The 137,160-nt window shown below is 49.6% G+C and overlaps 9 protein-coding genes and 1 long non-coding RNA gene across 26 annotated transcripts in view; 3 read left to right on the top strand and 7 right to left on the bottom strand.

Moving 5' to 3' along the window:
• Positions 1-6,018, bottom strand: part of CELF3 (CUGBP Elav-like family member 3) — a 13,942-nt gene extending 7,924 nt beyond the window's left edge. For 3 of the 11 annotated variants that reach the window (XR_009344990.1, XM_059135202.1, XM_059135201.1), the window contains exons 1-2: positions 5,092-5,941; positions 3,818-3,900 (exon numbers count right to left, since the gene is read on the bottom strand). Coding sequence is in view for 6 of the 11 variants with exons in the window: in XM_059135202.1 (XP_058991185.1) it covers positions 3,818-3,900; positions 5,092-5,236 (228 nt within the window). In the remaining 5 variants the exon portion in view is untranslated. The other 8 variants (XM_059135208.1, XM_059135209.1, XM_059135200.1 and 5 more) reach the window with 5 other exon arrangements.
• A 4,880-nt stretch (positions 6,019-10,898) lies between these two features.
• On the top strand, positions 10,899-18,836 carry RIIAD1 (regulatory subunit of type II PKA R-subunit domain containing 1). 3 transcript variants are annotated; one of them, XR_009345323.1, is made up of 5 exons: positions 10,899-11,001; positions 11,486-11,562; positions 16,824-16,870; positions 17,976-18,103; positions 18,716-18,836. XR_009345323.1 is itself a non-coding variant. In XM_059137327.1 (4 exons), the coding sequence occupies exons 1-4, from the start codon at positions 10,918-10,920 to the stop codon at positions 18,044-18,046; spliced, it is 279 nt and encodes a 92-aa protein (XP_058993310.1). In that variant the 5' UTR covers positions 10,899-10,917; the 3' UTR covers positions 18,047-18,836. The 3 variants fall into 3 exon arrangements, 2 of the variants coding, with proteins under 2 accessions (XP_058993310.1, XP_058993309.1); XM_059137327.1 differs by having other exon boundaries at positions 17,976-18,836; XM_059137326.1 differs by having other exon boundaries at positions 17,448-18,836.
• Positions 18,837-36,916: 18,080 nt separating this feature from the next.
• MRPL9 (mitochondrial ribosomal protein L9) lies at positions 36,917-41,577 on the bottom strand. Its single transcript, XM_059138351.1, has 7 exons — positions 41,158-41,577; positions 40,839-40,995; positions 40,266-40,390; positions 40,002-40,052; positions 38,306-38,407; positions 37,719-37,802; positions 36,917-37,610 (listed from the first exon to the last, which is right to left on the bottom strand). The coding sequence occupies exons 1-7, from the start codon at positions 41,272-41,274 to the stop codon at positions 37,476-37,478; spliced, it is 771 nt and encodes a 256-aa protein (XP_058994334.1). The 5' UTR covers positions 41,275-41,577; the 3' UTR covers positions 36,917-37,475.
• A 2,852-nt stretch (positions 41,578-44,429) lies between these two features.
• On the top strand, positions 44,430-47,618 carry OAZ3 (ornithine decarboxylase antizyme 3). The gene is given in 6 exon segments (XM_059138350.1): positions 44,430-44,675; positions 44,963-45,023; positions 45,025-45,099; positions 45,842-46,017; positions 46,529-46,614; positions 47,375-47,618. Coding segments are annotated over 6 exon segments (564 nt in total). The 5' UTR covers positions 44,430-44,652; the 3' UTR covers positions 47,518-47,618.
• Positions 47,619-49,322: 1,704 nt separating this feature from the next.
• TDRKH (tudor and KH domain containing) lies at positions 49,323-64,658 on the bottom strand. Its single transcript, XM_059138346.1, has 14 exons — positions 64,499-64,658; positions 56,121-56,269; positions 55,441-55,547; positions 54,639-54,828; positions 53,871-54,010; positions 53,452-53,770; positions 52,183-52,343; positions 51,823-51,995; positions 51,549-51,613; positions 51,136-51,287; positions 50,799-50,900; positions 50,440-50,536; positions 50,202-50,291; positions 49,323-50,017 (listed from the first exon to the last, which is right to left on the bottom strand). Exons 2-13 carry the CDS (start codon positions 56,242-56,244, stop codon positions 50,239-50,241), a joined length of 1,683 nt encoding a protein of 560 aa, XP_058994329.1. The 5' UTR covers positions 56,245-56,269; positions 64,499-64,658; the 3' UTR covers positions 49,323-50,017; positions 50,202-50,238.
• Positions 64,659-64,758: 100 nt separating this feature from the next.
• On the top strand, positions 64,759-84,298 carry LOC131810421 (uncharacterized). Of its 2 annotated transcripts, XR_009345573.1 has the most exons (3): positions 64,801-64,954; positions 65,193-65,305; positions 83,898-84,298. It is a non-coding gene; the product is annotated as an uncharacterized LOC131810421 (long non-coding RNA). The 2 variants fall into 2 exon arrangements; XR_009345572.1 differs by having other exon boundaries at positions 64,759-65,305.
• On the bottom strand, positions 73,204-80,229 carry LINGO4 (leucine rich repeat and Ig domain containing 4). Its single transcript, XM_059138345.1, has 2 exons — positions 78,410-80,229; positions 73,204-75,869 (listed from the first exon to the last, which is right to left on the bottom strand). The coding sequence occupies exons 1-2, from the start codon at positions 78,472-78,474 to the stop codon at positions 74,075-74,077; spliced, it is 1,860 nt and encodes a 619-aa protein (XP_058994328.1). The 5' UTR covers positions 78,475-80,229; the 3' UTR covers positions 73,204-74,074.
• RORC (RAR related orphan receptor C) lies at positions 80,404-102,763 on the bottom strand. Of its 2 annotated transcripts, XM_059138347.1 has the most exons (11): positions 102,647-102,763; positions 100,426-100,455; positions 89,400-89,485; positions 88,912-89,053; positions 87,196-87,708; positions 86,840-86,961; positions 85,794-85,926; positions 85,522-85,629; positions 85,227-85,337; positions 83,799-83,908; positions 80,404-80,783 (listed from the first exon to the last, which is right to left on the bottom strand). In XM_059138347.1, the coding sequence occupies exons 1-11, from the start codon at positions 102,684-102,686 to the stop codon at positions 80,622-80,624; spliced, it is 1,557 nt and encodes a 518-aa protein (XP_058994330.1). In that variant the 5' UTR covers positions 102,687-102,763; the 3' UTR covers positions 80,404-80,621. The 2 variants fall into 2 exon arrangements, with proteins under 2 accessions (XP_058994330.1, XP_058994331.1); XM_059138348.1 differs by lacking the exons at positions 80,404-80,783; positions 83,799-83,908 and adding an exon at positions 83,968-84,105.
• Positions 102,764-107,833: 5,070 nt separating this feature from the next.
• On the bottom strand, positions 107,834-110,137 carry C2CD4D (C2 calcium dependent domain containing 4D). 2 transcript variants are annotated; one of them, XM_059137322.1, is made up of 2 exons: positions 110,069-110,137; positions 107,834-109,045 (listed from the first exon to the last, which is right to left on the bottom strand). In XM_059137322.1, exon 2 carries the CDS (start codon positions 108,991-108,993, stop codon positions 107,947-107,949), a length of 1,047 nt encoding a protein of 348 aa, XP_058993305.1. In that variant the 5' UTR covers positions 108,994-109,045; positions 110,069-110,137; the 3' UTR covers positions 107,834-107,946. The 2 variants fall into 2 exon arrangements, with proteins under 2 accessions (XP_058993305.1, XP_058993304.1); XM_059137321.1 differs by lacking the exon at positions 110,069-110,137 and adding an exon at positions 109,726-109,803.
• Positions 110,138-117,499: 7,362 nt separating this feature from the next.
• On the bottom strand, positions 117,500-126,406 carry THEM5 (thioesterase superfamily member 5). Of its 2 annotated transcripts, XM_059137324.1 has the most exons (7): positions 126,219-126,406; positions 125,965-126,130; positions 124,465-124,666; positions 123,098-123,236; positions 118,842-118,952; positions 118,399-118,523; positions 117,500-118,118 (listed from the first exon to the last, which is right to left on the bottom strand). In XM_059137324.1, exons 2-7 carry the CDS (start codon positions 126,085-126,087, stop codon positions 118,075-118,077), a joined length of 744 nt encoding a protein of 247 aa, XP_058993307.1. In that variant the 5' UTR covers positions 126,088-126,130; positions 126,219-126,406; the 3' UTR covers positions 117,500-118,074. The 2 variants fall into 2 exon arrangements, with proteins under 2 accessions (XP_058993307.1, XP_058993306.1); XM_059137323.1 differs by having other exon boundaries at positions 125,965-126,406.
• Between the last annotated feature and the right edge of the window lie 10,754 nt (positions 126,407-137,160).

Here is a 137,160-nt window from a genome sequence, read left to right as displayed (position 1 = left end):
ACCTTAATATTCTCCTCTGTAAAACAGTGGGGCAGATCAGATGGTGGTGAATCAGGTTCCCCTCAGCTCTAGTATTCCAGCCTTTGGGGATCTCGTGTGTCATCACTTCACACAGAGAAGTACAGGACTGGTAGTGGGCCCCTTGACCCTTCTTCTCACACATAGACCCTCCACCCTGGTATCCAGCCATTCCAGTCAGTGCGACAGGACTCTGCTGGTGAGGGAGCCCAGGCCTGGATCAAACCTAAGCCGCACCTTGGCGGACACCCCTGTCCTGCCCCACCCCCATTTATGGATCCAAGAGCAGCTGGCTGGGGGGAGGTGGGTAACAGTCACCCAAATCCTCCAGCCAATCTGCCCCCAGCTTTATCCTCCACCAATCTGGGATTATCCCTTCGAGTTTCAATCTCCTCAGGAGCTTGCACCTGCATGTGTGTGTGTGTGTGTGTCTGTGTGTGCGCACACGCACATGTGTGTGTGAGAGAGAGAGATGTGGGGGGGCAGGAGTGGGGGTTAGACACCCAGGGCGCTCAGTTTTGCACGCTGTAAAGCTGTAAAGGGCCACACAGGCACCTTAGCCCCAGCCACACCTCCTACAGAAGACGTAGACTCCACACCAGGGTCTTTCCACAGCATCAGGGAATTCTTGAGTTGACACTATCCCTTTCCCAAAATGCCCCTAGGGATCTGAGGTTCTAGGCAAAGGCGGGGAACCTGAGACCCAGAAAGAAAGGATGCCATTCCCTTACTGCACGGGCTCCCAGGCACAGAAATAGCACCTCAGTAAATATCCACAGCTGATAGGGATTCACACAAAGACACACTGGCTGTGTGCCGCACAGGTCACATTGACAGAAGGTCCCCGACACAGCCTCCCTCAGAGCACCCCCCCCAACCCATGCCCAGGCTCTCCTTCTTGGCCTGGCACTTCCTGTGGGAAGCTCGGTCTTTGTTAGCTCAGTTCGGGCACACCTGCCCCCTCCCCTGAGTCCAGCTGGGCCCTGTTTACCTGGCAACCCAGGCTCGGGTGCCTCTCTTCCCTAACCACCACCAGCCAGGTGATAAGCCCTCCTGAGGGCCTCCCAAAGAAGAGGAGGCTATTTATACTCAGACTGCTCCCCCACTGACTTGGTCACTCATAAGGCCCTTATCCTTCTCACCAATAGCAAAGACCTCACTTCCAGCAAGAGCTCCTATTTCCAGAAAATCTCATTCTCCAGAGGACACAGGCCTTCTTCTCTGCCACCCCTGGCTCCTGACTCCCTTCCACCCGGTGTCCCAGACCACACATGGATCCTTTCCACGGGGCCCAAATTCACTGGCCCAACAGCGAGCCAACAGGCAGGGCCCATAGCCCCAGAGTGTGACTTCAGCCTAAAGAGAGGGCGTAGGGCAGGCTAGGCAGAATTAGTTCCTCCCACCACCACCTCCAGGAGGCCACACCCTCCTGGAGGAAGAATCCACAGGCCTTTGGCAGAGCCTGTCCTGGGAACACTCAGGGGAGAGAAAAGGAAATGGGGCTTGACAGCCACAGGTCCAGCCTCCATTCTTCCTCTGCAGCTGAAGTATCACCCTAATATAGCAGGACTGTGCAGATTTCGGGGTGACAGAGATGGGGAGGAAGGAGAGAGAACTAAATGCTCCCATTAAAAAAGAGCCTATATTGGGGCACCTGGCTGCCTCAGTCGGTAGAGCATGTGACTCTTGATCTTGGGGTTGTGAGTTCGAGGCCCACATTGGGAGTAGAGATTACTTAAACATAAAATCTTAAAAAAAAAAAAAAAAAAAGCTTGTATTAGGAGGGTGTGGAGGGAGGTTAGACTGCAGGAAAAACTTCCCACAGAGGGGATGCACTAAATGGGCATGCGTGCGCACGTACACACACACACACACACACACACACACACACACACACACACTGAACGACTATTTGAGGAAACAATGCTGCCAGGAACGCAGGTGGCAGAGAAAAAGACCTGGGGGATATAAAGGGTCAGGCAGAGCCTGGACATAGACATCTGCTCCCCTAGACGCCCCAAGCCCCCCAGCACAAGGGTACCCTTGGAGGATAGGACCTCCCCCCTCCATTTCCTACTAGAGGCTCTGTCAAGCCAATCTGGATCCTGTCTGGAGGCAAAGGCCGAAGTGGAGGCCTCAGTGTCACCTGGGAGCTCACTCAGGGGCGGGGCTAGACAATCATTAACCAGATGCCCTCTTCCCTCACCTGCCACCCTGGGCCTATATTTTTTTCCAGGAAGTGGGGGCAGAGACCTTCTGCACCCTGACAGTCAGAGCCCTGCCGGAGCTCACAGACAGCTGGAGGGGGCAGACCCAGGCCAGGTCCCTGCCTAGCAAGACAGCAGGAAAAGAAGAGACGTTGTGACTAAGATGAAAACTATTGAATTGTCAGGAGTCTCCACAGAGGAAAGGAAAGAAAGGAAAGTTGGAATGTGACGTGATGGAAACCAGGCTTCCCAGGGAAGAGTGTGCCCACACCCACGCAGCCAGGCTGGAGGGCACACGTGCACACATGTGCACATGCACGCGCACACGCAGGCTCCCCGGATCCCAAGCCTGCTCTCTCTCTCTCTCTCTCTCACAACCGTGCGTGCACACACACACACACATACACACACGAACACACATGAACACACACAGATCCTTAATGCCATAGGCCAGGGCTGTTCCGGTGCCTTGCCACCAACTAGGACGAGATGGAGGGGAGAAAGCCAGTCTGACTGTGGGATTTGCTCTCTTAGCTGCATTTAAGGGGTGAGGGCCACAGAGGGAATGGGTCACGGACCTACTGAAGGTTTGAAGTTGGGAGTGACTGAAGCAGTTCTGATTTTCCTGGATGCCCCCACCCTCTTTGCCCGTCTGTTTTGTCTACTTCCCTCCCAGGAAGGAATGGAGAATCAGCCTTTTTCTCTATGCCCCACATAGGGGAAGGGGTAGAGGCTCCAGCACCCAGGCCAGGCTCAGCAAATGTTTGCCTGAGGGATGGATGGGGTAAGCTCTCAGAATTACTTCCTGGGGCTCAGGGGGTGCGAGGCAACAGAAGCACACAGACATGGGAATAGAATCGCACAACCTTTCCCCCCAGGCTGCATGGCAGGAGGCAGCCTGAGATTCTCTATCCCTGCCAGCCCAGGCCTGGGACAATCTGCACAGCTATCTCAGAAGAAGAGAAAAAGAGCTCTGACTTTTCAGGAGAGAGGCCATGCCGGAGGGCACCCCTGCCGACCTGGACACACTTTGGGGGTCAGACTTGATGTCTGCCCCTGCCCTTGCTTGCCCCAGCCCATGCCCCCCAGGGCTCTGCTCCACCTTGATGCCCAAAGCTCTTCCTAGGAGACACGAGGTGAGTCTTTGAGAGCACAGAAGCCCGCACAGAGATGCTAGTCCAGCAGGTACCCACTGTCCCGGTCACAGTCAGACATTCCATCCCCAGAGCCACAAAAGAGTGCCTGGGTGCCTCCTGCTTACTTTGCCACACACTTGGTATCCGGAGTCTCTCCCCATGCCTCACAACCAGCTAAGCTCTCTAAGTGTTGTCCCATGAGCAGGCTGGGAAGTGGAGAAGGGGCTGCACCTGCTCTTTACAAAGGTCACATTTGCTCTGCTAACCGCTGTCTTCCTTCTCTCCAGGTAGAAGAAATGAATGCATCTCCAGCAAGAAAGAGGGCTGTTAGAAGGAGAGGGGGGCCTCCTGGTGATGAGAGGAGGTAGGAAATGAGTTCTGTGTCTCAGAAAGGTGGTGAGCCCCCTGCCCCTTCTAGCACCCTTTTCAGGAGTGCCCTATGAATATGGGACTCACCCCTGGAAGCGTCTTCTGTTCGTGCAGGGCGCTCTGGGCCTTCAGGGCTGAATCGCGGGCACAGTATGTCAGGAAGGCACATCCTGAGGAGGGGCAGGGGCAGAGAGACCGGGTGGGGGTGAGTCCCTGATACCCCTCCCTAAAAGGATCCCCCCAGCCATGACACTGAGGACTGGGAGGCTTGCCTCTTCTTGCCCCTCTCTGGCCGCTGGAGTGGGAAGGTGTCTGAGAGGGGCCAGACATTTTGCCCCAGGGAGTCTTTGGGCTGAGTCGTTGGGAGAGGGGGCTTTGTGTGGGGGGAGAAGGGGCATGTGGTTGCCAGACAAGTGTGTGCGGTGTGGTTTCTCTCTTCCTTTGCTGGCCTCTTTTCACCTTCTCCTTTGCCTCTCCCTCCCTCCATCTTGGTTCCCATCACCCTTCTCCTCTCCCATTTTCCCTATTTCCTCATCTCTCTCCAACTCTGTGGGAGGCAGGTGGAGGGTGAAAAGTGGGATAGAGGAGAAGGAAAAGGGAGAGCAGTTCACTGCAAGTCCCTCGGCCAGTTGACAGGGCAGGCAGTGGGCCCCCCACCCCCACCCACAGTGCCTGGAGCTCTCCAAGTCCTGACCGGGGCCTGACCCTGCTTAGCAAGAGTGCACAGCCCTTGGACAAGCCCAAGGAATGCCTCTTGGCCAGCCTCTCTCAAGTTCCCGCCCCCACACTTCCCAGATCTACACCAGTCTCTGTCCTCCACACCCTGCTTCTCAGGTCCCTCTCTTGGGTCCTGGAGCTGCCCTGCCCAGTCCATGTCCACTCTTGCCAGGGTGACCCCCACCTCAATAGAGCCTGAGACCTACTAAGATTCCCAGGCGAGTGTACACACACGCACACACACACACACACACACATGCATGCACACACACACGTGCGTGCGCACGCACACACACACACACACACACACACACACCCCTGCTGGCTCCTTATCTCCTAAACCAGATCTCTTGGTCCTCCATCCTCCTTTGAGTTCATCCACGACATCACCCTCTCATCTCTGGAGTCCACATCTCTGCATCCCCTCCAAACTCTTCCTCTAAAGAGGCCATCCTAAGGCCTGCATCCGAGTCCCCGCTCACCCTGGCTGTTCTCTTGCAGCTCCTCCATCCACTCCTTAGCCCCTGAACTCTTCCCTTCCACATTGGCCCTTTCCAGCTACTCCAGCCCTCCAGACTGGCTTCCCCTCCTCCCAGCCTCCCTTCCCACCCCTGGCATCTCTCCAGCCTGGCCTGACCCCTCACCCTTGTGCAGCCCGGTGTACTTGTCCTTGATGACAGTCAGCTCGAAGATCCGACCAAACTGTTCGAAGATGGGCTTCAGGTCCTTTTCCTCCAGGTGCCTCGGGATCTGCCCCACAAACAGCTTGATGGCATCCGGCTCCTTCATTGGGGCGGCCCAGGAGGAGGGGCCGAGGGGAACAGGGAGAGGCCCAAAGGCCAGGGGGAGCTGCCCAGCAAGGAGGCAAGTGGTGGGGGCCGGGGCCCAGCCGGGGCTGGCTTTCCCTTTGGCCCCCAACCACAGTGCTGAGCAGAGGGGCAGCTCTTCACACAAAGGAGGCCCAGGGAGTTGAGGGCTAGGGGTCAGGGGTCTAGGCAGACACTGTCATGCCACCAGGGGGCATAGCCCAAACAAATGATCTCCCTCCCAGAGATCTGGCAAATATCCCAGAATGGGGGTCAGTGTGCTCAAGATCTGGAGGATTAGGGTGGTATCTGGGGTGCTGGGAACTGGGGGTTAAGAGCTGGAGTCAGGGAAAGGGCCTGAGGAGGGTGATGGAGATGGAGGCTTAGGGGTTAGGGGCCTGGTAGGTTGCCAGCAGCGCCCGGGGTTGGGGGGGAGCACTCCTGATGTGGGGCAGGTGGAGCTCTCGTTGGCTTTCCCGGGAGGACACCTCCCCTGTGGCTGATTCTTCTGCTGGGTCCGAAGATCCCTGATGCCAGATGCTTGATCTCTGATGGCGGCAGGGCTCCGGGGGTCCCTTTTGCCTTGCCGCCCCCCTTCAGGTCCTCCCCTCAGCCCCCCTCCCACCCCCACCCTGGTCCCTGGGCCTGGGTTGCTGCTGGCTGCTCCCGCTGCTGGGGCTGCCTGCTTTCCCGGTCACCTGGGTCCCGGAGCTCTGCTCTCCGGCCGCGCTCTCCTCAACAAAAACCTCCCCCCTCCACACCCCCCTCCCCACTCCCACCTCCTTTCCCCTGACATCAGTGATGTCAGTCTCAGGGGTGGAATACAAATTCTCTACCCTGGAGAGGGACGCACAATACAGACAAGAGCCACGCCCTCTTTCTATCTCCTTCCTCCCTGACTCCCTTCCCACCCCAAGAAGAGCAGCTGGTGCTGTTGATAATAACCCTTCCCCCATCTTACTCCCCAGTCACGAGCTGGGCAAGACACTAAGATGGAGAATTTATAGAGGAGCCCTAAAGTGGGGTCCATTGTTCCGGGGGCTGGAGCTGTCCCCGGTGCTGGAAGCGAAGACCCAGGAGAGGGGAGCAGGGGGGAGGAGGAGAGGGGAGCCGGCATCTGGGGAGACTGAGTGTGGGGAGCAAAGGAAAGAATCTGGGGAAAAGAAAATGTCATAGAAAGAGTTGGGACGGTTGGGAGTGGAGGGAGATGTAGATGGGGCGGGAAGCAGGTCTCAGAGCCTGGGGGAAAGGGCAGAAGAGGACCCAGAGAGGAAAGATGGAAGGGGCGGGGGGAGGAGAGAGCGGGGTGAAATGAGCACAGAGAGATAACTGTGTATTTTCCGGAAAAGGATCCAAGAAAAACTATGTCTTGCTGGCATTTGCCAACGCCCCCTTCTCTCCCTCTGGGTGGTTTGTGTGTGTAAGTGCGTGGGCAGGGAGACAGCGGTGGTGAGGTGGTTACGACTGTGAGAGCTATCACTTGTAAGCTCCTTGAAGAATTGGGCACCGTTTAATTCAGCATTTTACTGTTTGGGGTCTAGCACAGTGTCTTGCTCATACATAGTTGCTTAATAATTATTTTTTGAATAAACAGTAGATGCAAAGAACCTCTGATAAGACCAAATACCCGATTCCTTTAGGGGGAAGAACCACAACTAGCAAACTCCAGTTTAGGGCAGAAAAAAACCCAAAACACACAACAATTTCTCGTCCTTTTGCTCCCTTTTCCTAGTTAGGTTCCTTGAGTAGGACTCTCAATGTGAACCAGGTAGCAAAAAGGGATGGGGGGAGCACATTTGGAGGTCGTTACTCTTTTAAACCACTCTTCTTCTACAGATGATTTGTTTCCCCCGTAATCTCAAGGGAGCACTGGGCCCACCCACAGCACCCTTCAGTGCAGGGAGTACCTGCTGACATCAAGTCTCCTGGACTGGGCAATCCTTGTGGAATGCCCCATCTACTGTCAGTCCCTTCTTCACCCCAGAGTGGGGTTGATGTCTCCACAGTGGCACTGGTGTCTCCGAAATCCATCCAACTGAATCCCTGCCACCCCCATTCCTCAGCTATCACAGCAGGCAAGCTTCTCTTCAGGAAGGGAAGTAATAGTAATGGCGCTTAGATGACATGGTGCCCCAGAAATTCTTCCAAATGCTTTACATTTACTAATGTATTTAACCCTCAGCACCACCCTATGATGTAGGTTCTACTATTACTTCCAAATAAAGATGAGGGAACCAAGGCACCAACAGATAAGATGGCTTGCCTTATATCATAGACCTAGAAAGAGGCCTTAATGAGGGTGGAGCCCAGGAAGTCCGGCTCCTCAGTCCTGAGTTTAACCCCCACATCATATGCTCCCCTTGGGAATGGTAAGAGTTGTTAAGCCTGGCTTTCTTCCTTGTGTGCCTTTATTTGAGCACTGTGTAATAGATGGCCTTCTTTCTACTGCTTCTGATTCTCTGTTGACCACCTTTCATCCTTCCTTAGTCTGGGTTTGAGTGTGTGTGTGTGTGTGTGTGTGTGTGTGTGTGTGTGTGTGTAAATATTATCACAGTTCATCATATGGATGCCCAGGTCCTCCCAGGTGGGCCCCTAAGATGGGCACGGGGGTAGATGGGAGGGAGATGGTAGAGGACCCAGTACTGGGTGGTCAGAACACACCATGGCAGTGCCAGGGAACCAAGAGTGCAAACACACATGGAAAGCAACTTTCCACTCCCTACTCCACCCTCATTGTTCCTTTTCTTGCCTCCTAATCTGATCTAGGTATTTATGGAGATGCTAAACAGATCACACCCTCTGAGGATGGAGCCTAGGAAGACCCCATGGCCCTGTTGATCTTGTTACTCTGTGTCTTGTCAGCAGATCTGCCGCCCTGCTGCTCATTCAAGCTTGGGGCTAATCACGTTAATTGAAATATTAAACATTTAAAAAAATGAATTATAATGAACTCCCCTTCCTCCTCCTCCCAATCAGCAACTGGGGAGACAGCTGCAGGCAGCAAAATGCCTCCAGCCTTTTGCTTAGTTTGTGGTCCCCAGATGGAAGGTTTCTATCTGAAAGGAGAGTTAAGAGTTAAGGGGAGAAGAGGAGGGAGCTTGCTTCAGGGCATCCTTGCTGGGTGACTGTGGGCACATCTCTGCCCAGTGACATAACTCTGGAGGGTTAACCCTAGGACTCCGAGGCCCATTCTGGGAGGTTGCTCTCCAGGAGGAAATGAGGCTTCCAAAGCTTACTTCTTCCAAGGTCTTTCCTCTTTCCACCATCCCCAAGCTCCCCCTCCTTCTTATTCTTCTGCACTCAGTTCTAAGCTGCCCTACATAAAAAGATTATTGACTTTATAAAGGGAGAGCTCAACTCCTGATTTTAGATTCTTAGAAAATGGATAATTGGGATATATTTCAAAGGGAAAAAGGTAGTGGCGGTATATGTAGGCAGAGTGGCTAGTCACCAGATACTTGTTGGCCTCACCAAATGAAAGCAGAGTGAAGCCACGTGCTGCAGAAACCATGACACTGTACAAAGAATCTATTGTTTGATCTTCCTTCCCAAAAGTGGCTGCTGTCTCAGATGGAGAAGTAAGACACAGAGGTAAGAGGTGAGGACTGAGGTGCTATGAGAAAACAAAAGTAAGTAGAAGTAGCCTCTCTTATTTACAAATAGTGGTACTTGGACCAAGGGAAGTGCTCAGTCAAGAAAGGCTTGGTTGATTCTCAAAGTACAAGAAGATGACAGACTAGCAAAAGAAGGACATTACTTATTTTATACACCCGGGTGGGAAGATGGAGAAAGTTTTACATATTTATGTATGCATGTGTGTATGTGCACGTGTGTGTGTCCGTGTACATGTATATATTTGTCAGTCCAGCCCAGCATTGTTTAATAGAAGGCAAGCCATATATATAACTTAAATTACTAGTAGCCACATTAAAAAAAGCTAAAGAAGTGAAATTACTTCTAATAATAGATTTTATTTAACTATAGATTCTCAATATTATTCAATGTTTATATGATATGTCCAAAATATTCAACCTGTCATCAGTATAAAGATTATTCATAAGATACTTTGCTTTTTTTAAACTACATGCTCAAAATCCAATGTGTATTTTACACTTAATAACACATCTGACAATTCCAGCAACATCTGAGTGCTCAGCAGCCACAGGTGGCTCACACTCACCTTACTGGATAGTGCAGTTTAAGAGGTTCCCCCACTAGCTTCTGTGGGGTTGGAGGGGTGGGAAGAAACAGGTCTTGGCCAACAGGAACCATCACCTCTGATTAACCTCTGCTCCGGCCTGAAAAAATCACTGTGACAGATGGCAGCTTATCTACCTCTCTTCTAACCCTTTCTCCTAAAAACCAGACAAACAACCACATTGATTACTAACCTAGATGAGATTCCTGGGAAGAGACCTGTAGCTCACCACCTCATCTATCTTCCAGGGTTTTATTATTTTTTTTCTGGCTTAGGAACTGTCCACATTTTCACTTCTTCCCTTCACTCTTTGCTGAGAAGGATAGAGGTAGACCACTGAGAGACCCCCTCCAAGGCCAGGGTCGAAATGCTGGCCTAGTTTCTCCTTGGGCAGTTGTCCACAAATCTGAAAGACCAGCCTCCCTTCTGAGGTCTTTTCCCGGTCTCCCAGGAGACCTCTGCTGGGCATGATGTCTGGGGGTTAGAAACTCAGCACCACGCGTATACACGAACAGGCTCCTGTCCTTTCCAGGCCTATTTGCAGCTCTCTGGCTTTATGTTTCACTTTCCTTTCTTAATTAGATACTAAAAGAACACACCTTGAAGACCAACTGCCTTTCCCCTCCTCTGTTCACTTGGGAGTGGGAGAGATGATTTAGAATGTATGAGCAGCAACCTAATCTACACAAGAAAGTCCGTCCAAGGAGGGAAACCTCTGGCACGATATACCCCAGGTCCTTTCCGGTATCTTTAGTATGAGAATGTCCCTTCCATTGCAGAACTCTGTTCACTCCATCCTATGGGATGCTTTCATGTTAAGTGTCTACAGGTCTGGGCGCCTGGGTGGCTCAGTGGGTTAAGCCGCTGCCTTCGGCTCAGGTCATGATCTCAGGGTCCTGGGATCGAGTCCCGCATCGGGCTCTCTGCTCAGCAGGGAGCCTGCTTCCTCCTCTCTCTCTCTCTCTCTCTGTCTGCCTCTCTGCCTACTTGTGATCTCTCTCTGTCAAATATATAAATAAAATCTTAAAAAAAAAAAAAAGTGTCTACAGGTCTGAAGGAGGGGTTTGGCTTTGGGGCCAACTGAAAAGGAACAAGCTTGAATTCTCTCTACTACTAGGTTTCAACAGCTGTCAGAAAAGGGACAGGGTCAGGAACCTGATTCTGGGAGACTCTGCTTTAGGAATCCCTTTTTCAGTTTTGCTTCAGAGCCAAGGGGAAAAAAAAATTATTTGAGGTTCGGTGGGGTCAAGAAGAAGAAGGGCTCGTTCCATATACAGACAAGAGGGGCAATTAGCCCCTCAGTCTGGGGAAGGAGATCCCTTGGAGACCCTCCCGCGTTTATTCCTCGCTTTCAGAGTGGCCCCCAAATTCCTTCCCCCAGCCCCTCCCCGCGGGCTCGTGAGGGCCGGACTTGGGGGGGCGGGGCCTCAAGGCGCGTGGTCCGTCGCCTTGACGACCTGGGCAAGATGGCGACGCTACAGGGCGGACTTCTGGGGCCGGACCCGGGAGCGCTGAGCCCCGCGCAACAGGAGCAGCTGCGCAACTTCAAGGTGGGTGCGCCTCGGACTCCCGCCTCCGTCGAAGTGCAGCTCCTCTAGAACAAGGGCTGCAGACCGGGAGGGGGTCAGGGAGGAGGGCGCGGGAGCCTGTTCTCAGATGAACTGGCGGAAGGCTGGGAGAGACCCCCGGTGGAACCGTGGGCTTCTGCGGCTCCGGACGGAGCCTGACCGGCGCCTGAAAGTGCAGGAAGAACGACCACAGAGGTCTGGCCAGTGAAATGGACCGAAATTGCTGCCGGAGACAGTAACTTAGTACAGACAAGAACTTCCGGACGGTGGAGACCCGACCTTAGCTATGGCCTCCGAGTCTGACCAAGCTGGAGGTGTTGGTCTATAATAAAACAGGCGGCTTAAAATTTCAAACATCCCGGGAAAAGACCTAGGTCAGACGCACACCTAGTTTCCCCAAGGCCCGCACTTGAACCCTGAAATCTGTCTCCTCGTGGAGCGTGACCTTTTGCTCTTCTCCCCCTAGATTCAGACTCGGATTGCTAATGAAAAATACCTGAGGACCCACAAAGAAATAGAGTTGCTCATAAGTGGTTTCTTCAGGTAGGTGGTTTTCCTACCAGCCTCGACAACTAGTGGGAAGTAGTACCAAATCTTGGTTGGGAGAGATGAGTGACTGCTGCCTTTAGGGTCAGAAAGGTAGGAAAAAAAAAAATAAAATAATACATATACATACCTATATGTATATATATACATATATGTATATAATACATATACATAAACAATCAAAATTTTATATATATATACATATATATATAGTAGACAATATTTTAAGATTGAGTTTTTTCTAACTCTGAGATATGTGGCACCTGGTGTGTTTCTTAGTTACCTCTAGAGGTTTTCTTTTTCCTTTCTTTTTTTTTTTTAAAAGATTTTATTTATTTATTTGATAGAGAGAGATCACAAGTAGGCAGAGAGGCAGGCAGAGAGAGAGAGGAGGAAGCAGGCTCCCTGCTGAGCAGAGAGCCCGATGCAGGGCTCGATCCCAGGACCCTGAGATCATGACCTGAGCCGAAGGCAGCAGCTTAACCCACTGAGCCACCCAGGCACCCCCTAGATGTTTTCTTAAGTTATCTCTAAATTCTAAAAAATATTAATAGTCATTTTATCTGGAAGGATAAATATATATCTTCTGACACTTGGAAGAGGTAATTTCGCATTGAGAAATTCAGCAGGCAGCCACTGGGTGTAGAACACTATTTCTCCATCAGAGGAGCTTAACAAGATCACTAGAACTTAAAAAAACGTTCAGATGTCTGGCCCTTTTCTCCCTAAGAGCCTTGTTGTGGAAAGACCAGTGGTTGGAAGCTATTCCCCTGTACGTCTTGGGGAAGAGACTATTTTCCACCATATCCTGGAGCATGTTTTTCTTTTCCCTACATTGCCCTTCAGCAGGACATTTGTTTGGGTGGAAAATTCTAATGGGATGAAGGGCAAAGAACTGTCAAAAAAAAAAAAAAAAGTCTTGGCGCAACAACAGATGAAAACAATAGAGCTGTTTCAAATACTGTTTGACTGCAGACAAGGTTTAAATAATAATAATAATAATGGCTTCCATTTCCATGCACTGTGTTGGTTTCCTACATTAGCCTTTATCACACTGAATTGGAATCTCATTGTCTGTCTTCTGTTTCTGTCCCTGGACCAAAACCCCTAGTTGGGGCAGCCATGTTTGCGTCCCCCCCCCCACCCCGTACCTGCACACTGGATGCCATCTTGGTACTTGTACTGATCCTCCCAGCAACTGCAAAACAGGTTATCATCACTTCCATTCTGCAGCTGGAGAGGTGAAGTACCTTCCCCAAGATGCGGAACCAGGATCCAAACCGCTGTGTTGGGTTGAAAGCTCACAGGAGCTGGGGAGCCAGAGGTGCGGCTCTTCTTCATCTTCTTCTTCTTCTTCTTCTTTTTTTTTTTTTAATATATTTTATTTATTTGACAGACAGAGATCACAAGTAGGCAGAGAGGCAGACAGAGAGAGAGGAGGAAGCAGGCTCCCTGCCGAGCAGAGAGCCTGATGCCCAGGACCCTGGGATCATGAGCTGAGCCGAAGGCAGAGGCTTTAACCCACTGAGCCATCCAGGCGCCCCTCTTCTTCGTCTTCTTAAAAGTTGACCTGGAGCGGTGTCTTTTTTTCCAGGCTCTTTCGTCTTTCCTGAATCTCACTGTTCTTCATATCCTAATCATTTCTCCAGTGGCAGCAGAGTCTCACAGACCAGGTAGGGGATGGAGAAAGGGAAAAGCTTCTCTGTGAAGCTTGGTTTTATTTGACCCAGGGGTAAGACTTAAGGCAAAAGATAGTTTAGGGGTCTTTAGTCAGTGTCAGTCATGGGAATCAGGCCATCATTTTCTGCACTTTTTCTTCTAAAGGGAAATGAAGGTTAGCTTCATTCCTATCCTGGGGACCTTGCAGTCCCAAGTTAGGAATGATTCCAGCAGGAAGGTTGGAGATACAGATGTTTAAAGCCTGAATTAAGTCACCATTTGCATTGTTAACAAATATAAGGAACGGGTGGTGGTGGTGTGAGATGGTGAATGAAGAGGGTGCTGTTTTTAGTTATAAGTCAGGGATGGGCCAGCTTCTCCATCCAGGAAGTTTCCAGGAGGAACTGGGTGTCTGTGCGTGGCTCGTGCCAGAACAGCCCCTTCCCTTCCTCACCATCCCCACCTCCTGAACCGGGTAGGCCACCTGGCTCTTCCCTTTGCTGTCCCTGAAGTTACCTACAGGAAATGCTCCTGGCTCCTTTTAGGCCTTTCTCTTTCTGAGATGGAGGTGGGAGGGAGAGAAGAAGTGTTTAAAGTTTAGGGGTTTGCTTTTGTTGTTTGTGGTCTTACTATTACTGCCTTTGGAAGATACTGGGATGAACCAGAATCAGCCCCTATCTGTACTGGATACTTCAGATGGTCTTCACCTTGAGAAAAGAGGAAGGGAGAAAAGGGAACAGAATCCTGGGCAGCGTACCTGCCCTCCCGTCTTCTGCAGGTCTCTGCTCTAGACTCACTCCAACCCACGAGAAGCTCCAAAGTGTTTTTGTTGGGAAGCGAGCTCCCCACTTGGGTTTTCCAGATCATGATGACTTATGGTGATGCAGTCACTGCTCTTCAGGGTGTACTTGTCCATACAGTGTATGGAACTCTTAATACCTTGAGTTTTGGACCTGAAGAACAGACAGAAGAGGGATCTAACTTATTTTAGGCACCCGGAGATCTAGGATTTTAGGCTGGAGATAGGATAGCAAAGTGTGAAACTGTAGAAAAGCTTTATTAGATATTTTTGTAAGTAGCCAGGCAGATGAATCTACCCCAAATTTAACACTGGTTATGTCATTCCTTGGCTGGAAAAATCTGCAGTGGCTCCACAACACTGCCCCGTACCCCCAACTTTTTTTTAACATTCCATTGAAGTATAATGAAAAGTGGCATATCCTAAACTGGGTGAACTTTCACAGGATGAGAATACACATGGTAGTGGGATCCAGACCAAGAAATAGAACCTGACTAGCATCTTGGACCTGCTGAGACCCTTCCAAGCACTTCCCCCAAAAAGGTAGCCAGTATTCTGACTTCTTTTTATTTATTTATTTTTTATTTATTTGATACAGAGAGAGAGAGAGAGATCACAAGTAGGCAGAGAGGCAGGCTGAGAGAGAGAGAGAAGCAGACTCCCTGCTGAGCAGAGAGCCTGATGATGCGGGGGCTCCATCCTAGGACCCTGAGATCATGACCTGAGCCAAAGGCAGAGGCTCAACCCACTGAGCCACCCAGGCACTCCAGTATCTTGACTTCTCGTAGCACAGATTTGTTGTGCCTTTTTGCAGTTTATGTAAGTGGAATTCTACAGTACGTGCTCACTTGTGTCTGACTTGCATGTTGCTCGACTGTGTCTCATAGATCCCCCATTCTCACTGCTGCGTATGTCCTGCTGTGTGACTAGTCTGAGCTGTACGCACTCATTCCCCTTGTCTTTTTTAAAAAAATATTTTATTTATAAGTAAGCAGAGAGGCAGGCAGAGAGAGAGGGTGGTGGAGGGAGAGAGCCTGATGCGGGACTCAATCCCAGGACCTTGAGATCATGACCTGAGCTGAAGGCAGAGGCTTTAACCCACTGAGCCACCCAAGCGCCCCCCGCCTTGTCTTTTCAACTGAGTATAATTGTCTCTCCCTGGCCTTCCAGGCTCTCCATAATAGGGCCCCTTTGCTCCCAACTACTCTCTGTGCCTGCCTGCCGTCCCCACCAGATGGAACCTCTGATCATTCCACTGACCTCCCCACTGACGCCGGGGGGGGGGGGGGCACTGACACTTCTGGATCCTGGAGATACAAAGGTGGGGACTTCTGTTCCTACTCTTTTTTTTTCTTTAAAGATTTTATTTATTTATTTGATAGAGAGAAATAGCCAGAGATGGAACACAAGGGGAGTGGAAGAGGGAGAAGCAAGCTTCCTGCCAAGCAGGGAGCCCAGTACAGAGCTCGATCCCGGGACCCAGGGATCATGACCTGAGCCAAAGGCAGACACCTAACGATTGAGCCACCCAGGCGCCCCTCCAGTTCCTGCTCTTGAGGAGTTCACCATCTAGAGGATATGGACTCTTTCCTTTCATTTCTCTTGCTGCTTCTCTGGGTCTGGGATGCCCTTGTCCTGTCATCTGAAATCCCGACTGCACCACAAGGGGTGCCATGTGCTATGTGAAGCTTCCTGGGGCCCTGTTCTCTGTAACCTTTCTCGCTGTCCACAGCAGACTATTAACACCCTCATACAGCCCTTCCTGCAGGGTGCTTGGCCTTTCAGACATTTGGGAACTTACCCATTCTCTTTTACTTGACTCATTTCTTTGAGATGGTGCTGTATTTTCTCTTTTTTAAAAAAAGCAATCCCTCATATCTAGTATAGTTACTTACACAAAATTTGTGCTCAATAATTATCAGATGGAATTCAAGGAGAAGGGAAGCCAAGTCCTTACAGCTTGGGAAGCAGGGGCTTTGTGGGCAGGCGAGGCCTTCTTCCAGGGGGCAGGGTGGCCATGGCCAGGAGGATGTGTTGTAAAGAGCACGGGCCTTGGAACCACCAGACCTGAGCTCTCTGCCCTTTGTTTCCTCTCTTTGTGAACTTGGGCAAATGATTAACCCTTTGAAAGATTGATTTCTTCATTATATATGCATTATATATTTCTTCATTTAAATGCGGCATGGCCATTGCTGTTTTGCAGGGCTGTTGTAAAGTGAGATAAGATTTGTGAACGTTCTTTATGAACCATAAAGCTCTATGTGAAATAAGGCATATTCCCGTCCAGCGGCCCCAGTGCTGAGGCCTTGTGAGTGTTGCTTGGAGACCCGCCGTCCATCCTCTCCACTTTGATTGCATCGCTGCCTGCCCCATAACTCCTGTGGTTACTCACTGTTAAACATAGTCACCAGGCTGTGGCGTTGTATATATGCCCCACCACACACAAGCCCCTCAAGGACTAGGCAGCATGTCCTTCATCTCTACCACCTATGCCTGGCTTGGGATCTGGTTCTGTGAACATGTTTGATGAATGAGTGACAAGCTTCACCTGGCTGGGACACAGCTGTCTTGTGAGCTGAGCTTAGTGGCATTTATAATTGCTGCTCCTTGCCTCAGAACTTGATCAGAGGGAAATCACAAATGGAAGGGTCTTTGTCAGGCGTTCTCTGGCTTATTGACTCCCAGACGGGTGTGTCATGGGTCACTCTGCTCCCTGAAAGGTGGGACCCGCTGCCGAGGCTGAGCGCAGTCTGCCTTCAAGCCTGCTTTATTCCTACGCTTATCTCTTCATGTCTTCCAGAGAAATGTTTTTGAAAAGACCAGACAGCATCCAAGAATTTTCTGCAGGTGAGTAAGGCAATGTCTGTTTTGGGTTTTTGAGAAACCAGGCCGAGGAGTATTATTGCAAATTTAGACTTGGACAAGCCCACGATTCTCCCTACAGAGTTTGGGGGTACGTCTTCACTTGATGTGGCCCTGGGGAGCTCTTTTCAGAAGGCTCTTTCCACCATTGTCATTTCCTCCAAATGAGGACAGATAAGAAATGAGGCAGAGCTTCTTTATGGTGAGGATTAAGGATTTTGAGATTCCCAAAGGAGCAGAGGGGCAGCTCTTCTCCCTGGGACTCCTGAAGTGGGGTTCCCCACCCTGGCCGCACATTAGAATCACCTGGGGAGTTTTTAAGAAATGCTGAAGCCTGGGCCCACCCCAGAGGTTGGTATTTAATTAGCTCAGGGTGAGGGGGGCAGCCCCATGGTTGTAAAGGTCCCCAGGTGATCTTAATGGGTTCCACTGCCCCAACTGGCTTCAGGTCACTGGTATTCAGAGGGAAAGGCCGGGTGGGAGGCTTTCTTGGGGCCTGTTAGCCCAGGGAGCTGGTGACGGGGGCACACCGTTTCTAACTGAATCTGGTGCGTCTTTGCAGCTCCAGCAGATGCTGCCTCTGATTCACATTTATGCCGGGTGTATAAAAACCATCCTCTGTCGTCATCGTGTGAGAGTCTGGCTCTCCTCTGAGAGGATATTCTCAGAGAGGAGAGGGCGTGAGAGCTCAGAGACAAGCTGGCAAGCTGAGCTGAGACGAGAATAACACTTGGCATTTTTTTGGGCCCCAGGATGGGCCGGGAGCAGCAAACCCAGAGATCCCTCAGCCCTCTGATGGCTCCCCGTGCGTCAGCAAGCTGATGAGCTGCCGGCTGGTGTGGCCGGGCCCGGAGCCATTCTGTGTCAGCCCCTCCCGGGAAGGCGGGAGCTGGCAGGCTCAGCACTACTCCGGGCGGAGATGGGGACCACGGGATCTGCTGTGACTTCTGTTACTTGTTGGAAAGCAGGGCCGCCAGGAACAGGCCTGCTGAGGCTGAGCCAGCCTTGCTTTTGAGCCGAGTGAGCGGACTCCCTCCCCGCCTTCTCCCCTTGGGTTTAGATAATTTCTTCTTTTCGATTCTCATCCCAGACTATTTCACGGATCCAAGACTTCCCAACAAGATTCACATGCAACTAATTAAGGAGAAGAAAGCGGCTTAATTAGCAGAATCAGGATGCTCAGCTGTTGAGAGAGACCAGGAAGAATCCAGCCTCAGGGTGGGTGTTAACCTCGCTTACAGACAGAGGCTGCTTTGCTCTTGTCAAAATAAAGTCTGGGCTTCTCGGCCCGGAGTGTGAAGGAAACCAGAGGGAGAAGCGGCAGAGAAGTTTCATGCAAAAGTGTTTCGTTTTCTTGACACTATTTTGGGGAATTAGGGGCTGTGAAGAGTGGCCCAGGGTTTGTCTGGCATGTCCATGGCAGGAAGAGACATCTGTCTTCAGAGCCTGGTGGAATGGAGTCGGAGAGTGGAAGCGGAACCGTGTGGGAGTGAGGAGTGAGGAGTGGCAGGGAGACGGGGGTGGGACCCACTGGTATCCAGACCCCACTGTCAGACTGTGGAATACTGGAATAGCGCGCACTCTCGCAGATGGCCTTTTCCTTCTGTCGCTGGTGCGGGGAGCAGAGAGGGTTCCCATTGCTTCTGGAAGGGGCGGGAACAGTTTCCTTCGCAGCACCTTGGACAAGGGACTTTCCTGTTACCCGTTCTTTTCAAACCAGGCTCTGCCCAGGAGGGTTGTCTCCCATTTTTCAGGCAGGATGATTTCTGAAAGAATTTTGCAGGTTGGAAGCCACGTTCCTGGTGTCACCACACCGTTTGTATTTTGCAGGGCCACCCGGAAGCAAGGGAGCCCTGTTGCCATCAGAGTGGGGTCCCAAGCTACCTTGGGCCATATCTGCTGTTGCAAAGGCTTTTAAAGATATTCATTAAAAACAGACCTTTCTAATCTCTCTGCTGTGTTTCACTCAGAAGAGGATGCCATCCAGTCGGGAGGGCTGCGGCACCCCTCCTTGGACCTGCTGGGCAGCAGGGCCGTCTCTCCATCTACCGCAGCCTGTGGGCCTCCACTAGGGCAGCAGGCTGCTCCCACTTATGCCTCACACTGTGTCCTCCTTGACCCTCCAGGCCACTTGCTCCCAGAGCTGAGGCTGGTGGAGAGAACAGGGGTGGGGACTCCAAGAGGCCCACAGCTGATCGGGGCGGCCCTGAGGCTGAGTCCACGTTTTAGCATGGTGTCCCCCCCACCCCCATCTTCCCTCCCATTTACCGTATGGTGTGTACAAGGTTTAACTTTTCTATCAGCGATAAAAGCAATGGGGCTGGAGGGACCGCGAGAAAATGAGACTGGACAAGGAAAACCCATTTGGGGTCCTGCATCTTGTGAATTATAAATCTAACAGGTGACTCAGAAGTGGTGGACTTTGTTCATGAGGATTTTTACCAACAAGCTGCCCATCTGTTGTTTGCAGCTAACAGGCAGGGGAGGGGGCCAGTTGGTCTTTGACATCCTTTCCAGGCCTGGAAGGCATGAATGTCTTCTGTGCTTGTGCCCTACCTCTCTGGTCTCCACAACCCACTGTGTGAAGGACCTCTCACCTGGGTGTCTCCGGTCCACATCACTAAGGCAACGGAGGCACAGCCCAAAGCAGGGGCTGTGCTTTCTCTCTCTGCCCCTTGTCTCTGTCCATCTTGTCCCCAGCTACCAGCCCCTCCATGGTGGAAGGGCCACAGAGCCGGGCATGGAGAGGACTAGTAAAGCGATGCCTAATAAGCTATGCAGCAGGAACCTGAAGAGTTTTTCAAGTGCTTTCAGAGTCACACTTCAGCAGCTATGGCTCTGGCAGTGAGCTACCCCTGCTTAGAAAATCAAGATGAAGCCGTCAGCAGAAAACCCACGTGTAGTAAGGACCTCTGATGTGAAGTGTTAAATTAGACTCTCTCGAAAGCTTTCCCAGGAAGGGAGGCCTGCGTCAAGGTGGGGAGAGGGCAGTGTTTTCCAGATGCTCATGTGCATGATACCACAGGAGGACAGTGGTTCATTCTTGGAAGGTTCCTGGAAGAAATAAGAAATGCATTTCAATTAGAATATATTTCAAAGCCAAGGAAAGCTTGCATTTAGCACGTGGTCCTAGAGCATCTGCTCTGTTTGACATCACACACTGGGTCCAGAGAGTCAGGTGCAGAGGTCATCCTGCCACGAGCTGCTTGACGGTCTGGGAGGAGATGTGTACCTTTCTCCCCAAGCATGAACTGTTCGGATAGCTCACCTTGTAGATGGAAAGCCCCATCAGAACAGGGACCATAACCGGGCTTATGTCTGGCATGTAGTAAGTGCTCAGTAAGCGTCTGTGGAGGGAATGAATGCTTGTGTAATGGAGCAAGCAATCATGTTGCATCAGCCGCTACCAAGACTTATAAAGTCACAGAGCTGTGATGGGTGTAGGTACATCTAGAGGAGGAGGGAGAAAGGCTACCGGCTCTACCTGCAGGAGTGAGGGCGGCCCCAGGGAAACTGGCATGGGATGGGTGGGGAAGGGTTTGCCAGAGGGATGTGGAGGGTGGCATGGGGGGCCAGGGTACTGTAGGTTCTCCACTTTGCTGAGCAGGGAGGTGGTAGCAGAGCCTGCATGTCCCCTGCTCATCCTTCTTATCCCTTTCTTCCCTGCTGACCCTACCCAAGCTTTGTTGAGGGCAGCAGTGGGCTCAGCCCCAAGTGGTAGATGGTATTTATCCTGAGCCAAGCATGGCAATCACATTCCCTGGTTTCCCAGCCTGCCTTGCAGCAAGGGGCAACGCGGGTCAAGGTGCACTGTGGGTTTCTAGGAAAGCTTGGAACCTTCCCTTTTCCCACCTTTCTTCCTGTTTTGAGCCTGAAAGTGAGGTCTAGAGCTGAGTGGTGGTAGTAAGGCCATGAAGGGACAAGTGTGGTGGCTGAGCCAGTCCTCCAGAGTGGCAGGGAACAAAGATCAAAAGACTGAGGGCCTGGTGGCATCTTTGAGCACTTGAACAACCGAGTAAACACCTGCCTTCAGACTTCCTGACAAGTGAGAAAAAATACATTTCTCGTTTGTTTTGAAAGCACACCAAGAGTTTAATCCTGACCCACCACTTACCAGTTGTGCAGCCTTGGCAAAGCTGCTTAACTTTCTTGAGGTCAGGTTTCTCAGTCTAGAAACTGAGGCATGTAATTAGCAGCTCCTGGGGCTGCTGGGTTAGGAATAAAGAAGGGACAGTGGCTGGCACGTGGGCAGTGTTCATAGGAGGGTCTGACTGGAGGTGAGAACAACGCAGGGATGAGAGACCCAACAGGAGGAAGATGGACCCGCCACAAGGGGCATCACACATGAGACCCAAGAGGCTGATCTTCACCATCTGGGCAACAGAGAGCCAGCAAAAACTTTTAAGCCAAGAAGAGTTCATGAAGAGATTTAGAAAGTGTCAGAGTGTGGAAGATAAACTAGAGGAAGCTCCGACTAGATGTGGAAAGACCTGTGGTCCCAGCCCGCACCGTCTCTCTCGGCCCCTCTGCAAGGCCCCTCTGCACTCCCATCTTAGCAGGCCTGTGCCCAGGCCGGCCCGCTGTCAGCGGAGAGCCCACTGCACCTGGGAACAGAAAACCCAGTTTATGGCGGCTGACGCAAATAGAGGGTTGTTTTTCTCACCCAATAGTGTGTCTGGCTATAGGCAAGATTCAGAGGTTCAGTGGTGAACACAAGGACCCAGACCAGGCTTCCATCCCTTCCACTCAGCCAGCTGTAGCCTGTGGCTGCACTATTGCGAGGGGCTGCTTCTGTTCTCCAGTGGGGAGAAGGTGGCAGAGCTGCACCAGCCGAGTCTGTCCCTTTTTGTTGGGAAAGCCAAGTTTCCCCAAATGTTCTCTCCACCTGCATCTCACAGGACAGACTTGGGGTCCACCCAAGTGCTCCAGGGATGGGGAAAAGGAACATTTAACTCTAGCTTCTAGAGAAGGCAGTGTCCAGAGAAGAGTGGGAATTGCTGTTGGGTTAGCCCCAAAGCAGTGTCCATGCTCACCAGTTCCTTCTACCTGCCCCTGCCTGTCCCTGCCATTCCCCCCAAAGAATGATCTTTTAAGAAACCTAAACCGGGGGCGCCTGGGTGGCTCAGTGGGTTAAGCCGCTGCCTTTGGCTCGGGTCATGATCTCAGGGTCCTGGATCGAGTCCCGCATCAGGCTCTCTGCTCAGCAGGGAGCCTGCTTCCCTCTCTGTCTCTCTCTGGCTGCCTCTCTGTCTACTTGTGATTTCTCTCTGTCAAATTAATAAATAAAATCTTAAAAAAAAAAAAAAAAGAAAGAAACCTAAACCGGAGGGGTGCCTGGGTGGCTTGGTCGGTTGTGTCCCAACTCTGGGTTTTGGCTCAGTTTGTGATCTTACAGGTCCTGGGATGGGCTGTGTCTGTGTCGGGCTCCACCCTTGGCCGGGAGTCTGCTAGAAGATTCTCTCCTTCCCCTCCCCCAATTGGTGTGCCCCTTTTGCTCTCTCCAGTAAATAAATCTTTTAAACAAGAAAGAAAAAGAAAGAAAGGAAGGAAGGAACCTAAATCAGAGTATGTCACTCCTCTGCCAAAAACCGTTCCATGGTCTTCCAAGGCACTTAAATCCAGATGGCTTTCTAGGGGCCTCAGAGCTTTGCAAGACCCCCTCCATTTCTCAGACGTTTTCTGCCCCCTGCCTCCCACCTGCCTGTGTTCCAGACACACAGGTCTTTTCTCCCCTCCTCAGACAGCGGAGTTCGGAGTTCCGGAGTTAGGTTCTTTGAACTCTGCCTGCATTGTTCTTCCCCAGGTCTTCACAGGGCTAGGGGGCCCAGCTAGGATGCTCTGGTCTGAAAGGAAGCCTCTTTCTTGCTAAGGGAGCAGGACTTACTTTCTCAAACGGCAAGTCTGTAGTGTCAGTTTAGGGCCTGCCTCTGCGGTTTGTTCCTTTTCCCTTGTGGTCGAAGGCTGAGCAGGAAGGGACTGTAGCAGCGATACTTGTCTTTCTTTTCTGGAAAGCAGGTCTTCCCCCAGTAAACCCCTCTACCTCTGCCAACTCCCACTAACACCTCATTGGCCAGAACTGTGTGCATGGCCGCCTTTAAGGGAGGCTGGGAAGATGAGTATTTAGCCAGCCAACAGTGCCATAGAGAGCTTCTTGTCACTTTCTCGGAGTCCTTTCCTAGAGTTCCAGACATTTTTAATATTTAATTTAAATATCCACGCCCCGCCTCTGCCATCTTCTCTTATAGCATTCTGTCTTTTTCACAATACCTGTCGCTGTCTGATGTGATCTTGTTTGCTTGTTTTCCTGTGACTGTATCTGGACTCTGAGCTGTGGCAAGAGCTGGCCTGGCCAGCTGTGTTGGTCACTGGTGGCCTGGCACCAACAGCTGCCCAGAGTACCCTTGCTGAGTGAAGGCTGAGCCATGCGCCTGGGCCCAATCTGTGCAGGGGCATGGGGACAGGAGATGGGGTCTCATATTTGGGAGGAGAGCAGGCAGGATTGTGGTTTGAATGGGGGAGAGAGATAATGACTTTGAGGTTTCTTGCAGGGGCAAAGGGAGACATATATGATGGGATCATTCACTAACACAGAAGTGATAGATTTAGACCCAAAGGTGTCTGCTGGGTTTGTAAGTGGGGTGTGGGTGAAATTAGTGTGAATCACTGCAGTGGGGTCAATGGGAGTTGGACTGAGTGAACTTCTTAGTCGTGAGATGGGGATGTAGTATGGATACACAGGTCTTTCTAGGAGCATGGTTGTGGAAGGAGATGGAGGAAGGGCAGTAGTTTGAAGGGGGAGTTGGGTCACTCATGGGCTTTTGGAAGGGGAGCTGCTTGAGCAGGCAGGGATCTGGCATTTTTCATCTCTTGAGATCTGATTTACTTTCAGGCTAAAAATGTTAGAAGCTTCTTAAAAATGTTGCACAGATAGGACCTGATATTGGAGGTAATGGGGACCAACAGGCTGGCCTAACTGTGCCTCCATGTGACCTAGAGTGACCTGTGTCAGCTGCTCCTCCTCCTCACAGTTGGGGCAGTGGCTCTTGGGGCCCGCAGTAAGGATTGCCCCAGTGTTGTAGCACAGGGTGGCGAGGAAGAAGGGCAGCATTTAGAAAGTGAGGTGCTCTCCTAGCCAGACAGGCCTCTACTGCCCTCTCCTGGGCATGGCTACAGAGCTGAAGCCGCCCCAGGAGACTACCTGTTCAGGCCAGAGTGAAACCATCAGCAGGGGAAGAGAAACAGGGCTTAGGAATGGGGAAGGAGTCACAGATTCAAAGATTCTTGTAGAAGGAAGTTGCTTCAGAAGTTACAACATCCAGTGCCTTGTCTCTGGCAGTCCTGTTCCAAGAGCTCACTAGATGTTTCCTTCTTTAAAGTGAGGGAAAAAGGAAACTTTGCAAGGTTGATTCATTCACTTACTTGCCCATTCATGTATTCAACAGATATTATTAGACATTAGGTACCCACAATGCAAAGTGTCGGAAATAAGATTCTCTTTCCTCAAGGAACTCACTGCCTAGTGACTGAAGACAGGCACATAGATAATTACAATACAATTTCAAAGATGAAGTAAGAGAAACATACAAAGTATGATGCGCATGCAAAGGAGATGGCCAGGCTGTCTCCCAATGTGGGAGCAGAATGCTGACAAATGGATTGGGACTGTGGGCCCCTGTCTGATACTATGTCTCCCCATTGTCAGCTCTGAGGGGCAATTATCATTTCCTCCAAGGAAAGTTCTTCCTGAACTCTTCCCTCAGTTTTTGTTTTTTTTTTTTTTAAGATATTATTTATTTGTCAGAGAGAGTGAGCGAGAGCGAGCACAGGCAGACAGAGTGGAAGGCAGAGTCAGACGGAGAAGCAGGCTCCCTGCGGAGCAAGGAGCCCGATATGGGACTCGATCCCAGGACGCTGGGATCATGACCTGAGCCGAAGGCAGCTGCTTAACCAACTGAGCCACCCAGGCGTCCCACTTCCCTCAGTTTTATCTCTGTGTTTAATACAGTCTGTTAGGGCCTTGTTTTCACAGCTATAAAAAGAGGAGTGTGTTACTGGATGTTACATTTGAGCATCATTGACATGACCAAACTCTATGAATGCTGACATTTGATGAGTTAAAACATCTCCCCAAGAGCTGGTTGGCAGGTGCATATGGCCATCCTTGGGAAAATTGAGCTTTAGTCCAGAGGAACCAAATGTACCTTGTGTACAGTTGCCTCACCCTAAATGCTAGCTGAAAAACAAATTCTCAGCATTCTAAAACCATCCGTGTTGGTCCCTTGGGTGGCTGAGTTTCTTTGTTTCTACAGGGCGATAACACGTCCCCTGTGGATTTTGTTGTGAGGCTTGGCATTGCACAGCCTGACATCCATACCCATGTCTGGCCCTTGGTAGGCTGCCATAGATAGCATCTACTATTTCAGTGAAGTAGCGGACCTCAGTACGTCATTTCCCCAGAGCCAGGAGCAGTTCCTGAGGAGAGGTCACACGTGTGGGCACCCTGGTGAGAGGAGGGAGTAAGTGCAATGCAATGCAAATTGACATGTTGGAGTGTAGGACTGAAGACTTAGAACTTTCTCAAGAAAGCTTTTTCAGGGCGCAACCCAGTGCTTCAGTAGTCACACTACTTCTTCTTCTTCTTCTTCTTCTCCTTCTCCTTCTCCTTCTCCTTCTCCTTTCTTCTTTCTTCTCCTCCCCTCCCCCCCCTCCTCCTCCTTCTTTTTTTAAAGATTTTATTTATTTGACAGAGCAAGGACAAAAAGGGGGAGAAGCAAAGAGAAAGGAGGAACAGACTCCCCACTGAGCAAGGAGTCCAACGTAGGACTCAATTCTGGAATCAATTCTGGGATCATGACCTGAGCTGAAGGTAGATGCTTAACTGACTGAGTCACCCAGGTGTCCCACAGTCACACTTTTGACTCTGTCTCTCACAGGCCCCACGTGGACTGGAATCTGAGGTCCTTCAGAAGCAGGACTTTACAAAGTACCCTATTCTTTGGTCATGAGGGCAGAGAAGTGACAGCACAGATTCCTTAGAGAATTACAGTGATGAGAGACTCTCTGGTGGCTGGGAGAACAAAGTGCCAGGAGTTGCCTGATAGTTGCAGGTTTGATTATTGTCCAATTAACAAGTACCTGGGAACAAAACTGGATGGGAAGAGGCTCAGTTGATTACTATATTTCATTTCCACACTTTGTGATTAGAGAAAAGAAAACCAAATGCTAAAGAGGATTGAACCATAGAATTTCTCCAAGTGGAAATTGCCTTAGATCTTAGTGATAGCTGAAGAAACCTGCCCACAGATGACAGAGTGGTCGAGGAGATGGCACTCTAGTATTGTGACTCTAGTATTTCATGCTAGAAAAAAAATACCTAGAATTACTAAGTTTGGCGAGCAAAATGTGGATAGGTGACAGTTCAGGAATGTGGAAGTATTATACCTCTGGGTAGTTAACCTTGCCTTCTAACTGTAGTTGAGGACAAAATTGAGTCATTCATTCCGCTAACATGTGAATGCCTGCTATATCTCACTCAGGGTCATTTCCAGCTCCATGAGTTTCATGAATTCACTGTTCTATACATCATTTTGAACAAGATGCTATGGGAACATCTACTGAGTGTAAGGAAAGGTAGTCCTCCCCTTGGGGCAGGCAAGCTGCCCAGTGCATTCTTGCTCACATGTATTCAATAGGTCATAGCAGTGTTTGGAATATGCCACTTTCTCATTTTTTCCCCTCAGCTGATGACCCTTCCAGTAGTAAAACAACAGACTGTGAGACCCGCCTACACCGAACCACGAAGGAGAGGAGTTGTCTATAGCTGTCCTAGCCATTGCATTCCTCACACTTAATGGAAAGGTGCTGTAGTGGGTGCTATGGTGTGCCATCCAAACACCCTCTCCTGGACTGAAGCACCCCTGTGCTCTCTCTCCTGCCTACACTGCTGGGTAACGGGTCTCAGCTGAGACCCCTCTAGGGTCCTCCACTGAAAAATCACCAAAGTTCATGCCCGTTCCTGAGGATCAGTGTGGGAGTACAGAGATCTGATTCCCTTGCCTCTGTGGGGGACAACCCTGAAGGGTCCTCTGTCCATGTTGTGGCTTCTTGCTTTCACAGATGTGTTGGTCCTGACATACACCTTCCTAAACCTTTATTCAGATTTCCATCTCAAGGAATGTTTCCCAGGGAACTCCACCTGGCAAGAATTGGTGCCAAGACTACTGAGGAAAGCGGATTCTAAATTGAGATTTTATTTTATTTATATATTTATTTGAGATGGTTGACATTTTTATTGCTTTGGAGTTGGAGGGCGGGGAGCAGGTGCTCAGGAGCTCTCGGTGGGGCAGGCACATCCTCTTCATCACCACAGGCTTCTGGCAGCCTTGTGCAGATCTGGGTGGCACTTGTTCTCGTGATCCTGTGTCTGATGGGGCTGAGGGGGGCCCTGGGGCGATCTTGATGGTGGCCCCTATGTAGGAGGTGGTGGCTTCTCTGGCCACCAAGATCCATCTGGGATCTTGGCTTCCTGACCACTGCTATACCTTTGCTGTAGGCTGTGGGTGCCATGCCCACAGTCTGGCGGTGGATCAGCCTGTTGTTGCCTGCGAGACTTCAGGTTACTGGGCTCTGTGGTGTTTCTCTTTTTTGTCTTCTGCACCACCATCCACTGCAGTCAGGTGGACAGGGCAGCGGCTGCTCTCATTGCCACAGCCGCTGGAGGCAGCAAGACTGAACTGGAATTTTAAAGCTGAATCACCTCTTGGCCAGCTGGCAGTGAGGGACACCATCACTGGGGGTAGGTGGAGCTCGTATGGCCCTGACACGCTGGCTCAGTGCAATTGAGGCCCTCCTTGGCAGCTTAAGGAGAGACTTGTCTCTTGCCTCTAGAGGACCCAAAAACCTCAGAAGGACCCGGATTTACTTCTAAGAGTGGGAAAACTCCGGTGAGGTTTGAATTCTTAAATCTGGCAGGTCTGTTGGGAAGGAGTGAGGCCCTGGGTTGGTGCTTTAAAAAATGTTGAATCCTGCATTCTCCTGCATCCCTTGGGACTGCAGGAGTACCCACTGCTTCGCCGGGTGCCTCCTTAGGAAGAAGGCCTGGAGGCCCTCAGAATGCGGCCGCATTCTGAGGGTGTTGCACCAAAGAGGGTGGGACATAAGGGTGAGTAGTAGATGGATACGGAAGCCCCTTCCCATGATACAGGACTTAATATTCTGACAAGTGCCCCGAGAGATACTGTTAATATTCTGATGGGATGGCTCTTAATCACTTGGAGGAAGCCACGGCCCACATTAAGTGAAGCAGAAATAACTGTTTCTTCATAAATCTTGAAAATTTTCCATTAAAAAAAAGTTTTATAGTTTTAGTTTATTTTTAGGTCCATGGCCATTCTGAGTTAATTTTGGTATGAGGTGTTAGATGTAGGTTGTTTCCTTTTGTGCTTACGGCTGTCCAGTTGCTCCAGCATTTGTTGAAAAGGCTGTCTTTCCTCCATTGAACTGCTTTGGTAACTGTAAAAAAAAAAAAAAAAAATGGGGGCATATTTATGAGTCTGTTCCTGAGCTCTGTATCCTGTTCTACTAATCTATGTGTCTATCCCTCCACCTATAGTTATACACAGCATTGATTATTTTAACTGTATAATTTAAAAATTGGGTAGACTGATTTCTCATACTTTTTTCAAAATTCTTTAAGCTAGTCCCTTTGTCTTTCACATAAATTTTATGACAATCTTGTAAATGTTTACAAAATGTTTAGGATTTGATAGTAATTACATTAAACCTGCATGTCTACTTGGGAAGGAAGTAACAGCTTTACTATATTGAGTCTTTTGATCCATGAATATCGTATGTCTCTCCATTTATTTAGATCTTTGATTTTTTCATCAATGTGTAATTTTCAGCATGTAAATCTTGTGTTTTATTTGTTATACCTACGTATTTTTGAGCAACTTTAAAGAGTATTGTATTTTTAATTTTGGTGTCCATGTGGTGTGTATGTTTGTGTGTATGTATGTGGCATGTGGGTGTGAATTTATTTTTAGTTTTTTTGTAGATTCCTTGAGATTTTCTAGACAATCAGGTCATCAGTAAATGGGGACAGTTTTATTTGTTCTTTTTCGTCTGCATTTTTCTTGCCTTTTGCACTGTCTAGAACAGCTAGCATTATTTTGAAGAAGAAGGGTATGAAAAAAGATATACTTGCCTTGTTCTGATCTTAGGAGAAAAGCACTCAGACTTTCACCATTAAGTATAATATTAACTGTAGACATTTTGTAGTTTTTCTTGCCAAGTTGAAGAAGTTTCCTTATATTCCTATTTTTCTGAGAATTTTTTTTTAAAGATTTTTATTTATTTATTTGACAGAGAGAAATCACAAGTAGATGGAGAGGCAGGCAGAGAGAGAGAGAGGGAAGCAGGCTCTCCGCTGAGCAGAGAGCCCGATGCGGGACTCGATCCCAGGACTCTGAGATCATGACCTGAGCCGAAGGCAGCGGCTTAACCCACTGAGCCACCCAGGCGCCCTCTGAGAATTTTTTTTTAACAAAAGCCAGGAATGGTAAAAAAACAAAACAAAACAAAAAACCATGAATGAGTATAGAGTTTTGTCTAATGATTCCATCAATTGATATGATCATGTTTTTCTTCTTCGCAGTGTTAATATGGTAGATTACATGGATTGATTTTTTAATATTGAACCAGATCGGCATGCCTGGAATAAATCCCACTCGAGCATGGTATATAAATCTTACCATAATTTGATAAAATCTATTTGCTGATACTTTGTTAAATTCATGAGAGCTATTGGACTGTACTTTTTTTTTGTTGGGGGGTTGTCTGTTTCATGGTAATACTAGACTCATAAAATGAATTGGGAAGTATTCCATCCTATTTTGTGGAAGAAATTATGTAGAATTATTAGTGTTACTTCCTCTTTAAACATTTGGTAGAATTCTCCAGAGAAACCATTTGGGCCTGAGAGTTCTTTTGGGGGAGAAAAGGAGAGCCTCAAATAATGAATTAATTCTCCTTAATTATTATAGGACTATTCAAATGATCTATTTCACACTGGATCAGTTATGGTAGTTTGTGTTTTTCAAGGATTTTGTCTGAGTTGTCAAATTTATGCATATGGAGTTTGTAGTGTTCCCTTATTATCTTTTTGGGATCTATAAAGTCTCTATGCTGTGTTTCATTCCTGATCCTTGTAGTTTGCTTTCTTAGTCTTGCTAGTGGTTTGTCAATTTTATTGATGTTTTTCAGAATACTACCTCTTTGTTTCACTGATTTTTCTTTATTTCTCTCACATTGCTTTCTGGTTCCTTTTATTTTTATTTCCTTACTCATGCTTGCTTAGGGTTTACTTTGCTCTTCCTTTTCTAGGTCCTTAAGGTGGGGCTTAAGATGATTGATTTTAGGCTTTTCCTCTTTCTTAATGTGTGCATATAGTGCTTGAATGTTCTCTCAGCACTGCCTTAGCTGTGTGCCACAAATTTTGATGTTTTCATTTTTTTATTCAGTTCAATGCATTTAAATTGTCTTTCCTTTGGAATTTCTCACTGACCCATGGATTATGTAGAAGTGTGTTTAGTTTTGAAGTATTTTAAGATTTTCCTAGCTTTCTATTGTTGATTTCTATTTTGAGTGTATGGTAATCAGAGAACACATTCTGTATTATTCCATTTTTAAATTGGTTGAGATTTGTCTTTTTGTCTGGATTATGGTCTGTCTTGGTGTATGTTCTATGGGAGCATAAACGAAGGTCTACTCTGCTGTTGTCGGGTGGAGTGTTCCATAAATTTGATGAGATCTTGTTGGAGATGTGTTGTCACTTCAGTTATCAGCATCTACTATCTTTTTTCATTCAGTTTGGGATCTTCCTGGTTCTTGGTATGATGAGAGACTTTTGTTTTCTAATATGTAACAATTTTTTTAAAAAAGTAATCTTCATGCCCAATGTGGGGTTTGAACTCACCACCCCAAGAACAAGGGTCACACGCTCTCTCAACTGAGCCAGCCAGGCACTGCATGATGAGACTTTTTATTGGAACCTGGACATCTTTGTATTATGAGATTGAATCAAAATTTAAACTCCTGGTTTTTTAAAATATTTTTTTAATAAACATATATTATTAGCCCCAGAGGTACAGGCCTGTGAATCACCAGGTTTACACACTTCACAGCACTCACCATAGCACATACCCTCCCCAATGTCCATAACCCCACTACCTTCTTCCTACTCCCCTCCCCCTGGCCACCCTCAGTTTGTTTTGTGACATTAAGAGTCTTTTTTTTTTTTTTTAAGATTTTATTTATTTATTTGACAGACAGAGATCACAAGTAGGCAGAGAGGCAGGCAGAGAGAGAGAGGAGGAAGCAGGCTCCCCGCGAAGAGAGCCCGATGCGGGACTCATCCCAGGACCCTGAGATCATGACCTGAGCCGAAGGCAGCGGCTTAACCCACTGAGCCACCCAGGCGCCCACATTAAGAGTCTCTTACGGTTTCCCTCCCAATCCCATCTTGTTTCATTTATTCTTTTCCTATCCCCCAAACCCCCCATGTTGCATCTCCACTTCCTCATATCAGGGAGATCATATGATTGTTGTCTTTTTCCAATTGACTTATTTTGCTAAGCATAATACCCTCTATTTCCATCCACATTGTCGCAAATGGCAAGATTTCATTTCTTTTGATGGCTGCATAGCATTCTATTGTAGATATACACCAGATCTTCTTTATCCATTCATCTATTGATGGACATCTAGGTTGTTTCCATAGTTTGGCTATTGTGGACATTGCTGCTATAAACATTCGGGTACACGAGCCCCTTCGGATCACTACGTTTTTATCTTTAGGGTAAATACCCAGTAGTGCAATTGCTGGGTTATAGGGTAGCTCTATTTTCAACTTTTCAAGGAACCTCCATGCAGTTTTCTAGAGTGGTTGCACCAGCTTGCGTTCCCACCAACAGTGTAGGAGGGCTCCCCTTTCTCCGCATCTTTGCCAGCATCTGTCATTTCCTGACTTGTTAATTTTAGCCATTCTGACTGGTGTGAGGTGGTATCTCATTGTGGTTTTGATTTGTATTTCTCTGATGCCGAGTGATGTGGAGCACTTTTTCATGTGTCTGTTGGCCATCTGGATGTCTTCCTTACAGAAATGTCTGTTCATGTCCTCTGCCTATTTCTTGATTGGATTATTTGTTCTTCGGGTGTTGAGTTTGCTAAGCTCTTTATAGATTTTGGACACTAGCCCTTATCTGATATGTCGTTTGCAAATATCTTCTCCCATTCTGTCAGTTGTCTTTTGGTTTTGTTAACTGTTTTCTTTGCTGTGCAAAAGCTTTTGATCTTGATGAAATCCCAATAGTTCATGTTTGCCCTTGCTTCCCTTGCCTTTGGCGTTGTTCCTAGGAAGATGTTGCTGCGGCTGAGGTCGAAGAGGTTGCTGCCTGTGTTCTCCTTGAGGATTTTGATGGATTCCTGTCTCACATTGAGGTCCTTCATCCATTTTGAGTCTATTTTCATGTGTGGTGTAAGGAAATGGTCCAATTTCATTTTTCTGCATGTGGCTATCCAATATTCCCAGCACCATTTATTGAAGAGGCTGTCTTTTTTCCACTGGACATTCTTTCCTGCTTTGTAGAAGAGTAGTTGACCATAGAGTTAAGGGTCTATTTCTGGGCTCTCTATTCTGTTCCATTGATCTATGTGTCTGTTTTTGTGCTAGTACATACTGTCTTGATGATGACAGCTTTGTAATAGAGCTTGAAGTCCGGAATTGTGATGCCACCAACTTTGGCTTTCTTTTTCAATATTCCTTTGGCTATTCGAGGTCTTTTCTGGTTTCATATAAATTTTAGGATTATTTGTTCCATTTCTTTGAAAAAAATGGATGTGATTTTAATAGGAATTGCATTAAATGTGTAGATTGCTTTAGGTAGCATAGACATTTTCACAATATTTGTTAAACTTCTGTTTTAACTTTCTGTGAACTGCTTTGGCATGGGAGGGAAAGGTGGGGACTTCATGACCCTCCACCAGCTCTAATCTCTGGCTTTATTTAGGCTCCCTCACTGCAGTGCAGGAAACTACCTCGATGCAATAAACTGAGGCAATTGGACGGCTCAGCTCACCTCATTTATTTTCATCTTCTCATTTAATGGAGTTCTGCACTACCTGCTTTTCAACATCCACAAACATGTATAATTTTGTCTGTGTTTTTGGTTATTTATATTGGGAATGTGATTTCTATAGCTGTGATCACTTCATGGGTAGAAGTGGAAGTCTTCCTGAGCCAGATTTTCAGCTGTAAGAGGCTAAGGCCCTAGGAGATAGGGCCTTGAAACAGTGTGACAAGTGTGTAAGATAGTAATTCCCCGTCTTCTCCCATAAGGACTCATGATGATTTGTTTGCACAATACATACTGGAAAAAGAGGAATATTTGACCATTTGAAGAAGTACCTGCTACAGAACCCTATCTGATATTGATGTCCACAGATATAAAGCATCATATGGCCCTGTTAGAGTGGCAGTGTATGGAGACAGGGTGTCAAATATTCCAGACCCAGGTCTGGCTCTCAGTGGTTGTGCTGGGTTCATAGATCCACCTAGCAGTCATTTCACTGGTCCTTGATGAGTAACTGAGATGGACATATTTGAGAGTTGGCAGACCTACGTTAACCATGACACGGTAAGAGCTCTCATAGTAAAGAAGACCAGCATGAAGCTCTTGAAGCTGCCTCTACCATCTCAGGCCAAGATAATAAATCAAAACTATCACATCAGTGGCCTTCTTGAAGGTCTTCAAGAAGGTGGTCCCATCATAAGGCTATTTGATTCACTAGCCTGGTCCCTGGTAAAACCAGACTGTTCCTGGATTATGACCATCTCAACCAAATAATTTTCAACAAGTAATCGGCTGTGCTAAATGTGGTGTCTTTGCTAGAGCAGATTAACACAGCCTCAGGTATGCAACAGGCAGCCATTATTTTGAGCAATATATTCCTTTCTATCTCTATAGGAAAGGAGGATCATAAAAAGTTTGCTTTCACTAGTGGGATGAGCAGTAATATAGATTTAGTCTTGCACCTGGACCATGTAAACCCTCCCACCCCGTCATCCTATCACCTAGACCATCTGGGCATTCCACAAAGTATCACCTTATCACACTGATGTCATCATGGTCATTGTACAGGATGAACAAGAAATGCAAGTACATTAGAGACTGGAGGTACATAAACCTGTGAATATTCAATGATGTTTTTAGAGGTCCAGTGGTCTGGACCATGCCAGGACATTCCCTCCAAAGTAAAGGAGAAATTTTACATCTCCCATCTCACTATTAGGAAGGGAACACACTGCCTGGTAAACCTCTTTGGGGTTTACAGACAGCATATTTCACAGTGTTCTGATACTGTTATTAATTTTGATTATACACAGACAGGTGCAGTCATGGCCTGCAAAGGGCATAATGACCAGGTAACCTCTTTGGACTAGAAGTACAAGTTAAGGGGGTGTAGCTAGGAATCTAAATGGGGAGTAGAGTGGGGAGAGGATAAATACCCCTGCAGACAGGACAAGCTGTAGCAGCAGGGGCTGTGAGCTGTCCCAGACCTTCCCCTGTGTTTTCCCAGGAAAAGGGGCCTATCAGAATCCCAAAGAGATCATTTCAGAACTTACGAAGTAAATGGATCTGAAAGTCACAAAAGGTGGACTGTAGTGGAGACTTACAGTGGGCCCCAATTTCCCGCTCCAGGACTGAAGCTGCTGAGAATGCTGAAAGCTCTTATTGGAGTTCCTCCTGGAACTACCTTCACCTGTAGTCAGTCATCTCACCTGAGCACATGGCCCTTTCGGGGTCCACGTGGGGGTACATGTCTGGCCACTTGCCTCAATAGGTTACACATTTCTGCACAGCGATCCTAGCTTGAGTGTGAGAGACCAAGGTCTTTGTTGACACCACTCAGGTCCCCCTCCCCCTCTACCCAGTCCCCCTTCCTTGACTCCCCCTCCATACACTTCCTGCAAACAAATTTCCAATTCAGTCTGTTTCACCAGGAACTCACATTATAGCAAATCAAGATAGAAACACTTCGGGATTAGCTGTGTGGAATGTTGTGCCTGTTACTCAGGCAATTTCAGAGAGCTTCACGTTGCTAATGGTGGTGGTATGGAAAGATGTTGTTAAATGAGCTTTTCATCTTTACTGTAGGGATGGAGATCACTGAAATGGCAAATTTCCAACAACGCCAGTGGCACACTTGAGTTATGGAGTCTGGCCAGTGTGAGGCTGGCGACAATTATCAGTGCAACTGATGATAAACCTCTATTAGCTGGGATAGCCTCATGTGAATGAAAGTTATTTACCTGACTCGGAGTGGTAGATGAGCTCGAACAGTAGGATAAAAACAAGTCTCTGAGCTTCTAGTAAGGATCGCAGAGTCAATGGTCTCTTCTTTACCTTTCCTAAATTGTGTGACCTCGCAGTATATTTGAGTGACTATCATAATCCATTTGTCAACTGTTGGTCTTTTTTCCACTCATGGACCTTGAATTTATGCAGAGCTACCTACTTCCCTTATCTCCCCTCAAGATCCCTATTCTAGAACTACCCAATGACTAGCCCTATATCGTAACCCTGGTCTAGAAACCAAGGTACCATCTTTTTCATAATTTCAGGGGCTGGTTATAGAAACAAAAGTTCTCCTTAAATTTCTTTCATCTCAGCTTCATTTTCTCCCAGCAATTATCTTTAGGCCTTATTTGAATCCCTTTAGAAAAGCAGAATCCAGGGCACCTGGGTGGCTCAAGTGGGTTAAGCCTCTGCCTTCAGCTTGGGTCATGATCTCAGGGTCCTGGGATCGAGCCCCACGTTGGGCTCTCTGCTTGGTGGGGAGCCTACTTCCCCCTCTCTGCCTACTTGTGATCTGTCAAATAAATAAAATCTTTAAAAAGAAAAAAGTAGAATCCATTGTGCTTATTCAACTTCTTGACTTTATCAATATACCTAACAAAAATAACTTTTTTTTTTAAAGATTTTATTTATTTATTTGACAGAGAGAGACAAGTAGGCAGAGAGGCAGGCAGAGAGAGAGAGGAGGAAGCAGGCTCCCTGCTGAGCAGAGAGCCCGATGCAGGACTCGATCCCAGGACCCTGAGATCATGACCTGAGCCGAAGGCAGCAGCGTAACCCACTGAGCCACCCAGGCGCCCCAAATAGAACTCTTAAAACCGAAGCCTATTTGCTTAAGTCCTTTGCCCACAGCACCCATGGGATCTAGCCTGCAAATGCATCCTCTTCAAATGTAAGGGCCTATTTAATCAGAGGGAGCCATTTTGTTGTCTACGCAGTCAACTTAGATTGACCCTGCCCCTCCCAGAGGAACTTACTTGCAAAGCCTAGATACAAGGACAGGTCAGGCCAGGTAAAGACATCCCAGTCAGTGGGGTGTGCATATATCTACCAGGGTAAATTAAAATTCAATTGGCCACGCGTGTGTAACCTACCAGTTTTTTTGTGTGTGTGGCAGACCTAGCATGACTGCAGTTTTCTCTGTGTATTGCAATCTCATTGGCCACCTGTGTATAGCCCGGCTAAACTACCTCTATAAAAGTTAAGTCTGTGAGGCTGGGAGGGGTCACCTCTTTGCAAGAGACGGCCCTGACTGGTCAGTTTGATTCTTGATGCTCGGCACGAAATAAAGTTTTGCTTGACCTTCACTTTGTATCAGTCTCACTCCTTTGATTACGGACCCTAATACTTCTTCCTTCCTTTTTAGCACTAAACCCCAGTAGTTCCAGAGGACAACCTACTTGGTGGTCCTATCCCCAGTCTACTCAAGCCTGGTAAACAACATCTAAAAAGAACACAAGCTTATAGTCAGTGGTATTGTAATAGCACTGCACAGTGACAAATGGCAACCAGACTTGGGTAGGCACAGGAGAACATACAGAATTATCCAATCATTATGCCATACACCTAAGACTAACATAACATGGTGTGTCAAGTATGCTACAATCAAAAAAAATTGGAAAATTAGAAATTTAAAATTTATCAAAACATGCACACAAACACTTAAAGACCATACACAGCCCCATTTGTAGCGGACAGAAAAGTAAACATAAAGGTGCGGTGGTGTTCAATCCTAACTGCATAAAAGTAACTGCTGTGCATATTGTATCACTGTTGTAAAAACACCAAAAAATAAAAAGAGCAAACCTCTTTATTTCCTCTTAAGATACAAATGCTCAGTTTGTATGTGGGACCATTCCTGGAGACCATGGCTAGCTCTTCCACTTGTTCCAACAAATTGCAGGCCAAACAGGATCTAGACTGTTTCCATCTGTTAAATCTACAGCCTGGTAGCCTATGAGCAGGACTGCCCGGTAAGGCCGGATGTAGTAACAGGCAAGCACGGAGGTAGGAGATACGGTGGATTCAATGTGTATGTGCAGTTTAGGCCCATGTCCCCACATGCTCTGTAAATTCCATTATTTGGTCAGAGCTGGGAGTGGTATCAGGGTGCTGGCCCATTGTTGCTCCCGGCTCCTCTGATTCTGCTCTTCTGCTTCTGAGGGTCAGAAGGGTTAGATCATCTGGGAGCTGGTGGGGGCCATTTCCTTGGCAGCCTGCCGGGCTAACCAGTACTTGTATCTTTTGGTCTTAGGCCTCTCAAAGTTCACCACAGACATAGGTACCTTCACAGTGTCAAGTCCGTTTACCTGTACACAAAATGACAGGAAGAGGTCAGTTGGGCAGATAAGAGCTACTACCATCCAATCCCACCTTTTCACCAGCCAGAAAGAGGAGACCATATGCGACACACTCACCGTCACCTCACACCAGTACTCCCCCCACTGCGTAATGGGCTCTTCTGGTAACTTTAATGCATGTGGGGCGACCACAACACCAAGCTGCAAAAAGTCACAACCAAAAAGAGATCTGTTTACATTGATGCAACTGTAGGCAACCTCAAAGGAGGTTCTGGAGTTTCCTGTAAAGGAATGAAAAAAACTGAGTTTACACTGGCTGATTCCTTGGGAGGGCACAGACCTCCAGAGATAAGAGCAGAGAAACTCGGTCCTAATTTCTCAGAAGAGGAGGAGGATTCACCAAGGAAAAGCAGGTCTTGAGACTGAAAATCACTTCACAAAAGTACAAATTCCCCAGTGAGTCACATTTCCTAGGTTTTCCCTATCTAGAGAGGAAATAAATAATTCCACCATCTTTTCCAATCTGCCTTCAAATTCTGGCCACTTAGTCCTTAGCCATTTCCCTCCCACAACCCCTGCAACCAAACAACACTTTCCCTAACTCCAGCTGTATGATCACACCCTTTCCTAACAGATCAATCGTTGGCCTCATTCCCGGGGAAGCTTCTATCCTCAGAGGTACAGCAGTATTTGGGAACACTCACATTTTTGAAGAAATGGCGGGCAACTATTTCAGGGTTTAGTTCCCATTTGACGTTATTCTTCATCCCCACCTCCAGATGACAGCTTCTCAGAAATTTCACTGTCTGATAGGAATTATAAACAAGAGATACGTTAGAGGGACGCCTGGGTGGCTCAGTGGGTTAAGCAGCTGCCTTCGGCTCAGGTCATGATCCCAGCGTCCTGGGATCGAGTCCCGCATCGGGCTCCTTGCTCCTCGGGGAGCCTGCTTCTCCCTCTGACTCTGCCTTCCACTCTGTCTGCCTGTGCTCGCTCTCGCTCGCTCTCTGACAAATAATATAAAAAAAAAAAAAAAGAGAGAGAGAGAGATACGTTAGAGTTGCAATCAAAGGAGAAGAAACACGTTAGCAAGAAGCATAAGGTCTGGGTTCAGGAAAAGGGCACAATTTCTGCCTCACAAGCATATAGGGAAGGTGACTGGGAGGGAGAATATTCTTCTTTTTAAAAATCTATTTATTTGACAGCACAAGCAGGGGGAATGGCAGGCAGAGAGAGAGGGAGAAGCAGGCTCCCTGCCCAGCAGGGAACCCAACGTGGGGCTCAATCCCAGGACCCCAAAGCCACGACCTGAGCTGAAGGCAGACGCCCAATTGACTGAGCCATTGTCTCAAGGCTGATTTTGTAGGAAGATGTTTTAGTGAAACTTTGGAGGAGAAGGCCACCTATACCTGGCTGTTCCTAAGCAAGGAGAAATAGGCTATGTCAAAGTTAGACCTATCAATGGGGACCAGTGGTATATCTCAGAAGAGACTGACTTTTTCTTTTCTTTTTGAGAGAGACAGCATGCATGAGTGAGGAGGGGTATAAGGAGACAGAGAATATTAAGCAGGTTCCACGAAGAGCAAAAAGCCCGACCTGGGGTTTGATTTAACAACCCTGAAATGACCTAAGAGGAAATCAAGTCGGACGCTTAACCAACCGAACCACCCAGGTGCCTCAGGATAGAATAACTTTCACAGACCATATTAACCCAATACTTCTGGCCCTTCAGTCCTACCCCTACCCCATTAACAATTTCTCCCTGCTTAGAGAATGAAGTATAAATTCATTAGCTGAGGATTCAAAATGTTTTGCAATCTCACCCCAACTTTCTTTCCAGCCATATGTTTTGTAATATTACCCTATGTAAGTCCTCTGGTTTTGCTAGACTGGTTCTACTTTCCATGTTAAAATAATGCCTGAACCACCTATACTTTTTTTCCCTTGATACCTTTCCCACTGTCCTGTTCTATCCAAAGCCTACTAATCCCACAAGGCCCAATTCAATCCCATCTGAAGAAAAGTCCTCTCCAGTCACCCTAACCCTTTTTGATCCATGTCATTCTTATAATCTACTGCCTTGAGGTTACTGATCACCTTCTCATGTGCCTATGTTCTCTGTGACTTATCTGTAAATATCCTTGGAGACAGAATCCTCATCTCCCATTTTTCCATGGATCCCCTGGTAATCGGGCTGGGGCCCTCCTCAATAAGGGCACATCACCCAACAAGTGAGGATCTCCCAGGAGGTCTCAATACCAGTTATGGCAGCCAAACATTTCTCCTTTCTCCTACACTTGTCTCTGCAATCAGGAGATTTCAAGGAAATCAAGGAGCCTCTCAGGAAGAAAATGGTGAATCCTTAGGTGACAAGTAACAACTTTCTATGTTTTTACTCACCATCTCACCTGCCCTGGTCTGGATCTTCTCTAATTTTCCTTCTTGTCTCAGCTAAAAAAGAAAGTTAAAGATGAGAAAAAAGAAAAAAAATAGGAGTCCATGATAAATATTGAATTTACTATGCTGGATACAGGCTGAGTTTCTGGATTCTTGTACTTCTAGTCTCTATTTCATTTTTAAGTTAGATAGCAAAGAAAAGAAAGTTGCAAGAAGAAATCTTATGATTTTTATTCCTCCAAGCCCCTCGGCCTTCCTTGCGCTCACCAATTTCTCCTCCTCAAACAGTTTCTTGTTTTCAGGGGAGGCATATACAGCCAGACCTTGAGGCAGTAGTTGATTCCGGCCCAAAGATTTCTTCACTGAGACCAGGTCACCCCGGACTCCAAGTCCTACCAATGAGAACAGATACTGGATCAGACTCCTGTTTAAGGAGCCAAGAATCAAAGAAAGAAGCAGCTATTATTCCCTCATAGCGCTTATTCTAGAAAAAATGCTAATATTCACTAAGAACACTTAGAAATTTCTAATTAGTTTCTCTGGGCCTGATTTAGAAATTTAATATTCCCTGTACAAAGTGAGAGCTGTCCCATCATTGGATCTCAGTAACTGTAGCACATGCTATTAGGCCTCCTTTTCCCTCCTTGCACTGTTGCATGTTTCTCTATGCAGGAACGCGAGGGCACAATCATAGTACTTGTTATGGCTTCTTCTCAAATATACAGCAGCTCATTTCTACAAAGTAGAGTAAGGACGAAAACAGCTAAGGGGGGACGGCAGGGAAAAGCTAATACCAAAGAGAGCCAGCCTAAGATAGGAAGGATCTTTACCAGGCCTCACCTTCCACGGACTGCGTGAGGATGAGCTCCAGGCTGCCTTTGGGCCCGTGTTTCGTGTCCTCTACCAGCTTATAGACCCGGTGTCGCCGGCGTAGGCGCGGCTTCCGGCCTTCTCCGGCCAGCGGCACCTTCCACCAGCGCTCCACGATGACTGTGCCCTGGCAGCCGGGGACGGAGGGTGAGTGAGCCTCCCGGAGAACCCCCTGCCGCCCTCAGCCGCAGGAACAGCCCCTGCCAAGCCGCGGCCCCCCAGAACGGTATTTGGGCGTAAAGAGTCCCACCAGAGGCGAGGACTCCCTGAGCTCAGAGGTGGCCCTCACCCGATTGTGAGAGAGGCTGAAGTCGCGCTCCGGGCCGGGCGTGCCCCCTGCGAGTCGCGGGAGCAGCAGGCCCCGCACCATTCCTCGCAGCAACGCTCTCCCCGCGGCCGCCGCCATGTTCCCAGCGCCGAGGGAGAGTGGAAGAGGACCCCAGCGCCGGCGCAGGAAAGGCCCCAGCGGCTGCCCGCGGCGCGCCTGAGCTGCCACCTCTCCGGCTGGCGAAGCCGAGGAGCAGATCCGGCCCCAGTCCGAGGGTGGCCTAGCCGCCTCCTGGCGGTCGGGAGCTGGGGGAGCTAAGGCAATGATCTGTGATTCGGCGTTTTCCTCACTCCCTCCTTCCTGTTTCTTTTCCGAGCAGGCACGCCCTGACAGATCATGGCATGAACCGGAGAAAGACACCGGCTCCTTCTTGGCTTCACTTTATCTTTAAAATGGGGGCTTTGGTTTATTTCTTGTGGCTTTGAGGTCACTTGCGGCTGTGGCATTCTGTGATAACTGGATGCCAAGGGAAGAGGGTTGCTGCGCTCACTTTTCCTTACTTGAGATCTTCCTAAAATGGGGGAGAGATGGGATCCTCTGGAAAACTGTGGGCAGCCAGGAGGAGGCCTACCCTTAATCTTTACAACTGTGTTACTCCAGCTAGTATTTAAAGAATTCTAAATCGCAAGGGAGATAAGCCACAGAAAAAGGAAAGCATGGCAGTGGTGAGGGAGCAGAAGGCACAAAGGACAAAGCACAAGCTCACAACCCACAACCCCCACCCCAGCTTGTGCTTTGTCCCCAGCTTGCCTTCTGCTCCCTTCGCAGCAGGGTCCAGACTGTTCTGTGGAGAATCTTCCTACCCGAGAGAAGACCACATGGAGTGAACAGGGTCTGTTTGGCATCAGAGATTGCGTAAAGGTGTTCTATGCATCCTGTTATTTGACCCTTAAACGTTCTCATTTCTCCTAATTACACTTGCCTCACTTAGCTTCCGGGACACCAGTTTTGTTTCTGTTGTCTTCCAACTTCACCAATTTTCTTCACAGTTTGCTTTGCTGATTTCTCCTTTTCTCCGAACTTAACTTGGGAGTGCCCCTAGGACAGTCTTTGGATCTTGACTCTTTTCAATATACATCCCTGCTTTGATCTCATTCAGTCTTCGTGATTTCCAAAGTTCTTTCTCTCTCCTAGACTTCTCCTAAACTCAGACTTGAATAGCCCACTGCTTATTTGTCTTCTTATTTATCTAATGGGCAATTCAAAGTTAACATGCTTCAAATCAAACCCATCTCTACCCTGCCTCAAACTGCCTCACCTGCGGCCTTCCCCATCTCAGTTGATGGAAACTGAAACTGTTCTTTCAGTTCTTGGACTCAACTTATTTTGCTCAGACTCCCAGAAATTCTGGGGGTTCTATCTTTAAACTGTTTCCAGAATCCAACTACTTCCCACCACCTCTAATGGTTCAGCCTGGAGTAAGACACCATCTTTCTTCTGGATCAGTAGTAGTTTGTTGGCAAATCTGCCTTTGTGCTCTGCAATTTATTTACAACACAACAGTCAGGATCTTTAAAAAAAAAAAAAAAAAAAAACAGACATCAGATCATGTTACCCCCCTACTCAAAACTTTGCAGTGACTTCCCCCTTTAGTCAGAATAAAAGGAAAGGGCCATACAGTCGTCTACAGGGCCTTCCTAATCTGCCCCGTTAGCTGTTTGACTTCATCTCCTCCTTTCCTCACAGCTTACACCATGGCCTCCCAGTTTCTTGAAAACACTCCGGCACTTTCTCCTCAGGGCGTTTGCACTAGCTGTAGCTTAGGCATGGAATGCTCTCACCCCCAGATGTTGGCTTGGCTAACTCCCCCACCTTTAAGTCTTTGATTAAATGTTATCTTTTCATTGAGGCCCATGTGGATTACCCTACTTATTTCTCCAGGCTGCCTAACCCCTTCACACTCATAATTTTCCTTTATCCTCTTTTCTCCATAGCACTTATCATCTAACATACTAAATTTTATGTTTATAGTTTGTCTTCTCACGGTTTCAGATTTATTAGAGAGAGTCAACAAGGAGAAAGGGGGAGACAGACTTCCTGCTGATTGGGGGAGCCCCACAAAATCAAGAGTCAGGGCACTTAACTGAGCCACCCAGGTGCCCCTGTCTTCTCACTGTTAGAAGCTAAGTTCCATTAAGCAGGGGTCTTTGTTTTGTTTACTGGTGTAGCCCAAGCGCCTAGAATATTGCCTGGCTTTCAGTAGGCCCTCAATCAATATTTGTTGAATGGGTGAGTGAATGAATATGCAGAGGTTTCAAACTGGTGGCCCCAGAATCAAATTTTGCTCACAGTGTTGCCTTTTTTTTCATTAACAGTTATTCTTTTTTGAGTTATAGCCCCTAGTTAACATTTGGAGGAATTTAACACAAAAATCTATCTTTCCATTTTATGTTGAAAAATCATATGGGGGTACCTGGGTGGCTCCGTTGTTAAGGGTCTGCTTTCAGTTCTGGTCATGGTCCCAGGGTCCTGGGATCCAGCCCTGCATTGAGCCCCGCAATGGGCTCCCTGCTCAGCAGGGGAACTGCTTCTCCCTCTCCCATTCCTTCGTTTGTATTCCCTCTCTCACGGTCTCTGTCAAATAAAATCTTTTACATACACACACACACACACACACACAGAGTTAAGAAAAATCACATGATCTGGGACCACTGAGTCTGCATTTCTACAACTGGACAGAGCTGAGTTGAGCTTTCCACTTTGCTACAGCCCCACCCAGCAGCTAATTCCATTAGCTGTCCTGGCTCCTGAGGCTGTTTGCAATGTCTACCCTACAAGGCAATGATATAATTCAACCATGTGTAGTACCCCTGGGTTATTAAAGGTAGGGATATAATAAAAACATTGAATTGATAGGAACTGGGAACCAACATATTAGGTCAGACATTGCATTAGGGCCTCCGAAGCCTTCAGTGTTAAAGACACCAACCAGTTAATGGCTTAAGTGCAATGTGTATATGTGTGTGTTACAGGAGAGTATGCACACACATGCATGTATATGCCAGAATAAGGAGCCAGGTTGGGTGCACTGGATAGGTGCTCAGGTGAACCTCTTTACCAATCAGTACAGAAACTTAAGTATTCTAATAACTGGAATTGCTATGAAGTACTTACTAGATAAATAGGAGCCATAGTTAAGGGGGTTGGTAGGGTGGGGTAGGGGAGCAGCAGAGTGGAGTCCTGAAGTGACATAAGGGCTGACCCTTTGCCCATGTCATAGTACCCACCGGGTCACAATGACACCAGGTTGTGTGAACCTCTGCCACCCTCTCTGAACCTCACTTTGCCGCAGGGAGGCACTGAACTGAGAAACTGCCTTGTTACAGGTTGCGACCCTCTGCCTTCTCCCTTTCTTATATCAAGAGGGGAAAAACACGGAACTACCTCTACCCGATCTGGTCACCATACGCCTTTTACCTTTACTGTTACAAATACCGGATCACCCTCCGGGAGAAGATGCTGCCTTGTTGTTATAAAAGGTACTTGTTTTCATCTCTACTTGTAGTTGTTCATATAAACTTTCAGGAAAAATAAAAGAATTTGAAGGAAATTCCCAAGTGGTAAGTGGTAATAGCAAAAGAGGGTGGAATGCTGGCGTGGAACTTTAAAATTTTTCCATCTGGCTGGCCTGGGAGAATGGAAACAGGCTGGGCAACAGAAGATACAGAAGGTAGTGCCAGAGCCCAGTCCTATGTACCTGGAAGTTAGGAGCCTCTCCCCTTCTCAGACACAGAGGGAACTAATTTGGGCCCCTTTTCCCAACCAGCATCACTTATAAGGAACGGGAGGACTTGACACTCCGGCCCCGTTCCTGCCTTCAGTGCTCCTGAGTCCCTAGCAGGCCTCCAGGTGGTCAGAAGCACCAAACAGGGTGATCACAACCAACTTAAAGAATTATACTCGGTAAGTGGCCTTTGTGTTGGCGCCGTGCCAGGAAAGTCCCTAGCTTGCTGTGATACTTTGTGAAGAAGGGGCATTAGCTAGTTGGAAAAGTCTGTAGATCTTAGAGCTCATATACAACAGCTAGTTGCTTTAGAAACAAGGATTCTGGCCCAGAGATATTAAGTCAAGATCATAGAGTTGGTGGTGAAAAGCAGAATGGGAAAAGAGGAGGTGGGAACAAAGAGCAGAATGTAGTAAGACTTCAGGGAAATAAAGTTGTTTAGATGCTAAGCAGGGTCTAGAAACCAGAACGCCTCAACTTGCCCCTGTATCCTACTGCAGTAACATGCCTGTGGGTGACCTCTGTATTTTAAATGAGAAATAGAATTCAGAGAAAACACCTATCATGGAAAAAAGTGGTAAAGCATTACCAGTGAGACAGTAAACAAATGACAGAATGTCGTTTGAGGAGTAAGACCTCTGAGGTAAGTTTCCAAAGGGCTGGTGTGCCTCTCAGGTGAGGTCAGCAGGCAGTAAACCTGCAACTGCATCGACTCCTTTCTAGATTGTGTGATATCAAGGAAAACTCCACAGTAGAGAATTAGGTCCTAGGACTAAGGGATAGAGTAAGACTCTGGCTCCAATTCTCCCAGGCTCCCTGTCAGCACATAATTAGCTCTCTCAGACACAGCCAAATCGCCTGCGATCTGATCGGAGGTCAAGAGGAGAACAGAAAACTATTACTCTTTTATTCCTCTTCCAGGCTGGGAACCTGACGGTGCTGGCTACTGACCCCCTGCTCCATCAGGACCCAGTGCAGTTAGACTTCCATTTCCGCCTCACCCCCCAGACCTCTGCCCATTGGCACGGCCTTCTTTGTGACCATCGACTCTTCCTGGATATCCCGTATCAGGCCTTGGATCAAGGCAACCGGGAAAGGTGACTGACCCCCGATGGGAAAGAAGGAAAGAGGAGTGAGAGGGGAAGGGGCAAAGGGTTTCCTTCTTTTATGTCATAATCAGGGAGTGGGGCTGCTAACCAGTGAGGGTTGATTCAGAAGCTAGATACTCTCGCACCACTGAACTGGCAGGCAAACAAGCCTGTGAGCTGAGCCAGAATCTGGGTTTCAAGTAATCACAGCCCATGGGAGGCTGCTGGGCTGATTCAGAAACACAGAAGTGAGGATCCATAAATAGTTGAGTGATAGGACGTGCCTTCCAGCTGTTTGTGTTTATAGAGCAGTTCCTTCTACCCAGGCCCCCTTGGGTGTCAGTCCTATTGTGTGCAACCCCTGGCCTTCAGAGAAAAATCTATCAATGCAAGTTCATCAACTTTTACTTCCTGGCTTAGGTCAGGAAAAAGGGAGCTGTAAGGTTTCTTCTATTCCAAGTAGGGGTCTGGATTTTTAGTTCCCTAAACATTAACTGTAATTCTTCTCTCTGGCCCCTAGTTTGACTGCAACACTGGAGTATGTAGAGGAGAAGACCAATGTGGACTCGGTGTTTGTAAACTTCCAAAACAACCGGAATGACAAAGGTGGGGATTGGCCGTCCTTCCTGACCCATAGTGCTGAAGCAGCTGACAGCAGCTTTCCCTTTGTAGGATATGCTCTTCCCCTACTCTTTAGAAGAGAATGTGCCCTAGGCATTTCAGGGATTTAACCACCCCTCCCCCTACCCACATGCACAAGGAAATGATGGCAAGGAAATGATGGCACCCAGCACTCTGTGCCTTCAAATTACACTGGGATTATGAGGAAGGCCCTACAGGTAGATGTCAGAAGCCAGACTGAGGAAGCACTCAAGAAATTAACACAGAACCATTCAAGGCATGTAGGCTCGTGAGACAGAAAGAACCTCAAACATATTAAGCACCTACAGTGCGAAGGGGTTGAGCATAGGGCCAGGAGGATAGGAATATTTTTAACCAAATGCTTGGAGCACATGTTGCAGAAACCACTTCTTCCCTCATACTGTTGGAAGATGGTCAAGAGCTTATTACCCTATCATTGTATTGGGCTTCATAAACCTCAGCTCATTTAAATTGTGAGGAAGGTTCTATGATCTCCATCTTACAAATGAGAAAACAAGTTCAGAAAGGTTAACTTGTATGTTACAAAGCTAAGTAAATGTTAGAGCCACATTTGGAGTCTAAATCAGCTAATCCACAACACATCACCCTAATGCCAACACTACATGGCTTTCCCCCAGCCACTCCCCGGAGAAAGAAGCCAAATCTGGGGGAATAGCTGTATGAAGCCTTGAAGTCTTTTCTAATTGTTTTTCTCCTTTCACAGGTGCCCTGCTACGGGCCTTCAGCTACATGGGGTTTGAGTTGGTCAGGCCAGATCACCCTGCCCTCCCTCCCTGGGACAATGTCATCTTTATGGTGTATCCCCTTGAAAGGGACCTTGGCCACCTCTCCAGTGAGCCTCCCTGAACATACTTATTCCTGCGGATAATGGGAACCTGATAAATAGGAACCAGGATGTGATTCAGGACACCTCCCATCTTAGGAATAAAGGGTAGTGCAATCCTCAAGTGTTAACTTTTCTGGGGGGGTGGGCTTCGGGGGGGAAGGCAGGGTTGGTTATGCAATCCTCAAGTGTTCACTATTTCTTGGGGGGAAAAGTAGGTAGGCTGAAGTGGAACAGGACCCCTAAAGAGCCGAAATCACTACAGGATAAACATTTAATGATTGAAAAATTAAGAGGGACTGCACCACAGAGGGAATGGAGAAACTAAGAATCTTAGTTTCCTTTGTCTTTTACTTTTACTTATCCTAACCATTTACTGAGCACTTGCTAAGAGAAAAAACCGGGCACTATGGAATTCAGAAAGACTTAAGCCTTGATGGGAGATTTTTATCCATATATTTCAGTTCAAATTAGAGAAATACTAATTCCTTCTCTTTGGTTGTGGAGGAAATCCAAGAAGTTACCTGGATCCCACAGCTGTGACTCAAGGGGAGGATTTCAACAGACAAATTCAAGAAGTAAGCATAGGAGAGGACATTCCACACAGCAAGAAAAGTACAGGTTGTGTTGAAAGAATAAGGAACCCACCTGATTGGCAAGACTTAAAAGCCGCATTAAAGGGGTGCCTGGGTGGCTCAGTGGTTGAGCCGCTGCCTTCAGCTCAGGTCATGATCTCAGGGTCCTGGATCAAGTCCCGCATTGGGCTCTCTGCTCAGCAGGGAGCCTGCTTCCCTCCCTCCCTCTCTCTCTGCCTGCCTCTCTGTCGAATAAATATCTAAAAAAAAAAAAAAAGCCACATTAAAGGGACAGACTTGAATTTACAGTAACAGACTGCAGCCAGGAATAACGCACCATTCCTTTTTCTGAATGGAGTCCTACAAATGATTTAGATCAGGGACTGCTCTACTTAAGGGTGATTGCCAAGGGACCAAGGAGCCTGGTGACTAGCTGGCCTCATGACCTGGTTGTGGAGCAGCACCAACCCCAGGGCCCCGCACCAACCCCAGGGCCAGCGCTGCTTCAGGGGTGGGTTCACTGCAGCCAATATCTGAAACTTTGCCAGGTCAATAGCTGTCCTTACTGATTCTTCTAAGACCCCACAAGCTACTCATCAGAGTTGCTCCTTCACTGGAGCCTTTCTGCTAGATGGTACTGAGAAAAACTTTTTTTTTTGAAAACTGTGGCTATGGGAAAACGTGGTTGCCATGCTGTATATGTAGGCCCAATTCCTAGATTTAAAACCCTGCATTAGACATCCTTATGTACTAAAGTTCTGCAGTTCACCTTACTGATCCTTAAAAGCCCTCCCTGTTCATTGGCCATTAATCCACCACCTACAATGCAGGGAGACACAAGGACATGGCTCCCAAAGGTCTTACAGTAAGTTCACATGGGTAGGGTCTTTTCTGTTTTAAAGATTTTACTTGAGAGAGTACACGTGCATGTGAGTGGGGCATGTGAGATCATGACCTGAGCTGAAATCAAGAGTCAGATGCTTTACTGACTGCACCACCCAGACACCCTTGTGGTTCTTATTTATACCATCTGAGCCTAAATTGGTCTGGTTCTTAGTGATCTGAGCCTAAATGGTTAATTCTAAAGTAACTTTAGGGAAAGGACAGATCAGGGAAAGGACAGGATCTGTGCATGGGAAGGGCATTTGTTTAAAAAATGGGCCATCCTTGTGAGGCACGTGACAAATTCTACCAGGTTTAGGTTCAGAAGATACCCACAGGCCTGCTTCCACCTGATTCAACCAACATTTAGATAATTTTGTGAGAACTTTATTCAGCAAAGAATCCCCGAAATGATTCAAACAGCTATGTAAGTTCTCTTTCACCTTATGAATGTGTGTATACACACAGATACTACACTAGCACTTCAGAACATTTCCTGAGCCGCTCTCTCCTTGTCTACTTGTATTTTAACCAAAGTTTACAGGGAAAAACCTATCTCTAATAACATATCAGCAGTTAAGGCTGGGAGGCAGTGTTCTCTTCCCCCTTCCTGAGGCTTTTTTAATAATAATTCTGCTGATTTCTGACACTGCCTCCTGACTCAACTGCAGTCTTTGAGTTCACCACTCAAAAACCTTTAACTAAAGTCACCTGATGAGGTGAGTCAGAAGTCTGCAGAATCATCACTTCCAGTGACCAAACCCTGGCTGCTTCCCAGCCCCAAAAAGGACACAGCCTTGCAGAAGCATAGATCAATGCCTGGCAGAAAACAGTGAGCCAGATGTTGAGCAACCTGGAAGCAAACTCTGGAAGAATCCGGGGTCAGGCAGGTGAAGTGGGGACGTGTACTTGTCTCCCTCTACCCTGCACTCTTTCTGGTAGTCCGACAGAAGGAGAGAAGGCATTCAGTCCGCTGCAAGCCAGATCGTGTATGTAACAGAGGAAGGACTGCACAGATCTCTTTGTCATAGGCTCCTCTTTCCACATACCAAATCCTGTGCCAAACCTGCCAAAGACACAAACACACAGAGACATAAAAAGCTTGAAAGGGCTCAACCTGAGAGTGAAGCTGCAGGAACTCAGCTGCAGAGCAGTGTTCAGACAGGCTAGGGAAGAGAGCAGAAGGCAAGGCCCCTGTTGTCACCCTTGTTACTCTCTGGTGGCTTGAGACAGAGGAGAGCTGTACTCACGCAGTAAAGCAGGCAGCTAAGGTGGCTGAAGCCAACTTCACAGTAAGTAGTCATCGTCCAGGTTATCGTCACCAGACATGGAGGCAGCTTCTGTGTAGCAGGAATGGAGAGGAAGTTAGGCACGGCCACTGAGACTCAGGGGAAAATGGGCTACTTGGTTCTCAGGATGCTTTTGGTTAAGAGCCCAGATTTCACATCACCCCCGGTTTGGAGAGACCAAGTGAAAAACAGCCTGTACCTGATAAGCTGAGGCAGGACAGGGTATTTGCTATCTCTCCAGGGCTCTTCTTGGTCCCAGTGAGCATGCTGTCAAGAGACACATCTGTTTCTGTGGCCTGTAGGGATGAAGACGAGAGAAAGGAAGAGAGAAAGGAAGAATGTAGTGTTGGCTGGTGGGAAAGGAGAGGCCATCCCAGCTTTATGCCCACGGGATGTGGTTAAGGCAGTTGGGTTTGGCTGCCAAGAGGGACACAGTGCTTGCTTTGAGCAACCTGTGGAGCTACTCCTTAGGAAAGCCCTCCATGGAATGCACGCAGGACTAGGCACCAGATCTGCCCCGAAGCAGCATCCTACACGTAGCCACAATGGCTCACTCACCACATTGTGCAACATGTCTGGGACAGCTCTTCTTCCTTCCACGTCTTCTGGAAGCTCAACTGCATATCCTTTACGAACTAATTCTAACCCAATATCGAGTTTCTGAGAAGAAAAATGAAAAGTGAATGATGTTCTCTCTAGGGATAGGAATATCTGAGGAACTAGGACAGAAGAGTTAGATTAGGATTGATACTTCAAAGACATTCCTTGAGTGGGAAGTAAGCAGGATCTTATGAGGTAGGAGTAGTATCAGATAAGGATTTCTAGGAAAGAAAAAGTAAATGAGACCATAAATATACTGAAGAGATAGTGAGCAACGAGTGGAGCCCAGTCATACCTTCCCATTGCTAGTATCATACAAGTAAATCTTGGGCCAAGTTGAGATCCCAGTCTGGACATAGCTGGAGATCTTGGCCACCAAGGGCTTCCAGTCAGCACAGTGAGTTAGTCTGTCAAACTCATCCAAAGCTTCCTCTTCCCACTGTTCACCTGGTAAAAGATTGCAGGGAGAACCTATGAAGGGATCCCTGCTGATGGGGTGAGATTACACCCTGGAGGGAAATTGGAACCACCCCTTTCTACTCCACAAGGCACCTATGTCTGCCTGCTTGCTGCTTTCTACTGCTGGGGAGGAAAGACATCTGAGCCCCCAGAACTCATAAAGCTTGGGAATGTGAGAATTCCTTCCATGTGCTGTATGAAAGTTTTTCTATGTGGAGGCAAGGTCAATAGGCCACGTGACCAATTTACCTGAGGGGGCAATCCGTGCCAGACTACACTCTATTGCTTGAAATGGGAGGCTCAGGAAGTCACTCCTAAAGTGAAAGAAACTGAAATTAGAATCCCAGTGCCAGAAGGGTCTCTTACAGTCCTGGTTTCTAGAGATCACCAATTAACCCAGCTGGAGAAGATAATAATCTGCTCTGTAAACAAGTTCTCTTCCCATGAGTGCCATGAGCATACCACCAGCTATGGGTCAAGGCAGAGTTAACAACGGGGACTCCACCATGGCCTCCATACTGACCTGAGTGCCCGGAGGTCCTTCAGTGGGCAATCTCCATTATCTCCAAAGTCAACAAAGTAAAGGTCCAGGTTCCCATTCTCCAAGGTGCCAAGGACTCGAGCTCGATACCAGGAACCATTTGTAGGTAAAGGTGCTGCTACAATGTCTCCCACATGCACAGTCAAGTCTTCAGGCTGCACAGGGGAGTGAGGATCAGGATGGGGAAGAGTTAGGTGGGCAGGCTAAAAACCAGATAAGCGGAAAGTACCAAAAGGAAGAACAAGTAGTTGCTTCCCAGGAAAAGAGAACACACTACAATGAAAAAAGAGCCCCCCCCCCCTTTTTAAAAATCAAACCCAGCCCAATCCCTATGGCACTCACTAGACTATTCTCATAGTGCTGGGTCATCTCACTGACAAGCTTATCCAGCTGCAGGCTGCGGGAGCCGATGATTTGGATCCAGAAGTGGTTGGGATGTTCAGAGGCAGAGACATAGACTTCCAGGAACTCATCGGCATGGAAACTGAAGTCAGGACTGGGGACTAAGCACAGGGATAAACAAGTTAAGCTATAGAATCCTCACTTTCTAAACTAGTGACCATATGAGAATCACCTCTGTTTGAAATGGGGAGACTGTCTCAGAGGTGAACGTACAAACACCAAATGGCTTTGACCATTTAAAAAATGGCTGGAGGGAAAACTGGATGAAACACACAAGAACAGCCTGAAGACCCATCCTAAGTTGATTTGTGTATCTTTCATGTAACTGAGTAATACATTGAGTTTACACTCCTAGTCATCTGCCATATATTCAAATCAGACACCAATTACAACAAAGGTAAATCCTCCATATGCTAGCTGCAGCATGGACCAGTGGAAAGATGTGGGCTTGTTCTAAATCTCATTCTATCACTGACTCATTATGTGACCCTGGCCAAGTCTGAGAACCTCTTAGGGGCCCTGGTCTTCCCTGCCCCCATCCCACAACCTATACACAGAAGAGAATGCTCACTGTCTTTTCATTCTTCTTACTGGTGATGATTCTTTTTAATGGTGATGATTTTTAAAAACAGTAATGAGGTAGGCCAAAACCAAACCAAAACAAAACAAAACAAAAAACACCAGGTTGAGTATTTTACTTATTTAATAAATCTGTGAAAGAATATCATGTAAATTCAATTATTTGATATATTCAGTAGTACTAGTTTCCTGTGAACTAGCATATTTTAAGATTTGATTTTATTTTTTATTAGTTTATTTATTTCCAGCATAACAGTATTATTTTTTCACCACACCCAGTGCTCCATGATAAGATTTTATTTTTAAGTAATCTTTCTACCTAATATGGGGCTCAAACCAACAACCCTGAGATCAAGAGTCACATGCTCTACTGACTGAGCCAGTCAGGGGCCCTGTGAACTAGCATATTTCTATATCATTCTCCATCACTAACTGGTCTGTGTTCAGAAAATTATTATTTATGTTTAGTACTAACCTCAAGTGAAATATTACCACATAAAAGTATATCTGTGAAGAGACTTCTAAATGCAATCCAAAAAACAAATTGTTTTTACTGCTTCCTATTTTGGGTTATCTAAGCCAGTATTTCTATGTTCTATATGGCAAATGGGTTCCCACTTTGTTACATACTTTCAAACATGGACATCTCTGGACTGGTCTGGGCTCCAGATTTCTGAAAGCTGTCACCATTAGATTTCTCCCAAGCACTTTCTGGCCCTACAACATCACCGCCTCCTTTTCGGGGAGGAGATCCTGGTAGGGTTGCTGGCTCTGGCACTGTACCAGTACCAGCGTTTTTCCACAAAGCTGGCTCGCCAGCTCCACCAGACTCTGCCACTTCCTCTCTTCTCACACTGATTGGCTGCTTGCGTGGGACTCTGGTTTCTGCAGAATGTGCAATTCTCTTCCGAAGTTCTTCATCTTCTGAAACTTTCTCCAGTATCAAATGCTGTGGTAAGAGATGAGATCTCTGTGGCCAGATATTTTCACCCAGGACAGAATAAAGGGTTCTCATTCTTAGACACAATTCAAATCTATTAGCTACTTGCCTTAGCTGCTGCCACTTCCTTCTGCGTTCCTGAGATTTTTATAAGCCTTGATAGTAGCAATGTCCCCTCTGATTCTTTGTCACAGGTAATTTTGGCTCCAGAGGCCTTACAGATTGAACGAATAGTCTCCCCACCTCTCCCTGCATTGAAAAAATGTAAAAACCTGTCCTTTCCTCCTGGCCAAACTTAACTATTACAGAAATCACTATTTTGTATATACTGGGAGAGAAGAGTCAGTTCTCATGTCCCAAGTGAACAGAATGTAAGATACTGAACAGAAAGCAGAAGCTACTTCATGTCATTTCCATTTTTTGACCATTCAGCATACTTTACACGTGCACTTCAGAAGATATCCCACACTGTGAAACACTGGGCCAATGATGGACATTTCTCTACCTCTAATAGCAGCATAAGGAATGCTCTTGGGGAAGGCATAACAGATGCTCTCTAGAAGAGCACTATCTTTAAAGATCTGGGATAACATGAGCAGGATTAGCTTTCTTTTAAACATCTATTATGAGGTAAACACATTTACCTGAACCCTTCTGGAACCTACTTGTAAGGATCAGATCATAAAACTTCTTGAGGTAATGGGTTTGCTTTACCACTGGTTCTATAAAAAAAGTAAAGCTCTGGTCTCAATATCCCTGTCTCCCCACCCCCCCACCAAGGTGAAGGGAGACAGGCCAGGAAAAACCCTTGGGAAGGTGTGAAAGAAGGCAAAGGTGAAGAAAAAAGGGAACAACAGAGGAAGCTGTCCAGTGGTACCTATGATCCTGCCCACGGATCTCTGGGGAACTGAGAGCTGCTCAGACACGGGGGTATTCTCTGTCAGGATCTGATGGATGGCTGCTTTGGCCTTGCACACCTGAACAGGAAACCCACTGATAAGCAGCACCCGTTCATCGCCTACATCCTCTGTGTCCACATCAATCCGAGCACCTGTCTGTTTCCGCAGCTGCAGAGAAAAGGATATATGGCAGTACGCTCTATAATAGCTCCCATTCGGGTCAGCAAGGTACACTCTCAACCTAACCATGGAGGCAGATGGAACTGGAAGTAATCAGCTAAATTAGGATGGTATAAACAGTCCTCAATTACCTGTAGTTATGAAAGGAGATTCGTGACAAAGCTAACCTCAACTAGCAGTTGATTCAAAACAGTTTCTCTTAGTGTTTAGAACCCTTTTTCCCCCTAATTTTTTTCTTTTTGATCAGACAATCAAATATTTGGGTTTTTTTTGGATATTCCAAATAAACAATAGAAGAATTAAATAGCAACTCAACATTTACTAACAATTAACAAGAGCTCATTAATTCCATAGTAGAAAGGAATGGTTCAAGCTACACCAAGTTGAGAATCATGCAATCAAAAGTCCCCATTTCAAGCTGAGTCATTTATTCTCTAGGGAGAAGTAAAACTCTCTAGAAAGAAAAGAGCATAGTTAGCTAAAAAGTTCCTGTATTTTTTTCTTTTGAAGACATACATAGTATGGGATGGGGGCAGAGGAGGGAAGCAAGATTAAGCAGAATCAATCCCTGGGGAAGCCAACTGCCCGTTTGCCACTTACCTGTTTAATATTGGCTCCTTGCCGGCCAATGATGAGCTTCACAGCCTCCTGGGGAACTCGCATCTCTATCTCAATGTCGTCCTCCCCAACAAACGTCAACCGCTCTTCTACACAGATCATGGCTCATCAGATCAGACTTAGATAGCATTCAAGGTACCCCAGCCCTCCCATAAATCTAGCCGTCAAAGAGAACTATCCACGAGATAGACCCAGAATCTCAACCATAATGACAAGAAGTAGCATCTGAGTAGGATGAGAGGGTCCAAGGAGTTCACTGGGCTCAGAACTTCCATTTGTACCTAAATCCTTTCTCTAGGTCCAGCCTATGGGTAAACTGGATTCCATGGTTAGCTTTCTAACAACTAAATACAAGACGCATATAAAAAAGATAAAGAGTATAGATGTTAAAAAAAAAAAAAGATGAAAAAGAACCCATTGTGGTGCTGCTGTTGAACGGAACAAATCAAGAGAATTATAAAATGAATTTATCATTTCATAGACTAGCTGCACATTAAGGGCACAGAAAAGAAGAAACAAAATAGTTTTAAAGACCCCTCACAGAAAGCCAATTACATCCCAACAGACATACCCAGTCCAGCAAGGAGAATTTTCATTTTAATTTAACAAGGCCAGAGCACGTTCTGAACATTGCCATATGCACAGCTGTGGGGCTCACGTACCTCTGCTTTCCCTGTATCTGCGGTATAGGATATAGGCAACCGTTGCACTGGCTGGGATCCCGAGGCCCAGTGCTATTTTCTGAATAGTGGACAAACTTGTCCAAGAAGTTCGTTCAGTGGACATTTTCTGTTGTATTCAGACTTACATCCTGAAATAAGTAAATGAGGGAAAAGAAGAAGCTTTCATCCTGTACCTTTATGACTGGCAGAGAGGCACGGAAACATATTACAGTATTATTAAAAAGAATACGACTATCAACCTTTCCATATTAAAAGCTTAAGCAGTCTCAAAATCTCCCCCACCCCCCACCAAATCTATTTCATGTAAAAGGTCTCAGGGTATTTTTTCTAAGTTGCTAAGCAACATACATAAAGAGGCAAACTTCATTCCCCATACCCTCCCAAGGAAAACCATACATTGGTCAAAATTTTATAAGATGGAAGAACAAAAAAATTGTTAAATGAATAAAACAGTACAAAAATATATCTTTAGATTTCACATCAGACTACTTAAAATTGCTTATCTGTGCCCTTCCATGCCTTTAGGCCTTTCCAGAAGCTGTTGTCTCTGCAAGAATGGCTTTCCAGGCCTAGTTTTACTTTTTTTTTTTAAGATTTTTTTATTTATTTGACAGAGATCACAAGTAGGCAGAGAGGCAGGCAGAGAGAGAGGAAGGGAAGCAGGCTCCCTGCTGAGCAGAGAGCCTGATGTGGGGCCCAATCCCAGGACCCTGAGATCATGACCTGAGCCGAAGGCAGAGGCTTTAACCCACTGAGCCACCCAGGCGCCCCTTTATTTACTTATTTTTAAATATTTTATTTATTTATTTGACAGAGAGAAAGAGCGAATGCATGAGCAGGGGGAAGGGCAGAGGGAGAAACAGATTCCCTGCTGAGTGGGGAGCCTGACAAGGGGCTCGACCCTGGGACTCTCCAGGATCATGACCTGAGCTAAAGGCAGATGCTTAACCAACGGAGCCACCCAGGTGCCCCTTCAGCCCTAGTTTTAGGCTCTGCTCCTTCTACTTCTTTACCTCTACTGATTTCTATTTATTCCTCGGCTAACACTGAAAGGAGGTCTGCCCTGTTCCTTCACTAAAACTACAACTTCCCAGACAAACTAGCTGGCATGTAGAAGACCTATCTAATCTCACCTCTGCACCTTCTGTATTTGGGTTTCTCCTCCTCTTTCCCTGGAAGTGCCTTTGTAGTTTTGGGCCTATCTCTCCGTGGCCTCTATCCACTGCTACTGTTACTCTGCTGTCTTGGGGCACTTTTATCCACACCCGCACCTTCAACTACTACCTATATGCTAATGACTCTAACAACACTGCCCCTGACTGATTCAGAAGCTCATCAAATCTCATTCAGACCACTAGCCTTGCTGCTCTTTGTCACTGTATCTTCATTTTGCTGCCAAGCTAATTTTTTTAAAAGATTTTATTTATTTGTCAGAGAGAGAGAAAGAGCAAGTGAGCACAAGCAGGGAGAGCAGCAGGCAGAGGGAGAAGTAGGCTCCCCGCTGAGTTTGGGGAGCCTGATCCCAGGACCCCGGATTCATGACCTGAGCCAAAGGCAAATGCCCAACCGACTGAGCCATCCAGGTGTCCCTGCCAAGCTAATTTTTAAGATTTTGTTTATTTGAGAGCAAGAGAGGGAGCGAGCACAAGCAGGCAGAGGGAGAGGGTTAAAACAAACTTCCCTCTGAGCAGGGAGCCAGATGCCTGGCCTTGGGATCCTGAGCTGAGCTAAAGGCAGACACCTTTTTTAAAAAAAAAATTAACATATAATGTATTATTTGTTTCACAGGTACAGGTCTGTGAATCATCAATGTTAACACAATTCACAGCACTCACCATAGCACATACCCTCCCCAGTGTCATCCCCCAGCCACACCATCCCTTCTACCACCCTCCCCTCCAGCAACCCTTAGTTTGTTTCCAGAGATTGCGAATCTCTTGTGGTTTGTCTCCCTCTCTGGTTTCATCTTGTTTCATTTTTTCCTCTCCCCCTATGATCCTCTGTCTTGTTTCTCAAATTCTTCACATCAGTGAGATCATATGATAATTGTCTTTCTTTGATCCGAAGGCAGACACTTAAACGACTGAGCCACCCAGGCGCCCCTCTGCCAAGCTAACCTTAACATCATCACTGTATTTTCTTATTCCATAACCTCTCACACCCTCCCAGACAACTCACATTGTCTCTTCTCAAGTCTCTAGCACCTCCTCCATCCACGCTCTCAACTGATGTCTTACCTCCTATGCGACCGAGAAAGCACAGCATTCAGAGAAGATATTAACTGAGATCTACCACACTTAACACCTACCTCTATCTATGCCCAAATACCTACCTCCTGTGGCCATGGATGAACTGTCTCTTCTCCTGGCACTGAAGGCTCTCATAAAAGTATTGCTCTCCTTCTTTCTCATGCATTCTTAATGTTTTCCTCTCTCCTGGATCTTCCTCTTTCCGTCAACACACACAGCACGGTTTCTTGTTTCTTAAAGAAAACCTTTCTTGGGGTGCCTGGGTGGCTCAGTGGGTTAAAGCCTCTGCTTTCGGCTCAGGTCATGATCCCAGGGTCCTGGGATCGAGCCCTACATGGGGCTCTCTGCTCAGCAGGGAGCCTGCTTCCTCCTCTCTCTCTGTCTGCCTCTCTGCCTACTTGTGATCTCTGTCTGTCAAATAAATAAATAAATCTTAAAAAAAAAAAAAAAAAAAAAAAACCTTTCTTGATTCCACTTACTCCTCCAGATTCTTCTCATTTCTTTCCCCCCTTTCACAGGAAAACTCACAAGTGCCAATACTTCAGTGCTCAATTTCTCTTCTTGAATCTACTCCCACTGTTCTTGCCAAGGTCATCAGTGACTTCACATGGCTAAGTCCAATGGTCAATTCTCTGTCTTCACTCTACCTGCCCTCGCCTTCATATCTGGCACAACTGGGAACTCCTCCTGCTCTGAGACCCTTTCTTCACTTGGCTTCCACAGCAGCACTCTTCTGGTTTTCCTTCCCCCTTTCTGGCTGACCCATCAGTCCGTTTCCTTCTCTGGCACTGGTTATCTCTTAAAACCACACTGCCCCCAGGCCTCTGTCCTTTGCCCTCTTGTGGGTTCTATCTCACTTTCTTAGTGATCTCACAGAGTTTGATTCATAGTTTGGCTTTAAATCCCATCTGTATGCTAATAGCTCCCAAATTCATCCATCCATTTAGGGTCATTCTCCTGAACATCAGGTTTGTATACCCAACTGCCTAGGAGACCTCTCTGTTAGAGATCTAATAGGCCCTCAAACTTAAACAGGTACGACACTGAGCTCCTGATCTCACCCCCTGCCTGCAGTCTTAGCTGATTCAGTAAATGGCAAGTCCATTTTTTTAGTTCCTCAGGTAAAAATCTTACTCATCCTCTCCCTCAAATAGCACCTTTAGTCTGTCAGCAAATCCTATTCATTCTACCTTCAAATTATCCAGAATTTGACCACTTTTTATCTGTCCGTTCCTAAGATGACCATCTTCCCTAAACCATCATTATCTCTTGCCTTGATCATTGCAATCAATTATATCCCAGCATTTGCCATTGTCCAGTTTATTCTCAACAGCTGAAGTCAAATAACATTACTCAGCCACTCCAAACCTCCCAGTGGTTTTCAATCTCACTATGATTATAAGCCCAAATCATTATATTAACCCATGAAGTCTTCATTTTGATTTTAACCCCATTGGGCACTGGCACTGAAGGCTCTCATAAAAGTATTGCTCTTCTTCCTTCTCAAAACCCATTGGGGTTAAAATCAAAATGAAGACCACATGGGCAGGAATTTTTGTTTTGTTCCTCAGTGCACACTGTAGCCAGTCAATAAACATTTGCTGAATAAATAAACTTCTTGAGCAACTCTGTTGCCCATGTGAAAAATCATTAATGGCATGAAAGGGTCTTTATAATCTGCTTGCCTACTGCTTTCACAACCTTATACTTGAAGCCCACTGCTATCAGGGGAACAGGATGTGCTTTCCTGTGTCCCTTCTGTCTTCCTGATCATACTCCTTAGCTCAGTTGGTCTCCCTGGCAAAATCCTACTCCTTCCTCACATCTCAGCTCTATTGCTACACTTCTGCTGAGGCCAGTGTGATTTCCCCTGGCTGACTTAGGGTTTCTCCTTAGCTCCTGCTGCCCTATGAATGAGACTTCCATGATAGCATCTGCTCACACTGTATGCAACTGTGTATCTGTTATGCCTGTGTCCTGGAGAATGGCTTCAAGCAGGCCAGGTCAACCACATCTATTCAACACTTCTAGGTTAGGTGTTATTGTGACATTAAGGATGAAAAGATAAATGTACTGAGTAGCTACTCTGCTACCAGGCACTTTACCTCCATTATTTCAGTTATGTTCATGTAATCCTGTAAGGTAGGAAATGTTAACCCCAATTTTATAGAGGAATATACCTTCTTAGGTTACCTCTTACCCAGAATCTGGGTTATTATTTAGATATTACAAACCTTACACAGTGACTTTAGGAGCCCCTCTCTCCTTTTTTTTACATAAACTGAGCAGAACAGTACTTGGTGTTTTTATTTAGGAAATTCAAAATTAACACTAGTGGAAAACACTGTAGCTGGTAAAAAAAAAAAAAAAAAGACAGTGTCTACTTTCAGATAGTACAATCTAGTAGAATAAAACAGTGTAGCTTTTTAAAAAATTTGCTTTAAAATGAATGAGAAAATATAATTTATGCTATGATTTGCCTCCAGGTACAAAAGTTTACCCAGATGATTTGATATCCAAGAAAAACATTTTTTTTAACCTTTAAGAAAAACTGGTTCTAGGAAGGCTAAAAACGTACTCATTAACATAGGACCTATTCAGGAATAAAACTGATTCTAAATGCTTTTCCTGAGGCAGAAAGAAAAAAAAAAAGTGCTTTCCCTAAAAGCCTTTCAGGAAGGGTGATGAAGGAAAAGAAGAGACCTAGCACAGATAACTCATTCCAGGGACACTTGGGAGGCTCAGTTGGCTAAGTGTCTGCCTTCAGCTCAGGTCATGATCTCAAAGAGGTACTGGAATTGAACCCTGAGTCTTCCTCTCCTTCTGCTCCTTCCCGGCCCCCGGCCCCCACGCTCTCTAATAAATAAAATCTTAGTTAAAAAAAAAAACCCTCATTCCAAGAAGCAGATAAAAATCATGGTAAGACTGCAGGTGGGTTTCTTACTATATTCAGACAGAAGACTAAATTTTGCATCTGGTCTCTACAGCTTTACTGACCAGCAAAAATGAATAAAGTTCTTTAGGGAACCACCAGAAGTTTGTCTATATTTTTAAAACTTGTGTTTTTAGATGATAGTTTTAAACAAATTTTATTCACTGTCTTGCCCACTCAGGCCCAAAAGAGAAAACATTTAATTACCTGGGTGAGGGACGCTTTTCAAGTTTCTTGTTATTTCAGACAATTTGTTATTTAGTAAGAAGATCCAATATATATAGTATATCACTTTTGGAGATTTAGTATAGACATGGAGAAATGTGGCTGCTTTTTTTTTTTTTTTTTTCTTTTTTAGTAGGTAGGAAGAAAAGGCTTGAGTTTAATGTGTGTTAGAGTTATGAGGTTCCTTTCCTAACTGGATTTAAAAAAAAAAATCAGTTTCTCTTTTTTCTAGGCTGTAAATAAAACCTTTCACTGATTTCTGTGAAACTTTGGGTGGTATCATGTTTGCATATACCAAAGGAAAGGAAATAAGCTCTGTCCCATAAAGACTTCTGCTTAAAGTCTTGAATTTTTGAACCTCAAACCACTTCTTATTTTTTATTCTGGGTATTCAGAAGAGAGTTCACTTCTTTTATCTAGTGGTTACTTCATATATTTTTTTATATGGTCTCTAAAGTCCAAAGCTCATCTTCACTATTATAGTGCCTCATTTAAATAATGCTCTTTGTTATGGGCTGAATATGCTGGGGACATATTTCAAGGAGGAATAAGAATTCTCACCCTGAAATACAATCTAGGAGGAAGGATAAAACACCAAAACAACTAGCTACAGACAATGCAAAGACATTATAAATTCTTGGTTAAAGCAACAGCTGGGGACACCTGGGTAGCTCAGTTGGTTAGGTGATTGCCTTCCACTCAGGTCTTGATCCCAGGGTCCTGAGATTTAGCCCTGCACTGGGGCTCCCTGCTCAGTGGAGGCAGGGGGCTGCTTTTCCCTCTCTGCTGTTCCCTGTTTGTGTGCTTGCTTTCTCTGTCAAATAAATAAAATCTAAAAGAACACAAAAACAAAAAACAAAAAAAGCAACAGCTGGGGGGGGGGGCTAGAACTTAAACGATTTTTTAGATGGCAGAGTTGAAAACTCTTTAAAATAAAAACAATTTTTCTGCACCCAAACCAATAAATATTTAGTATCCATTATGTGATTGGCCCTAGAGGATACAGCAGTCCAGACTTAGTAGCTGATTTCATGGGGCTTCCTAACTGGCAAGGAAGGTCTTATCTCGACAGACAAGAGTCTGTAGGTGTTAAAGGTTTTGGGAAAGAAATCTAGGTCTGTGAACAAGAGTGGTAACTGAATCCATGCTCTAATGCTGTCTGCCTTTTAACACATTTCTGACCATAATTCATGCCTAAGAAACCATAGAATTTTAGAATTGGGAGGACCAAAGAAATGATCTGATTCCACTAATAATGTTCCAACTGGGGAAACTGAAGCACAGGGATATACAGGGATTTCCCTAAGGTTACACAGCTAATTAGTCATTTCCATACAATGCGGTATGCACTGTGGTTTGAAGACCAGTCACAAAGGCACCTCTTTAAGGAGAAAAAAAACTAACAGAATTTTCACCCCAGTTCAGAAACTGTAAGGATCAAGGCAAAAAAAATATCTGATATTCCTCCTGCTCTGCTGCCAATGCCCCCCATCCCCCGCAATCCCAACTTCTCATGCTTGGTTGGGTTTCATCACTATGGGCTTCCATAGTACTCCAAATATCACTTTATAACACATAGCATTGCTTGTAATTCTTTACTAATGGCTGTACTGACAAGAATGGAAGGTAGCAAGTGTGGGGTAGGAAGACAAATTCAGAGGATAGTTCAGGTGCCAATGATGGAGATGGAGAGGAGAGTTTTAGTAGGTAGAATACACATAAGATCTAACAATTGATTCATGGAAAGGTTCAAGGGTGAGCCAAAGAGCTAGCTATCAGGTTTCTCATTTGAACATCCAGTAGATGGTGTCTGAGACACAATATTAATGATTTGGTGGTGGACAAAATGTGGTGGGAAGGTGAAGGTCCATGACGAGGATAAATTTATTATTTATTCAAATACTCTATTTGAACTGAAAGCAAAATTTCACTTAACTCCTTTTCACATATTACAAATGAAGTTTGTGGAGCTACCTTAGGTCTCAAAGGATGCATATCTACTTGATTAATCAAGTATGATTTTACTATAATATGTATATAATTTCATATGGTTTCTCTTTTAAAATAAGTGGGAAATATTACAGCAACAGGGATATAACTGTATAGTACTGAATGCCAACTTGTATTTAATTTTATTACTTCAAATTGAATGTGAAAAGGAGGTTGGCATTTAAGACCATCATTCTAGGGGAAACTGAGTAAAGAGGAGACACGTGGATGATTTCAAGGTGAAAGAAGCAGATAATAGTTTTCAGTAAAAACCAATTTTGAAATTTCTTGATATTTATATGAAACAGTTGCTATTTGATATGCATAAATAAGGCTTACTTTTATGTTATTTCAAAAACATCGTTAGGAGTCAAATCATCGTAAGCTCCATGGGGCAAGAAATCTCTCACTCCCTTATCTCCAAATAACCAGAACCTACAAAGTAGCCAAAACATAGTGACAGGCCTGTTGAATTGAAGCAGCTTGTTCAATATTCTCATCCTTGTTACATTTATTTTGAACCAGAGTGAAGAAAGTCAACCCGTTCAGAGTGAGAATAGAGTAAAAACGTAGCTTTGACGGGGAATCTTCAGACAAAACCTCAAGAAGGGAAACTGGGAAAACAAAAACTCCAATTTACTATTCAGACGACTGACTGAATAGTCATCCTATTAGAATAATTAAAGAAAAAGCTGGAGAAAATAAAAGGTAAACTGATGGAGGTTCTCAGTCTCAAAAAAGATCTCTCGAGGAGTCCAAAGTAGCTTGGGGCAAACACTCCGGCCCCGGGTCCGTTGTGGGACCAGAGCATGTCCTCCGGATTCGGTTGGTAGCCCGCCGTTCGGCTGCCCCATACCCTCCCGGACGCCTCCCTTCTCTCAGCCCCATAGTCCCGCCTGCTTGTTGCCCCCGGCCCGGCCTCTCGCGTCCCCTAAGTTTCCGCGTCCGGTCCCAGCCTTTACCGCTCTCAAGTTAGCCGTCGCGCGCTCCGCCTCGCACCTAGCCCCAGCGGCCGTCACCTCCTCCCTCTCGCACAGCAACTCGAGCCCCGCCTGCCTCGCTTCAGCCGCCTCTGCCCCGCCCCGCAGCCCGCCTTCACCAATCAACGCCCGGATCGCAGTCCGACCAATCGCCTGCCTCGCCACAACCAATCCTTCCGCGGGCTGCCCCTGAACGACGGGGCCGCTGCGTGCCGATACCCAATTACCCGGATGGACTTCAAAGCCGGCCACCACGTCACCCAATAGGAGCCAGGGAAATCAGACGTTGTTAATTGAGACTGCACCTGCTGAGAATTAAACAGCCAATTAGAGGCTTCGCGGAATCCTGCCCGCCCACCTCTAGTCCAATTACCGAGGAAGCTTCAACGTCCCCTAATCTGGGGGAAAAAAATCAGCGCTCCTGAGTCTGGGACCAAGGTGCGAGGGCGTGGGATCACGCATGCTTGTCACCGTTCACAAAAAATTAGTGCCTTTGTACAAAGCTAGTGTCACCGACACCCCAGTTACCGTGGGGAGAGCAGCCTCCTGACCGGCGATGGCGATGCTCCGCCACTTTTCCTCTGTGATCTTTTGTCTTGATTGGTCCTAATACTGTGGAAGGGACACAGGAGGCATGGAAAACTTTTTTTTTTTTTTTTTTTTAAACATGAAACAGGCTCGGTAGAGATGGAGAGGTTGAGGGGAAAGAGGTGCTCGGAGTGAACAGACGATGAAGACGGCCACGGCAGCTGGGGAGATGGAGAGGGACCCGAGTTGGAGCGCCCCGTGGTAAGGGAGCTACGGGTAGTGCGGGCGTCAGGGGCTCGCCCTTACCTAGGGATCGAGGGGAGCGTGTTGGCGACCGGAGCAAAGGCACGGCTGGGGGCCCCGTTCTGTGCAGCGCGGCAAAGGGGGTGGGCTTTCCCAGGCGGCGGTTTCCTTGGGGAGAGGGCATTCTAGGCGCTGTTCCGGACCGTGGACCGTTAAGGACGGTTGGGCCCTGCTACCGCCGTCGGGCGGTCTGGGAGCCTCGCGAGCCGGACCCCGCACTCCCCCGGGCTCACCCGGGGACGCGGGGCTGGACGCTCCTCGTAACGTGGAGGTCTTTGGCACTATCTTTTGTCGCTCTGGCTCACGATGAGCACTCCGTGCGTGTTGAAGGAGCGCCAGATGGTATCTTTGGTCAAGTAGAGCGATGCCTTTGGGCCTCAGGATTTCGCTTTGTATTAATTTTAAAAATGTACATTTTGAGTAAGTAATACACATTCTACAAAATTCATAGACTTTAACGGTTATTACGGTGAATAAGGTCTCTCTTCCCTCAGGAGGCAACCAGTTTTACCACATTCTTGTATTTTTTTTTCCCACAAGATTCTCTCTCTCTTTATTTTTTTTTTTTTTTTAGATTTTATTTATTTATTTGACAGAGATCACAAGTAGGCAGAGAGGCGGCGGGGGGACGGGGTGGGCGCGAAGCAGGCTCCCAAGCAGGGAGCCCAATGCGGGGCTCTACCCCAGGACCTTGGGACCATGAACTGTGAGTGGAAGGCAGAGGCTTTAACCCCCTCAACCACCTAGGCGCCCCCACAAGATATTCTATAGTAAACATGCACATATATTCATATATATATATTTTTTCTCAGTTGATAATTTATTATTATATTATATTTATTATCCGTACTGTTCTTGCCATTATATAGCCTAGATAGCTTACCAGCACAGCATATGTATGTGCTTCATAGTTTCACAGTAAGACTGAGGGATGTATTAAGATATGTTTAACCAGGGGTGCCTGGGTGGCTCAGCGGGTTAAAGCCTCTTCCTTCGCTCAGGTCATGATCCCATCGGGCTCTCTGCTCAGCGGGGAGCCTGCTTCCCTTCCTCTCTCTCTGCCTGTCTCTGCCTACTGGTGATCTCTGTCTGTCAAATAAATAAATAAAATCTTTTTTTAAAGGCATATTTAACCAGTCCTTTCACATTAAATTGATACTCAAGTATACTTCATCTGGCTGATGTTTATCTGTATAATAAATCCTAAGCTTAGCTTGTGTTCTCAGATTTCCGTCCTCACACTCCTGGCCCAAAGCCTTCCAGTTTGGCAATTCCGGAGCCACAATGCAGCACTCTGCCTGCCCTCCAGAAGAAAAACTTTGCCATATGGGGCTACCGAGAAACCCCAAATGATTATCTTCTCCAGGCCACTTGACTGTACTGCAATTATACAGCCTATGTGGGCACTAATGCCCTGTCTGGCACAGCCTGAGCGCAGACCTCCTGAACGACACCTAGAAAGCTGGCCCCAAACTGAACATATCGGACACGTAATGGCCTTAGGTCGTCATCTCTTCCCAACCTTGCTTTTCAGGCTTCAGAACCGAGACCTTATCTCCAATCACTGCCCAGAGGTGAACGTGATGCAGAAATAAGAACTCCTCCTCCCCCAACGCAAGAAACCTTGTGGTTGGCATGTTGTCCAACGTTCAGTGTAGGAGAAACCTGCATGCTCAATGAGGCCCCGCCCATGATTGAGGGCCGCCTTGGGCACAAACACGCATTATGGCCCTAAGCCTGAGTCCCCTATTCAAGTAACGCCTCTCATTGGCTGGAACAAGAGCCCTCATACGGGGCTTGCCATGTCCATAGGCCCCCAGGCCTAACCAGAGCGTGGGTATTACATTTGTCTGTACCCAGTGTTCTGCTCTAGAATCGCTCAATTGGGGGGACACATGATGCAGAGAACAGGACTCCTTCCTTCCCACAGAATGACCCCAATCTCTTAGGAGCTGGGCAAATCACCAGAGAGGGAGACTCTTCCACGCCCCATGATTCCACCCCTACATTAAACGACCATCGTGAATACAACACTCCTATGTCTTTTTACTTTGCTTATGGTGGTATTTTTGCTAGGCAAATATTTTTATGTATTTGAATTTATCACTATTTTTAAATAACTTCTGGTTTCCTATAATATTTAGAAAAGCCTTCTACCAAGATTATTAAGAAATTCTCCAGTGTTTTAAAAAAATACTTTAATCGTGTCTTTTTTTGTATGTAAATATTCTCCTGGAATTTATTTTGGTGTAAAAGTGTGAATAGATAACCAACTTAGCTTTGTTTTATTCATCTCTACTTATTGAATGAACCCGTATTTCCTCCTTTTTTTTTTTTTTTTAATTCTACCTTTATAAGACCCAAATTGCCATATGTATTCAAGTCTGTTTCTGGATTTTTTGTGTTCTATCGATCTCTTTTCAATTCTAGTACCATACTGGTTTTTTAAAATTAATGTACATTATATATTTTCTCAACCAAATTTTAAAAATTGATGTATAATATACATATAGAAAAGTGCACAGATGAAAAGAATACATTTTTTAAAAGATTTTTATTTATGGCAGAGAGAGATAGCGAGAGGGAACACCAGCATGGGGGAGCTGGAGAAGGAGGAGCCCAATATGGGGCTCCATCCCAGGATGCTGGGATCATGACCCGAGCGGAAGGCAGACTCTTGACAGCTGAGCCACCCAGGCACCCTGAAAAGAATACATCTTGATGAATTTTCAAAAAAGTAACACATTTGTGTAACCAACACCAGATCAAGAAACAGAACATTACCACTCAAAGCCACCCTTGTGTTCCTTCTCAGTCAATACTCCCCTCAAGGGAGTAGTGGGCTCTTTTGATTTCTAATAGCACAAACTAGTTTTGCCTCTTTTTGTTTTCTGTATAAAGAGAATCAAACAATATGTACTTATTTATGTCTAGATTCTTTTGTTTGGCATTATTTTTGTGAGATTCAGTATTGTTGTGTGTAGTTTTAGTCCATTCGTTCTCATTACTGTGTAGTATATTGCGAGAATATACCCCAAGGTACTTTGTGATTGTACTGTTAATTTTATTTTGATTGGAACCACATATTGTTAATTTACCCAAGGGAGAATTGTATTTGTCATACAGAATCTTCCTACATACCCATCTAAGCCATTGGTGTTCTGTCAGCAGCATTTTAAAGTATTTGTCATATAGACTTTACATATTTCTTGTTAAGATTATTCCTCAGTATTTGACTGCCTTGATTGCAGTAGCCACGTTTACTTTTTAAAAGGTAAACCAGTAGTTCAGACCTAAGCAAGAATAACCATTGTTGCTATAAAAAGTACAGGCCTGCTTTATGGACCCATTATCTTCTAGTTCCAATAGAGGTGGTAGGCAAAAAGGATATGAAGTGGAAGTCCAAAAACGAGGATTACAAATTAACCACAGGAGGAATTTCTTAATCAGAACAGCAGAAAACCAGGTGTAATCCCTTTCCACAGAAATTTTTTGAAGGAGTGTTGACTTCTAATTAACTTTTAATTAGCTGAACAGAGAGGTTGGCAGTAGAAGGGACAGGTTTAGGTGAGAGGATTTCAAACTCTCAAATCCTATTTGGGATTTGTCATCTCATGCACCCCTCCAAGAGCCCGAGTCAGGATTGAAAGATTGTGTTATGAGGCCGGGATTGAATGAATTGCAATTTCTGTGTCCTTACTTTCAGTTTTGAAGAGTCTGTTCTCTTCCCTTGAAGGGTCTTCCCTTGAAGGGTGCAGGAGTAGGTGATACCAGTTAACATAAGGTCTGGGTTTTCCAGAGCATTCAGTGAGCATGTGTTTCCATTCAATAAGCTAAGCAGGAAAGTGGACCTTAGCTAGAAGGCTGGGCAGTGAGAGGTTCTCAAAGGCAGTAGCCTGGTTCCAGAGCCTTTCCTGCTTAAAGAGTTCCCTTCTTGGACAACAGGCAAGTAATCCAGGCATACAATATTCAGCCAGCTGGGTTTTTAGAAAACAGCATTCATTTCTCCCTTTGTCTGTTGTAGGAGTTACCCCATCCTCCCCCATGACTCAAGGCTCTGCATCTGAAACCAGTAACCCAGAGGGCGGGCCTAAGTATCCCCAATTATGCTGTGCTGCTCTTTAGTCTTTAGAGCAGATGGATGAATTGTGGCAGGTGTCCTCTACTTCTCTGGTCTCCACCACTCAGCTCTATGTCTTCCTACTTAATTCTCCTTACAGAGAAATTTGGAGGAAGAGGACTCAGGAGTCCCTGATATCAAATGCTCTCCATCCTGAATCACCACCACACTCTCTTCTTTGGGCAAAATTCCCTCCCCACCCCGAACTCTCCTGCCTCCCACTGAGAGCTGGAAGCTGGTGGGAGGAGGGGAACAAAGGAGAGGACAAGTTGCCCTGACCTGTGCTAACATCCATTCTGTGCCATAGTCCTTCCCAGCCTTTCTCCTTGCCTATGATGGACCCTAGAGAGTATAGGCTTGTCCTCAGCCTTCCCTGCCCCTGCTTCTGATGGCAGAGCTTCTTCACCTGCCTTCCATGGAGCCTGTGATGGTTTCAGGGTGACTGAGGACAATCTATAAGCATTTTTTTCATAGCTCACTCCAGGCATTCTCAGAGGGGTCTGTGATTCCAAAAAGGCTGTAGATCATTGCCTTGCAGGGCTTTCATCATTGAATCCGGGATCCAGCATAGCATAGGAAATAGAGAAATTGGAATGTGTCAAGGACCAAAATGGGGAGTGCCCAAATGCTGCCCGAGTATTTAGGGGCCCAAGTTTCTCTCAGCTTAGGTGAGACCATGTCTGAAATGGAAGAGAGGAGAGTGGGAGAATGAGGTAATCTCAGGAAGGTTCTGTCAAGCAGGGGTGGGCAGAAGGTAGACCTTCTGGTTGTTCTACCATACTAGAAATTACCGAGCAGCCTCTCTATAACCTAAGAGGTTTTTGACATTAGAACCCAGAAAAGGAGGAAGTCTGAAGACTCCAAATTTTGAGAGGCTCTGTTGCTGGCACCCAGGATTTCAGTTCAGACCATTTGATCCATGGAATTTCTGCCCCTTTCTGCCAGTCCCTGGAGCAGAGGCAGCAAGGACATTTGGAGAGGGAACTGAGAAGAAAGGGTAACAACCAACCAAACAACCCCCAGCTTCTTGAGTCAGGCACCTTAGTTCCTGAAGGCAGGGGAGGACCAACAGCTGGCTGTGTCCCCCTAAGGGACTTGTTCTGAGTGGTGGGGTAGAAGAGGAGCCAGGTCAGACCCTTCCATGGAGAGGCCCTGGGGAGGGGTCAAAGGAGCAGGCAACGACTAAAGCAGCATACTTTTTTTTTTTTTCTTTAAAGATTTTATTTATTTATTTGACAGAGAGAGAGATCACAAATAGGCAGAGAGACAGACAGAGAGTTGAGGAGAAGCAGGGTCCCTGCTGAGCAGAGAGCCCTATGTGGGACTCGATCCCAGGCCCCTGGGATCATGACCCGAGCCGAAGGCAGAGGCTTAACCCACTGAGCCACCCAGACGCCCCCTAAAGCAGCATACTTAATGGGAAGCATTTGGGTTTTGATTCCCGACAACCCCGAGTTCAAAACCAGCTGCCTCACTAACTAGTGTGTGTCCTTGAGCAAGTTCCCTCAATTTGTTTGACCCTGCGAAGAGCCTCTGTTGGGTTGCCCCCACTATGTGGTCCTTAGTAATCTCCTCGCACATACACACACCACTAGCACGTGTCCCTAGTTGCATTTACATGCTTCTACACACACACACACACACACACACACACACCCACCCACCCACCCCTGTGCAGTCACACCTGGGCTGAGGGCAGCCTCCCCAGGCAGGTAAGATAAGGAACTGGCTTGCTGGTGATTGGACAAGCTGTGGAAGTGCTTATCACAGTGACCTTGCCACATCAAAGAGCTTTAGGAAAAACTGTGTAGGGAAAACAAGGGGTGTTAGTTGGCGGTAGTTCCACGGGCATTTTCCTCAGGCTGAACGTGCTTCTTGAGGGCTACATTTAAATATTATAACTGATACTTGATTTAGTTATTGGAAAACTTTTAATATATTTGGAACAACGTGGATGTGTGAACCCCCCTTTTCAACAATGACTTTTATGAAACCTATGAACAGCTCGCATCTTTCTGGGAAAATTTAGTGATTGAATTGAGATTTGCTATAAGTGTAAAATAGACACTGAGTTTCAAACATGTAATATGAAAACAATAATGTAAACTATTTCATTACTAATTTTCATATTGATAACATGCTGAAATGATAATAGTTTGGGTGCCCTGGGTTCAATAAAATATAGTATCAAAATGTTATGGTATCTCTGGGTTCTTTGCTTTTTCAATGTAATACGAGACCATCTGAAATTACATGGGTGACTCACATTCTTTTGCCTTTGGGCAGTGCTGTTGTAGAGACTGTGGGACCCGGGGAGCTGCATCGTCTGCTCTAGGGCACGTCATCTGTTCCCCACTGCTTCTGGGGGCTTTCCAGAGATTTGTCTGCACAGCAATGCTGCTTCTGCCCTCTTCTGCATTGCAGAGTGGGCAACTAGAGTGAGGACCTCTAGTACTAGACCCCCAAGTCCCAACCTACTAACCTGTGCATGGAAGATTTTGGAGGGGAAAGGGCTGTGCCAGGGAAACCTTTCCGGTGCCTTACAAACTGGAGAGGGGCAGTTGCTAGGATGTGAAAGAAGTGGGTTGGGGTTTGGGGGAATGAGGTTGGAAGCTCAGGGATACCGTTTTCTCAAGATTGTTGGATTTTCCAGCCTCACTCCCCAGCCTGCTGGGTTCTTACCTCTGGTCCACTCTCATACCCTCATTGGGCCCCACTGAAGAGCTTGCATGCTGGTCAAGTCTGGCTGCCTCCTGGAGGGCACCTGCTCCCCTCTCGGTCAGGGACAGTTTGAGCTGGGAATCTTCTAATTAGTGGAGTCTCCTCGAAGCAAGGACGCGAGCAGAAGGAATTGCTAGGAGGCTCATGATGCTTGCATATTGTGGGGTGGTTGGGGGCTCTTGAGGGCAGAGGGGAGCTAAGGACACTGAGCAGATGCTGCTGCAGAGAGAGGCTCCCTAGGGCCACATGACTCCCCACTTCTGTCTCTCCTCCCTGCCCCTCCTCTCCCTTCACTCCTCCCCTTCTGATGATGCTGGTGCTGCTGCCTCTCGAATCTTTCCTTTTCTCTGGTTCTGCCTTGCTTTCTCTTTGAAGCACACTCAGAGGCAGTCAGCAGCTCCTCCCACCCCTCCTCTGTACCTGGGATCTCTGTTCAGTAGTGACCTCTATCCAGAGACAGCTTCCCACTGGGGCTGCACTAAACAGGAAAACAAGGGGCACCTGCAGAAAGGTAGTGGAAATTAACTAGGCAGCCAGAACCTGCTGCTGCCTCTTTCCTCTGCTTTTCACTACAGTGTGTGGTGCCTCTTCCTGCCTCTTTTCTCCAAGCCTGGTCCTGCTGGGTTCTGGGACTCTCTCCTAGCACAACTGCAGATCCTTGCTTTCGTTGGGCATTTTCTAGGAGTTCCCTTTATACTTTTCCTCCAGGGAACCAGGGATCTGTGATTGGGAGATCATGATTAGGAGACCCCAATAAGAATGAGAAAGAAGGGTGCCTGGGTGGCTCAGTGGGTTAAGCCGCTGCCTTCGGCTCAGGTCATGATCTCAGGGTCGTGGGATCGAGTCCCGCATCGGACTCTCTGCTCAGCGGGGAGCCTGCTTCCTCCTCTCTCTCTCTCTCTGCCTGCCTCTCTGCCTGCTTGTGATTTCTCTCTGTCAAATAAATAGATAAAATCTTTAAAAAAAAAAAAAAAAAAAAAAAAAAAAAAAAAAAAAAAAGAATGAGAAAGAAGTGAAGGAGCTGGGTGTCCTAGGCTGGTATTTTTGCAGCAGCTCTCTTGGAAGGTGGAGGACCTCTCCTTCTCCAGCTGCACAGATGCAGAGGACAGGGAAAGGGCTGAAACTGAAATAGATAGGAGTCTCTACAGAACATCTCTGGGCCTCCTTCTGTGTCAAGCCTGTATATCAGGCAAGCCCATTGGGATACATGCTCAGTGGGCAGGCAGAAAGGGTAGGAAGGGAGAGATTTGCTAACAATGAAGGGGGAAAAAGAGTGAAATAAAACTCCCGATATCACACTTCATTTAGGCTGCAACTGTCATGGCCATTTGGCAGCAAGTTTAATGATGTGACAGATGGGACAGGTATTGGAGGCTCATGCAGACATAGCGCCAATGTGTAGTGTGACCTCCCCCCACCCCCACCACTGCTATCGCACATTCACATCTTCCTACCCTAAGGTCCTTGGCCCTAGTTCCTTGTGCCTGGGGAGGGGACAGAGCAGAAAAAAAGAGGGAGACTGCCTGGTTGAGGAGCAGAAACACTGAGAAGGAAGCGGCACTTCCCAGCCCCACCTCTGCAATAATCTTATAGCTGTGGTTGGCAGCTGGTAGTGATTGTTAAAGGGCATAAGTGCGAGCAAGTAGACTGGAGCCTTGGGGATGTTTCCTGCTTTGTTGGGGGAAGGGTGGTTGGGGAGGGCTGGGCTGACTGCGCATCTGTATCTTCTGCTCCCTGGGACCCTCAAACTGCAAAAGCAGGGGGAGGCAGACCATCCTTAGCTAGTGGCATGAGGCAGGCGAGTGTTGGACTAGCTTCTGGTCCAAGGAGCCTTGGTTCTCTTCTATTCTGGTATCTTGGCTGGAATTCCACCATGGAAGGAAAGGTCAGAAGAGCTTGGCAGTGACCCGGTTACCCCCAGAGTTCTTATCCCCAGAGGGCCGAGGGGCCACAAAGTCAAAGTTCATGTGATGTTTGACCCGGCCTTTGCCCTTGCTCCAGAGGGCAATGAGGCCAAAGCAGAGGGTTACGGAGGTGAGGAAGGGAAGGAAGCCCACTGCCAGCACCATAGCGACCCCCCTGCTGTCTAGGAAGAAGGGCCCTGGGATAGCTGGCATGGTGATATTGGGGTCAGAGAGGGTGCCGTTTGGTGGTTCCACTTGGATTACTTCTAGCCAGGTCTTCAGGGAGTCATTCCCAGCAACATTGCTGACCACGCAGATGTAGGCTCCCCTGTCCTGTAGCTGCACTGAGCGGATCTCCAGCGTCCCATCCTCTAGGACCCTCACTCTCCCAGCCCTTCCCAGCCAAGCCCCCTGTGGCCTCATCCAGGAGACAGTTGGGGCTGGGTCTCCGTCTCCGGAGCATGAGAAAACAGCATGCCCCCCCTCCTCTGCCATGACCCATCGCGGCCCGGACTTTCGGATCAGGGCTGGTTGGCAGGTGAAGTGCCCTGGAGGTAGGATGTCTGAAAACTCCCTCAGGCTCTTCCCCTGCACATGCTGGGGGCCTGCACAGGCTGGGGGCGACGTGCCAAAGTCCAGGCGGCGGCGGAGCCGTAGCAGCCAGAGGAGGCGACAGTCACAGGTCAGGGGGTTGCCGGACAGCCTCAGGGTGACCAGTTTGTCTGGAGCAGGGAAGGCTGTCTCCTCTAGGGTCTGAAGAGCGTTATCTGCCACATCCAGGAGGTGGAAGGCGGTCAGGCCATGGAAGGCATGGGCGGCGATGGAGGTGAGGCATGCGCCAGACATGCGGAGCTCCTGGAGCCGCACCAGAGGACTGAGCCTTCGGGCTGGGATGGCTGAGATGGGGTTCTGAGATAGATCCAGGACCCTGAGGAAGCTCAGGTGATGGAGCGCTTGGAAGGGCACGGAGCTCAGATTGCAGCGGGTGATGGCCAGGTTGCTAAGATTGAGCCCTGCCAGGCTCCCAGGCTCCAGGGCTTCTAGAGATGGCCAGTGGTGGATCTCCAGCTCCTTGAGCTGCCCCAGGCCCCGGAGTGCCCCAGCTGGCAGCCTCCCGATGTCCAGTTCTCGAAGCCTGAGGGCCACCAGTGTCGGGAGGCGGGCCAGGGCTGGGCCAGGCACTGTGCTGAGGTTACAGCGCTCCAGTGTGAGGGTGCTCAGCTTGGCCAGCCCTGCAAAAGCTCCTGGAGCCACAAACACCAGGTGGTTGTCCCCCACCTCCAGCTGCTGAAGGCTGCCCAGCTCCCCAAAGGCTCCGTCAAGGAATAGGACAATCTGGTTGAGGCGAAGGTCCAGCAGCCTAAGGGCTGGTAGGCCTGAGAAGCTCCCAGGCCCCATGATTCGTAGCCGATTGCCCTGCAGCCTCAGGGTGAGTAGGCTTTGGAGGCCATGGAAGGCTCCGGGTTCCAGGCTGGACAGCTGGTTGTAGCTGAGGTCCAGCTCCCGGAGCAGGCCCAGGCGGGAGAGCATGCCACGCTGAAGTCCCCACAGGCGATTCCCACTCAGGTCCAGGAGCTCAGTGTCCAGTGGGAGTCCTCCAGGCACAGCTTCCAGTCGCCGATGGGCACAAAACACTGCCCGGGGCTGTGAGGCGCAGTCACAGACAGCAGGGCACCCACCGCAGCTCCCTCCGGGCAGAAGGAGCAGGAACAGGAGAGGGGGCCAAGGGGGCCAGGCTCGCTTTCGAGCTGTGGCCATGGCCATACCCTCTTCAGTCCTGGAATAGATGATGATATGGCCCTTTATGGAAAGTGACTTCAGGTGATGGTGACCCCAGCCTTCCCTGGGCCTCCTTAGAGGAGAGAGAGATGGAGCTATCTGTCTCAGCATTGCCAGCAAGTAGGGTGGAGACCCGGGAAGCACCACCGGTAGACTACTTCCTTGGGTACCTCCTGGGCCTCCTCTTCAGAGAATCTCTATTTTCCTCCTGCCCCTAGCCCTGGACACCAGGCCAAGTGCTTACTGGCTCATGGAACCTTAGTTGAGCCTGACTCCAGTGGGGAAAGTTTCCTATGGATGGGACAGGAAACAAGGAAGTAACTCTGAGTCTTCCTGTATTGGGCTTTTCCTGTATCTGTGAGATCCAGGAATACTCTGGTCCCTTCTCCCTGATATTTGTTCTCCCCAAGCCCTGCCCTCCCACTCTCTGCTGACCCTTGTTCTCCCGTGTTATCTGCCCCAGCTTTTCCCCCCTAGCTCAGGGGGAATCACATCCTTGGATTAAGATTGGAGTGAGGTCCTCACCTTGACTGAGTCCTCCAAGGCTGGGAAACCTGCTCAGCTCTGTTCCCCCAGGCTGCACTTATTGCCCCTCTGCCCTTCTCCAGTCTGGCCTGGGGCCCTGAATGAGCAAGATCTAATCTCCCTGAAATGCCCGTGTGGACAACAGCCAAGCTGCACCTCAGCCACAATATAGGTTGCAGGGGGCACTTGAGTCCCTCACAAGAACCCTAAGGGTGATCCCCTGGTGGCTGACACTGGGGTATGTGAGGGACCCAAGGGATGCCCAAGTTTTGAGGTCGTTGCTTGGTCCTTAGTCTCAGGCTTCTCTTCTATTCCTCCTCGATGGTGTTTTGATTTAGTCCAAGGTGTTAATCTGAGGGAGCTCTCTTGTCCCCTTTGGGCTCAGCTGTCCAAGTGATACACAGGAGACAAGTGTGAGCCAGGGATGCATAGACAGGTGAGAGACAGCACCCGGCCCGTTGCTGTGGGTGGGGAGTGTGCGAGCCCTTGGCCGGCACAGCGATTGCTTGGGGAGGCCGTGTGCAGAGCCTGTGGACTGCAAGTGAGTTTTCTGGGAACCGAGGGCCTCGGCAGAATCATGATGATGGTGGGCAGAATGGCCACCAGGGAGTGATCAAGGTGCTAGAGGAGAAGGGGCTGGTAGATGGTGAACTCACCCTCAGCTTCCCCTGTTCAATGTCAACAGGGCATTGAACAAGGGAGGGGAGGTATTGGAATTGGCAAGTGAGGGCTAAAGAGATGGGACTAGAGACAAGTGATGCTCCCTGGATGTCAGGCTGCCTGGGTTTCTTTCTAGCTGCGGATCCAGATGGCCTTTGGGGCTTCAGGCTGTCTGGGCCCTGCAGGGTCAGTTTTCTCCCACACGTCCCATTTTCTCCCATGTGGAACTTAGAAGAGGCAGTTTAAGAGATGGTAGGACTTCTTCCCATTCGGGAGGGATCACATCCCTGGATCCTGATTGAAATGAGGCTTCACAGCCCCCCTTTAGAAGGGCTGTTCTGGTGGCGCTCCTGCTGTGGTAGTGGGAAACTGAAGATCAGAGAGGCAGAGGGAGGCAGGACACTGTCCCCAGGCTTGGGAGGAGAGATAAGTGCATGGGGCAGGCCAGGGATGCTTCTCAGTCTCCTCTTGTCCCCAGCCCAACCTAGCAGGTATTTCTGGCATGGGACAGATGTGTCCCAGTGTCCCTCATTGTCCCTGTGCCTGTTCTGGGAAGTCCACCCGACAGCTAGCTCTTTATCACAACTGCTGCAGTTCCTGCTCATCCTTTTTGCTGTGCATTCAGCAAAAGTGCAGTGAAGCATGTAACCCAGCTTCCCTTCCTCCTACTCCTGTGAGTTTCCTCTTGGTCCCCAAAGCCTGCTGGGCCAGGGGCTGGGGGATCTGGGGACAACCCCTTTTCTTTATTTTTAAGGTGGCTAATTTAATCACAAACTTCCCTTGCCAGTCTCCATGGCTACAGGACTGGCTTCCAGCCACTTTTGCAGGAAGAAATGGGTGTCAGAACCACTTATTTCTTGAAATGGGGTGGGGTCTGGGGCAGCATCTCTTCAGGGAACAGGAAAATTTCTTCTTGCGTCTATGTGGCAGTCCAGAAACACATCTGAACCTGGATTATCCCTTTTAAAGCAGACCTGACCGAGGTGTGGGGACCTGCATGGGGAGAGGGCTCTTGGTGGAAAGACTTCTGGAATTTCCACACTGAAATGTGGGAAAAATCCATCCCAGAGGTAGAGGAAGCACTGGGGAGATGGACAGAGGTCTCCTTAGAGTCCTTCCCCACAGGGGCCTCTGGGACATTTTAGTTTTCCCATTGAAGTCCAGCGGGGCCAAGATCAATGGCTGACCAGAGCCAGGAGGGGAAGAGAGGGGGGGGGCTGGGGACAGCTGGTGGGGAGGGACAAGAGGGGCACAAACCCTCCAGCCTGACAGGCATGTTGGTCTAGCCATGTCTCTGAGAATGCTATAGAGAAGGGCAGCTGCAGCCTTGGGACAAGGGGTGGGGTCACTTACCGGAGAAGCTGGAGGGCAGCATCAAGTTGGACATTGCATCTATCTGGGGCTGGGGGCCGTCCCATTCAAGCTGCACCCCAGGGCCGGGGTGGGGGCTGGCTGTACCTCTGGGTATGTCTCACTTCTCGCCGCCTGCCACCCGCTGCCCGCCCGCCCGCCTGCCCACTGTGGCTGCTGTCGCTGCTGCGGCCGCTGCTGCCAAGACCGAGGTAGAGAAAAGAGCCAGAAAGCATTTCTCCTTTTTTTTTTTTTCTCCTCTCTCTCTTTTTAAACCAGGCGAGAATGAGTCTGCAGCAACCCTGTTGGTGCAAAATAAATAAATAAAGCAACCAGGGAGGGCTGCAGCAAGCGCCACTACAGGAAGGTGAAGGGGTGGGGAGCGCACAGGGAGACTTTGGGGTCCAGGAGGGGTCAGGAGGTAGAGGCAGCCAGCAACTCGAAAAGGTCGAAAAGGTCTCTTGTGGACATCCTGACTCCCCCCTGGGGAGCTCTGGGGCCCAGCACCCCCCTCAGGGTTGTCTTTTAGTCTCCCAGATGCAGGGAGAGTCTGTGCAGCCTCTCAGTCTTAATGTCCCCCAGGGGTAGCATTTTGTGGGGAAAGTTCTCAGTCCGGAACATCTCCCATGGGGCTTAGTTTGAGACTCCTTCGGTGGGGGTTCCTGAGCAGCAGCTCTCAGGCCTCCCTGGAGGGCTATGCAGAGTGGGGGCTGCAGTCCTCCTGATGTTCATGGTTCGCTGGGTTGGAAACCTGGGTCTCCACACAGGAATGAGACAGGAGAGCAGCTTGTCTGTAATCGGATTTAAGAACCCCTGCCCCTGTCCCTGTCACACATACCTATGGGCTTTAAAGTCATTTTATGAAGAATAGCACAAGTTGGGGTTTATGTTTAGCTGACTAAACCCCTCCCCTGAGAGGAACACAACACCCCCACATCACTGGCTGTTTATCCCTCAGAGGAGGGCTCACAGTGATTTGTAAAGCCAAGAGAAGTTCTGTGGCATGATCACAACTAGACACACAGGTGTCTGTCCTGTTCCCTGGTCTCCCCTCTGCTGGAGTTGGGGTGAAATGACGTCTATTTCCTTTCCACACAATGAAGGATGACTCTTCCAGGGGTTCGTCTGTGGGCATCTGACTGACCAGTATCCAATCACCTCTTCTTCTTTGGGGTTTCTTATGCTGACAACTGGGGCTGGGATTGAGTTTGGGCCACCCCAGGTCTAAGGTTTGTGGACTGGTAAACCATGAGAATGTTCTAGGGTCCCTCAGGATTGGGACTCTTTCCCTGAGACCACTAATTACCTCTGAGCTGTGACCTCGAGGAAATCATGTTAGGTTAAATGTGTCTGCAGAGGTAGAGGTAGAGAATTGTAGTTTGAGTTTGTGAGTTTATGTTTTCTTGTATGTGGATGTGTGTCTCTCCTCAGATTTGTGCTGACGCCTGAAGTCTATTTCTAAAGTGCACAGAAGTGGTTTGAGTTCTAACTATCTGTGATGTTCTTGGCCTCCAATTGTATCCTATCCCTGTACCCAAATGCCATAAAGAAATTATCCCAGCCCCTTACCCCCATTCCATCCGTATTCTCCACATATCCCGGTTTTGTTGTTGTTATTGTTGTTTGTTTTTTAGTTTTTAAAGACCCTGGGAAAAGGGCAGGGTGCCCAACCATTTCCTTGCTGAGCTAAGAGACAGGGGGAAACAGAAAATCTAAAGATTTGGATTCATGTTATGTACAGGTTCTCCTGGGCTTCAGCCATCAGTCTCTGAGCTTGACATATTTCACCAGCCAAAGCCCACGGGGAAATGGAATGAGGTATTTTAAAGTCCTATTCTTAGCTTCTGAGCCCAGAGGTGAGTTCTATTCATCCAGGGTGTCCTGGATCTGCCTAGTGTCCTGAGGACACCATGGTCCTTCTGGAGGTCCTTATGTGCCACCCAAGGCCTCTCAGAAGCTGGGGGTGAAGGGTCATGGGAAAGGAGACACAACAAAGCTGAGGCTGGAGATGGTGTTCCTTCATCGCCACCCTCTGGCTCTTGGCCCACTGCCAGGCAAGCCTTTGGGGGAAAACCAGTCTCAGCAACTGCACACCCCTCAAGAACAGGCAGGGACCACCCTCCGGGGGCACAGGTAAGAAAAAAGTGAAGGTGGGATGAGATCCGGGAGGAAGGCCAGTAGGCTGTAGGGCAGGGAAAGGGGTCCCTCCTCCAGGTCACTCGGACAGGCCTTCAGGTGACTCAATTTCAGTGCTGAAGAGTTCCTTGTAGAGTGGAGGAAAAGCAGCTTGGACCACAATGGGGTGGAGGTGCTGGAAGGTCTGCAGCTTTTCCACGTGCTGGCTACACAGGCTCCGAAGTTTCCCCTTGGGTGGCAGCTGGAGATGGGTTAACAGGGGAGGAGGGTCAATACTCTGACCTTCTCCCCAGAGCAAAGATGTTCTCTCCTCCCTGGGCTAGGGCAGCCTGCCTTGCTTTCCCCCTCTGCACTTGGCACTGGAAGAGGGACTTGGTAAGAGTTCATCACAGGGGGGTTATGTTCAGGAAACCGGAGGCAAGCAAGGGCTGCTGCGGGACAGGTGCGTGTTTTCTGAGTGAACCGCCCCCATTACATTCCTGCTATTCCTGAAATGAACCCTGGTGAGTACTCTAATTCGCACTATCTGCTCTTAGAAGAGTGATGCCCTGCAGCTCTGTTGTAGTCCATCACATGCCCCTGGGACCTTACTTGTTGCTGGTCTCCTCACCTGGAATACCTTTCTGATTCTTCTTTGCTTGGCTAAACTTCCTCACTTTCAAGTGTCCCCTCCTCTGGGAATATTTCCCTAACCTGGATGAGGTGCCTTTCCTTTGGGCTTCCCTCTGTGTAGTAGCACTTAAACCCATTTTAGGAAAACGGTCTAATTTGTTTGCCTTCCCACCCTAGCTAGGTTTAATTTCCTTAGGTAGGGTCTCTCCTTGTCTCCCTCTCTCCGTCTCCCTCTCTGTATCCTCTGTTCCTGTCATAATGCTTGGCACATGACAAATGCTCACTACCTCTCTGAATTATAAATGGTTTCCAAGCAGGTACCCAACACCACCAGTACCAGTACTCAGCCAGAGGGGAACAAAAGAGGCCCAGAGACCCATGAGGAGACACAGGCAGGGAGACCTCACTGGAGAAAGGCTGAAAAAACCATTCAACCTCTGCAGCTTCCGCTCACCAGCTGCTGCCTCTTCCCCCCACTTAGTTTCCTAGGAAAGGGGCAGTCAGAGAAGACCAGGCACATAGATCTCTTGATATCTCTTGGATTCATAGTCTTCTCATTTCTGCTGGTTTAGTCTGAGTTTGTCCAGACTGCCATAGTAGCTTCATCTGCCATCCATTCATCACTAACTGTTGAGAACCTACTCAACTAGGCACTGTGATGGGCTATGGTGATATGTCACTGGATAAAATAAAGTATAATAAAATAAAATATCTAGCTTTATTAAATGCGTATTCTAATGAAGGATCCAGAAAACAAATATATAATAAGTTTGAGAATTTCTTTAAAAACAGTTCTGCCGGGTGAGGGGTGGAGGGCTTTTTGCCTCAGGCGGTCAGGGAAAACCTCTCCAGAATGAAGAGATGGAGCCATTTGGAAGACTGGGGAAGAACTTTCCGGGCAGCGGGAACAGCAGATACAAAAGCCCTGAGATGCACGTGTGTGTGATGTGCTGAAGGAATGGCAAGGAAGCCAGAGCTGCTGAACAGGTGACTGAGGGGTCGGTGGGAGGAGAGGAGGTGAGAAAAGAAGTCGGGGTCATATCATGCATGAGGCCAGTGAGCCGTGACAGACTCTCGGATTGCCTCTCAGCAGGATGGGTGGCTACAGCAGGACTGAAACCTGTGCTAAATGGCCCTCCTGCAGGATGGCCTAGCGAGGCCTGGGGGGCCTAACGGGCCACAAGAGAACACTTGGGGGTTAGGTGTGATGGTGGAGGGTTTGTATTCTGAAGGTGAAGCCAACCAGATCTGCTTTCCAGCTGTGCTCCCAGGCTCTAGTCTCTCCTTCCAATCCGGCCGACCGGACTTTTTACTAGCTAGGGTGGGAAGGCAAACAAATTAGACCGTTTTCCTAAAATGGGTTTAAGTGCTACTACACAGAGGGAAGCCCAAAGGAAAGGCACCTCATCCAGGTTAGGGAAATATTCCCAGAGGAGGGGACACTTGAAAGTGAGGAAGTTTAGCCAAGCAAAGAAGAATCAGAAAGGTATTCCAGGTGAGGAGACCAGAAGTTCTTTCGGACTTACAATGTTGTGTAAGTCATCTCTATCCTCAGCACCTAGCACTCATTGTGCCTGGCACATAGCAAGGGCCCATTGCTTGAACGATTACATAAATTGTTCCTCTACGCGGGTTCCAAATTAAATTGCCTAAAGAATAGCTCTGATGATATCAGAGCTCTCCAGATATCGGAGCTCTCCATTGCCTGGAAATAAAGCCTTCATTCTTTAATATGGCACTGGAAGTCCTCTCTGATTTGCTACCTGACCCAATTTCAAGACTGTCTTCTGTTACTTCCCTGCCCTCATCAATGCCAGCTCTCAATCTTACATGTTAGAATGTACCACAGCTATTCCCCATATATGTGCTATTTTGCCTCCTTATTTTTGCCAATGGTTCCCACAGCCTGGAATGCTTGCCCCACCCCCATGAATGTCTGTTGCCAACCTTAAATGCCACCTTCCTAGGAAGCGTTTATGACCCACTCCTTTTACCCCGAATTATTTTTAATTCCTGTTTTATGCTGTAATAACATTCCCCCACTATCTCTTATCGAAGTAACCTATGAGTGGTACGGGGATATGGTAGCCGAGCACTGGGATTAAATCTTACATTTATTACTTACCAATCGTGCAAACTTGGACTAGTTGCTTAAGTCTCTTCATCACTAAAAGGAGGTTTTAATACCTGTACTGTTGACTAAGCTGCCCTGAGGATGACTGCACGTCTGGGACAGCAGCATCTTGTTAATTGCATTACTATTGTATCACATACCGTAGGCTACTCTGGTATACGAGCCTCTTTGTACCAGACCAGAAACGCTCGGTGAGGGCAAGGACGGCCTCTTGGGATCTTTCCATTCCACAGTGCCTTACACAAACAGGTGCTGGGTGAGTGTGGGCTATATTAAGCCAAATTATTTCCTGGCAGTCCCTCCCGATTCCAGGTTCTCTTAACCTTCTGTCTCTATGCACATGGAAGCGACATCTCATCCCCTTGGTTCCCGAGCTGCTGCAAGCTCTCTTAACACAACATGGCACTCAAGGGCTTCCTACCCCCAACCTTGGAGCCTGGCCCTTGCCAGTCCTGGGGGCCCTGCTCCTGCACTGGACCTGACCTCCTCCACCTCAGGGACTGCTCTTACCTTAGCCAGAATGCCTTGGCGGTGAGTCTTGTAGAGATGGTGATGAAAAGCCAGCTCCAGGTTGTGCTGTAGCTGTTCTACTTTCCTTTTCTCTTGCAGCCCTGGCCGGTCTGAAGGAGGGCATGGGACCATAGTGAGAACAAGAAAGAACACGGACGTTAACGGCCCCCAGAAGGGTGTATCAGTTTGGACATCTGTGCTGGATAGTGGCCTTCTCAGCTGAATGTGTACGCACGTGCATGTGCATCCTGGTTTGGTCATGAGAAGCTCTGGAGCCTGGGGCTTGGCTAGCTGTCTACAAGGAAAGCTGGGGAGAGATGAAATGGATAAGGACATCCAGTCTCCTGGGGAGCCTGGGTGGCTCAGTCAGTTAAGCATCTGCCTTCGGCTCAAGTCATAATCCAAGGTCCTGGGACCAGGCCACGCATCTGTCTCCCTGCTCAGTGGGGAGCCTGGTTTTCTCTCTCCCTCTGCCTCTCCCCCTGCTCCTTCTCTCTCTCTTGTCTTCTCTCTCTCAAATAAAATCCTTAAAAAAAGTAAAGACATTGAATCTCCTGACTCCCAGCAGCCTTCTCCCTGGTACCCTGATATTTCACATAGCCCATTCAATGCTCGGATTCCACTATGGGGGGAAAAATGAGAGGGGGCCCTGTCTGAGTGGCCCTGCTGAAGCCTCCTAGGCCAGCACTAGGGCCTCTGTAGCCATCTGGGGCTAATTTCAACAGACAAACCACCTTTTGCCCTGGCTCCATAAAACGGCCAGAAGTCATCTTTTAAGTCTTTATCTCTAGTTCGAAGGATGTGTCTAGGTCTCTACCCATTGGCAGAGTCAGACAACAGATAATTTTGATGGGCAAACTCAGGTTAGTAGCTCGACCCACTTGTCTTGAGTTCTCCAAATTCTTAGCCTTCCCCGGCTCAGCCCAGCCTGCTCTGTTCCGGGGGGTGGGCCCCCGAGTCCTGCCATGACAGCGCACGGTCCTCAACCCAGCTTACACAGAGCAGTGATCCCCACGCACATGGCAATCACCTGCGGGAGGCTATAAAAAATCCTGGTGCTCTGGCTATTCCCCAGATCAATGACCTCAGAGTCTCTGGGAGTGGAGCCCAGGGAAGAATCACTTTTTTAAAAATCTCCAGGTCATTCCAGTGTATGGCCTCACTGAACTGAGTGACATGAGAGCTCAGGAGCAGAGGAAACTCTCCCTGGGAAGCGGCGCCCTTCCTCTCTTCCTCACGGCTCCCCGGCTCCCCACTTCTCCAAGCCCACCTTGGAGGGTGTTTCCCTCCCTGAGGCGCCTCTGAAATCTGCTCTCTGCTCTTTAAAGCCATTTCCCAGATTTAACCGCATTTGAAGGTCCAGGCCCTTCAGCATCTGTCTCACTCCAGCCACCTGCATGTCCCTCAGGCAAGCCCAGCGACACTCACTGGCATTGATGAGCACTAGCGCTGTGTAGAGAGCGATCTCGTCCTCAGAAAAGCGCAAGGAGCTCAGGGAGCGGGAGAAGTCGAAGATGGAGCTGATGAGCTCACTGCAGCCTGAGAGAGGGAAAAACGAAAGGATAAGCAAGGTAGATGAGGCCATTGCGCCCGAGGACACCCGCCCTCTTGGTGTTGGGAGCAGGGGGAGTGATTTGCCCTGAAAAGAGGGAGCCTGGGTCTTGAAGCTTTAGATGGACTTGCCATCCAATTCTGGTCTCTCTCATTTCCCCCTGCCCCTCACCCAAGGCTCGGAACAGCTCCATGCCACCGTATTTGCCTTCGAAAAAGACCGTGTGGTTGTCAGCGTTGTAGGCCCGGCACATCCTGACCAGCACCACTTCCATTGCTCCTGGAGAGGCGGGGGACAGGCGAGCAGGAGTCAGGTGGAGCCAGGGAGCTGGCTAGGTGCCCTTCCAGTGTCCTGCTTTCCCTAAGCCACCTCCCTCTGCTCAGCCCCACCCCACTGCATGCTCGCTCCCCCTCCCTCCAGGCCTGCCCCCAGTCTCCGGGCACCTGCTTTGAGAAGCACAATCTGGTCATTCTGGCAGAGCTCCATAAAGCCTGAGAGCCTCTTAGCGAACTCCACCACGTACTGAATGGCCTCGGTGAGGCGGTGGGCACAGCGTTCCCACATCTCCCACATGGACTGCAAGGAAGGAGGAGGGTCCCACTGTAGCCTCGTTTCTGACCCTGTCACCCTCCCACGCCCCTGGGAGCCCAGACTGATAAACTGCCGTCGTGAGGTTCAGAACTCCCACACTCTCCACTCTGGCATTTTCAGCCCATTCTCAGCACAGATGCACACTCGGGGTCAACTCCTGTCATTTGGTCCCACTCACTGAGCACCCACCAGCCACTGGCACCAAGTCAGCTGTTGTGGGGAAATGAAACAAAAATCTGAGATGCAGCTTTGCCCTCACAGGGTTTGTGTTTTGTTGAGGTGAGAAGCACATACTGACCCCTCTCCCCGTAAAGACCTGTAGAGCAGGAAAAACTGAATGCCCAATGAGTGTTTTTTAGAACAGGTGTGATAGGCAAGAGCATAAACTTTGGAGCCCAGTGGATCTCAGTGTGCCTGTGGCTCTGCTACTTTATGACCTGCGGTAAGTCTGGTGACTTTCCCAAGCTCAGTTTCCCAGTCTGTTAAATACAGAAATAAATGCCAGCCTCGTAGGTTGCTGTGGTGAGGGTGGAGGATCATTTCTGGGAAGCGTGCATTTAGCAAAGTGCCCGGCAGAGAAGGGGTGTTTAACAAATGGGAATCAGGGTTCTGTCTACTGCTATCATACAGAGGGGACGGGAAAGGAGACTGTACTGAGGGCTGTGCACACCAAGGTCTGGTTGCTGGCAGAGGTAGGATGAAGTCCAGGCAAAACATCAATAGGAGAAAAGGAAAACTTATCTATCTGCTACACATAGACGCGTAAGCACACACACACCCCAGACTTAAAAGCAGGTACATACTTGTGTCTGTCTGCTTCGCCCCAGCCCACTTGCATGTGCAGGTAGCTATTTCTTACCCTCCCCCCAGCCCCTCCCACATGGTCTCCTGGCCTCACCTTCGTCTGGTAGCCGGCCACCTCCTCCCGGGAGAAGATGTTAGGGCGCTGCCGTAGCAGGTCCTCTAGCCGCAGCTGACACGTCTCTCGGTAGGACTTACAAACGTTCTGCACCAGGTGCTCTGGGGACAGAGGAAGGCACAGGCTTCTTCTCAGCCAGCTGCGACCCTACCCATACTCTTTGGGTATGCCCTTGGCTTATCCTTGGCCTGGCCCACCCCTGTTCTACCTCCCACCCCTAGGCCCCTCAGCTCCCTGGGGCTCATGTTTGGTGTACACAGGGTGCTGACTAGAGCCCTTCTCTTGGAAGCCCCTCTCTCACCATCCCTAACCCTCTCCGCCACCCCATTGCTCACCAGTCTCTGTCAGGGAGGCATAAGGCCCCTCTGGGGCGCTGTGGAAACTGAGGCTGCAGTAGCTGTCCGGGCCCTGTCCTGGTTCCTCAAGCCCAGGATGCCCGGCATCCTCAAAACGAAGTCCACATCTGTCAGGGCTCAGCTGGCTGCCTGTGCTGTAGAAGCCCTTGCCAGTCTCAGCCTTGCCCCGCTCAGGGCTGTATTCCAGGTGGTATGAAGCCCCGTCAGGCCCGGCCTTGGCCAAGCTGCTGGGGTAGGAAGACACGGAGCCCGGGGCTCTCAGTAGGCCAGGGGGGCAGGCCGCGGCCTCAGGCAGGTCAGGTGAGGAGCCCTGGGGCAGCTGCCCATCAGGGAGCCCTATAGGGCAGGCGAGGGGGTCGGCCTCCTGACCCCCCGCTGGGGGGGTCTTGGCCACCTGTCCCCGCTGCTGCTGTTGCTGCCGCTGAAGTTGTTTCTGCACCTCGGCGTGCAGGCTGTCCCTCTGCTTCTTGGACATGCGGCCGAACTTGACAGCTGAAAGAGGTCGGGGATCAGGAGTTTTCAAGGCAGGAGCTCAGGGTACAGGACAGCATCGACAGGCATTTTGATCATTACAGAATTCACTTGCTGTTCCCTGAATAGCTGGCTCCAAGCAGAGCTTCTCCAGTGTGGCCTAAGAACCTCCCCTGGGGACCCCCACTTTTGCTTGAGAGCCCTTCCACCTCTTGCAGGTGTTTGCCGCGGGCTATGTCCAGCCCAGTCTCCCAAGCAAACTCTCCCAGCTGGAAACCAGCTTCTGCTGGTAGCAGAATTCAAGCAGCAAGTCTGGACTGAGGAGTCTGACCTCCTGATGTCGGGGCTGGGGGTGGTCGAGTTGGGTGTCTCGAGCTGTATTGGGGTCACCTCGCCTGTCTAGGAGGGTCGGAGGAAGAGGAGAGCTGAGAACACAGGTCTCCCTGTGGTCAGGCCTGCAGGCTCCCTGGTGACCTAGATACTCACCACAGCCCAACCCAGGCTCCGCGGCTTGTTTCTGAACATCCTCTTCTGCTCTCTCTTTCCTGCCTTTTCGCTACCCCCCACACCCCTCCCAGGTGTGGGGGCACAGCCCCTCGCCCCGCCTGCCCCTTTGCACCCCTGCGTGTTTCCTTTCACTTTGTTATTTTGGGCGCTGAAAAGTGCTGACAGCCTCTTTCTGGCTCCTCCTCACCTCATGCCTCCCCCAACCCCACCCTGGGCTCCCTCTGTGGTGGTGATGGGGGGCTGCACTGAGGTGGTGGGCAAGGGCTGAGGAGAAAGGCCTCAGGAACTGCAGCCCTTACCCTCATGCCTTCCAGGTGGTTCTCAGGCTGACTCTGGCTCCAGTCTTTAGCCACTGTCCCGTGTCCTAGCAAGGGGATGGGGGTCTGGGGGGATGGTGCTAGCTCCGGAGTCATGGGGCAGGAGGGAGTGTGGAAGCTGGATGGTAACTGGGCCACAGGCAAAGGAAGTAAGGAGAATCCATCCCAGAAAGAAGGAAATGAGGAGCCTGGGGCATTGGGGGAAGGAGGGCTGTTCTAGCAGAGCCTACAGTTGGGGACCACGAAGAACTTTGCTGAGGTGTACCCCCCAATGCGTGGCCAGCCCATGCCCCATGGATGGAAGGATGTTTCTAAGGGCGACCTCTGCCTAGCACAGCAGGCCTGCCTGCCTCTTTGGAGACTCCAGGGAAACCCCAGGGGGCTGCCTGCTTGGCCTCACCATCTCGGGACATGCCCAGTGCCAGGCATTTCTGCAAGCGACAGTGCTGGCATCGGTTTCGGCTGGTGCGGTCGATGGGGCAGTTCTGCTGGCGGGTGCAGGAGTAGACCACATGGCACTGCTGGCTCCGGCGGAAGAAACCCTGGGGAAGGCAGGCAGAGACCTCAGTTGCCCATCTCGGCCAACCCCAGCTCTGTCCCCAGGGCTTCCAGCCCAGGTTCTGACCCCAGCATTCCCAGACCCCATGACCGGTCCATTTTCTCTCCTCCCTTTCTTAGCAGAATTAACGACTTGCCACACAGTCATGTCCCCAGATTACGGAGAGGCCCTCCCGAGTCAGGCACTGCTTCAGCAGCCCCCCAGCTGCCTCAGGAGACCGACCCAGTGTCAGAACAAATGCCACAGAAAGAGAACAAAGCCCACATCACCCCTTCTGTCCACCTTGGAAGAGAAACTGCGCGCGAGTGTGCCTGCTTGTGCATGCTCACCTTGCACCCCTCACAGGTGATAACCCCATAGTGGATCCCAGATGACTTGTCCCCACAGATTTTGCAAGGAATGACTTCAATTTGTGCTGAAAGAGAGAAGGAACAGTAGGTCAGCCCAGGGACCTGATCCGCCTCCTAGCCTGCGCCTCTGGGCTGTAGATACAGGTACACGGTGCTTCCCCACCCTGCTCCGGCTTGCTCTACCCCGTCTTGCAAAATGGAAGAAGGGCAGTGCCAGTGCTGCCCTGCAAAGGGTCTGGGGAGGCCGTTTTCAGTTTCACGGGGCAACCAGGAGCTGTCTTAGCTCCATGGGGGCAGAAAATGCAGCTGCAGAGAGGACACCTGCTCCACCCTTGAAGTTGAAAAGCTCCAGTTGCCACCCTCCCTCCTGAGGACCTAGGAGTTCTTGCTGATTAACAACACCTGCTTCCCGCCCAGGGGCCTTCCTCTAGGCCACCCTCCCCCACCAGACTTTGCTCCCATGGGCATAGGGTGAGACGTGGGGGTGGGGGGAGGAGATGTGGTACGTTAAGGCAGGAGGCCCCAGGGGACCAAATAGAGATGCTGGCCATGCTCTGGCTGTGCTCTGCTGGCAGTGAAGGCTCAGGGATGGGCTGGGCAGTGACCAGGGGCCAAGAGGACACTGAGTAGGACCCAGAGAGAGTAAGGAGGAGTGAGATGGAGCCCAGGAGAGGGCTCAACAAGCCAGGTCTGTCAGATACTGAAGATCCGGTCAAGAATCAAACAGGACGCTGAGGCCCCAGGCCCTGGAGCAGAGAGTGGGCAGCTCTGCGTGTGTGCGCCCATGAGAGTGCCTGTGTTTATGGGCCCAATCACATGTGTGCCAGTCATGAATGTTAACTCTGGCTGGGACTAGAGACCATCTCATGCAACCTTTGTCCTTTCCTTTCCTTTCCAGGTGGACAGATAGACCAGACAGGGTAAGGTGGTTGGCCTGGAGTTCATGCAGCTAGTTTCCTCCAGAGCTGGGTCTACACTCTATCTCCCCTGCTTTCCATTAAGTTGTTCCTTATACCTGGCTTTGGGGTCCATATGCCATCGGGCATGTATGAGGGTATGTGCACACATAAAAGGTACGTTTGTTTGTTAGCTAGCAGGCACAGTTGTCTGTTGGTGTGTTAGTGTTTGTTCATTGGCCAGTAGGGCCCCTGGCTGCCCACTGAGCCCATCATGGCCTTTCAGGGCTCCAGATTCTTCTCCTCTACTTTGCCCTATCCCTTTCAATGCCCAAAGCTCTCTACTGAGAGAGAGGACCAGCAGTTGGGCTTCTCCCAGCTTATCTTTGAAGGGGAGCTGGGATTTCCACTATGTCAGGGGTTTTTATCCATCCCAAGGGGACAAGGGTCTCTTCTCTGCCGTGGGTGCCTTGCTGCCTCCCCTTTGAGCAGGCCAGAAAAGTGATCTAAGCCCCCAGCCCCAGGTCATCTCTGACTGGTCCCCAATTGTGTTCCACTGTAAGGGTCAGTGAAGGCAACAGGTTGCCTATAGGGCAAGCCTCTGTTCCGTTGAGCTTACCTCCGGCCCAGGCCTGGACCCTGGTCCTGCAAAGGGCCTCCTGATGTGAGGTGGGGAGGGGGACGGTGGCTTGCCCACCACCCCGTGGAATTTTGTTTCCCTCATCTTGAAACCATTGTCCCCTCAAGCCAACTTGGAGCTGAGTCAGAGTAAGCAGCTGCCTTCTCCTGGGGGACAAGGCCCATGGGTGTCTGCAATTCCCTCAAGAGAAGTCACTTCTTTCCCCCATCTCAGCCCCCACTTGCCTGCCCAAAATCCACATAGGAGGGTGTGATCATCATGGACAGATGGCAAGAGAGCCTTTCAGATTCTTCCCAGTAAATTAAGAGCAGATTGGAATGCATGGAAGGGAAGAGAGAACAAGAGGGGACCGGTAGCTGGAAAGGGGGCAGAAAATGTGGAGGCACCTGCATGTCAAGCACTTAGATTCTCTAGGCCTAGGTTCCCTTGTCAGTGAAATCAGGATTAAAAAAGAACATTGTTTGTCTGTGGGATGATTGTAGGTAGGTCAGTAGGTGTGATGACATTACCTGCGGAAAGCACTGTGTTTAAGAGGCAAATTCTATATATGCTGTTACTACGGAGCACGGCTGAGGGTGAAGAAATGCAATGGGCACCTGAGGCCCAGCAGAAGCCTTGTGCCCCATAGAATCTGTGCTTGCCTTGACACCTTCCCCTCCAGCAGCATGGGTCTCTCTCTCTCTGGCCCTCAGCTCAGAGAGGGGAGAAACCAACGTGGGTCACCCAAAAAAGCAAGCAGAGGGGAGATTAGGCCAAGCCACAGTGGGAACTCGGACTCCAGCCCAGCAGGCAACCACAGGCCTCCTGGCCTCTTCCCTTCTCCCGGAGCCACATCCGTGTGCGTGTGTGCGCCAACCACACAGGTGACCCAGACCCATCTCTCTCTGCCCCACACCTGACCCACAGCTGATCCCAGCTCCCGGAACCTCACAACGCTGTGAACCGGACCTTGCTCTTCTCATGGGATGGTGTAGCCAGCCACCAGAGGTATACCCCTTCACAGATACCTATGCCTGGGGGGATGCTGGAGTTTGGACTCCAGCTACCAGGCCAGCCAATCTTCAGGGTTCCCCAACCCCAGGCCCCCAAGACAGAGGTACACAGTGAGGTAGGAACATGGAGTCAGAGTTTCTGGGCTAGAGGGGTCCAGACCCTGTAGCCTCTGAGCTAGAAAGACCAAGAGGCTTGGGACTGGCAGGCAACAGAGATTTAGACCTTGAGATGGAGTAACAGGGGCAGCGACACAGAAAAACCCCCAGTGTGGTCCCAGTCCCAGTGCCGTGAGCCTGGCCCTGTGTGTACCATCAGGCCCTCTGCTCCCACTGCTCCCTCCTTCCCCTGCCACCTGTACCCCGTTTAATGCCATCTGCCCGAAACCTCAAAGAGAAAGTACTGGTGCGCATGAGTGTGACTTGTGGAGGTGGGGAGGGGAGAGAACGGGAAGGGCTGGCAGAGGTGGCAGTGGGGTGAGCAGGAGCTGAAAAACACCTCGGATCCCTCACCTTCACAGCCTACCCCTGAGCCCCTGCCTGAAGCAGCAGGTGATGGGAACCCAGGTTGGGGAGGGGGAGCTGAGTAATCACAGGATTACTCAAACTGTTGTGCTGGAGCCTGGCCTGCCAGGAACTTACCATCTAAGGGCCTGCGGGTGCCAGGAACTCGAACCAAGCAAAGGTCAGGGCTGTCTAGGCCAACCCCTGTGGCCCCCGCTGCTTCGGGAAGATCTTTGTATCTCATTGTTGCTCTCTCCTGGGGGGCCCAGCAAAGGAAACTCTCACACTCCCAGGAGACAGAAGTGCCTCCTTGCTCAGGAAGGCTCCCGAGATCATCTAGGGACTTTGTGATTCTAGCCCTTTGCGTTTCACACAAGATCACCAAGGGATCTTGTGAACGTGTTGTGAGCAGGTCCCTTCTCAGGTGTGGGGGCCCAGATTGTGCATTTGGACAGGCTCTGGTTGGTGCTCACTCTGGCTGGTCATCAGCCTATGCTTTTGAGTAGCAAGAATCTGGGCCCTCTTGAGGCTTTTTGGGTCAGGCGGCTCCTCCTGGGGGGTGAGGGTAGGGTTGGTCATCTCCTCCCCCAGTTCATTCTTGTGTCTTCTCTTCAACCTGGGAGACCTCTAAAGCTTCAATTCTGATAGGGTGCTGGGGAGAGAAAAGGAATCTCTTCTGGATTGCTTCAGAGACTGAAGTATTCCCAAGGAGCTTGCTATGCACATCTCCTCTGTGGGGAAATCCGGTAGCAACAAAGTGGTCTGTCTGCTCCTCCCTCCAACCCCTCTAATCTCGCCCTTCCCACAGCTGTGAGATTCACTGATAGCGCTCTCTGAATGCTTCCAGAGCCTGGCCCTGGGCCACCTTAGGAAGCCAGCTGTGAGCCTTGTCCAGGTGCCCTATGCCACAGAGAGGAAGTGGTAGGAGCAAAGGAGGGGCTCTAACCCAGGGGGATCTCTCCCCTCAAACCCCAGAGCCTCCTCTAGCCCTGATGGTGAGTGGGTGCAGTCAGAGGAGCCGTGGGGTCCTTAGCTTCTCCTGGTGCTTTGTCAGTCTCCCGCTGGGCCTTCCTTCTCTTCTCTTTCTCTCTCCTTTTCTCCACTGGACAGTGATTAAGGTCGGATGGTAGTGATAGATGTCAGCCTTGGCTGAATTCTTACTCTGTGCCAGGCTTTCCATATGTGTTTCCTTAATGATTATGCCAACCCTGGGAGCTAGGCATTACTTGCCTTGTCCCCGTTTCACAGATGAGAAAGCAATCTGGGAGGGCATAAGTGGCTTGACTACGGTTACACAGTCTGAAGTGGAGTATCTGGCATTTGAACCCAGGTCTTTGTACCTCGAGAGCCCATGTCTCCAGCCGTTAAGCTACACCCCCTCCAAGGATGAGATACCCAACTACATCAAGGAGATGGGATAGGGGTCCAGATTATTGGCCGCAGAGGAAAAGTGTGAAGTGTGGAGGTGGGCTGGGAACAGAATTCAGAGAGGACCCCCTGTGGAACTAAAGCTGACACTCGCGTCTAGTGTAAAGACCCATGGAGACATGGCTCCCTCTGTCCCAGCTCTTCCTCTCTGGAGCCCACCTCCTCCTGCCTTTACTCATGTCTTGGGGCAGGCTTCCAAGGTGGAACAGCTTGCCTGACCCAGCAGAGCTCCTTCAGAGGTGTGGACTGGCTTTCATACATCTTAGTAGGCCTCTGCAGAGATGAATGAGTGAATGGGAAAGAGGAATTCTTAGTTTAGCTCCTCCCAACCCCCCACCAGCACAGAGACCACAGCTCTGGCCAGGGGTCCCCTGTGTACCCCAGCCTGCCACCAGCCTCCCTCCTTTCTCAGCCCTCCTTCCCACAGCTTCTGCAAAGCTGGAAACCACGGTGGTGGGTGCCACCACAGGGGAGCAGGAGGGGGAGGGTCGGTGGGGGGCCAGGAGAGAGCTGCTCTCTACCTGCTGAACACTACTCCCAAGCCAGGGTGAGGATTTTCTGCTGATACACCCAGATCCCGGGGCTGAGAAAGTCGTGAAGCTAAAACTCAGGTGGGCGAGGGAGAGTCTGGGGTTCTGAAAAGCCACGAAAGCCAGCCAACCACCTGAAACCCCTCCTGGTACCCCTGCCACCCCCGCAGTCTGGGACAGGAGAAAGGAGGGGAAACAGAAGAATTGAGTGAAAACAACCAGTGCATGGGGGGGGGGGGGGATGAATCACCAGGAGGAAGCTCTGAGGAGTGGGAGCCCCAAGTCCCAGGCAAGGGCTTCCCAGCCGCCAGGGTCGGAGCTCCCTTCCACAGGGCTCTGCCGTTCCAGGACACATGGAACCCAGTGACACTCCGGCTCTGGTGCTGAGTCCCGCCCTGTTAGTGTCCCTTTCCGAGAGAGACACCTCTGTCTGTTCTGAGGCCAGAGTCCCAGGACAGCATTGCAGTGGCAGGAGGAGTAGAGGTTAGATCTCAAAAAGGACTGGCCATGGAGGACTAGAGGAGACCCCAGGGCTGCCTTCCGTGGAGGGCTCTTAGCATGGGAAAGTCCCTGTTCCCTGTTTGAGTCAGGGACACAGAGGCAGGGGAGGGGAGGGGTGCCTCTGGGACGGGTGGGGACACCAACACCCATGCTTCGCTGTACGGGACAGGCTGGGATACTCCAGCTGCTAGTATCTTGGACTGGGGGTGTTTGGGATTCCTGTTAGGAATGGAAGAGAGGAAAAGGCAAAGGTGCAGGGGTGATACAAGGAAGGAGGAGGCCCTTTGTAAAGTCTTCAGGTGGCCCTGGGCTCTCAGGATAAGAGCTGTGACCCCCTGGGGACCTGGACTTCTTTCTGACCCACTGCTCATCATGATCATGACCAAAATTGGGAAGATCAGGGCATAGCAAAGACAGGCATGAGACCTCCCATCTGCCCCCCACCCCCACCACCTCGCCATCCATAGCCAGTGCTGGGGCCTCATGCCTCTTGGCTTCACACTAGCATGTCCTCAGAGAGAGAGAGATGACTAGGGCCACCATGCCTCTGGTTGGCTGGGGAGTCTGTTTGGCCAATGCACTTTTCCTCTTTACTTAGCAGCAGGTAGCCATGGCGAGGAGCTGTGCCATCCTTTCAGAACCTCCATGTACTCCATGCCTCTCTCTCTCTGCCTTCCTGGACGCTGTCATTATTTCACGTCTCCCCTTGGCCACCCATCCTCCCCCCTCTGCATCTCTCTCTCTGTGTCAGTGTGCCTTACTGTCTTCTGTGCCCCAGCTCTGTCTTGGGTTTCATACCTCGATGTTCTGGTGGTATTTCCTGGTACTTCTCCATTTATAGCTCCATCAGGACATTACTGGCCTCTGCTCCTCTCTTTATTTCCTGGTCTGTGTCTGTCCCCTTGGTCTCTGGGTGTGTCATAGTCCCCAGCCCCCAATGTGCTGCCTCTCTCTGACTATGGTCAGAGGGCTTGGGGGTGGCTGGCATTCATTAGGAGTGTTATGGGGTGGGAGTGGGGGACAGTCAGGTAACCCAGGGCCATGAGATACCCAGAGATGTCCAAGTGAGAAGCATTGGTGGCATCCAGTCCCAGATCGAAGGGGACCCCTCTCTCCTATCAACCAGCCTGGATGGAGCTGTTGGGGGATATCATGTGGAGCTGCCTAGAAGCTCCCTCATTCAGTCCTGGGGACTCCTGCTCTCCTGCCGAGCTCTGAAGCATATCTGATCCTTGCTTGCTAGGGTGGATTTGCTGACTGGAGGTCATTTCGGGGAAGATTGGTTTGCTAACCTTTGCTGCTAATCCGAAGAAGCTAGAAGGAAACGAAAGCTCCAAAGGGCCCCTCTTCCTGTGGAAGGTTTGGCTTTTTTCCTCGCCTCACTGACCTACCCAGCTCATACACCTGCACTGGGATCTCTGTCCCAAGCTCTTCCTTTCCTATGGCCTCCTTTTCGTCTGTGTCCTGGGAGCGTTGAGACGCCTTCACCAGCCTTGGGGATGCTCACCTTGGGGACCAGGGCTCTCTTCTTGGTCATAGGTCCTTAGAACTGGGAGCCTCTCCCAAGCTGGTTTTGTTTTTAGGTTCAGCTCTCTTGTTTTGTTGATGAGGAGACCAGGGCCTAGTGACTTGCCTAAGGTTACATGGCAAGTTAGTGACAGAACTGGCACCAGAACCTGGTTTTTAGACTCTCGACCCATGGGTCTTTCCAGGACCCAATATGGCTTCTCTTCTGTGGTTTGTGGGAAGACCCCAGGTTGAGGCTGGGGCTGCCTCAGGCCTCAGGCCACAGGGACATGGGGCTTCCCTTTTGTGCATTTGCCCGCTGCTCTGAGAGGTGTTCTAGCTTTCCTTACATGAACACAGGAATTGTCTGATTCACCCATCCTTGCTCTGCTAGAAGGCACAAGGACCCCAGACATCTGTCTACTAGCTGTTGGCCCTTGGCTCCACACCAGGAAGAGGGTGAAGCTGAAGGCTTTCTGCTCCCATCTCCCTTCCCCTATCCCCCTCATCAAATGGATGACTGAAACTGGGGACACACACACACACACATGCATGTTGAGACCTGGATGCGGGGTTCGGACCCCTTCTACCTGCTGATCTGGCTTTCCTTTCCCTGTCCTGCTGCTTTGGGGCACAGTAACCCCTCTGGCCCTCTGGCTCCTCTTTCACCAACTCAGAGGCAGGTTGGAGGAATGGAGGGAAATTCTGCAGTGAGAATCCGGGTCTGTGCCTGTCAGTTAGCAGCCGCCCTCTGCTACAGCAGTGGGATCTGGGGCGAAGCTCTCCCCTTCCTGGGGCTCAGTCCTTTCTTGTTAAACGAGGAGCAAAACACCTCAGATAATCCTGCAGATCGTTTCCAGGGCTCACGACAGTGGCGTTCCTCTACAACGCCATGTATTACCCAACCCGCAAAATTGCCTGGGGAGCAGGACTTGTCAGTTACTCCACCCATCTCCCAACAGACCTTGGCCTTGACTGGGACACACACTGCCAGCAAGAAAGAGCACTCAGCTTTGCTTACACTGTTCCCAAGACACCCCTCTGTTCTAGAGGCCCAGGGATGACGATGGCATCCACGCTTCCCCACTCCCACGTGGCCCCCTTCACTTACTTCTCATGACTGAGCCTTGGGCTTTGCTGCTGCCTCAGCTCTCTGTCCTCAGCAGGGGGTGGTCCAGGGATGGGGCACAGCTGGCAGCTGGGTTGGGGGTGAGGCCCTTTCTGCAGAGCCTCAGCTCGTAGCTCTGCACCTAGCTCTCTCCCAATTCTTCTGGGGCAGGGGGGTTTAAGCCACCACCACACAGGTGGCCGAGTGACAAACCCCCCTCACCGCATCCCCACCCCCTCTGGGGTGCAGCAAGTAGGATGACAGGCGCCCCACGTGGCCAATCTGGGCCCAGGGCAGGGTGTGAGGGGCGGGGCAGCCAATTGCAGGGGGCGTTGGAAAATTCCAAAACCACATGCGACAGCCACACGCGGCAAAAGCTGTTTCCACCCGCTGGGGTAGTTCTGGCTGGGGAACCAGAGTGGAGCTCACAGGAGCCCGGCCAGGTTCCTACTCCCCCCTCCCACTGAGGACCCAAGCCTGACCCTCTTTGCCAGGTGACTCCAGGGACAGGGATGTTTCTAGAGGTAAGTCACAGGATGTCTGCCTGGAGGGGGCAGTGGCTTGTGCCACCTGAGACCCTGTGGACTGCCAACAGCCACCCAATTGGGTGCGATCTGGGAGGCTGCCCCACCGCCCACCATGCTCAAGCCCTCCATACTGATGTGGTGCATGCCCCGGGGCAAGGGAATCAATGATAAGAGCAGCGGTAATAATCATCAGACAAATACCCACTATCTGCAGGAAGTGTTAGTCTGTCAGAAATTTCCTCAAGAGCAAAACTGAAATTGGAATGCAGATAACGATGATAGCGGTGATGATGGTGAAGGTAATAATAATAATAATAATAATAATAATAATAATAATGTTTACATTGTGCCAGAAACACTTCTTAAGGTTTTATATGGATTATCTAATCCTTACAAAATGCTTTTATGAGATAAGGTACTGTTATCTCCATTTTGAAGATGAAGAAAATGAGATAACAGAGAAGTGAAGTAACTTGCCCAAGGTCACACAGCTAGTAAGTGGTGGGGTCAGGATTCAAACTCTGGCAGTTTGGCCTGAGGAATGGCAGGGTTTCTCTGGTTCAAATCTGCTCTTGAGGGTGTGTCTCAGCTTGGGAGGTCTCCTGGCATGTGAGTCTAGAGTTTTTCGGCCTGGGGGTCCTTCTGAGGGGCTCTTTCAGCCTCATATCTGCTCTGTGGGGTACCTCAGACTGGGAGTTCCCTTTTCAGGGCCCTCCAGTAGCTAGGCCCTCTTTTTGTCTGGGGGTCTCTCCTGGGTTCCTCCCTTCTTGGGTTTGTCTTGGAGCCCCTCCTTGGGGTTGTCTCAATTTGGAGCCTATTTCTCTGAGCCTCCCAGCCTGGGGGAGTCAATCTCTCCTGGGTTCTCTGCACCAAACTTCTTAAAGAGGTCTCTGATCTTGCCAGGCCTCCAGCAGCTCCTCAGCCTGGTATAGGCTTTTCCCCACTGGCCTTCCTCTGGCTCTCAGGACCTGGGCAGTGGATTGGGGTAGGGGCTGTCCCCCTGGCTTCTCAGAGGACACTCTGGTCTGGGGGTAGGGACATGGTTGCCCAGGACCTTTGGGCTGGGAAGGGGGCGTGGTTCTGGCCAAGGTTTTTGTGGTAAGAGGTTAAGGTAGGAATGGCATGTAGCCTCTTCCAGTTCCAGCTGCTCTGAAAGTCCCCCTTCTCCCTCCCCACCCACATATGGTCCCTGGCTCCCATCCCCCAGCTCACAAGCACGTCACTCCTTGACCTGCTTTCCTCCCAGGGCCCTGCTCAGCATTTCCGTGGGGCCCTGTGGCTAGGGGCAGGCGAGGCACAGATCAGGATTGTGCTGAGCAAAGCAAGCCCCCACCCAGGAGGATGTGGCATCCTGGATGCCCCCCCCCAAGCCCCTGTCTGCCCAGCTCAGGGACCAGGGGATGCTGTTGCCTCTGAGATTTCTCGATGGGGAACGGGGAGGCTCTAAGCAATCTTGGAAGCCAGAGTAGGGTCAGCGGGCTCTCCGGAGGAACTGGTTGGTGATCCAAGGGAGGGCCATGGAGAAAAGCAGGTGGTCTCTTGCCCCAGAATGGTCCTCTGTCCTCATTAATTCAGGGACTTATGCTTATGGAGGCCTTCCCCCAGAGTACCCTCGGGCTATTAAGGGCAGCGTGCCTGGCCCTGATGGGATAGAAGCTTTGTGACTAAAGTGGAGTGGGTGAATTTTCTGGGAGAGTAGTCTCTCCCACAAACTAGGGGACAAGATCTGCTGTGCTGAGAGGTCCCTAAAAGAGGGTACATACTCTCCAGTATCCTTGGGAAGTCCTTCCTGAGCTCTAGACCCCTTCCCACATGTTGTAACCTCAATCTTTCAGGGCCCAGAGTGTCCCTGGGTATTATGTTTCCTACAGAGGTGAAGGCTTTCCTGCTCTCCAGCTCTGTACAGCCTGGCTTGTTCACACCTCAGGACGTGTTAACCACCGAGAGGAGCACCAAACATGGCTCAGCTGCCATGAAGCCTGCTGGCACAGGCTCCCTGAGTTCCCGAGGCTGCCCCTGCCTCCCTCTGCTCGCTCTCTCCCTCCTTTCCCCTACTGGCTCCTGTGCCTCTGTCCAGCACCCCTCTTCTCAATCTCCCAGGGATCCCTTTAATAATCATTCTCTCCTTGTGTCTGTGGTGCCCCCTCTCTGTGGGCTTCCCCCGATCTGTCACCCTGCTTTTGAGGTTTCTTCACCCCTCCCCCTGCTGGGCTCCCCATCTCTCCTCTTTCCCTAAGTTCTGCCTCTGCTGCCTCTGCTGGGCTCCCCTGTCTCTGGGCCTGCTCCGAGCTTTGCTCTCTCGCACACAGCCCCAGAGCCCTGTTCAACTCATCTCTCCACACCCCATGCCAGGGGCTGCCCCAGCCCTCTACTCACAGGTGTGGGTCTTCTTTGCAGCCAGCAGCTCTGGAAAGAGAAGACAGAGGTTCGGGGTCAGAAGTTGAAGACCACCGTGGGCATCAGGAGACAAACCCCTCCCCATCACAGCCCCTATCCTACCCCATTCCTTCCTCCAGAACCTGGTATCTGAGCAGAAGGTAGCCCCATCCTTCACAGTACCCATCTCTCCGTTCTCTGACCCTCAGGGCCTCCGAAGTGCCAGGCTTCTCATCGCGTCTGGGAGTCCCCCAAACTATTCCTTCTCTCGAAATGTCCTTTCCTGACGCCCTGCTCAATGTTAAGCCAACTTAACATTCAAGCTTCCGATGGGAGAAGCTGCCCACGCCCCTCTCTCCTGACCTCGTGCTGACACTCAGCCCCTTGCATTTGGTTTCCCGACACTCATGGCCATGTGGTTATCTAACTGCTATCATTGTGTCATTATCCATGAAATGAGGCTCTCTTGCTACCTGGGAGGCTGTCTCAGTGACCTTGTTATTCCCAGAGCCTTCCATAGTGGCTGGCCCATTAGAAGAGCACGTAAATATTTTGGAGCTAGAGTTACAGCTCTGTGGGAGTTAAATCTCTTGGTTTCTTTCTGGTGCCTGAAAGCACCTAGGGCTTCCAGAGGTATGGAGATTGAGGGTAAGACACTGAAGATATCTGGAGGAAAAAGAGGGAGAGTCTGCCTTCCCAGACATCTGGTCTACCAGCCCGCAGAGGAGGGAGCCCCTTCCTACTGCTAGTGCAGGTAGACAGCAGGCAAGTAGAGTGCCTGGGTGGGTTGACACAGGGTGGGCAGGGACGCACATACTTCTGAGGGGTGGCTGCTAAGGGGAAAGCCTTAGCTACAGCGTCATGGCAGTGGTGGTTTTAGTGGTGGGGTGGGGAAGGTGGTTATTCATTTATAGCATTTATTGAACACCTACCAAGGGAGCCCCTGGGAAGAAGTTTCTCCTGCCAGTCCTTGGTCCCTTTCCTACCACCACACAGCAGCTTTTCATGGAGCATAAGGCCAGCCTTTTGTCCGAGAAAAGGCTGCAGCCCTCTCTTATGCCCCCTATAATCTCCCTGACCTCCGAATCTGCTCTCCTGTTACATTTTCCCTTCCGCTGCCCAATCCTGGACATCTCTCCACCATCCCCCACATACTGTCCTTCTGCACAGGAGATGCTCCCCACCGGTCAGCTTCTTCAACGGGGCAGGGTTGGGGAGTGGTGGTAGTGGTCATGAATGGACTAGAAGTGTTGGGCTCTGCTGGGGTGGGGTGGGGGAGGATTGCCCCAGGAAGGAGGTTCCATCCGGCCCCTCCCCCCTCCCCCTGATCCTGACTGGCCCCACCCAGCTTCCTCCCTGAGGTGGCACCTCTCTCTGGCCTCCAACCCTGTACCTCGGAGCAGTCCTGGGAGGGGGGTGCTCCCCTCACCAGCCAGCCAGTTGCCTGCCTGGGAAGTGGATTTCTTCCTCCACCAGGTGGCCCCAGAGCCTGCTGGCCTCACTCGCTTTGGTGCTCATTACTGATCAAGCATGTGGCAGTGGCTCCCTCTCTGAGAGGGTCTCTGAGTTAGACCACACGTGGGGCCAAGGACTGCCTGACTCTGTCTCCCACTGCCCCGGTCTGCTGCAGAAATGAAACCCCACCCTCCTGGGCCAGTGGAAAGGAAAGTGCCAGGCTAGTGGGCATGGGCAGCTGACAGGGTGTGCTTGCTTCCATCCCCGACCCTCGGTCTGTCACCGTTAAAGGTAGGACAGGTCCCTCCGTTGTTGAGTGAACAGAAGGTGGAGTGGCCAGCCTTCCAGCGATGGCTAGGTTCCGTTCCGCCAGCTGTGTCGCCACCTCCTCGCAGGGGGCGCTCGTGCTGGGGAGGGCCTGCCCACATTCTGACTCTTCCTGGCTCAGCTCCTCACCCCCCCACCCCTGCCCCACACCTGTTGCTTCCTTCTCCACAGCTCCCTTTCTTTCCTCTCCATGTGTTTCCTGCTTCTCCCCTTTTCCCTGCTCTCCTCCTCTGCTGAGTCCCCAGTCTCTCCTCCTGCTTCTCCTTCAGTTTCCATCAAGACCGGCCGGCATCCCCAGCCAGTCCATCTCTCTCCTCTTTTCTTGTCTTGTCCTCCTCCTTCTCCTCCTCTTTTCTTGACCAAACTCTTCCAATCTCTCTCTCTGCTGAACCTCCTGGCAAGTCCTTTCCACCTGCCTGCAGGGCCACGGGCCTCTTACCCTGCGAGGCTCGGTGCTGTCTCTGTGGGCCCCTGTCCATGGGGCAGCTCCCTTGGTGCCGTCCTTGCTGCCCTGGCTGCCCAGGAGGGCAGGGAGCAGGGCCCAGGAGAGGGAGGAGGGAGCAGGGAGGGAGCACCTGGCCCGTCAGCAGGCAGGGGAAAGGAGTGGCTGGCAGAGTGGCCTGGCCGCAGGAGGGGACAAGGCGAGAGATTGGAAGAACAGAGTTTGGAACCTGGAGGAGAAACAAGAAAAGGGAAGGGGACTGGCATTTATTGACCACCTATGTGTGCTGGGCCCTTTGCCAGATGCTTTATGTAGGTCCATGATTTTTTTTGATCCTCACAACACCTATCATTATTCCAGATTTACCCCTAAGCTACATGATGCTCAGAGATGTTACTGACTTGCCCAAGGAGAGTAAGCGGCTGAACTGTGATTTGAACCCAGGTCTTTGTGACTTTAGGATGGTGTGTTTTCTACCTGACCAAGAGAGGCAGCAAGAACAGAGGAGATGGGGAGGGGATGGCTTCCCTGGGGGGCGGGGGGGACGGATTGTGCTGCTTCTCCGGGATGAGGTCAGACTCATCCCATGGTTCCTCAATTTCTCGAGGTCTCTGGCTGCTTAGCCCCTGCGCCTCCCTGTCCTTCCCCTGAATTCCCTGGCTTGCTGATGCCTCCACATTTTCCTGGTCTGTTGGGGGCATTGCAGGGCTGGAGGAGTGTGTGGGGGCAGAGAACAATGGGAGGTGAGCAGCCAGGAGAGATGCCCCTGCACTAGCTGGAGGAAGTAGAGGCCCCCCACCTCACCTCAATGGGCCCACACTGGAGCCCATGCAGAGGAAGGGCTCTGCAGAAGGCTTCAGGACAGGATGAGGCTGGTGCAGGTCTTGGATGCCGCTTCTCTCTCGCACAGCCTCAGTCCAGAGTTTGATTAGCTGGGCCTGGCTCTCCTGGTTACCCAACAGGCTGGCTGGCCAGGGGCCAAGACGCAGTGGGGCGGCTCCCTGGCCCCAGCTCCTGCTCTCGCTCCCAGCTGGTAAACAGCAGCGCAGGAGCCAGCCACACCACAGCACGTGGCACCTGGCATGGAGAGGGCAGGCGGCTGCCCCTTCCCTCTCCTGCCCTCCCGTCTTGCCATCCTACCCTCCCGCCCCACCCTGGAGCTTTGCACTCTGCTGCCATCAGCACCTCCATTCCTGGGTAACTCCTGGTATCTCCCAGTGGCTGCAGCTTGAAGAACAAAGGTTAGAAGTGAAGAAGGACTTCCCAACTCCTAGGATGGTGGGCAAGGGGATAGGCAGTGAGGAAGAGTGGAGCGGCCACTTTGGGGGACCTTCTTATGCCAAGATTCTGATGGTGTGTCCCCTACACCATTTTTGTAAATGGAAGGCCCACACATCTAAGTGGCCCACACTTCTATGGACCACACTTCCCCACACAGAACAGGATGCAGACCTGTTTTGGTACTCTCCCCCTCGGGCAGGCTTGGATTAAGAGGCAAGGCTCTCCAAAGTACCACCCGATCTGGTGCCCTCTGGCAGACAAGTAGAGCCAGCCCAGAGGCAAAGGGACAGGGGTACAGGGGAAGGCTGGGGTCCGGCTGTACTGCTCTCCCTTTCCCAGCCCAGTGATTGGCTTTGCTTCCGCTCAGGATCCTCTCTGTCTCTCCCTGTCCGCCCCTTCCTGTCTATGGTTCTGTTTTTCGTGCCTCTCCGTCTTGTCTCCTCTTCCAGCCTCTCTTCCTCTGTGATTCTGGGTCTCCCAGAGCCCTTTCTGACCTCCCGGTTGGGGCCACCATGCCAGGCTATCGGGCTACCCCCCCAAACCACAAGTATGACTGTCTCTCCCAGCCACGCCACTGGTGACACTGTGTAGGGTGGGGAGGAAGTGACTGGGGCTTTGGAAGACAGGGTCCTGGCGTCTCAGCCTAAGCAAGGCATGTGCTTTCTGGACATTCCAGGATCTCTACCCCTTTCCTTTCCCAAGCATGGATTCCTGGGATTCTTGTCCCTAGGACAAGGAGTTACTGTGATCATCCTTTTGGGAAGTACCCCCTCATGCCTAATCTTCCTGCCTCCTGCTCCAATCACAGCCCCTTTTCTGGAGGAATCGGTCCTTTCAAAGCGGGGCAGTGTTTGGGGTTTTTTTCCCCTCCTCAAATTTATTCTTACAATTCTTATGCAAGGAAGAGGCTGATAGGGATCAGAGAGTCATTTCACCCCCACGTGCCCAAGTTCCCTTATCAGACTGGGGAATCTCAAAGCAGGGGGGTGGGGGGGGGTGGGGGGGTGGGGGTGGTGGCTTGGAACTGGGGGACCAGTCACCGACTTGTTTTCCCTTCCTCCCCACCCTCTAAACCACAGAAACCACTTAAAGCTCAGTGTAAGCCTGCCCTTCCAGGGAGGGCCTGGGGGTGTGGAGGTGGAAAGAATGTGGGGTCTGGGCAGCCTGCAGGCCCCATACTGCCCCAGCACCATCCTTCCAGGGCCATCCTCTCTGGGAAGCCTGAGTCAATGATGAGGACAACTTTTCTTGGGTCCTTTCTAGGAGGTCCAGGCCTGGGGAGTCCTCAACCCATGGGAGTGATCCAGGGAGGGGGCTGTACCTCCCTCCTCCCTCAACCATTAAAAAAAGCATAACAGAGGCTCTAGAAACATCTGTAGAGCTCCAGGTCTCCACCCCTCCCCCTTCCTGTCACAAAGGCCACTGTGGGTGGAGGGAATAGTAGGAGTTTGACCCCAGCTACTGGCCCTGAACTTTCTATGGTGACCTGCCTGTACCACTCATCTGTCAGTTAACATCTGTGATCACTTAGGCTTGGGCACAGCAGCGAGTGCTGAAAGGTGGAAGCTGGGAGTTTGGGAGCTGAAAGACTTGGATAAGAACATGGCCTGCTATTTATGAGTCTTCAATAAGGATAAAATAAAATAAAAGGGGATGATAGTAACTCCTGGGAACAGGCTTTGAGACCCCAGCAGTGTGCACACAGGAGGGATTCTTGGCACTGTATTTGTCCAGGGGCACATTTCTGTGGCTTCAGCCACAGAAACACAGAACACAGAAGTTCCTCTGGGAACTCTGGCCTCCAGCACAGGGGAACAGCTCATAGCTGTGACTTGAGTGAGTCGCTCTTTGAATCTCCACCTCACAGCCTCCTCTGAGCAGCAGGGTGGGGTGGGAGATCTGGGGGAGCCAGGGTCCTAAACCTTCTGGGCAACCAGGCCGTTCCCAGGCAAGTTTACTTAGCCTCTCTGATCTACCTCTCAGTAAGATGGGAATGACAGTACTTTCCTTACCGAGCAGTTGTGATGAATACTGGGAAAACACAGGTAAGCTACAGGACCTGGTCCAAAGTACTGTGGCTACAAAAGGATGTTTGGGCCCGTCCATTCCTATGGTCTTCCCTTCCCTTTATCTGACTCCCCTTTCCTAGGCCCCCTCCTGCTTTCTTTTTCTCCATAATATTTACCAAGTAACTTAACTTCTCTTCTTTCTTTCTTTCTTTCTTTCCTCCTTTCTTTCTTTTTATTTAACATTTTACTTATTCATTTTGTAACTTGTCTGATCCCAATGTCTGTTTTGATCACTGGCACCTCAGTGGGGCCTCCCTACCTTGTGTTGCAGGAATGCATGAATGAAAGTTAAGAGACCTCTGTGTTTCTCTCCAGGGACTTTCAGATGGGCATCAAATCCAGTTGCTCATCAAAGGTTGTGATGGGGGTATTTGGGGCTGACGGAGAAGGACAGTATTAAGGAAAGAGCTAGACCGATGGGTGATTTCACAGACTGGACAAAAAATGGTAACACTGTCCTTCTAGGGAAGGAAGAGACACCTTTCAGAGTGAACTGGGTGGGAGGTGGCAACAGGCACTTAGAGATATAGTGGGGTATTAAGAGCCCAGACTCTGGAGCCAGACCCTCTGAGTTTGAATCCTAACTATACTCTTCACGATAGGAGTAAAGCCCAAGGTCACATTGGCTAACAAAAGTACTTAACCCTCCAGGGAGTTGTGGGAAGAATAAACGAGTTGACAAGTTGTTGAACAGTTCCTTGCTGGGTGATAATCCTTGTAGCTGTTAGCCCTTTTTATGGTTTGGTCAATGTTACCCCCTGGTGGATGGCTGGAGCAAGGGTTCCCTGGCCTTGGGCTGGGGCAGCTGGTGGGAGTACCTAATCAGGGGAGGGAGAAGGCATCCCCACGATCTGAGCCAAGTACGTTTGTGTTTTGTTAGCACCACTCATGCTGAGCTTTATCAGGATGCAGCAGGCTCTGGTTCAGGGCACCATGGAAACTGAGAAAGGGCCCAAGGGGGAGGAGGAAAGAAGCTGGGTTGGCCCATTGCCTTCCTCCTCCTCTCCCTCCTTCCCTCCATCCCTCTTTCCTCTAAGTTGGGCATGAGCCAAGAGGAACCAACTCCAGGGAGGGTGGAGAGACAGACAGAGAGAGAGAGAGAAGAAGGTCACTGCTGACGTCAGGGACATTCAGGTAGGAGGTAAACACAATGTGACCTACATTTTCTCCTTCCCCACCCTCCCCCTACTCACTGGGGTAGCCTTTCAGAGCATCTTTGAGAAGAGCTCTCACACTCAGGTTAGACGCCCTTCCCATCTCAATTCCGGGGACAGTTTTTCTCCGCCATTCAGTCCTCAAGGGCTGCTTGGACTCTTGGCTGCAGCTTTGCCTGCTAGGGTGGCACAGGCACAGGCAGAGAGAAAACACGTAACTCAGCACTCTGTGCTGACATCTCCTGACTCACTCTCAAGACACAGAAATTTCTTTTCTCCTCAGGACACACGAGGCAGAGGGGTGGGGGACTGCTGATTTCCCCTATGCAGCCCCAAGGAACCCCCTTGGGGGAAAGGTGGCTGATGTTGGTTTCAGTCACAGAGCTTTTTCTGCAGTGACTCAGTGATTAGAGGACCCCCTGAAGGGGTGGAGGCCTTTTTGGACAGGGCCTTAGGACCTACCCCGCCCAGACCTATTAATCTAGCTACAGCATCTCTTGGGGATGGAGCCCAAGCCTGCGGATGTCTGATTATTCTAATGCTCACTCAAGTTTGAGAACCACCACTTGAGGTCAGCTCTAACTCTGTGTAAGTGAGTTTCTTCCATCCCTGGTGTAGCCAAGGCGGAGGGAAATGAGTAGGCTGTAGATCGGAGCTTAGGATGCCAACAAGGGGCGAGATCCTGCTAAAAACAGACATTTTATTAGCAAAAATAAATACAAGCTGGGCAGACGAAAAGAATGAATACGCAGACCTAGAGGAGATCTCTTTGAGGAAGAGACAGTCTCTCAGTCTACAGGCTGAGATGGGCAGGTGCCGGGAAGGTCCCCAGACCCAGCCCCCCGCCCAAGGGAGGCAGCAGGGCAATGAGGGGCGCCTCACACTCCCCCAGCAGCACGTCTCTGCGGAAGCCTGCGCCCCTGTCCAGCACCTTGGCCCTCAGACTGCGGGCGGCCAGGTCTGGCGGGCCCAGCCCGTCGAAGAAGAAGTCCTCGTTGAAGATGGGGTTGGCGCTGCATTTGACCACGCGGCTCCGTTGGCCTCGCGGACCGACGCGGGGCCGCAGCCTCAGCACCACGCAGCAGCCTCCACCGCCGCTCCCGGGGCCGGGCCGCGACTGCAGCAGGCCCTCGGCGCTCACCAGGCGCAGGCGCAGCCGCCGGGGCCCGGCCTGGTATTCGGCCGAGAGCCGCAGCTGGCCGCCGTGGGGTCCGAGGCGCAGCACGCTCTCCTTGGTCGGCCGCAACTGGCAGCACAGGAAGTCCAGGTGGAAGAGCGGCGGCCCCGCGCGGCGCGGCGCGGGCGGGCTGGTGTCGGCCGAGCTCGCCTCCTCCGGGGACAGTGAGTGCGGCCGGGGTCTGCAGGGGCCTGACCGCGGCGAGCCGAAGGGCGACGACTCGGGCGACGAGGCCGTGTCGCTGTCGGGGGCCCGGCAGAGGCGCAGGTCCGGGGCGGAGACGTGCCACCGGCCGTGCGCTGGGGAAAGCCCCCTGGCGGCGGCGGCGGCGGCGGCGGCGGGCAGCGGCAGCGGGTGGAACAGGGACTCGCGCCGGCGCGTGTGCGGGCTCTCGGGCAGGAAGGCCCAGCCTTCCCGGCCTGCCAGGTGGGGCAGCGAACAGGCCGCGGGGAGGCTGCGCCCGGCCAGGGGCTCGGGGCCCCCAGCGTCCGGGAGCCGCGGCGGGATGCAGAACTGCGGAATGCGATCGGGAGTGAGGACGTTGGGACAGGCGCGCGCGGGCGGGCCCGGGGCTCGGCGCTTGGGGAGCAGGCTGGAGGGCGCCCATTGGGGCCTGGATTCCGGGGGCCCCAGCCTGTAGCCGGCTTTCTCCAAAAGCCACATGCAGTGGGGGTGGGGGTGGGGAAAGTCCGAATTTAGCGTTCCCAGCGGAGGCCTGCGGAGGACAGAAAAGGGCCCGAAGTGGGTGATACAGCGAACATACACCGGTTGGTCCACCACGGCGCACTTTCTCCCGGCGCACGGGCCCCTATCCGAGCAGGAAAAACAAGGGGGTGGGGGGTGAAGCCTGGGGGCATGAGGAGAAACGGAGGGCATCAGGGCATCGGACAGTCACATTTGCAGATGCACGCCTTAGGCACCCGAGATCTCAGACTCCGCCATTAGTGCTAAAGATGCTCAGTGAGAAGGCCCAACACACCCACTGAAACTCTAGGCTACTATTAGGAGAATGGATGAACATGCGCAAACTACCGAAAGGTCCATAGTCACAAACACCGACACAGATCCCGAACCCTGCTGGGACATCCTGTTCCCCGGAAGAGACACAGAGGCCCTTGGCAATCTCATCCCCTTCTCCCTCGCCCATCCCGAACTCAAACTCTTCTCCTAGGTCTTGTCTGGCTCCCCTCCCAGAGGAAGGAGGAAGCTAGCTCCGGCTACCTTCCTGGCAGCCAGGAGCAAGCCTCTCCAACCTGAGCCATCCTTCCGTCCTGGCCCCACCTGCCTCCTCTTGCTCCTCCCTCTCCTTTCTGAGTGGCTCCCACGCCGGAGTTGACTCAAGGCACACCAGGCTGCTGCCCTGCGAGCCCCCAGGGCAGGTCCAAGGAGACGCACCTCTGGGGGTGAGGCGGGGATCACAGAAGAGTATTCCTCCTCCCCAAGCCCTTCCGTTGTCCTGCCGCAGCCTCCCAGCCCCAGGGCATCCTGAGTCTGCAAGGCTGGCGGTCTGTTGGTCCGCCACTCCCACTCTCCACTCCTCTCCCTAGGAACCACTGAGCACAAAGGCGGTATTGATTCTCTGCCACCCCCAGAGTCGGTTCCGGAGGCTTCACCGCTGGTCCCTCACCGCACACCCACGCCCCACCCACGGGACCGCGACATCCTGACCGTCTGACCATCTGCCTGGGAGCCCGAGCCCACAGCTAGCTCCGTCAGACGCCCGGAGGGCAGGCCTCACCCTTGGGCTGCCGCTGGTTCCTGGCTTCTGGCTGGTAGGAGTTCAGAGCCCAGAGGGGAGCAGCTTCCTCTCCAGCTTGCTCCCCCAGCCCAGTTCTTCTGGGAGGAGCTGGCAGGGGCCTCTGTTGCCTACGTTGGACCTCTTTTCCTGGATAAACAGAGCTCTGTCTCCACGGTCATCAGCCCAGCCTTCTTAACTCCTTCCTCCAGGTTTCTAGCAGCAAGCCAGTCCTGGGCCCTGGCCCTCTCTGCAGGGAAGTAGAAGGAGGTCATCAGTGGGCAGTGGCTTCCATACCTCTGTGCTGCCCGGGCCCTACCCTCGGCTTGCTAGGTGAAACCCATGGCCATGGTCACACACACTCTGCAAAGCCCTCTTTGATGGAGTCCCCCCCCCCCCCCCATTGTTCTGTTCTGGAGCCATCACAGTAACTCTCAGACAGAGGGACTTGCAGTGTGACTAGTTCTCTGAACTATACTGGCTCAAGGAAAAGTTACCAGGATTCAGATTTCTGGACATAGAGACACTGAAGACAGAGCTGGTTCTATCAGTGGGTCAAGCGCCAGCTGGCCTGTGCTCCTTGTCTTTCGCAGAAGGCTGTTAAACTAGAAGCATGGAGAGTGCCTCTCCTCCCATCCCCTCCCCTGCAGGCAGATCCCACAAAGCACAGGCCACCACTAGCAAGATGAGACCCTCAAGTGCACCTACCATCCCTCACTCTCTCAAAGGCTTCAGGCTCATTCCCTCCTTAGGATTTTTGCATAGGTTGTTCCCTCTCCTAGGACGACTGCCCCCTTCCATTCTTCAGATCTGGAGGCCCTCACTGACAGCCTCCCATCTAAATTAGCTTCTGTTGTATACTTTCACAGCACCCCATATTTTCCTTTCTGGCATGGGTCACAGGTTGGTTTGTTTGTTTGTTTTTCCCCTCTGTGATTTTTGTATATGATTATTTAACATCTTATTAGACTGTGAGCATCATGAAGGCAGCACTTAGGACAAGGCAGGTGCTCAATCAGGATTTGTTGAATGAATTAATGACATTAAGCAGAATTATATCTGAATCAATTTATTCATCCATTCACTATGCTAGGTGCTGGGGATACATAGAATGGGGGCAGGCTAAAGGAAGAGACAGTTAATAAACTTGCAAACAACAACAAGATGCAGGAAACAAGATGGTTATTTTGACATCTGATACCTGAGAGTTTTAAAAAAGCATATGTTTCTTTTGTGGAGATCCCTGGTGACTTCAAACCCTCTAGTCCCATGGCTTCTGACTCAGCGAGGCCCTGGTGTCCTTTCTGGGGAGGGTGGTCTATGCGGAGTGCAGCAGCCAAGAACTCCAGGCTTTGGCATTGGTCAGACATTTTTGGCTTCTATAAGAAGTCCAGAGGTAGGGTGGAGTTCAGGGAAGTTTGATTCTGTGGCTTCATTCATTCAGTTACATACCACGAATATGTGCCAAGCACTGTGCTGGACTGGAGGATATAGCAGTGAGAAAACAGATGTATCTCCTAGCCAGCCGAAGTTGATACTTTATTTATTTATTTTTTTTAGAGATTTTATTTACTTGTGATCTCCATCTGTCAAATAAATAAATAAAATCTTTTTTTTTTTTTTTTTTTTTATTTGACAGAGATCACAAGTAGGCAGAGAGGCAGGCAGAGAGAGAGGAAAAAGCAGGCTCCCCACTGAGCAGAGAGCCCGACGCAGGCCTCGATCCCAGGACCCCGGGATCATGACCCGAGCTGAAGGCAGAGGCTTTAACCCACTGAGCCACCCAGGCAACCTGAAGTTGATACTTTAGCAGAGGAAGAAAAGATGCTAGAAAAAAAATCATTAAAAAAAAAAAAAAAGTACAGTTTATGAGAAGTGTTGGGAAGAAAATAAAGGATCATAGAGGAGTGCTCAGTTTTAAATGGGGTGGTCAGGGATGGCCACCTTGAGAAGGGAGCATTTCAGTAACAACATGGAGAGAGAAAGGGTTTCTGAAGGAAAAACATTCTAGGCAGAAGGAATCATCAATGAGAGTCTCTCGGGCAGAAGCATGCCTGGAGTGTTCAAGGAGGCAAATGGGTCCACAGAGCTGGAACAGAATGAGTGAGGGGGAGGTAGAGTCAGAGCGGTAACAGAGCCAGATGTTGTTGGGACCTGTAGCTGCTGTGACAATTTTAGCTTTTATTTGAGCTGAGGAGTAATATGACTTGCCATGGTGACTTGCCTGGTGACTATGTTGAGAACAAAAGGAAGGGGATAAGGGCATAATTAGAGAAACCAGATAGGACACTAATGAATTAATCTTTGCATAAGATGATTGGGGCATAGATCAGGGTTGTAGTAGTTTCTAGATCTGTTCTGAAGATCAAGTCAATAAATGGATCCATCCCCATCTAAAGAGAAAGAACGATCTCTTTTTGGGTCGAGCAACTGGAAGAATGGAGAATGCGTTGAGAAGAGGAAAGATTAGGAGCTCAGTGTTAGCTCAATATAGTCTGAAATGCCTGCCGACCTCTTAATAGAGACATTGAATAAGCAGATGCATATATGAACCTGGAGCTCAGAGGAAAGGTCCAGACTGGAAATATAAGCGTGGGCACCAAGAGAAATGAAGATAGAATTTAAAGTCAAGAGACCTGATTAAGTATAGGTAGAAAGAGGAAGGATCTTGGGCTCAAGGCTCAAGACTGAGCCCTGGGCATGCCAATATATTTTTTTTAAAGGATTTTATTTATTTACGAGAGAGAGAGGTTGAGAGAATGAATAGGAGAAGGGGCAGAGGGAGAAGCAGACTCCCCGCTGAGCAAGGAACCTGATGTGGGGCTCCATCCCAGGATGTTAGGATCATGACCTGAGCCAAAGGCAGACGCTTGACTGACTGAGCCACCCAGGCGCCCCAAGAGAGAAATTTTTAAATCACAGAAATAATGGTATGTTTGTATGCTGATGAGAAAGATTCCATAGAAAGGAGGAAATTGGTAATGCAGAAGAGACAAATGAGAATTAATGCAGCGTTATTCCTGAGTAGACACAAAGAAATAGGTTTTGGGCGTGGGAAATCAATCTGGGGGTTGTCCTTTGCCTACTATGCGGACAGTTCACCCAGTTACTGAAGGGAAAAGAACAACTGAGTAGAGGTAGAAGGTGAAGGAGTGGGTGGTGGGAGCTTGTTCTCTCTGAATGCTCCTAATTGCTCATGAAGCAGGATGCAAGGTTACCAGCTGAGAGTAATGATGGCTGGAGGAGAAGGTGACTCTAGGGTTTGGGTAGGTACCAGGAGAGGAACAATCACCCAGGAGGACAGGGGAGTGAAAGCTCTAGGGAAATACAAGCTGGCAGCTGGGCAGTACTGCAGGCTTGCCTGGAGGATAGCAGCCGTAACTTTATGCTGCAACCAAACAGCACGGTTGTGAGAGTTTTCTCTAGCTGTATTCAGTTATACAAATGCAGGGAGAAAATGGGCAGAGATTTGGTTCAGGATTGTGCTCAGTCATTGATAGTTCACTTTCTGGCTCCCTCTCTCCTTCCATTTCCTTCTCTTGGTGGATAAAATCAAGGGCACATACAAGCACACCCACTGCCTGGGTCACACAGCAGTGGGACTGAGAATGGAGTATAGATAATTCACAGCCTCGTTGCCTCAGTCAGGGTCAGGTGAGGTGAGGAAAACAGCACCTGTTGGGCAGTTCAACAGAGGGAGTTTAACACAGGGAACTTGTTACGGAGGTATTGAAAGAGCTAAAGAGGCAGATAGGCTGGTGAGCACAGTCTAGCAGAATCTGGGACTTTGGAGACACAGCCTTTCAAAGCAAAGAGAAGGGGAGAACTCTTAACTTCTTGCTACTTCCCGCCTTCCAACTGGTCACCAGAGCCTCTCAAAGGTGACAATGGGACACCTGGGTGGCTCAGTCCGTTGAGTGACTGCCTTTGGTTCAGGTTATGACCTCAGGGTCCTGGGATTGAGTGCCACATCCAGCTCCCTGCTCAGTGGGGTGCCTGCTTCTCCCTCTGTCTGCTGCTCCCCCTGCTTGTGTTCGCTGGCATTCTCTCTGACAAATAAATAAATAAAATCTTAAAAAAAAAAAAAACAAAAAACAAAAAGACGAGTGACAATGGAGCCTGGTTTCCCAGGTTGTGGGCACTGGCTTTGCCCAATCCAAGGCAGAGGAGGGATGGGATGGAGGAGGGATCTGAGAGCCATCAAGCAAATGACTGGTGCACAGAGGAACCACAGGTCAACTTAACGAGAACAAGATGTCAGACCTGGAAGGAACTTAGACGTCACCTCACCTGTCCTTCCATTTTTATAGAACAAGGAACAGAGCTAGAATGCCATGATGTGCCAAATAGTAGCAGAGTTGAGGCTAGAAGCTAGATCTATGTTAAAGAGCATTTTTTTTTTTTTTTCTTGAACCCTAGAGGTCTTTGGATTGGAGCAGAACTACTCCCTTCAATGAGGCCCAGAGTGCTGCCTCCTCGCCTCCACCAGCACTATCTCTGCCACTCATGGAGAACATCACATGTGACCCAGGGCCCTGATCGCCTTATTCCTGCTGGTGCCATTGTAGAGGGACCCCTGGAAGACTGGGCATTACAGAAGTTATCTGGGTTCAAGCCTGATGAAGAGGCAGGCAGGACTTTCTTCCAAGTAGGCAGGCAAGTGCTATAAGACTCCCTGGGCTTTTGGGTCTTGCTAAGCTCTCTGCCCATGGCCTTGAGTAGTGGCCTCAGCATGATTTGCTACAATGTTCACTGTGGGCACTGGCAGGTGATGGAGTTGGTGATATGCTGTGTCTTACAGCTCTGGCTCCTTACCTAAGACTTTTTATGAATGACTTAGCTCTGCAGTTCCAGGAAGGCCTTAGGGGCCCTTTTTTAAAGAGCTGATATGAGCTAGTATCTCCTGCCTTCTTGACCTGGTTGCTCTTACAATTGCATTATCCACTCTTCGGTTCTCTTGGCACTGGACTCAGGCATCTGGAGAAAACATATCCTCTGTTTTTTTTTTATTTTTTTAAAAAAGTGATTGATGGATTGATTTGACAAAGAGAGAGAGAGAGAGCACAAGCAGGGAGAGCAGCAGAGGGAGAAGCAGGGTCCCTGCTGAGCAGGGAGCCCAAGGAGGGGGTCTGTTCCAGGAGCCTGGTGTGATGACCTGAGCCAGAGGCAGATGATTAACTGACTGAGCCACCCAGGCAGCCCTATTCTCTGCTTTAAGCAGTATAAGCTGCCTCATTTGCCAGGATGGCCAGTGGATTCCATTCCATCTACCTTTAGAGTAGTTGCGTTTCCGATGACTTTTTAAAAAGTGTGGAGGTAGCAACTCCCCTTTCCTACCTAGAAAGCTGTGATACTTGACCTCCTGGAAAGGAGAGGGGCTTCTCAAAGCCCTAGAGCCTAGAGAAGTGTGCCAGCAGCCGATAGCCTTATTTCCCTTACCAGGGTCCCTGCCTGCTTTATCCAGTCAAGCCTGATGTTCCCAGCCCTGCTGTGGGGTCTTGCCTGAGACATTCCCAGCTCTGTCGATTTCCAACCCGTGCCTGTTTCTGTTAGAGGTGCCGGGGTAGGGGCCCCAGCTCCTGGAACCTCAGCCTAGGCCCGAACTTGAATTCTTCACTTTCCAGGGTGTGGGTTTGGATATAGACTCTTCCTTCCTCTGCCCGTCCTCCTCTCAAACGGAGACCATGGTTACTAGCTATTCACCCTAACCTTTTCCCTTTCTTCCCCAACATATAGTTAGACCATGTTCTCCTTTTGTTGTTTAGTGGGGCCTTGTGACTGAGTTCTGGTCAATGGAAGTATTTTGAGGCTTGGTCCCTAAACACCTCTATTATGATTCTCGCTTCTCTTATCTGGCAACTATATGTCAACATCAGGATGATCTTGGAAGTCATGTGTTAAAGACAGCAGAGCTTCCATCTGCCAGATTCCTGAATGACTCCTACACACCAACAGCTGGACTTTATGTCCATTCTTTTTAAAATATGGTGACACTTCAGAGATGTAAAGGTATACCTGTCTCAGTATTTGGCTTTACCACACTTGATAATAAAGTCCTTTGTGGTATGCCCCCTTGGAGTTCTCATTCTTTGGTAAAACTTCTCAAGCCCTTGACCTCTTCCTGGGCCTCACCCGCACCCCTTTAGTTTGGATGGCATTCTGCCCATCCCGGAGGCCGCTGCTCAGTTTCCCACTTCTCTTCTCTGCAGGCTCAGAGGAGGCTCTGGCTTCTCCTTGGTGATGATTTCCTCCCTCAGTCTGTATTCTTCTCCTTCATGTCAGACCATTCCTTCTTAAAAATATTCGCCGGCCATATTCTTTTTCCTCTGTCACCGCTGTTTCCTTGCCTGGCTTACTGGCCATTGTCCCGTAGTCTTGCCAGCTGGCTCCCACCTTCCATTCATCCCAGGTCAGTACACTCCAGACCCCCATTTTCCATCAGCAGTTGGGCCTTCTGCATGCTTTGGCCCATGTGTACCTGGTTGGTTTGTTCTGATCCCCACAGTGGCATATGGCAATCATTGCCCTCCTTCCAGACCCCTCTCCCCACTGAGGGCCTCGCCTCCTGTTTCACTGAGGACGCTGAAGTCCTCTGGCATGAAACTCCTTCTCCTCCCCCCTACTATGCACTCCCCCTTCTACTAATTCCTTTTTTGGTATCAGAGTCACTGATGCTGTCTCCACCTGTGCTCTCAATCCATCTCTGAGACCAGATAGGTGTTCTGCTGAATGACACCTCTCTCCCTCCTAGAGTGTCAGCCTTTCTCCACTAGCTCCTTCCAAAGCAATTTATAAATATAGTCAACCCTCTTTCCTTAAATAACTTCATCAACAACAACATTCCTAGAAAGAATCATCTAGATTCACTTGTCATTCCCACCCATCTTTTCACTCACCGTAATACTGATTTTGCTCCCACGTGGCAAAGAAGACCCTCATCTTCCTCATTGCCAAAGGCAAAGGCCTACTTTTAGTCCTCATCTGTCTTGCCTTCTCGTGAGTGTTGGACACTGCTGAGCTCTTCCTCTTCAGAATGGTCACTCCGATCCTATCCCCAGTCTCTGGTGGCTTTTCATCCTTTGCCCCAACTTTAAGCCTTAGCGTGACTAAAAGTTCTATCTGTGACCCTTTCCCTATCCTTCATTTCTCCCCGCCCTTTCCCTCCTGTCACTCTGCATGCTTCACTCCCCATGGTTCCATGTCCCTTTTTATACTGATCACTTACAGACTGAGTCAGTTGCTCATCAGTCTCGAGCTCCAGACCATAATATCCAGGTTCCTGCTGGTGCCTGCCATGTGGCTAAAACACCACGAGCACATCAAGCTCCATGGGTGGGAAACTAAGCTCATTATCCACCCCCACCTCAAAACTGCTCCTCTCTACTCCCGATAATGCCCCTTGCAATTCCTAGGCCAGAAACATGGTGTCATCCTGCAGAGCTCTTCACCAGTCCATGACATGTAATTAGCAGCAAAGTCCCACGCTCTTTTGTTTGTCCCATGTTCCATCTCTTTCATCTTCAAAGCTCTGACCCATGTCAGGCCCTTACTATCTCTAGCTGGGGGCCGTGATGGGGTCTCCCACCCAGGGTTCCCACCTTTGGGCTTGCTGACCCTTGCTTTACGGCCACCAGAGTTCTCTTTCTAAAGAACAAAACTTTATGTCCCATGCACTGCGCCTCCCCGCCCCACCCTTACTGACCACCACCAGGCTATACCCTTTAAAGTCTTTCCTTGCTGTGTGCTTGGTGCCTCACCCAGAGCCTGGAACCTGCAGGTGCCCAGGAGATCTCTTGGTGCTGAATGGGAAAGTGGGTTTATGGGAGGTGCTGGCGGGATTCTAATTTCCGGGCACAGAAGGGTCTTAGCTTGAGAATGAGGCCATAAATCTATTTATTCAGAGGAGTGCACCCTCTCCTTTATCTCACCAGTCACTTCCTGGGGACCCCTCCCTGCTCTGTAGTGGGTCCCTAGCAGGCAAGGCAGTCAGCAGGAAGGCTTAGTGACTATTACTGGGATGATTCCTCTTCCAGTTGCAGCTGAAGGAAGACGCCTGCGAGGGAAGAGAACAGGCTGAATGGCAGGAGCCGGAGGGGGCGCCCTGAGCATTTGCATCCTGTTATCTGGCGGCTGACCTTGTCCCTGTGAAACAGGTCAGACCGCTCATACATAGAAAACAAACAAACAAACAAAAAAACCCTAGCCTGGTTCTCCAGGTGCCCAAGCCCACTCTAAAAAGCTGGTCCCTGCTGGGGACAGCATCATCAGCATTCTTCCTTCCATTTGCCTTGAGGGTGATGGTGGCAGGGGGTTGAGGCTGAGAATCTCTTTACCTGAAGACTTGGCATAGACTGTCTGCTGATCCCTACTCTGGGCGATGCAAGACATGTAAAGCTTCTGGTCCTCGATCTTTTCCACGTCAACATTCAGGACAGCCACAGAGCCCACAGGGATCAAGCTGGAAAAGGAGGTGGTTTAGCTCGTCCCTCATAGGACTCCCCAGCAGCCATCCCTGCACCCCTCCATTTCCCCCAGCCTTCTCTTCATTCTACTCTGCCTCAGGGAATAAGTGGCTCAGGACTCAGGGCCCCGTTTGCAGACTTCCAGAATCTGACAGCAGAGGCTGTGCTCTGGCTGGGACCCAAGGAATGGCTGAGCAGTGGCTGGGGAAGGAAGGCAGCAGACAGGGCTCCCACACCACCACCGCTGAGCATGGCCACTCCTCAAGGATAAAAAGGGCATGACTTTGGCCAGGGCCCCAAGGACCCATACTTACTTTTTGAACCTGATGTTGAGGCTTACTGTGAACAGCCCCTCTCCAGCCAGGTAAGCCGTTTTAGAGAAGGTCTCGTCCATCAGGGCAGCCAAGGACCCTCCATGTGCAAACCTGGGGGTGGGGCAGGAGCTAGGCAGGGGCGCAAACTTCCCCGCCCCGCTCCTTGATCCCGACCAGGAACCGCCCTGCCTCTGCCTCTCTACCGGAGAGAAAACAAGCAGAGCAGCATCCCAGCTCATCAAACTGGTCCCAGTCACTTCAGCTTTTCTACCATGTTCCTTCAAAGGTGTCAGCAACCACCTGACATAATTCTTTTATTTTGCCAGGAAAACTTCTTGTTGTTGTTGTTTTTCCGATAAGGTTAATGGGAAAACATTTTTTCTGATTCATCACCTGTGGCTGGCAGAAATGGCCATCATTTGGAAAGGTGCACTTGTACAGGGCCTGGAAAATGCCTGGTGTTTTTCAGTGTGGGCTCCAGGGCATGGCCTTGGGCCAGCTCCCACCTTATCCATCAGTACATCTGGGGCCAAGCCCACATTTTCAAGGCAGAGAAATGTGAACTGTAACTTGTGTTCTCTACAGGGCCAATAGGACAGACTCCTGAGCAATCCTGCCTGCAGAAGGCCCAGGGCCCCCCTTTGGCAGGTTGCTGCCAACACCTGCTTTCCTTAGAGCGAGAGAATTTCTCAATCTCAGTTGTGTAAGCCGACCTTATGCCAAAGCTGCTTTGTTGGTGGTGAAGTTGGGAAAAAGAGAAGTGCGCTGAAATCTAGAATGCAGATAACATGAGACAGATTCAAGCTTCTGATTTCCAGAAGCATGATTCTCCACGGACCAGGCCAGCTGTCCCCGCTGTGCTAGCATGGATTACCCTCCGGTTCCGGTTCCTACCACCAGGAGGGGAAAGAGCTGGAAGGTTGTGGAACCACCCTCCACCTGGTTTGACTTCCTGCCCCACCTCCCACTACCTGTCTGATCTTGAGCAAGCTGCTAAGTTGCTGAGCTGCTAAGTGGCTAAGCTTTTCTGAGCCTAAGTTTTTCCACTATAAATTCTGAATAGAAATAATTCCTATTTCAGCAGATTACATGAAGTAATGTTCATAAAACCCCCTACTTTCACATTGCTTTAAAGAGGGGAAAACAAGTTGGTGCCAAAGAACCCCAAATCTGCTCTTCCCTTGGCATCCTCATTGGGCAGACAGGGACCCACTGACAGGCTTGTGGATTCTGCAGGATAGCTCTTAGCCAGCCCGCAACCTAGCCCTCCTCATTGCCTAGGGGCTGGGTGGACACTTGTGATAAGATAGGTGATATATATTGGTCTCTGCCCTGGATTCAGGACAGTGCTGTCGGAAACCCTTGTAATTTCCTGGGCAGTGAGAGTGTCTTGTTTTACTGAGGTGGCTCTGGGCAAGCTTCTGGATGACTCCTGGATGAGGGCTGGTCCCCAGAAAGACCAAGCCATGATTAGAAGCTTCTAGAGAAGGGTGAAGGGCTGGAAATGGAATATTTGATGGACCACACCTGGTGAGGAAGTCTCCATAAAATCCCAATGGTACAGGGTTCAGAGAGCTTCCAGGCTGGCAAACACAGGCCCAGGGGAGGGTGATGCATGCCAACCCCACAGAGACAGGAGCTCCTGCATGTGCTTAGGACCCTCCCAGACCTTGCCATATGTGTGTCTTCATCTGGCAGTTCTTCTGTATCCTTTATCATATCCTTTAATAAACTGGTAAATATAAGTGTTTCCCTGAGTTCTGGAGGCCTCTCTAGCAAAGTAAGTGGGCTTGAGGAGGGGGTTGTGAGAACTCTGACTGGTAACTGTAGGGGCCAAGGCAAGCTGCCCCAGGATGGGCCACTCGAGCATGGATATTATTTTGAGCTGAAGGCAGTTGAGACCCTGTGGAATTCCTTCACTACATAGAAGAATTTAAACTGGGAGTCTTTCCCAGAGTAAAGGTTATTACCAGAGATTAAGTTTTACCTGAGTGACCCATCTGTAAGGCAGGATAAGCATCTAATTACCAAACATCTGCTCTTCTTCTTATTACCATGCAGAGTGCATTCCTTCCCTTCTAAGTCCCAGATCCCTGCCCCCTGCTCCTTAGTTCAGGATGACAGATAGGCTTCATTTTGCCTGTCTTTGGAATTCCCATGTCTGTGTGAATTTCCTGTATGTACACTATTAAATTTGACTTTCTCCTGTTAATCTGTCTCAGGTCAATTTGATTCCTAGTCCAGCTGCAAGGACCCTTGAAAGCGACAGGAAAATCTTGCTTCCCAACATAGCCAAGTCAGACAAAAGTTGTGGGAACCTGGCAACCTGCCACTTGCTCTTGGCGTCTTAAGTGGGGGGCAGTCTTGTGGACTAAGCCTTTACCCTGTAGGATCTGATGCTGTCTCCAGGTAGATGGTGTCAGAATGGAGTTAAATTGTAGGACACCCAGCTGGTGTCCCAGAATTACCTGGTGTGGGGAAAAGCCTCTAAACATTTGGTGATCAGAACTATCAGAAGTGTCCTGTGTGAGCAGTAAAGGAGATGCACAGGAGAAAAAGACATAGTAGTTGAGAACTGTTTTTTTTCCCCCCTATGCAATAGGTAGACTGAACTGGATATCTCTTTCTCTTCAGTATTCATCTCTTCTCTGAACCACTCAACCCACTGCCTTCAGTGTTGGGTGGTCCTCCGCTGCCTTTCCATGAGCCCCTAAATAAAAATCAGTTATACTTCACCCCTCAGCCCCGCCTTCTATAGTTTTCCTCTTGAGAAAGACAGGCATTCCTGACCTGTGTAGGGCTCTGACCTAGTCCCCCAGTGCTCAGTGGGAAAATCAGTGTCCTCATGGAAGATGCCTTTGGGATGGCAAAGGTGGCCAAGGGCTGCAGTCTGAATCCACGGCCTGTGGAGGTGCTGACATCTTTTTTTTTTTTTTTTTTTTTAAGATTTTATTTATTTGACAGAGAGCGATCACAGGTAGGCAGAGAGGCAAGCAGAGAGAGAGAGAGGAGTAAGCAGTCTCCCTGCCGAGCAGAGAGCCTGATGTGGGACTTGATCCCAGGACCCTGAGATCATGACCTGAGCTGAAGGCAGAAGCTTAACCCCTGTGCCACCCAGGTGTCCCAAGGAGCTGACATCTTTTAAGATCTCTGAATTTAACTGTGAGTTTCTCCCAGGCCTTAGGACCCTAAAGCTACCCCCCACCATTCTTTCTCTCTTGTAGGAACTCTGGCACCACTAGCAGGCTTTGGTGACTGTCTAAAGAAGGAACAGGGGGGCGCCTGGGTGGCTCAGTGGATTAAGCAATACGCTGCCTTCTGCTCGGGTCATGATCTCAGTGTCCTGGGATCAAACCCCGCATCAGGCTCTCTGCTCAGCGGGGAGCCTGCTTCCCCTTCTCTCTCTGCCTAACTCTCTGCCTACTTGTGATCTCTTTCTGTCAAATAAATAAATAAAATCTTAAAAAAAAAAAATAAAGAAGGAACAGGGATGCAGGAGAAGGCGGACAACCATGGACTTGGTGGCCCAGTGGCCTTGGGCAAGAGGCTAAAGGCCAGCTTGATTTCCCTTGTGGAATTTACCTAGTGTGAGTTCCTTCCTGGGCCTATCCCAGGTTCAAAGGCAGCAGAGTATAATGGAGAGATCAGTGGCTTGGAGTCCCAGATCCTGGACTAGAGACCTGATTGGTTGCGTGGGCTGCTGTGCTACCTTATCTCTGTGTTTGCTCCTAGGCAAAAGATGAAGTCTGGAGAGATGGTGTCTGAGAGCTAAAATTGTGTCATATGATTTGTGAGTACATAGACATGGTCCTGTAATACCGTATCTCTCAGTCATTCTGGCAGCTAGGTATTATTGCCCGAGGTTTCAGGTAAGAAGGCTGAAGGCCAGAGGTTGAAATGCTTGCTTAGGGTGCCAAGGCCAGCAAGGCAGAACAGAACTGAAAGCCTGGCTCCAGATCTTGTCCTCTTCCAAGTTCACAGCACATTTCTCCCAAGTGGCCTCTAAGACCACCTTCTTACTGGAAAAAATTTTAGGCCTCCATACAGAGGCTCTCCTTATCTGCCCAATGAGGCCTGGACCAGGTGACCAAGAGTGCCCTTCCAGGCCTGGTGTGGAGACAGAAGCCCAGTGCCCACCCTCCCATCCTCCAGCTCCGAGGAAGAGGGACAGACTCTGGGGGCCCTGTGTGTGGCCCATCTGAGCCGAGCCCAGAAAGCAGCCAGGGACATCCACACAGGCTCTGTCTGTGGCTTACCCTGGGGGCCCCTCCAGGTAGGGGCCAGGTTGGAAAAGACAGATGGACTTCTTCTTGGATGGGTGGAAAAAAATGACATACTCGTAGCCTTGTCCTTCCTCTTGGATACATCTGGTGAAGATGCGCCAGTCGCTTTTGTCTAGGGAGAGATGGGCAGTGCTGTAGCTTGAGAAGTGGATGCACAAGTGTGTGGGCCCTAGTTGGAATTCAGCACCATGGTGGAGCCCTGCCTTAGGCACAGGCAGGGTCCAGGAGAGAACCAGAGGATGCCCTGGCTCTGCCCTCAAGGAGCATTCAATCTGAGAGTGGAGAGTCTGCCCTTTCTTCAGGGAGCCCTTGGTCTGGAGGGGGAAACACTCAGGAAGTTCCCTAGCTGAGGGGTAGAGACAGGCTCATGGCCAGATCAAGACTTTAACAGACCTTAAACCTGGGAAATTAAAAATGTAACATGTCCTGCACATATAATTCAAAATAACAACAGTACTAAACCGTAAAATCAGGATGCCTGGCTAGCTCAATTGGTAGAGCACATGACTCTTGATTTTGGGGTTTGAGTTTGAGCCCCATGTTGGGTGTAGAGATTACTTAAAAATAAAATCTTAAAAAAAAAAAAACCACAGTAAAATAAATGCAGAAAAGTCCACCAAAGTCCTGATTTTCCCCCCAAGATGACTACTACAACAACTACATCCTTTTTTGGTGGACATAAAATTCTTTGAAAAAAATTAATTTGGTGACCCTGCTTTGTGGTATAAATGCAAAGGTCATGTGCCTACCGTACCACAGATTCATCACTTGGCTAGAAAACCACATGCATGAATGAGAGAGACAAGAAAACAGGGACATGTGTGCGCACAGGCACACTTACACGCACCCACACACATGAAGGAAGGTGAAGGTGGAAAGTTCTATCCGTCTGATCTGGTGGGAGTTTGGGGAGCCTGGCTATGGAGCCAGTAGAGTGGGGACGCTGTGTTGAGCCTGCAGTCGGGGAGGCAGGCCCCAGGGCCCCTACTAAGTGGAGAGGAGGACTTGGGATAAAGCCTGACGGCATAGGAAGAACACCCAGTGGGAAGGCAGAAGGGTAGGGGGCTAAAGGCTGTGCTCAGTGGGGGCTCTTGGCTGGAAGCAAAGGCCAACACTAGGTTGTGTTCTCTCGGATACGAGGAAAGAACCAGAAATCGGAGGGAATACTCTTCTCTTTTCCTGGGTCAGACACAGAAAGAACTTCCTGCTGAGAACTAGAAGGGAGGTTATGGATCCCCTTCCTGAGGGTCCTGAGGGTCAACACAGTGAATGGGACTGGCTGAACCCCCCGTGGGCTGGGGAGCAGATGTGCCCACAGGCCCTCCCAGGCCAGGCCTTACCTGAGGCAACTGCTAACCCAAATGGGAGTTTCAGCCCCTGGATGTGGTCTCTGTTGGACTTGAAGGAGGGGAGTTTGACCCAGCCATCGGTCTTGGTCTTCTCCAGAAATTCCTGGTATAGGTTCAGCATGTCTGGACACCAGCTGGCATTGGGAAGGGCGTAATCCTTCAAATCCGTCTTCTCTGGACAGAACCTTGAGACCTGGGCAGGAAAAATCAGAGAGATTAAAGAGCTTCTTGAGGGATGGGGGCTGCTGCTTGTGCTGTGGGACCTCTAGGTGATTTGCTCCTGGGTTCACTGGCTCCACCAGTGTCGACTTACAGGAAGCGGCCCAGGTTCCTTGCAGAGGGTTAGGGGACACCTGTGGTGATGGCAAGGGGACCCTACAGTGCAAAGGGAACGGGGGCTGACAAGTAGAGGCATACGGCTCTGTGGTGTGCCTTGCAACTGTCCTGTTTAAAAACCCGTGAGCTGTTCCTTGAGGCTGAGAACTACTAGTCTAAGCCGTGCTGTACAGATAGGGAAACTGAGGAAATATGGCTAAGGTTGCCAGGCTTGTGAGTGTGAGAGCTGATGGTCATACTGGAGCCTGTCCTGAGATACTGTATCCCAGAGGGTGCGTCCAGTTGTTGAGGGCCATTGCTGCCACCTGCTTGCTTTGGGGACTAGTCCAGGTGTCTATAGCTATGGGCATGCCCTGGCAAGGTGGCTCCTTTTTTTTTTTTTTTTTTTTTTTTAAAGGTGGCTCCTTTGAAACATGTTTCAGGTGTCCACACAAGGGTGTTACTATCTGTAGGAAGAGTGAGCCCTCTGTGGTGTCAAATACTCACGGACCTGTCACAACTATAGGCAGTGGGCTGGCTGCTGGCCAAACCACACACAGGTCTGTCCATCGGGAAATGCGCAGATGCAGCTGCAGCAGTCTGAGCTCCATGGGAGGAAAGTGACTCACGCATGGCTGCACAAGATCCAGACCGGGATAAAAGTGTCCTGGTGGTCTTAGTTTGGGATTGCTTGTCCTGTCTTTCTTTCTCCCTGCTTCCCTCCCGCCTTCCCTCCCTCTCGGCCTCCCTCCTTCCCTCTCTCTCTTTCTCTCTTTCCCTTTCTTCCTTCCTTCTTCTTTTTCTTTCTTTCTCTTCCTTTCCGTTTCTTTCTTCCTCCCTTTCTTTTCTTTCCTTTTCTTTCTCTCTCCCTTCCTTTCCTGTCCCTTCCCTTCCCTTCCCTTCCCTCCTCCTTCATATCTTTAGGCCCATCATGGGGGTTGAACTCACGACCCTGAAATCAAAAGTCATGCTCCACCAGCTAAGCTAGCCAGGAGCCCCTTGGTCTGGGTGACTTGATATCCCAAGAACACCTTCCCTTTGCCAAATCACATAGCTCCCCAACACACTGCCCACTTGCTCCAGCCATCATCTGGAAAGAAGAAATTTGGGGTGCTCCTTATGCCCTAAGCCCCCAAGAGAAGGAGGGCTGCCTACCTGGCTGAGCTGGGAACTTACCAGGGAGTCCGCGGAGGATCCGAATGCTGAGGTGGGGCTGAGTCTGGGTAAGACTTGCGGGACGCCAGGAAGGACCTTGTGCTGGCCAAGTCTTACTGCCCCCAGGAAGCTTCTCCTGATCATGGCTGAGTTCTGAGGCTGGGGCTGGTGGGACCACCGGCAGACTCTTGAGAAAGCAGCAAAGTGAGTGAGTGCTTTTTGGATGTAGCTGGGTGCTGCGGGGATCGCTGCCACCTCTGGTACAAGCCTCTCACCTTTTCGGTCACCAGGCTTCCAGCAGCAAGCTGCCTCCGCAGATGATTAGGCAAGGCTGGGCTGGGTTGACACAAGAGCACAGATGTTTGGAGCCTTTCACTGGTCCCAAGCCCCGCCTAGCGCTTGGGGAGGAGCAGACCCTGCTTGGACAGGAATGCTTAACAGGACTGGGCTGAGTCCAGAAAGAAACATTTGTTAAAGAGAAAGAAGCACATAAGGAAATAGCATATGGTACACGGGGCCTCAGAGGGCTGCCCTGAAGTGTTTGCGGGGCGTGATATGAGAAAATTCCCAGAAGGATAAGGGAGGTCTATCTCTCGATTGGAGAGTGTTGGTGGAGTGTCTGTGTGTGTTGGTGGAGCCTTTGTGGCATGTGCTTTGCAGCAAGACCACTTAAGTCCCCTGGTATGGTCCTGGCACCCCTTCGTATATCGCAGACAAGGGGTCGCACAGAGAAGCCTCCATCTGCTGGTCCCCAGAGGGGATACTGGCAAGAAGGAGATGGTCTTAGAGGCACAGACAGAAAATCATTTGGGAGCAGTGAGCTTAGCAAAGGTACTTTCATGCTTTGGGAAGCCCAGAGAAGGGCATGAGTGCTGGGGGTGAGGTGGGGAGCTGGGCAGTGGAAGCCTTGTTCCTGACAAGCCTGGAAGAAAGACAGCTTTCAGGGGAAAGTGGAGAGGAGTGTTCAGCAAAGTGTCTACGAAGTTGCTGGCTTTTCTAGTGCTGGTATTTTTTCTATTGAATTAAAACTGCCAGTTTTCCACTAGAAGTCCTGGTTTTTAATTTACTGGAGAAAAGCATGTTCTGACGGTCAGAACCATGTAAAGGTGGAATTCTGATGACAATGGTGTTGATGGTGGCGATTGGGGCAGTTTCTGAACAATCAAACTGATTTAATAGGAAAGTTTACAGGTTTTGTCCCACTTTCGGTATTTGGCTTCCCCAGAAGACTAGAGTATAACTATTTCCCTCATGTCCTCTCACGATTTGAATGAAATTTCTTCAAGGACGGGGAAACCAGGTTTTTGATTGAGTTAGTCTCTGTATCTAGCCCAAACAATTAGAATTAGTTGCTAGCATTTAAAAAACAGGGAGTTTCACACAAAGGAGGTCAAGGATCTCCAGATAAGTAGGAAGATCTGGCAGCAGTGTCCTTCTAGCACTGTGCCGCAACAGCTGGCCGGGGGCAGGCATTGTGTTCTCTGGCTTGGCCCAGGCCTCCCCCGGTGCCAGGCATCCCTTCATTCCCTTGAAGCCTCTATGTGTGATATCTGATGGAAACGACGGGGCCTGAGGTGGAGACGAGAGAGGAAAGAGGAATCTCAGAAAGACTGGAGAAGGGTCTGAGGAAATGGGAGGAGGGAGGAGGAAGGGCTCCACAGGGGCCTGATCCCAGAAAGGTTGCCATTTTTGTCCAGATTCCAAGAAGAACCAGTAGCTGAACCTGAGAAAGGAAGTCCTTGTTTTCTTGCTCAAGAGCCATGTGGAAGCTAGGTTATCGCCCTTGCACAGCCTGAATTCCCTTGCAGATCACATACCCCAGCGGGATCAGCCTCTCTTCTTGTTGGACTAGCAGAGAAATACTCTCTGCAAAATAATAGAAGATATATATATTGGTTTCTGAGCACAGCTCCCAAATCCCTTGGAGTTTTCTGGATGATCCAAATGTCTTTCGTTCTAATGAGGCAAATCTGGAAAAGGAGTCTCCTGGATAGCTTCAGGGTGGAGACTGGTCAGCGGAAGGACAAACCCAGGATGAGAAGCTTGGAACTTACAGTCTCTGTTGGTTTGAAACCCCTTGGGGGCACCTGGGTGGCTCAGTAGGTTAAGCCTCTGTCTTTGGCCCAGGTCATGATCTCAGAGTCCTGGGATCAAGCCCCACATTGGGCTCTCTGCTCAGCAGGGAGCCTGCTTCCCCCTCTCTCTGTGCCTGCCTACTTGTGACTCTCTCTCTGTCAAATAAATAAATAAAATCTTAAAAAAAAAAAAGAAAAAGAAACCTCTTGGGAGCTTCCCTGTGTAATCTGAAACTAGCTCATAAGGTAACAACAAAGAGAGACTGGAGAAAAGAGGCAGGCCACGCCAGGTTGGTAGGTGGCAGTTTTAAGGAGGCAAGGGAACTTACAGGAGAGGCTAGTCTTGGGTGGCAGCAAGACAAATGGAACCCTGCACCCACCTGGCACCTTTTAGGTTCAGGGACAGAGGGGCCCTAACTGGATTCAGTCATGTAGACTATGCAGGACTTCTCAACAGCACATTGTTACTCAAGGCTGTGTCCTTGGAGCAGCCTCTCAGAGTAGGAAAGGCAAATGAAACCCACATTCCAAGGACAGGGGTGGAGGCAAGAACCTCTGATCACCAGGGTCCAACTTATGGTTCAATCGGCAGTCATGTCTTCTTGATGACCTTCCCCAACAGGTACCCTCCTCCATTCTTCAAGAAGGGGACAGAAGCTGGAGATTGAGTTAATGATCCACCATGCCTATGTGAAAGCCTCCATACAAATACCAAAATTATGGGGTTTGGAGAAGCTTCCAGGTTAGTGCATCTCAACCCAGTGGGAATAGCAGTTTCTGAGCTCAAGACCCTTCCAGACCACATCTTACGTATCTCTTCATCTAGCTGGTCATCTATATCATTTATCACGTGCTTCATTGTATAATAAACCAGTAAGTGTAACTGCTTCCTGGAGTTCTGTGAGCAGTTTCAGCCAACAATCGAATCTAGGAAAAAGGGTATGGGAACTTCGGATTTGTAGCCAAGACAGACAGATGTTGTAATTAACCCAGGTACCTACCGCTTGCCATTGGCATCTGAAGTTGGGGGTAGTGTTACAGGACTAAGCCATTAACCTGTGGGGTCTGCACCCAATTCCAGTTAGTGTCAGGATTGAACTGTAGGGACGCCTGGGTGGCTGAGCTGGTTGAGCCTCTGACTCTTGGCTTCAGCTCAGGTCATGATCTCAGGGTCATGAGATTGAGCCCTGCATTGGGCTCCGTGCTCAGAGCAGAGTCTGCTTGGGATTCTCTTCCTCTTCCTCTCCCTCTGCCTCTACCCCTCCCCCTGCATGCTCTCACCATCTCTTAAATAAATTAAAAAAAAAAAGAAAAAGAAAAAGAAAAAGAATTGAATTGTAGGACATCTACCTGGTGTTGCAGAGAATTGCTTGGTGTTGAGAAACCCCACACATCTAGTGTCAGAAGCGCTGTGCAATTAAAAAGGAGAAGTGCAGGAACATTTTCCGGTGGACATCCTCCCACTTAAGTTGTTTCACAACTTTTGGTTAAATCTGCTTTCAAGTATTTACATCATTATGCTTCTGTAAGTTTTGTTCCCAGTCTGCTCAAGCCCTATTGTTAAATTTCCTTACTCGTGTAAGTAATTTTCCGTGAGCTGATGATTCCCAAGGTTCTGCTGGATGCTGTGGTCCGGGGCAATACAGGGAACTGAAGGGGCTGTGCTGCAGATCAACCTTCATTTCCCTGAGATAACATCTATGCTGATGGCAAAAGCATGGGTATGGCCTTGCAATTGGTGAATGGAGGAAGTTATTCAAGGCCATTCCACATATCTTGCAGGTTCTCTGTGCAATACGGAGCCCCTTCTAGAAATGGGCTGGGAGGTCAGCTATGCAGGGAGGAGGAAATGTGTTGGCTAGGGCCTTCAGTGGATTTTGTTACAACATGAAATTTGGCCCTGATCCTTCACTGTGAACTCAGCTTAGAAAGAACAACAACAACAACAACAACAAAACCAAACCTGACTCAGCTCAGGGGAAAGAGAGCTTCTCCCAGACCTGGACTCTCTGGAGAAGCAATTAGAAAAAAGAGGGAGTGGAGTGCCTGGCTGGCTCAGTCTGAGGAACAGGTAACTCTTGATCTCAGGGATGAGTTCAAGCCCTATGTTGGGTATAGAGATAAAAATAAAACTTAATGAAGTACTGTCTGATGACTAACATAACATAATAAATAAAAATAAAAATAATTAAAAGGGAAGAAAAAAAAGAAAACAGAAGGAAGCCAGTGAAGGTTCATTATAATTTAGAACTCCTGTTGAATTCTGATTCAGCCTGTTTGCCTGTTCGGTTCATTTCCTATTTGGGACCCAAATAGGAAATGGGGGATGTGGAGTCTGGGAATTTCTCTCACCAGGGTTCGGCCTGTCCCCAGAAGCACGTCCTAGGCCAGATCTGACAGGTGGGTGGTCCATCAGGAGAACCAGATAATTTACAACTGCCTCTTGGGGGTGGGGAGAGCTCAGAAGTTTACCAACTTCTGGGGTGGAAATATTCCCAGGGTGGCTGGTTTCAGGCTACTACTATGAAGCCATGGACTCTGACTGTGAAGCTGGGAAAAGATGTAGACAGTTGTCTCCTGCAAGCTGGTAGGTATTGGCTCCAGCACTCCACTGATCTAGGAAATTCTCTGGTGTGTTGTAAAGCAACAGGGGTGATCAAGGGCTGGTAGATTCTGTGGATCACTTCCCAGTCCCAGGACTCTTTCTTCCTTATAGCAGGTTCCCCAATCTGAATGCACACCCACCTCTGTCTCTTTGGGAATTTCTTTCACTGTAAGACTATGTGGTAGCCCTTAGTCTCCCCAGCCTGCCCTCATTCCTTGCTCTCACCAAACAAACTCAGAGGACCCTTTCTGCTTAGGGGGATTTATTGTAAATCACTAAAAGGAAACAGGTAAAGATGAACATTGCCAGAAATCTTACAAAGTCCTTCTCAACTTGGGGGCCCTGGAAGCCCTCTCAGATCATTCTGGACATGTAGTGGAACTCCCCATGTGGGCCGGCCGGCTCCCACCTGTGATGGTGGGTTCTGGGCACTTCGGAGTTGTTCTGTCAAAATGGCCCCAGGCCCTTCTGGATGAGGAAGGGACTTCCTAGATGTCTTTGCTCTTCTGTGATCTCGATCCCTCCTGAAGACTTGGCTCTTACACTCATCTCTGCAATTTCTAGAGGGCTCCCAGACTACCCCAGGCCTCTCTCAGTCTGTGACTGATCTTCAAACTTGTCAGGCTAGCCCCAACCTCAGGGAACCTTGGTTTCTTGACCTTCTGAGTTAAGGGTCAGGGGCCAGGCTGAGTGATGTGAAACCGAGGGCACTCAGAGGGGGCTGCCCTGGTCTTGCTCCCCTCAGGAGTTGCCGTGAAGGAATACAGGCTCAGTTACCAGCTTTCTAATTTCTCCAGAAAAGCTAATATAAAACCAGACTTTTATGATATGTGAAACCTTCCAACCTGCAACCGTTGCCCCTAATTTATAAGTACACAGCATACACCAATTCAGATGCCTTTGCCTGGATTTTATCTGGCAGGCTGCTTGATGATGCCAGCTGGGTATAAGTTCATGTCTGGACCTTCTCACACTACTGCTCTCCCGGGAGTCCGCTGCTCTTCTGTTCGGGTCCCATCTCTCTGACTATCCCCAAATAGTCCTCTTTTTATGGCTCCCTGAGGGAGGGACCCTCCTCAGATGCATTTACATCCTGGACACTCACCATGGGCACTTTGGAAAGGAAAATAACTGTCCAGTGTTGAAACTGATAAATCAATTGCCTTAAGAGTTTTCCCCTCCATCCTGTTGCTAAGAGGTTTTGTCTGTGCTGGTCATGGGACCTGTGAATGAACAGCCTGGGGAAAGGCTCAGCCTCAGGATAGCCAAGACTGGAAGGGGTGAGGGAGGCTGCCTTCACGAAACCAGGGCATGGGATGGAGCTAAAAGAAGTGGTTGCTACGGACTGTGCCCAGAGGGGCCCTGACTGGGTGGGCTGGTGGGTGTTGCCTGGGGGAAGGGTGAGCAGGCCTGTGGCAGACCTTGTGTCCAGGGGAGCTGGGCAGCCGATAAGCAGACACTAGATCCTGGTATGATCATTGCACTAATGGAGGGGGTCCCAGCAGAATACAAAGCAGGGACTGCGCCGGGACTGATGGGGACCTGCTCTCCTCCTCTGAGATGTGAGTGCCCCTACCCCAGCTCAGCCAGAGTTCCTATTTGTGAACGGCCAAGAGGCAGAGAGTTGGGACCTCTAAGCTCGGAAAGTGACAAATCCTGAATGGGTGTGTGTGGGTGTGTGTGTGCATACTCAGGGTAGGGCTCCCAGTTCCCAGCCAGGTCTGTATGTAAAATCCTTTCTTCTTCAAACCCAGACGGTCACTTGAGAGATAGCACCTTCACATCAAAGGGACAGCCACATGGTGCCACTGGCAAATCTGCTTTTACGATCTTCGGACACAGAGTAAGGTCACATTGCCTTCTGAAAACATATCACACGGCTAACACAGATCCCATGATACCTGGAACCTTTTCTTCTCCAAAAGCTCTGGAACAGGGGTGTCAACGATCTATTGAACGAGTTCAGGGGCCAAGTCTGTGAGACCTCCAAGTACAGGTGACAGTGGCTTCACTAGCTGCTGCGGTGCGCCCCGCATTTCTGCCCACTTTCCTCAAGTCACGGGCATCCCAGTGGTAGAGTGTGTGTCTATCCCCTGGGCATGGAGCCAAGTCCTGTGGCCCTGACACTCCCTGGCATGGGCCAGGGGCGGAGGGTGTGAAGGCAATTCCTCTTCAGGCCTCCAGGAGGAGCCTCCTCTGGGCCTTGGGAGTGGGCTCACAGGATGAGTCAGTGGCCGCCTAAGTCCCTGGAGGCCTTGAATAGTGACCTTACAGGGTAGCCTCCTAAGACTGTCCCCTTCAAGGTCCCACCTCTGTGCTTCCCAGGCAAGGAACCCCCTCCTTTTTGGGGGCAATTTCCCCTGCCAGCTTCCTTGTAGCCCGCCGTCTCCACCTCCCCTTCTCTCCAGCCAGTCCTCAGACCTCCACTTAGTCCCCATGCGGAAGGCCCACTTCCTTCTCCAAATTCTTCCCGTAGAGTTCCCAGAGCCCATAAACCCTGAATGATTAGCATCTGACAAAAAAAAAACACCCCAAAACCAAAAAACCAACCCAGAACAGTTCTTCCTTTTCTGGGGTATTGTAGGGCACTATTTCCCACCAGCTCTGGGAGATAAGAAGAACTATCCCATCTTTGAGTGGCAGGTAAAGATTAAGTTTGATATTAAACCAGCCTAACCTTTGGTTCCCTCCTCAAAGCCAGGCTGCCCGGGAGTGCCTGGCTGGGGCTCTGCCTTGGGTTCTACGAAGACAAAAGACCCATAGAGAGGTCCCTTCCTGAGGTCGGGGCTCCTGGTTCAGTGGGGCAGGGGAGCTCGGAGGATGTGGCCTCCTCAGAAGGCGGCTCTCCTGACCACGGCTGGGCACTGGGCCTTGGTGGTCCTGTCAGCAGAGAACAGTGTTGCAGCCACTCCCTGCTGTCAGAAAAGCCTTGCTCCCTCCGTTGGTGTCCCCTGCGAGGCTGAGCTGGCCTGGCTCCTGGCCACCGTGAAGCCCAGGGATTTACTCCTCTCACCTACCTTCGGCCCAGCAGCCCGAGTCCCCGCTGTCTCAGTGCATACACACGCACATGTGCGCACACACACCCACACATGGGCACGTGTGCTCACTTACAAACATACTATGCATGGTTACACACACTTACACATGTACACACATACTCACCTGCTGGACTGGGAGAAATTACCAAAGAAAGGCTTTCCCCTCATCTTTCACAGTGTGAGGGGCAGTGAAGTCCGTGAAGGGAGGGGAGCCTGTCACAGGCCATGTGCTGTAGCTGCCTTCTGGCCAGGGGCATCTCTGGCCAGGTGTCTGCAAGTGACATTGGTGTGATCACCCCCTAATGGAAGCAGGTGGAAGAAAATAAAAATTCTTTTGTGAAATGTTGATTTGATGGACATAAAGTTCAGATCAGTAGAGGAGTTTCAAGGGCAGGAATATTTGGCCATCCTCATCTCTACCGTATCATCAAATGAAAACAGATTTGAAGATTATAGATATTTTTTGGGTTTCTTATCCAACTCAAAAAGATCTAATGTTGCGATCACCAGACCCAAAGCCTTGCTGGGAAATCCTCATGTTTTAGATCCCTGCTTTGGTGCTTTACTGGAATACAGCATTACAAGGGGTGTCCACATGGGGTGCAATTCACCTCCTGAACTGCAGTTTCCGCAAAAAGCCAGGATCAGAGGAACCCACAGGACCAGGTCCACAGCCTCAGTTGGTACCACATCTGAGGGAGCTGCTATCCTCACCTCTGTGCCAGGGCCCCTGCAGCCTGCCTTGTGTCCCGGCCTTCGCCATGAGCATGGGGGCCATGGGGTCCGAAAAAGCCTGCTGTCCGTTCTCCACACCAGCTAATTCCAGCCACTGGGCAGTTACTACAACCTGTCACTGAAATAAATGCTCACATGGGACACCCAGCACAACTGGCTGGAAGAGGCGGGCATCAAAGTGCAGGTTATCTGGCTGAAAGGCTGAACAGCGGGCCACGTCCTGGTCAAAGACTGCAAAGACCTGGACTTGATCTTTCACGTAGCTCTTCCCACAGAGGTCGAATTTTAACTGGTCAGGGACGTGCTGCTGAACTCCCTTCTGAACTTCCTGCCAGAGGGCGTGAACAAGCTCAGAATCAGCCTGGTCACTCTGAAGGAGGCGTACATGCAGAAGATGGTGAAGGTGTGCACAGACACGGACTGCTGGAGCCTGATCTCCCTCTCCAGCAAGAAAGGCTGGAACGTGGAGCTGAAGTTTTCGACTCCATCCAGTGCCAGTTTGAGTTTGACGTGGACTCACACTCGACTCTCTGCTCTTCTTCTCAGATCATCCTGGACTCTCTGCTTGTCTTCTACGACAGCAGACCCTGAACCCCATCTCCCTCCTGGCCTCACACGTGCTGGCAGAACAAAAACATCATCCCCAACGCCACCAATGTCACCTGTTACTACCAGACCGCTCCCTACGTCAGTGATGGCAACTTCAACAACTACTACGTTGCCCATCCTCTGGTCACCTACAGCCAGCTGTACCCTACCTGGCTTCCCTCTAGCTAAGCTTGAGACCTGAAGGCTTCCACAGTGGGAATCCCAAAAGGGCAAGGGTTTTTAGAGAGGGGTGCCTCCTTCTCAGTGTAGGTGTTTGGCTTTTAAAGGGGCACTCAGCTCTGATTCTGCTCTTTTTTTTTCCTTTGTGCACCCATTGGAGTGGGTCTACAGTCTTATCATGAGCCAACCCTAAAGGGATCCGTTATTCCAGTGCCACTCTGGAAAATGCTATGGAATGGACGACCTCTTCACATCTTTCCAGGATCGACAGTAACACACATGTCCCCAACACCCGCACGGGGAGATTGGAGCTCCGTGCACTAATGGAATCTGGGAGAAAGCTTGGTCAATGTCTCTTCTTTTCTCACTCAAGCTGAGAGTATGTTTGCCCTCACATGGGATTCTCAGCTGTTCTATGAAAGTTGTGGTTGCAGTCTATTTTCTTGTACTGATTTTAGTCACGCAGAAAATGGTGGATGTGAGACTGGTCTCGTGACTTCATTTTTGTTCAAGGGACTGAATTGCTTATGTTTGTTCCCTATTAGCAGAGCTGAGGATTTCTTTCCTGAACAAACCAAAGCTGGTAGCTGGAGAATTGAGATATGGTTGCAGTGGTTTATGGTTTAGCAGCTGTGCTCTCATGAGGAATTGCTTAGGAAATATCTCATGAGATATTGCTTAGGAAAAAAATGACCTTTGCTTGAAATGTAACTTCAAAACAAAATAAAATGTAGAACGTAATGTCTCTTGTTTTTGTTCGTTTTGCCAAACGCTTTGTTTTTATTTCATGCTGGGGCCGAAGGCCCATGGGTGCCCTTCTCCACCATTTCACCAAGAAAGTAGCACTGCCCACTCCCAGTCTCCCATGACCTGGTCCCAAGGCCACAGAGCAAATGCCTAGAATCAGAATTGTTTTCTGAATCGAATGCAAAGTTCTCCAAGGGCCCTGAGGCTGCCTGGCTCTGCCCGCAGGAGAAGCAGGGCTGGGGGTGTGCAGTGGGGTTGCACAGGAGAATTCCAGGGTGGTCTTCCAGGTGACGCTGGGGACAGAGCCTGGGGTACTTAGGAAGGCCATGGCTTCCTTCTTGTTTTATGCAGCCTGTTGTGATGCTCCCTTCGAAACAGAGCAGGGAGATCAACCCGAGAGCCTCTCTCCCAGTGGTTGCAGGTTCCATGTTTGGGCAAGAGTCGAAGACGTACAAAGTAAGAGGAGGGGTAACAGCGCTACAGTTCTAGTGGTTTCGACTCTAGAGTAGGCTCTTCTGAAACTCGGGGATGTTTGTGGGGCATGTCACAAATGGACAGAGGACTTGGAAGCTCTTTTTTTATTCCCCCATATTTTAGATATGGGTGAAGTGGATATTATTCTTGAATCTTGTTTCCAGTTGCTTTCCTTCGTCACATTTATTCTTACCTGTGGTGGCGGATTAATTTTTCCTGAGAACAGAAAGTTACTTCAGAGGAAATCAACAGCCTGAGTCTCCTCCCCTTACTTAGAGCATTTTGTTTGTATTCCTGACAGCACTGATGTACTCAGCTAACCAGAAACAATTAGCTACAACTCTGTAACATTTACCCCTAGCCCTTTACACTTACTTTACTTAGTATTGTTTACTTCAGAGGTTTTTCTCCTTGACCCTTAAAATGGACACTAGTGATATACTACTATCAAAATTTGCCTTATGATGAAAACTTTACCAATTTCTTTCTTTTCTTTCTTTTTTTTTTTTTTAAGATTTTATTTATTTATTTGACAGACAGAGATCACAAGTAGGCAGAGAGGCAGGCAGAGAGAGAGGAGGAAGCAGGCTCCCTGCTGAGCAGAGAGCCCGATGCGGGACTCGATCCCAGGACCCTGAGATCATGACCTGAGCTGAAAGCAGAGGCTTATCCCACTGAGCCACCCAGGCGCCCCAAAACTTTACCAATTTCTTGATTGGAGTATCATTCTTAATAAAGTAGAAAGTTTTCAAAATTCAAGTTTGTAAATTCTGGC

Source organism: Mustela lutreola, chromosome 10, assembly GCF_030435805.1.
Source record: "Mustela lutreola isolate mMusLut2 chromosome 10, mMusLut2.pri, whole genome shotgun sequence".
NCBI classification, from domain to species: Eukaryota; Metazoa; Chordata; class Mammalia; order Carnivora; family Mustelidae; genus Mustela; species Mustela lutreola.
Note: the sequence above shows the minus strand (reverse complement) of the source record. Positions and strands in the feature narration are given on the sequence as shown.

Excerpts from the sequence above, each read along its gene's own strand:
- RIIAD1 (XM_059137326.1), top strand. The coding sequence starts at position 10,918 with ATGGCGACGCTACAGGGCGGACTTCTGGGGCCGGACCCGGGAGCGCTG. Across the intron at positions 11,002-11,485 it reads AGCAGCTGCGCAACTTCAAG|ATTCAGACTCGGATTGCTAA; the intron begins GTGGGTGCGCCT and ends TTCTCCCCCTAG. Across the intron at positions 16,871-17,447 it reads CATCCAAGAATTTTCTGCAG|CTCCAGCAGATGCTGCCTCT; the intron begins GTGAGTAAGGCA and ends GCGTCTTTGCAG.
- MRPL9 (XM_059138351.1), bottom strand. The coding sequence starts at position 41,274 with ATGGCGGCGGCCGCGGGGAGAGCGTTGCTGCGAGGAATGGTGCGGGGC. Across the intron at positions 40,391-40,838 it reads CCTCACGCAGTCCGTGGAAG|GACTTGGAGTCCGGGGTGAC; the intron begins GTGAGGCCTGGT and ends TCTCATTGGTAG. Across the intron at positions 40,053-40,265 it reads TGTTTGAGGAGGAGAAATTG|CTGAGACAAGAAGGAAAATT; the intron begins GTGAGCGCAAGG and ends TTTCTTTTTTAG.
- TDRKH (XM_059138346.1), bottom strand. The coding sequence starts at position 56,244 with ATGTCCACTGAACGAACTTCTTGGACAAGTTTGTCCACTATTCAGAAA. Across the intron at positions 50,901-51,135 it reads ATGATACTAGCAATGGGAAG|AAACTCGATATTGGGTTAGA; the intron begins GTATGACTGGGC and ends TTTTCTTCTCAG. Across the intron at positions 50,292-50,439 it reads GTCCTGCCTCAGCTTATCAG|AAGCTGCCTCCATGTCTGGT; the intron begins GTACAGGCTGTT and ends CCTGCTACACAG.
- LINGO4 (XM_059138345.1), bottom strand. The coding sequence starts at position 78,474 with ATGGGACGGCCCCCAGCCCCAGATAGATGCAATGTCCAACTTGATGCT. Across the intron at positions 75,870-78,409 it reads GCTGCCCTCCAGCTTCTCCG|GACTGAAGAGGGTATGGCCA; the intron begins GTAAGTGACCCC and ends CATCTATTCCAG.
- RORC (XM_059138347.1), bottom strand. The coding sequence starts at position 102,686 with ATGGACAGGGGCCCACAGAGACAGCACCGAGCCTCGCAGG. Across the intron at positions 87,709-88,911 it reads ACTGGGCATGTCCCGAGATG|CTGTCAAGTTCGGCCGCATG; the intron begins GTGAGGCCAAGC and ends GACCTCTTTCAG. Across the intron at positions 83,909-85,226 it reads GCTAGTGCTCATCAATGCCA|ACCGGCCAGGGCTGCAAGAG; the intron begins GTGAGTGTCGCT and ends GCCCTCCTTCAG.
- C2CD4D (XM_059137322.1), bottom strand. The coding sequence starts at position 108,993 with ATGTGGCTTTTGGAGAAAGCCGGCTACAGGCTGGGGCCCCCGGAATCC.
- THEM5 (XM_059137323.1), bottom strand. The coding sequence starts at position 126,087 with ATGATCAGGAGAAGCTTCCTGGGGGCAGTAAGACTTGGCCAGCACAAG. Across the intron at positions 118,524-118,841 it reads CTCAACATCAGGTTCAAAAA|CTTGATCCCTGTGGGCTCTG; the intron begins GTAAGTATGGGT and ends CTCCTTTTCCAG. Across the intron at positions 118,119-118,398 it reads AGTCTATGCCAAGTCTTCAG|GCGTCTTCCTTCAGCTGCAA; the intron begins GTAAAGAGATTC and ends CTTCCCTCGCAG.